Below are 109,119 nucleotides of genomic sequence, written 5' to 3'. Positions count from 1 at the left end.
CAGGATGGTCATCAAAATGGGCATGTGAAAATGTATTCTAAAATCTGTACCATGAGAATGGATTTTCTGATCGGTTTGGTGTCTTTGGCAAAGTTGTAGTTTAGGTTTGAACTTTACAGAAAGAAATAGATACACGGGGAAATATTTTTTTAGATTTTTCTAATTAACTTTTTATCGCTGATTGTTAAATTCAGAATTTTTGTATTATTTATTTTTTCAGAGGTTCAATAACCAAATTTAATATATTTTTTTTGCTGTTAGAGGTTAGAGGTACTTAAATACACACAAAAAGCAAAAACAAATTCAGTGCGTGTTCGGTAACTGGACTGAAAACGTAGCCCAGTCACCGAACTTAAGTATGACCCCTGAAGAACCATAAAATAATTTAGAATTTTTGGATTCATTGTGGCGGTCAAAATGAAGGTCAAGAAATATTTCTGGTGTTTTTTTAAAGGTCTTATAAACCAAATTTCCATTTTTTGCTTTTTGGGTGCTTTTGAAACCGTCAGGGGTATTAAAAAACACCCAAAAAGCAAAAACTTGGTGTATTGGACCATTAAAAAAACAGATGCCGAATTTGATGTTAAAAACAAGCAAATAAAACATGCCGATTTCATTTGTTCCTGATTCGGTTATCCGAAGTCCTTCGAACTTCGGATAATCGAAACTTTGGATAATCGAGGCTTCGGCTAGTCGAATTTGGATTGTAAAATTAATAGCCCTCCTTTATTTGCATTAAAACCTTTAAACTGTTAATACATGTTTTTTCTCTACATTTTTCAAAATTTATCATAATTTCTCAAAAATATTTAGATTTAGTTTTCAAAAACGAAAGCATTTAATATGAAAAACATTTGAGTGAATTTTGACTATTATCAGAAATACAATTCTAATTTTATCGTTTTGGTTTTAAGAATATGGTTAGTTACATATCTAAGACCTTAGAGAAAAATGCTTGAGAAATATCTGTGTGTATTTTTTATTACTTTTTCGTAAACCTTTTTTCCGAAACCACTCGTCCAAAATGCTTTCTTTTGGTCACATTTTTTAGTTTCCACCGTGGCCAATCTTCAATTTTTATTTAATATATCAAAAATCGGAAGATCAACTAATTGAATACTTATTATCAACTAATTTTCACTTTGTGCATGAGCTTGCGATTTTTAAAGGAAGAAATAAAATGATAAAAATATTCAAAACGTTAAAAAAATTTAAGCTTGGATTCAAAAACTCTGAAATTAAATTAATTAAACATCACTTTCAGATTATATAATTTCTGATCAATAATTCATTTTTAAACTATTTAATTTATATTTTTTGGATTTTACAGATTAGAATTTGCATTTTGAAAATTTTAAAATTTCTTTATTATTTTTTTATAATTTCTTATTTCTGAATATCAATTGTAAATATTTTCCAAAGTTTATGTTGCCACCTTTTCAAAATGGACCAAAAAACAGAGAGCAAATCGACGTCGTCGTGCCATCTTGTCGCACCCGCCATTTTGACGTTCCGAGAAAAACGCGTTTTAATGTTTGACCTTGAATATTCAAAAACGAGAGCACGCAATGTAAACAATAACAAACACGTTTTGTTTGGCTCACCATTCTGTGCATTGTCCCGAAGTTTGGTCGAAGTTGGTTGCTGGAGTCCCGAGTTATAATTACAAATGTTTACGGTAGTCTAGCTTGTACGTGCGACAAACGCATCCTGACTTTCCTGGCCTGAAATCCCTTTGGCCTTTTGTCGCACTTACATCAATTTTCATGGAGTGACAAGATAGCACGACAAGATTGAAACTACTTTCATATGTAAAGTGACAAAAATGCACGGAGTTTTTTCGGTTTTTGTTGAATATCTCAGGATTGAAATCGAATTTTGGGAATCTGTGAAGGTCAAAAGGTGAGGCATTGTGAGCTGCACAAAATGGCGTTCTTAACTCAACTTGGTCCAAAATGCACGTACGACAAGTTAGCACGATGGCGACGAAATACAATATTAAAAAAAAAAATAGCTTCACAATTTTAATGGAAATAACTTATTTCGATTAAGTCTTTTTAGGACCAGCGACCAGGTCGGTCCGGAAAACAAATTTGAAATGTTTTTCCTGCTTTGATAATCATATACGACATGTTTGGGCTCGTTTAAAAATATTTAGAATTTTTGTAACATGTCGCGGAACCGCGGAAAGTTTTTTCTCACGAAAAAAGGATTTCGCCATCAGCTAGATATTTTGAAAACTGATGATGCAAAACAACTGTACTGATTTAAAGTGTGTTTTGAACACTTTTAAAATAATAAAACCATAGCTTGTAGCTTTGATTTGTAACCCTCTCAACTTTGGTCAGAGTTTAGTGACATAAACTTCAGAATAATATTCGCAACAGCTAATTGAAGATTTAAAAATTTTACACTTTCAAATTTCTAAATTTTCATAATTTTTGATTTAAATTTTTTTGGTATAAGACAAAGAAATGCCATAAATCAAAAATAAAAATAATAAAAACATAAAAAATTTAAGATAACAATTCAACAGAATAATATCAAAAAATCTGAAATTCCAAAAATAAAAAAATCTAAAACTGAAAAATTAATAAAATAACTGATACTTAAGAAATCCTAAACTAAAAAAAATATCATTTTAAAATTAAGTTATTCAAAATCCAACAAATTATGTTTTTTCAATCTTAATTTTTGGATGTTTTAAATATTTTTATGTTTGAATTCTAGTATTCCTAAATTAATTTATATTTACCAGAAAATTAAGTGATTTTTGTAATGGCATTTCCCTTATTTCAGCATTTTAAGATTCAGCGTTTTGATAGTCAGTTTCATGAGGCAATTCTTCAATATTATTGCGTACCGCTTAAGAGAAGTCTTTTCGTAAACCTTTTCTTGACCGTTCCTTGAGATTTTTTTGTATGGAGTTTTAAGAGTCTCCGTACTACAGGACATTTTTTAAAATTTTCGTTTGAAAGTAAAATATAGTTCTTGTAGCAAAATTCAGACTAAGATTTGATTTACAGGAAAAATGTAATTGATTTAAGAATTCTTACATAAAGTATTCTTTACTTTTAAAACAAAAATTTAAGATAATAATTACACATGATAATTTCAAAAAAATCAGTAATTCCAAAAATGAAAAAAATCAAATACATAAAAAATATAAAATAATTACAACTAAAAAAATCCTTAAATTAATAAAAAAAACATTTTTTATCATTTTTAAATAAAGATATTCAAAAAATAATTTTCAATCATTTCAATAAATTATGTTTTAATAATCTTATTTTTTTGATGCTTCGAATATTAGTATGGTATGAATTCAAGTGCAGACTAAGATTAGATTTACAGGATAAAACTAATCAATTTATGAATTCTTACATAAAGTATTCTTTACTTTTAAAACAAAAATTTAAGATAATAATTACACATGATAATTCCAAAAAAATCAGAAATTCCAAAAATGAAAAAAATCAAATACATAAAAAAATATAAAATAATTACAACTAAAAAAATCCTTAAATTATAAAAAAAAAACATTTTTTATCATTTTTAAATAAAGATATTCAAAAAATAATTTTCAATCATTTCAATAAATTATGTTTTAATAATCTTATTTTTTTGATGCTTCGAATATTGGTATGTTTGAATTCAAGTGCAGACTAAGATTAGATTTACAGGATAAAACTAATCAATTTATGAATTCTTACATAAAGTTTTCTTTATTTTTAATTTAGCAACGTTTCGTAAATATAAAGTTTCTAAACCATAAAATATGCAGGATTTTGTTCCTAGAGTCAAGATATTGCTTGAACAAACATCGATTTTAATAAATGGTTACAATCCTAAATTATTAAACATGTATATAGATTAAAATTTTATTAAAAAATTATCTTTAGAATTGAGATCTGATTAATTTTTTTTGTCATGTTTTAAAATTTTATTTTTGCTCAAATTCTGGACCAATTTTTAGAATACAATGAGTAATGAATTTGAAAATGGCGTTTAGTCGGAATATTAAAGTTAAACATGATTCGTGTTAATGTTTGATGCAATCGAGGAAAATTTTAACGGTTACATATGCATTTAAAAATGGTTACATATGCATTATTAACAACTCTTCCAGTGAATATTTTGGCGTTAAAAATTAATTTAATACATTTTATCTAAATTTTTTAACACATTAAAATTAAACACAGGCACTGATTTTTTTCTTCAAATATATATTTATTATAGGCCTACACAGAAAAAAATGTGAATTTACTCGACACGGAAAAAATGAATCACATGTAAACTCAGTTGATGTAAACTTGAGATTCGACGTAATTTTTTTTGTTGCCATGGAGACACTTCAGAAGCTGAAATTTCAACGATTATATTTTTTTGTATTTCATTAAAATTATTTATTTTTGAGAGCACCAGGAGCTTTGCAAAATATGAAATGGCTTCAATAGCTTAGAACAATTAAAATAAAACATTGTTTAAGTTTGTTTATAAAATTTTAAGAAAAACAAATATTCCAGTTATGAGTTTTATGTTGTGCTAGAAAAAATGAAAAATATTAGATAAACCATCACAATTATCACACAGCTGAAAATGTAAATCCAGACGGTTTAAAATTTCTCTCAGTATAAAATACAGAAAACATAATACTTATGGTTAGATAAATCGATATTTCTTTTAAAAAAAATTTATGCTTTCAAAAATTTGATTCAAGTTAAGTATATTTTAAATTTAGCGACGTTTATCACGAAATTGGATTACAATTAAACAATTCAAGAAAATGTAAAAAAACACTTTCTCTACTCCTTTAATACAAACTAGCTGTTAAAATAAAGAAAAAAAATGACGAACGAGTTTCTTCAATAAATACATTGATAACTTCATATGAAAATCTTCGAAAACTTTTTTGCATACATTACATTAAAATTTTACAATTCATCTCAATAATTATACCACAAACCAAGTGATGGTATAAATGATTTGCTGATTTTTATACTCCTTGAATTTTTGCACCCAAGCCCCCCCCCGAACAAAAATCCTGGCTACGGCCCTGGTTCTTGTCAACGGGAACCAGGACGAAAACTGTTCAACTTTTATAGTGCATTGCACCATGAAAATGAACAGTTCTCTTCCTGGTTCCCGTTGACAGGAACTCTGCTCACGTTTACGCGAACTCATTTTTTGGAGTGCAAGCATTTATCCGGTGACATTGGTCTAGTCCATTTTCTATAACTTTCATAATTATCCTTTCAGAAATTCAAAAATACAAAAATACAAAAATACAAAAAATACAAAAATACAAAAATACAAAAATACAAAAATACAAAATTTTTGTTTTTGTTTTTGTTTTTGTTCCGATTCTTTTAGTATAGAAACGTATGGCTTTTCGTCATTCGGGAATCACAGGAAGAGAAAGTAGTTTTAGAACGGAATGGCAAATAGGTTTTATTCCATAACGGTTTCTATTATCAATTTATTTTAGCTTTCTTTAAATATTTAGTAGGCAATTTCCCTACAAACAAACGAACAAAAAACAAAAACCTGGTGGATTTTTTTGGCATATTCCCAACACATTTTGGGTTGCTTATATATACAGAAAGCCATCCTGGTTGAAGGTGATAAAGCAGGAAACAAGAAGGCCATTGTCATACTACATAAAATAGCAGACCACTAACGTGTCAAGCTACTCGGGAAAGTTTGGACAATAATATGATCGTTTCGAAAACTACGTCTTATATGGACATTCCCTGAACAAAAAAAAAGTAGCTGACCAAGAGGTTTTTCTATACACGGATATAAATCCTGTAAGCTTATCTGGATACAAAGCTGAATCGACTAGAACAACGGTTGAGCGGATAATCCCTTGTTTTTCGAAATTAGGAAACTTTTATAAAAAATGCTATGTCACTAAAATAAGAAGCAAATCAATTCTTGGTGACGTATCAACTAAATTGTAATGAAAATCTCAGTTGATACGTTAACAGGTGAATGAGTGTAGGATTTCCGTAAGAAATACAGATTCAATATTTCAAAAGAATTTACGACGACTCCTTTTTTTATTTTATCCGGAAGATGTTCGGACTTTTTTACGCCATGCTACGATTCAAACTCAATGTTTTTCAAAACAACAATGACCGTTAGAAAACGCTCTACGAAACTAATCAGATCAGATGTGCCATTTGGACATAATTCAGCAATTCTGTAAGTCCGCATATAGATCTAGTAACTCCAGAAGTTTTGTAAAAGACCAACAAAGCTAGAAAAGCAATTTTCAAAAAAAAACTGGTTTGGAAGTGGTAGAAAATCCTATCCACGAAAATGACCGGGAACGCGCTCCTGCATGTTTCTGTAGCTTCTTTTTCTGCTGGTGTTCTGCACGAGAAAGAAGTAATTTTTGTTGCAGAAAACTATTTGAACACTCTGCTTCCGATTGTGTGCAGAATTGCAGAATTCTACGATTACGGGAATTGCCTAATTATATTCTTACATGTCTGTTATTGTCTGTTATGGGTCTCGTGGCGCAGGGGTAGCGGCTTCGGCTGCCGATCCCGATGATGCTATGAGACGCGGGTTCGATTCCCGCCTTATCCACTGAGCTTCTATCGGATGGTGAAGTAAAACGTCGGTCCCGGTTTCTCCTGTCTCGTCAGAGGCGCTGGAGCAGAAATCCCACGTTAGAGGAAGGCCATGCCCCGGGGGGCGTAGTGCCAATAGTTTCGTTTTTTTTTTTTTCATGTCTGTTATTGCAAAAACAGGAATGGATAGTACTAACTTTTGACTTTTTCTGCTTTTTACCATTTGCCATTTGAAATATTTCGTTATAACTTGAACAGCGTGAATACATGAAAACACTACCTCGCCACGTGTTATGTGCCGTATGCAAGGATTTTAGGTAGGCTATGATTTTGGGCCACGTGGTTGGCTCGATGCACGCGCCGTGGTGCGAACTGATGTTTTTCGTTAAAGTCATCATAGTAGCAATGAAATTTCCCCTCTCTGACAGTGGTTCCAATAAAAATAAAAATCATCCAGTTTTCCTCTCCGGTGGGCCCTTAAAAAAAGTATGTATTTGATTTAAACTTAAACCCAATTTGTAGCTAAATTTCAAAAAAACACATGTTTCAAATGTTTCAGTGTTACAATGTTTTCAATGTTTCACGAGATTTTGGGAATTTCTCAAAACTATTTCCAACTTCTTATAATAATAGTAATGTACCGAAGATCTTATGTTATAATTGAGTATACTTGAATTCTCTGCATCACTAAAACGATTCACTGCACTGAGATTTCACACAACTTCACTATTCACTTCATTACTTCATTCTACATTGCTGGACGTCACTGCGCTGCGCTGTTCGCTTTTATCATCATGTACCAGAGTTAATGGACGTGTTTAATCGAATGCAAAAACACGCAAATTAACTCCTCAACATGACAGAAAAAAGTATTGTTGCTTCTTTACTGGTTCTTTCACGGTGTCCAAAATTCTGAAAATCGCTGCTTAAAATTTGTAAATGATGTGATATTTTTGGGAAATGAACTGAGAATCCCCCTTTTTAATAGGTAACTGCAACGATTATTGTCTTGTCTAATTTATAAAGTAATAATTTACATCATTGTCCTTACAGAACACGACCTCCTCTGGACCTTCTCTCGATCTCGAATCTACGTCTTGGTCGGTTCGACCTGTTCGCCCACGTTGCACAGCCCCGGGTACTCCTCGCTACATCCGGTCTGGCACAGCGAGCACGTCTTGCCACTGTTGTACACCGGGTGGCCGCGCGCGATCGAGTTCGAGTAGTTGCACACGTAGTTCTGGTGCACCCAGTCGTGGCCCTGCTCGTTCTGCGTGTACTGGATCATGGCGCAACCGATCGACACCGCCTTGTCCATCATGATCTGGGTAAAGTGGCCAATATCCTTGCTGTGGGGAAGAACTTTAGCGAACCTGTTTCTATTCAGAGAGAGAGAGATCTGGTTGATTCTTACGGTGGATCCTGGCCCAGCAGGGGATAGGACTTGATGTGATCCATGTTGGCGTTTTCGTACTCGCCGTACCAGCTGTACAGCAGCTCGGTCATCGTGTCCAGCGGAGTCACCTCCATCCCGTAGAACGAGTTGGCCGCAATGTTCTGCCCGACCAGCGGGAACTCGGGCGTGTTCCGGCAGTAATCGTGCCCGTAGATGCACGTCTTGACGTTGTACTCGGCCAGCTTCTGCAGCTCTTCGCTCCAGATCTAAAAGGAGTTTGTAATGTTCATACAATTTTCAAACAAATCTGCGAAAGCTTCATACCAGTGTGGGCATTCGGGAGGCGGGCGCATAGCCGGGCACGTCCCCGCGGGCCACCGTGCTGCGGAACTGGTTGTGCAGGTCCAGGATGTACTTTTTGGTGTCCTCGGACAGGATGACCAGCTCGCGGTTTACCGGACAGAACGGGCCGTAGTTGTTCGTTTTGCCGCACGCCACGTGCGGTTGGTTGTTTTCTGTGGGGTGAAAGAGAAAATTGAAGAATTGAAAGCGTCAAATTTCAATTAAATTCTTGACTTCTTATATCCTTAAATTCTCAATCTAATCTAATCAAACACAGAGGCCGCAAAATTTTTAAATTTTTAAATAAATTCTTCAATCTTAAATTCCTAAATTCCTAAATTTCCTTAAATTCCAAATTCTTAAGGGGTTACATACATGTAAGAAATCATAAGATTTCATAATTCAGAAAATTTATTGAATCCTCTGAAAAGATGATTTTCAATCACTCCTGAAAGTTTCATGAAGATATTTCATGAATAAACTGAGTTAGAGGCGATTTTATCTCAAAATTTTGCCATGCGCAAAGCGGACTGTCAAACTTTGTTTGCGTTTTTCTCTAAACACCGAGTTGATTTGCGGGTGCCACGATATCTCGAGATGGGATGGACCAAATTTGCTGAAATTTGAGGTGAAGACTCTTCAGACATATCCCGTGTGCAAGACGAAGCCCGATTCTGAAATTTTACTTTTAAAAAAAATACAAAAATCAAAAACTAACGATTTTTTATATGAAAAACATAAAAATATTTTTATCTTTTTTTAAAATAAACTTTTTAAAAATCGGCCTTCGTCATGCACACAGGACCGGTTTAACAAGTCTTCACCAAAATTTTGAGCCGATTTGGTCAAGGCAGTGTTGAGATATCGTGGCACCCGTTTTTTGAAACTGCTAACTTCAACTAGCTATATCTCGGCAATGATACACCCAAATGTCTTCAAATTTGTTTTGATAATAGATGAAAATGTATATTTTATTGCAATGAAAACAGATTGAAAATAAAATTAAGTGTGTGCTCACACCAACCTCTGACTTTTTTGTTGATGTACATGTATGTAACCCCTTAAATAGCCGAAAGCCCTATGCCATTTTTTCTTTTTCATTTTAATGCAAAACAAAAAAAAATGACAAGACAACATTTTTTCGATGGATCAACTATGGTCCCATTGGAACGAGCTGTCAAGTAGGACCTTTTCTGTCAAGAAGGACCGCAAAGTTATTTTTTTCAAAATTGATTTGAAAGTCAATTTTAAATCTTTTGCGGTCGTACATAGGGTCATTGCACTAGGAAAAATAAGCTTTATCGTTGTGAACAATAATAACACAAATTTAAACTTAATTTTTGGACACAATTCTAGAGTTTTTTTTCATTAGGTCCTATAAACATATGAAAGACAATAGTTTATTGGTCCTTTTCAAAAAAAAAACTCCGGAATTGTTAGTTTCTTGAATTTTTAATTTTTTAAATTCTAAAATGTTTACATCTAAGAAATTAAGTATTTAGATTTTTTTAATGTCCGATTTTTTTTAAACCCTCGTTTAGGAGGTCATTTTGAACAACTTTTGTTCTACGCAAAACTTTACTTCTCTTGTTTTATGTTTTTCTTGTTTCATTTTTAGTGTTTGATTTGCATTTATCTTGTTTAGTTTATGTTTGTTTTTGGTAGTATTTTGCCCATTCTACCACCTCCTATAATTACATTTTGCCTATCTAAATTTTTCATGTTTTTACAGTCACTTTTTAATTTTTTTGAATGTTTTTCACATTTTCTACTATAAAATGGCACCATTATAATTTAAATTGTAAAAAAAAACATGTGTAAAGGCATAGTCTGGGACACTAAAAAAAATTCTGCAAACTTCTTTTTACTTCAAATATAGGAAATGTTAGTAAAAAACACAGCCAAATTTGACCCCTAAAAAATGTTATTTTTTAAAACATTGGCAGAGTCACATAAAACAAGTAAAACTTCCAACCCATAAATTTTCTAAAATTTTAATAGTTCTTCTTTCCAATGCTTTTTAAAGATCAAAAAATGGTTGAAAAATTTATTTTTGGCGATTTTTTAAGTCGAAGCCCGTCTGGGTTGTAAAGGGTTAATTTTGATTTTTTTTTATTATTTTTTATGTTATTGAATTTTAAAATTCTAAGCTATTTTTTCAAAGAACGTAACGTTGCTTGAACACGCCCAGGGTAACGTCCTATTGTAATGTTAGTTAAATTTATTTTTTACTCAATTCATCTTTAACACTTGACTTTAAATATAAGGTTTTTTTTTAAATTATTTTAGGCCGTTGAAAATATTGTTCAAAGTTCAAATAAAAGTTAACATCAAACAACAACAAAGCTAATGAAAACCTGATATGAAAATACATAGAACTGTACTTCAACTTTTATTACCAGTCATATTGCTTACATTTTTGGAAAAAAACGATTTCAACATGTTTGGCTTTTTTTCAGGGTAAATAAAACAAATCGAACGCGACAAAAAACTGCTCTGACCGTTTCCTACGGTTTGTCATTTCCACACCGATCGCTGCTGAATACTCTCTCTTTGCTCTCACTCTCTCTCCCCATTCGGGTAGTACAGCGAATGGTTAACAGAGAGATCGATTGTGTTATGTCGCTCAAAGCATATAGTCGAAATAGTTTGCGATTGGCTTTGTTTTGATTATTTATTAAACTTAAAATCAATGTTATCCAAATGTCGGGTCGACGGACGGAGTAGGCAAAAAAGCCACGAGGTATTTGTATCGCTGGGTGAAGCGATTGAACAAAACAGCTAGCGGGTCGTGTTCGATCGCGAATGGCAGCGCGCTCCAGTCGGCAAAGATTCGCTCGGCGATGAGTGAGTAATTTATGATCGTTGAACCGAAAATCAGGAACATGGTAATGACATGTTTTTAAACGAAATTTTAAATATCTTGAAGTTTTTTGAAAGAATAATAGCTGTAATCATATTTAAACCGTTCATTGATCAAATATAAATAAAATACAAAACAGTATTTTTTTACTCTTTGCTATTCCATTTTCATTTCCAGTTAAAATCGAGTTACAAAAACTTTATGTTTGGCGAATTTTACAAAAACACTGAATATGTATGTTATTTTAAACTTTAAGTTTTTTTGTGAAGACTGATTGTTTATGTTTTCACTCTGAATCAAAATAATGAATGCTTCCTTTGTTGAAGTATTATTTCTTTTTTGAAATGTATTGTTATGTTACTATTTTTCCTTGACTGTCAATATTTGGATTATAAAAATGTAATCAGATATAAGATTTTTTTTATAAAATTGATTTTAAAACATTTTTAGGGTGAGCAATACTCTACGTATTTTTTTATTTTCGACATTTTTTGATATGGTTTAGGGGACAAAAATCCGCAACTTTTGAGCCATAGAGAAGTATAGTAAAAAAAAAACTTCCGCTGAACTATGATTTTTTGAAAAAAAAAAACATCGAAATTCCATACAAACGTTTTTTTGACGTAACTTTTTTATGTAAAATTGAATTTGCAATCGAAAAATACTTTACAGATTTTTTGATGAAGGGCTCCGTTGAAAATTAAATAAAATTAAATAAAATAAAAAAAAGCTAAAAATTTAAATTACAGGCCACGGTGTCAGCATGTGTTTTAAAATGCATCATACACCTGTCCAGTTGTTTTGCAATCATTGATTTCCAAAATTTCTAAGAACTGACGAAAATTTTATTTTTGCGAGAAAAAAAAGTATTTGCGGTGCTGTACATTGTAATTTCATAAAAAATCAAAATATTTTTAAACGACATAAACTTTAAAAAATATTTGCAACGGCCATAAGTCAAAAAAATAATCGTATAAAATTTCGTTTTTTCCAACCTATTTTTTTCTCAAAAGTCCTTAACAATACCTACAACTTTGCAGAAGATTGCAAATTGATCAGAAAATTCACTCAAAAGTTACAGCTGTTTGAATATTTACATACCATTTTTGTATGGACAGCTGCCAAAATGGAGACTTGTATGACACAAAATAGCTTCTTTGGTCATAGGGAAGGCCTCCACAAAGTTTGAGCCAAATAAAAAAAATACGAATAAAATTCATTTCCGATTTTGGTAGAGAATTGCTCAGGTAAGAAATGCCTATTATTTGAGGTTCTGGAAAAGTCGGGAATTTGAAAATCGGATTTGAGTGGTCACTCAGAATTATTGTATTTTTGAATTGCATATTAAAATATTTAAATTTCTGGAAGTTTTGGTATTGTATTTTTATAGTTCTTGATTTTTAAGGTATAACTTTTTTGCATTTTTTTACTTTTTGATTTCTAAAAAAAAAGATTTTTAGAATTTTAGTATTTTTGAATTCTAACATTTTGTTAAAAAAATAACGATTTTTTTGTCGGAAAAATTAAAAAAAACTGCCAAGTAAATTTTGACAAATATGTCCCAGAGCTAACAAGATGTATTTTTTTCATCTAAAACAAACCAATAATGTGATTTAAAAAAACGGTTGTTCTTCGATTTATTTAAGGTCCAATTAATAAAATGAGAATTAAATATCTTTGAATGTTAACCAAAGCTCATTGTCATTTAATTTGTTTTCCCCAAACATTTGATTGCTTTAAAACAAATGTTATTGTTTATATGACTCAATGTTGTCTCTAGAAACTCTAGAAACTCAATGTTGTCACCCCTGATGATGGAACATTTAAATTTAAATACTGACAACTCGATAAATAACAGTAAAATTAAAAATTGAAATTTCCCAAATTCAAGAGAAAACTTTGTAAATATTATTTTTAAAAGATATTTAGATTTTTTTAACGAATGAAAACTTTAATTATTTTAAAAGCATTATTTGATGAATTCCCGAGTTATAATATCTTAATGTTTGGCAATTTTTAAAATGAACGTTGAAATTATATGTATTGTCAAGCTTTCAATTATTTTTACAAGATTGATTATTTATGCTTTTCTTCTGAATCAATACTTATATTTTTAAAGTAATTTTTAGATAAGTATTGTTAAGTTTCTATTCTTACTTTTTTGAACTGATTTTGAAATCCGGTTTGATATTTTATACTAACTTTTTTGGTGTTAAATATTTTTTTAGGCAAGAAATGCCTATTACAACGCACTGTCCGTCACAATTATAGAAATATGAAAATTTGACTAACTTTTATTTTTATATTTCTTCAAAAAAATATTATGCATCGATAGTCCCCTCGTTATTTTTCGTTCAGCCCGGTTAGCGAACAGCATTCGGTGACTGGGCTACGTTCTCAGCCCAGTTACAACTACTGTATAACTTTTTGCATTTTTTTACTTTCATATTTTATTCTTTACCAGCCCCTTTCCATTCCCGAGTTACAATATCTTAATGTTTGGCAATTTTTAAAATGAACGTTGAAATTATATGTATTGTCAAGCTTTCAATTATTTTTAAAATATTAATCATTTATGTTTTTCTTCTGAACCAATACTTATATTTTTAATGTAATTTTTAGATATTTATTGTTAAGTTTCTTTTCATACTTTTTTGAACTGATTTTGAAATCCGGTTTGATATTTTATACTGACTTTTTTGGTGTTAAATATTTTTTTAGGCAAGAAATGTCTATTACACCGGATCTGTCTAAATAATTTTGAAAAATTCAAAGTACACGTGTTTCTGGGTACCTCAAACTTCATGCTATTCTTCGAGTTGAGCCTGCGCAGAAATTTTGTTAATTTTTGTAGGTCAGTGTTATTTGAGGTTCTCGAAAATTCGGGAATTTTTTAAATGGGATTTGAGTGGTCACTGGTCACTCTGTAAAAGAAAGTGGTTTTTCAAGTAAACTGTATTCAAAATCATGCCACGTCATACTTTGATTTATTAAGTGTATTTTTAAATCTTACATTTTGCTTCAAAAAGAAAAATGGTCTCAGAACCAAAGCATAATTTTGTTTTGATTTGATTGTTCATATTCTATAGTTCTCGAAACTCATGAACAATAATTCACGATTATGGGAATTGACTTTGGTCTGTGTATGAATAATTGTAACTCTTTCATAGAGACCATAAATGGTTAAGAGCGAGTCCACGAACAGGGCATACCCCTTTGTATGGGACGTCGTATGGACCTCACCAATCTACCTGAAATTGTCAGGGGTTGTTTGTACATATAAAACTAGCATCTGGCCAAAATATGAGCACTCTAGGTCAACGGGAAGTGGGGCAAATCGGGACACAAAGTTTGAAGGTTCAAAAACGTAAAAAATCTTAAAAAGGCTATAACTTAGGCAAAATTCAATTAATTTTTAAAATTCAAAATGCATCTTGAAGGGCTTCAAAAATGCAACAAAATGCAGGGTAGAGCATCCCAATTGGTTAATTCTAAAGGGAGTTATTGGCATTTTAGTGAAAAAATAGCATAATTTTCAAACTGAAATAAAAAAGTGTTCCATCCAGATATCAACTCGCTTCGACCTGCAGCTTGTAGGGGACATCTGGGACTACCATCTGAGACTGAGACCGCTTTGGGTAAGGCAGTTTAACATATTGAATAGACACTTTTACTTTTAGTGAATTTTTTGGTAGTAAATCTTTGCTCGGTGGACCCCTTAGATCCCATTTTCTGGTGATAATTTTATCATAATCGTGTTCCTGAGACAATTTCACATTAGAAACATGCATAAAAATGTTTGTTTTCATCCATTTTAACCCTTTAAAAAATGAAAGATAAAAAAATTAAGAAGCTGCTTTTTTTCTGGTGTCATCTAGTATCCTTGGAAACGAACTTGATTTTCAATAAATGTAAATCAATTTTTTTTTAGCTTTCATTTTTTAAAGGGTTAAAATGGATGAAAACAAACATTTTCATGCATGTTTCTAATGTGAAATTGTCTCAGAAACACGATTATGATAAAATTATCACCAGAAAATGGGATCTAAGGGGTCCACCGAGCAAAAATTTACTACCAAAAAATTCACTAAAAGTAAAAGTGTCTATTCAATATGTTAAACTGCCTTACCCAAAGCGGTCTCAGTTTCAGGTGGTAGTCCCAGATGTCCCCTACAAGCTGCAGGTCGAAGCGAGTTGATATCTGGATGGAACACTTTTTTATTTCAGTTTGAAAATTATGCTATTTTTTCACTAAAATGCCAATAACTCCCTTTAGAATTAACCAATTGGAATGCTCTACCCTGCATTTTGTTGCATTTTTAAAGCCCTTCAAGATGCATTTTGAATTTTGAAATTAAATTGAATTTTGCCTAAGTTATAGCCTTTTTAAGATTTTTTACGTTTTTGAACCTTCAAACTTTATGTCCCGATTTGCCCCACTTCCCGTTGACCTAGAGTGCTCATATTTTGACCAGATGCTAGTTTTATATGTACAAACAACCCCTGAAAATTTCAGGCAGATTGGTGAGGTCGATGCGAGATGGGTATGCTTTGCTCGTGGACTCGCTCTTAACATACTTCGCTTAGTACGTTACATAATTTTTTTTTTAATTTTATTTTTTTTTAACAAAGCACTTACTGCACAACGACCGGTCACAATAATCCGTTTGAGCGTTTATCCTCTGCACGACTGCCAGCACGAACAGGATCGCAACTATCCCTGCAAATCACAAAACAACACAACACAGCATGAGCGTCAAGTTTGATTCAAGATCACTTTTATCTGCACAGTCCATATATTTGAAACTTACTTTGCACTAGATTCGTCATTTTTATTTTTGTTTTGACTTTTTTTTCCTATTTTTCCAACACCACTTTCGTAATCTCCTCCACACCAGTCTCGTTAAGGAACAGGATCGGGCCCCGACTTGCACTCAGGATCGATTATTTTTTTGGTTGTTTCCTTAAATATTCAAGCCTTGCTGCCTCTTCCTCTTTCTTCTGTCAGTTTTCCTCGCAAACAGTCACTCAACACATTTTTTTCAACCAAATTCAAATTTTGTTAGGACCCCCAAAGCTCTGCGAGAGCTTTTTCCAGCGCACTTTTCCGACCGAGATTGCTCGATTCGGACTGCTGGGCTGGCCTATTTATACCGATATTATGTTTTTGTGCGGGGGGTGAGGTTTGGCGCCACACAAACTACCCTCCAAGCTCAGGTGAGTGGGGATGAAACGAACTTATTTGCTGCGATCCTCCTCTGTTTGGGGTTGAATTTTCCAGCATTTTCCCACGGGTGCGTTGCGATTGTGTGTGCGCCCACAAACACGAGACTCGATTGGTATTCCGGAATAATTTGTAACGAATCGGAGAGAAGCAAACTTTGAGCTGTGTGTTCTAGAAACGCACACACCTTCTCCTCACTGCGTTCATTATGCAATTTAGAACTTGGGGCTGCTACTTTCGTCAGCAGAGCAACCCCCATTAATAGGGTCGGTTTTGAGGAGATAACGATCGCTAGTAGACCGATTTCCCACATTTGCAAAGTGGCGATCATCATCAGAGGCGGATGTTCAATTCTCCGAGCTTGGAATCGGTAATTATAGACGAATTGGAGCTGTTCTGGCAGGTGTGCGTCATGTCTGTGCATTTGTCTACTTTTCACGAGTGGCCCTATAAATGGGCCAAATTACAGGCATGCGTTCGCCAGAACATGGAATAAAACTAATCTTCACGCGCACACGAAACTTGAGCACGGATCGTATTACTAATCACGCGATACTTTATTTGCCTACCTCAGCGATGTTCTTGGAAGTGGTCCATGAACTGACGTGTTGAGCTACATTACAAATCTTCACATACATGTGTTTGACATAGATATCATAATAATTTTAATGAATCGATAGATTTAGATTTATTTTAGCCCTTTTACTAAAATAAAAAGAAAACAGTAAACTAAACAATAAAGCTCTTGGAAGCCCACTTTAAAAAAAACAGCTTAATTTTATCTATTTTTACCAGCGTCAAATTATTATTCTGTTCATTTTTTTCTCTTTGCATAAGGGCATTGTAAATCTACAAAAATGTCAGAGGTTGGTTAGAGCACACACTTAAACTTTTTCTACATCTGTTTTCATCTATTAACAAAACAAATTTAAAGACATTTGGTTGTATAATTGCCGAGATATAGCCTTTTGAAGTTAGCAGTTTTAAAAACGTGTTCCACGATATCTCAACACTGCTTTGACCAAATTTTCAAAATTTTAGTGAAGCCGCGTATAACCGGTCCCGTGTGTCTAAGGCTACCAACTAGGGACCTACATAGGGAAATGAAATGTTCTTGGAGAAATTTCAAACATCCAAAGTTATTCAATTTTAAGGTTGAAAAACTTATAGTTTTTCTTTCGTGCTGGCACTTTTCTTACACCGAACAAGCGCAAACATAACAAAAACTACCAGATTATTATCAACAACAGTTTTACAATACTTGTAATTGTTAATAGTCTCGTTTTTTTGCCAAAACTATTTTCAATTGATTCCAACCTTGTTCTTGCATGATCTTGTTGCTCGATTGGAACCCCGATTTGACAGTTCGATTGGAACCCTGAGAGTGACATTTCGCCTCTCCATATAGGCTCTCTACTACCAACTATACGGATTTTTTCCTTACCGTACGGATTTTCGACCCTTTTCGTGGATTTTTAACATGCCGTAATTTTCGCTGTCAGATCGAATTTAAATGGATAATGGCCTATCTACAATCACTTAACTTAGAAAATTTCACTTAGCTTAGGAGTTTGAATCAATGGAAATGAATCTGATCTTCTACAATGAAAAGGAATAAAATTAGAAACTTGACGTATGGTTTGGAAAATTTCAAAATCTACGGTAAGTTGACGTTTCCATATCAAAGGTAAACAAACAACTGCATAGCAACGTATATCAACCCAGCAAATTTTCTAAGTTGATTGTGGATGACGGCCGTAAGTTGTGTACATTTTCTAAGTTTTACTTTACTTAACTATTCTAAGCTAAGTGATTGTAGATAGGCCATAACTTGGATAGTTTTCCAGAAATTCCTTATTTCAGAGTGGATTATCAATAAACTCAACCCCCGGTGGTTGGTCACTTTTTCGTTTGACACTTTTTTAGTTTGTACCCCGTTGGTTGGTCAAAGTCAAACTTAAAAGTGACGAACTGTCACTTTTTACACGGCGCTCACGCACACTATCAAAACAAAAGTTTGGTAGTGTGTGTGAACTCCGTGTAAAAGGGGTGTCAAACTAAAAAGTGACCCCGATGGTTTGACAACAGTTGGTGTCAAACCAATTCTTTAGAAAACGTATTTATTCAAAAAACGTTACTTAACACTCCTCCGTCCAAGGCATATTTCACTTACACGGACGACCAAGCCTCCGAAACAGTTGCTTCGCTAAATTCAACTCGCTCGCATTTAGCTCCATTTCAACCAATCTTGATCGTTCTTGCAGCATTCGAACTGGTAGGATTTCAAGATTCATCTTAAACAAGAACGAACCTGATCCGACTTACCTGCTAGTAACACCGACTAAATTCGTCGAAGCAACTCTTTTTAGGCGCTCGTTTTAGGGAACACACCATGGCCAAATCAACAAGAAAGCATTAAAATTTGAAATCAACCATTCAAATTTAACTAATTTGGGGTCGCTGAACACGAATATGACACTTAGAATATTCCAAAGAATTCAGAAATCCAGAAATCCAAGATGGCGGCCAATATGGCGCCTGTAGTATATTGGGAACATCTATTTGAGGGTGTAATAGTGATTCAACCACTCTAATCTAACTAATTTGAGGTCGCTGAACAAGAATATGACACTTAGAAAATCCCAAAGTATTCAGAAATCCTGAAATCCAAGATGGCGGCAAATATGGCGCCTGTAGTATATTGGGAATATTTATTTGAGGTTGTAATAGTGATTCAACCACTCAAATCTAACTAATTTGAGGTCGCTGAACAAGAATATGACACTTAGAAAATCCCAAAGTATTAAGAAATCCAGAAATCTAAGATGGCGGCCAATATTGCGCCTGTAGTATATTTGGAATATTTTTTTGAGGGTGTAATAGCCATTCAACCACTCAAATGTAACTAATTTGGGGTCGCTGAACACGAATATGACACTAAGAATATCCCAAAGTATTCAGAAATCCAGAAATCCAAGATGGTTGCCAATATGGCGCCTGTAGTATATTGGGAATATTTATTTGAGAGTGTAATAGCCATTCAACCACTCAAATATAACTAATTTGGGGTCGTTGAACACGAATATGACATTTGGTATATTTCAAAGTATTATGAAATTCAGAAATCCAATATGGCGGCCTATATGGCGCTTGTAGTATATTGGGAATATTTTATTGAGGTTGTAATAGTTATTCAACCACTCAAATGTTACTTAATTGGGGTCGATGAACATGAATATGACACTTGGTATATTCCAAAGTATTATGAAATTCAGAAATCCAAGATGGCGGCCAATATGGCGCTTGAAGTATATTGGGAATATTTATTTGAGGTTGTAATAGTGATTCAACCACTCAAATGTATTTAATTTGGGGTCGCTGAACACGAATATGACACTTAGAATATTCCAAAGTATTCAGAAATCTAGAAATTCAAGATGGCGGCTGATATGACGCCTGTAGAATATTGGGAATATTTTTTTGAGGTTGTAATAGTGATTCAACCACTCAAATGTAACTAATTTGGGGTCGCTGAACACGAATATGACACTTAGAATATCCCAAAATATTCAGAAATCCAGAAATCTAAGATGGCTGCCAAAATAGCGCCTGTAGTATGTTGGGAATGATTTTTATTTTTTTCTGGAATTCTGAATACTATGGGATATTCTTAGTGTCATATTCGTGTTCAGCGACACCAAATTAGTTACATTTGAGTGGTTGAATCACTATTACAACCTCAAATAAATATTCCCAATGTACTACATGCGCCATATTGGCCGCCATCTTGGATTTCTGAATTTCAGAATACTTTGGAATATACTAAGCGTCATATTCGTGTTCAGCGACCCCAAATTAGTTACATTTGAGTGGTTGAATCACTATTACACCCTCAAATAAATATTCCCAATATACTACAGGCGCCATATTTGCCGCCATCTTGGAATTCTGAATTTCATAATACTTTGGAATATACTGAGTGTCATATTCGTGTTCAGCGACCCCAAATTAGTTAGATTTGAGTGGTTGAATGGCTATTACACCCTCAAATAAATATTCCCAATATACTTCAGACGCCATATTGGCCGCCATCTTGGATTTCTGAATATCATAATACTTTGGAATATACCAAGTGTCATATTCGTGTTCAGCGACCCCAAATTAGTTAGATTTGAGTGGTTGAATGGCTATTACACCCTCAAATAAATATTCCCAATATACTACAGACGCCATATTGGCCGCCATCTTGGATTTCTGAATTTCATAATACTTTGGAATATACCAAGTGTCATATTCGTGTTCAGCGACCCCAAATTAGTTACATTTGAGTGGTTGAATCACTATTACAACCTCAAAAAAATATTCCCAATATACTACAGGCACCATATTGGCCGCCATCTTGGATTTCTGGATTTTTGAATACTTTGGGATTTTCTAAGTGTCATATTCGTGTTCAGCGACCCCAAATTAGTTAGATTTGAGTGGTTGAATGGATATTACACCCTCAAATAAATATTCCCAATATACTACAGGCGCCATATTTGCCGCCATCTTGGAATTCTGAATTTCATAATACTTTGGAATATACTAAGTGTCATATTCGTGTTCAGCGACCTCAAATTAGTTAGATTTGAGTGGTTGAATCACTATTACACCCTCAAATATATGTTCCCAATATACTACAGGTGCCATATTGGCCGCCATCTTGGATTTCTGGATTTTTGAATACTATGGAATATTCTTAGTGTCATATTCGTGTTCAGCGACCCCAAATTAGTTAGATTTGAGTGGTTGAATGGATATTACACCCTCAAATAAATATTCCCAATATACTTCAGACGCCATATTGGCCGCCATCTTGGAATTCTGAATTTCATAATACTTTGGAATATACTAAGTGTCATATTCGTGTTCAGCGACCTCAAATTAGTTACATTTGAGTGGTTGAATCACTATTACACCCTCAAATAAATATTCCCAATATACTACAGGCGCCATATTTGCCGCCATCTTGGAATTCTGAATTTCATAATACTTTGGAATATACTGAGTGTCATATTCGTGTTCAGCGACCCCAAATTAGTTAGATTTGAGTGGTTGAATGGCTATTACACCCTCAAATAAATATTCCCAATATACTTCAGACGCCATATTGGCCGCCATCTTGGATTTCTGAATATCATAATACTTTGGAATATACCAAGTGTCATATTCTTGTTCAGCGACCTCAAATTAGTTAGATTTGAGTGGTTGAATCACTATTACACCCTCAAATAGATGTTCCCAATATACTACAGGCGCCATATTGGCCGCCATCTTGGATTTCTGGATTTTTGAATACTATGGAATATTCTAAGTGTCATATTCGTGTTCAACGACTCCAAATTAGTTACATTTGAGTGGTTGAATCACTATTACAACCTCAAATAAATATTCCTTATATACTACAGACGCCATATTGGCCGCCATCTTGGATTTCTGAATTTCATAATACTTTGGAATATACCAAGTGTCATATTCGTGTTCAGCGACCCCAAATTAGTTACATTTGAGTGGTTGAATCACTATTACAACCTCAAAAAAATATTCCCAATATACTACAGGCACCATATTGGCCGCCATCTTGGATTTCTGGATTTCTGAATACTTTGGGATTTTCTAAGTGTCATATTCGTGTTCAGCGACCCCAAATTAGTTAGATTTGAGTGGTTGAATGGATATTACACCCTCAAATAAATATTCCCAATATACTTCAGACGCCATATTGGCCGCCATCTTGGAATTCTGAATTTCATAATACTTTGGAATATACTAAGTGTCATATTCGTGTTCAGCGACCTCAAATTAGTTAGATTTGAGTGGTTGAATCACTATTACACCTTCAAATAGATGTTCCCAATATACTACAGGCGCCATATTGGCCGCCATCTTGGATTTCTGGATTTTTGAATACTATGGAATATTCTAAGTGTCATATTCGTGTTCAACGACCCCAAATTAGTTACATTTGAGTGGTTGAATCACTATTACAACCTCAAATAAATATTCCCAATATACTACAGACGCCATATTGGCAGCCATCTTGGATTTCTGGATTTCATAATACTTTGGAATATACCAAGTGTCATATTCGTGTTCAGCGACCCCAAATTAGTTACATTTGAGTGGTTGAATCACTATTACAACCTCAAAAAAATATTCCCAATATACTACAGGCACCATATTGGCCGCCATCTTGGATTTCTGGATTTTTGAATACTTTGGGATTTTCTAAGTGTCATATTCGTGTTCAGCGACCCCAAATTAGTAAGATTTGAGTGGTTGAATGGATATTACACCCTCAAATAAATATTCCAATTATACTACAGGCGCCATATTTGCCGCCATCTTGGAATTCTGAATTTCATAATACTTTGGAATATACTAAGTGTCATATTCGTGTTCAGCGACCCCAAATTAGTTACATTTGAGTGGTTGAATGGCTATTACACCCTCAAAAAAATATTCCCAATATACTACAGGCGCAATATTGGCCGCCATCTTAGATTTCTGGATTTCTTAATACTTTGGGATTTTCTAAGTGTCATATTCGTGTTCAGCGACCTCAAATTAGTTAGATTTGAGTGGTTGAATCACTATTACACCCTCAAATATATGTTCCCAATATACTACAGGTGCCATATTGGCCGCCATCTTGGATTTCAGGATTTCTGAATACTTTGGGATTTTCTAAGTGTCATGTTCTTGTTCAGCGACCTCAAATTAGTTAGATTTGAGTGGTTGAATCACTATTACACCCTCAAATAGATGTTCCCAATATACTACAGGCGCCATATTGGCCGCCATCTTGGATTTCTGGATTTTTGAATACTATGGAATATTCTAAGTGTCATATTCGTGTTCAACGACCCCAAATTAGTTACATTTGAGTGGTTGAATCACTATTACAACCTCAAAAAAATATTCCCAATATACTACAGGCACCATATTGGCCGCCATCTTGGATTTCTGGATTTCTGAATACTTTGGGATTTTCTAAGTGTCATATTCTTGTTCAGCGACCTCAAATTAGTTAGATTTGAGTGGTTGAATCACTATTACACCCTCAAATAGATGTTCCCAATATACTACAGGCGCCATATTGGCCGCCATCTTGGATTTCTGGATTTCTGAATTCTTTGGAATATTCTAAGTGTCATATTCGTGTTCAGCGACCCCAAATTAGTAAAATTTGAATGGTTGATTTCAAATTTTAATGCTTTCTTGTTGATTTGGCCATGGTGTGTTTCCTAAAACGAGCGCCTAAAAAGAGTTGCTTCGACGAATTTAGTCGGTGTGACTAGCAGGTTAGTCGGATCAAGTTCGTTCTTGTTTCAGATGAATCTTGAAATCCTACCGGTTCGAATGCTGCAAGAACGATCAAGATTGGTTGAAATGGGGCCAAATGCGAGCGAGTTGAAATTAGCGAAGCAACGGTTTCGGAGGCTTGGACGGAGGAGTGTTAATCCACCATTAGGTGGTTGGTGCCTTCCTCACATTTTGAGTGTAATGCTAGGTAATATCTGAGATCTGGCCTCCACAAAGTTCATAAATAACACTTAAGTGCTTATAACTTTTCATAGGGTTGTCAGATCTTCAATCTACTAAACTTGTTGGAAAGGTCTTTTGATTACCTATCCAACGACAGGTCGCATGATAGATCCGGACAACGTTTTTGTCAAAATATCTGAGATCCGGCCCGTTAAAATGTTCATAAATAACACTTAAGTGCTTATAACTTTTGATTGGGTTGTCAGATCTTCAATCTTTTCAATCTCGTTGAAAAGGTCTTTCAAATACCTTTCTAAAAATGTATAACATGACGAGGTTTCTTACAAAAACCACCCTTTTTACAATCTTTCGGACATTTGCTAAATTCGTTTTTTTAGCATAACTTTTGAAGTACTTAACTAAACTTTTTAATTTTCAATAGCGACTTATGGGACCCCAAGACGGATCAAATCGGGTCAGCCAGTGCCGAGATAATCGAGTGACAAATTTTTGATCAACATCCCACCACACACACAGACATTTGCTCAAAATTTGATTCTGAGTCGATATGTATACATGAAGGTAGGTCTAGGAGGTCAAATTAAGAATTTCGTTTTTTGAGTGATTTTATAGCCTTTCCTCAGTAAGGTGAGGAAGGCAAAAGAACCAAAGGCTTTCTAAAGCAAATTAGCAAATGTAAAGTTTTTTTTAACGGTCCTGTAAGCTATTGGGCAGGGCTGTACGATGTTTGATTTTCCGGATTTTAACGGAGGTCTGTGCTGTTATGGATATTCCGGATTTTGACAACAAACTTAGCGAACGGTATGTACACTAGCGGGCCTTCGGTTGCTCCGGGACCAAAATGGCTAGAAGTTCCACCTCATTCGGATTATGTTGGTGAAATGATGTCAACTTGCGTGTGATTATAAAGTAAGCTCAATTAATAAACATTTTACCCCAAACCCAAGTATTTTTTTTCTCCAAATTAAATATGCCACCGATTAATGACTTTGTGTGACGGAAATTTAGAGAATAACTGAATTTTGAGTGCAATTTGTAGGATGTTCCTGATTTCCTATTTTTTATTAATAAGTCTCGAGCAAAAGTGAGATGCACATTTTGATACGAAACGTATTTGTACTACTGAAACTACGCCCGCATCCCACCACTTAATTAGGCGAGCCGGCAAGCGTGCATGGACCAACGCAAACGTCAACAACCCGTTCCTGGCATCAAGTCTCCAACACCAAGAATTTCATCAAATAAATTATTCTGCCCTCCCCCTCTCAGCAAATAGAGTAATCTACGTTCGTTTGTATTGCGTGTACGTACACGAAAATAAAGTGAGGTTAAATTTTGTCAGCCAGCAAAATCAAATGGTGCACTAGTGTGCGTACGCGAAACGTCATAAAGCTCTATTCCTCCCATCAGCGATGTCGGTAAAGAAGGTGTAAACAAACCGGAAATATAACTGGGGTAGGAAGACGAGAGAGAAAAAGATAACAACATTTTTGCATCTTATTTTTTTGACGTTTTCCAGGGCCGACAGTACGGGGCCCAGCTCTAAAACAGAAATATAAAGTCCAAACTCAGCTGCAAATCAGCAGTAAAAGCGCTTTTCCAACAATTTTGAAAACACTTCAGCTGTTATTTACTGCAGGTAAAGCGCTGTTAGTGCTGATCAATTACTACTTTTAGTGGTGGATGGTTACTTAGGTTGGGTTGTGCTGCACATGTTTATTGGACCTTGTCTATAAAAAATCTAGAAATGTTTCGTAAAAACACTGAGAATAATATTATTCGTAAAAATCAACTTGACATTCCGTGAACTTTTAAAAGTTTAACAAATAAAATTGAAGATTTTATTCAGCAATTCACGGCTTATTTTGTGAATATTTTTAGACGTGCAAGTCATAAGCACTCTGATAGCAAAGTGGAATTTGTAAGCTGTAAAAACGATACAGTTTTATTTTTTCAATTCCCAAATTCTTTATCTTATACCATGGTGTCATATCGGAAAAATGTACGGATTTTTGCTCAGCAAGAGTTGGTAGCCTTATGTATGACAAAGGCCGATTTTCAAAAAGTTTATTTTAAAAAGATAAAAAAAGAGTTTTTGATTTTTGTATTCTTTTTTTATGCAAAATTCTAAATTCGGGCTTCGTCATTTACACGGGATATGGTTTGCGAGTCTTCAACCCAAATTTCAGCCAATTTGGTCCATCCAATCTCCAGATATCGTGGCACCCGTAGTAAATCAACTCGGTGTTTAGAGAAAAAACTCTCACAAAGTTTGACAGTTCGCTTTGCGCATGGAAAAATTTTGAGATTTAATCGTCTCTTACTCAGTTTAATCATGAAATATCTTCATGAAACTTTCATGATTGATAGAAAATTATCTTTTAAGTGGGTTGCTGTTATATGAAATTTAGTAATTTTCTACTTGTATGTAACCCCTAAATGTTAGAAAAACGATTCCAAGTTCAGGTTGGCAAAAGTTTTTTTGTAGTATAAATAGTAAATCAGTAAAATAAAACATTAATTTATTCCAGATATTGTTGTCTGTATATGTGTTTCATTCCCGTTTTTTTTTAAGTATAAGCACAGACACAGCACAGTCTGTGGTATAAGGCCGTTGCAAATATTTTTCAAAGTTTATGTTAAATGGAAATAGAAGTCTAATGCTGAAATAAATTGAAATACATTTTTCTGCATTGATAGTTGTATAATTATATTTAGAATGTTTGGAATCTTTCTTAAATTCTTTAATTGAGCAGTCCTCTATGGAATTGGTCCTTTTTCTTTAATTTTAATTTTTGTATTTTTTAATACGGCTGAAACTTTTTTGGTGCCTTCGGTATGCCCAAAGAAGCCATTTTGCATCATTAGTTTGTCCATATAATTTTCCATACAAATTTGGCAGCCATCCATACAAAAACGATGTATGAAAATTCAAAAATCTGTATCTTTTGAAGGAATTTTTTGATCGATTTGGTGTCTTCGGCAAAGTTGTAGGTAATGATATAGACTACACTGAAAAAAAATGATACACGGTAAAAAAGATTTTGGTGATTTTTAATTTCACTTTTTGTCACTAAAACTTGATTTGCAAAAAACCCTATTTTTATTGTTATTTTTTTATATATGTTTTAGAAGACATCAAATGGCAACTTTTCAGAAATTTCCATAATGGGCAAAAAATCTTTGACCGAGTTATGATTTTTTGAATCAATACAATTTTTTTCAAAAAATCTAAGTATTGGTAGCAAACATTTTTCAATTTAATCTTTTGTTGTAAAATTGAATTTGCAATCACAAAGTACGTTAGTGAAATTTTCATAAAGTGCACCGTTTTCAAGTCATAGCCATTTTTATGTAACTTTTTTCAAATAGTCGCAGTTATTGATTGTTTTTTAAATAGTGCCCATGTTTGGCCACTTTTGAAAAAAATATTTTTGGAAAGCTGAGAAAATTCACCATTTTATAATGTCGATATCTCAGCAACTAATGGTGACCATCCGCTAACCACGTGGACACTGTTTTGGAAATCTCAAACCCCCCTCCCCCCCCCTCGTGGACAATTGTCCATACAAAAAAACTTTTTTGTATGGAGCGTGGACAATCGCCATACACCCCCCCCCTCCCCCTAAAGTGTCTACGTGGTTTATGGATGGTCCCTACTCCCTTGTTGCATCTTGAAGTCTAGACCTAAGACCACTAAGTGGCCGCGAGGAGAGGTGAGTGCGAAATACACGAGCCACCTACGACATAATTCCTCGGGCGGCCCAGGTCAACTCGAAGTTACCCCAGTGCAAGATTTATAGATATATTTAGATTTTTTTTGAAGTTAAAAAAACGTGGCTGTTATAGAAAACTTGTTATTTTGAGGACCATTCATAAACCACGTGGACTCTTTTTTTAGGTAATCTCAATTTAAAGTTAGTAAAATAAAGTTTAGAAAAGTTTTATATAGAATTTCCGAAGCTATATAAACTTTTATGCTAAACTTTATAGTCGATACAAATTATTTTCTAAATTAGTCAAGGATAACTTTTCGATTTATAAACAAATAACTTAGTTTTGCAAATATGTCGAAAGGTGTACAAACTTTTAATGACCTTTTTTGCATTTTCAAAAGTTCTTGTTATGGAACATTCTATTGACATCATCTTTCCATGAGCCTTTGTTAACAAAACGTCGTATTATACTAGGTTTTATTTAAAAAAAAAATCTGTTTGTCGAAATATGTATCTGTCAAGAGATTAAACTATATAGCGGAATTTAAAGGAATAATTCGTCTCTTTGTATTCATACCAAACCACAATGTGTTGGCATGTTTAATCACAAAATGTTTTACATACATACTGTATAATGCCAGTGCCAATGTTTCATCTCATATACTGTCGTTCTACGCATAATTATCAATTGCCCCTTTTTTCAACATGGGACAATGATGCGTAGAACGGCAGTACAAGTCTCGATAAATGTTCAATATACATTTCAAACCGTTATAATCAACAATGTTGTTGATATTCTTCAAATGCAATTGTTAGCTATTAGGTTATTCTCGCTATAGAACGTTAAAACTTTCCACACAAACGCATGAACAAAAAAACGTTAAACCTCCGGCGAAATCATGTCGAACCAGCAGCGTAAACAATGGTGGGAAACCACGTGCACGCATGTACACTTATTAAAATATTCAAAGTTTCCCGCTAAAATGCTTAGGCTTACGCGATGACTGGTGCCCGATAGCGGACACGATCGATGTAAATTTATAATTCTAGGTAAGAATCAAAAGCTCTGGTTCGAGGTTCAGTCCATATTGGAGGAAATGGGAGCGTCAAATCTGACGATTAAATTAAGGGTAAAGATGAATACAAACATATACTTAGGGGACCATCCATAAACCACGTGGACAACTTAGGGGGGGGGGGGGGTTCGGCGATTGTCCACGCTCCATACAAAAAAGATTTTATTTGTATGGAAATTGTCCACGATGGGGGGGGGGGGGTTGAGAATTCAAAAAAAGTGTCCACGTGGTTTGTGGATGGTCCCTAGCCAAAAAAATGCATTGTGTGAGATGCTGCAATAAAATCCTCAGTCGTTTTTCACCCTTCAACTAGTGTTATTCACACGTGCGTTTGGACACCGAGGCTATCAAATATATGACTGCTTTTAGATTTTGTTGTAAAGCTTGGCAACAAATTAAGCTTACACTGAAATGAGAGCAATGTAATTTATACAATAATTAGGACTGATTGTTCACGGGAGAACTAAGAAATTGAGACGATGTGATCTGAAAAAAATTACGAGATGATGAGGTTGAATAGGAAATGGAGGAACAATCGACGACGTCAAATCAATTAAAAAGCTGCGTCTGTTCAGTGAGTCAATCCGTCAAAACGAGGCAGATTTTCTCACTCAACCGGATGCATGGCTTAAGATGAGGAAGTGCTGAGAACACGTCATACATTATTCTAATGGCCTAATTTGGTTAAGAAGGTAAACACGGATTAAAAGATTAAAATATACCCGTTTCAGCCTAATCAGCTAACCGATCTATTTTCATCACTTTTGCAGTTCCAAAAAACGTTTTTGTTAGAAATCAAAAAGTTTTGTGTCAGATTTATAACCATTTGAATAAATATGAAAACTAAACATAAATTATTCGCTTGATTTATTCTAATTGAGTAAAAAAACCGGTCTACATCAAAACATTACGTTTCCTGTCACATTTCCATTCCAAGAGGTCACGTGGTCATCCAAATCAAAGCATTCTTCGTTGATGGCGCCCATAATTTGGGGCCATAAAACATACAAGCTCGCGGCGTCGCTCTCGATCCACTCTCTCTTTATACGGGACGCTTTCTCTCCCAACGCGCAAACGCCTGCTGAGGAGGGCCTCCCCACCGAAAACATTTTCTCAAGCGTTTCCAAAATGTTGTCGAATGACGGCCCAATGTTTACAAATGTGTACGAAAATGCCTGCGCTTGCACTTGTGTATGCGCCGCCGCGGTAAAGGTAAACGCGCCAGGGGTCATCCATAAATTATGATTTTCAATGAGATAGCGGGGAGTAAAAACCGATGTGTAAAAATCATGCGCTTTCAAGATTGAATAATTTTACATGGTAAGAATTGTACATTTTAAAGCATTGTAATTTTTGGATGACCCCAAAGGTATTTTGGAACAGGGGGGAGGGCACGTTGGTGTGCGTGACCGGCGGCGACGGCCCCCCCAAACGTCATTGAACATTGATAAATTTATCACCTTTAATAAAATTAATCCGTGGAGGAAAAGAATCATATTTTTCAAGTTATCCATCCTAAAAGTGCGTCAAAATTGCGAACCAAACGGTGGAAAATCGCTCCTCCGTTTTGGAGCTGGTAAAGGTAAGTGTGGAAAAAGGGCGCGAAGCTTTGGAAAGATCAAAGTTTATTTTGCAAACTAAAGCAAACATTTTGTGACTTTTTTTATAGGAGCGATTCTGGATGCTGATTCAGCGCGATGTTGGCCTGATTCCGGAGCACATTATCAACATTTTGGACTTTTGTGGCTACTCGGCGAATTGTGCATTGGAGGCAATCAACGATGAGAAGCTGAAGATCATCGAACGGGAAGCCAAAGGTGAGTTGTGGTGTGTGGGGTAGGTGGTGTACTATCTTGCGAAAGCTTTCGTGTTTTGTTTTGTTTTGATGTTGGTACCTTCACAGATTGGTATCAATGTAAATGTCATTAATCAGACATTTCAAACATCAAATTATGCAGATTGCGAAATAAATTGAACAATGCAAATTTGCAAATATTTAATAGAATGCAACATCTATTTCTGAGATTTTCAGCAATATTTTTATGTTCAGGTACTCACAAAAAAAAACAATTCTTTTTCTTTTGAAATTTTATTAGATTTGAAGGTTTTATATAAAGTTCAGAATCGATTATCCGAAGTTTCGATTAAGGACCATCTATAAACCACTGGAACACTTTTTGAGTATCTGTTAACCAAACTTTTTCTGAAAGGCGTTCTAAAACGTTCAGTAGAGTAGAAAGTTCGTCAGTTGTGTGCTATCTTGTGACAACGACCATTTAGTACTTGTCGAGAAAATCGATTTTTAAAGTTTGTTGGTAAATAATTTCAAAACAATTAATGATAGAGCCAAAATTTTTGAAGCTCCAAGTTTCAACTAATTTGGTTACACCAGTTAAAAGATACAGTAAATAATGTAAACAAAAATCTGAAAAGCACGTGTCACAAGTGTGTTTCGAAAGTAAAATTGTACTACGTGTCACAAGTGTGCACAGATTTCCCATACAAACTAAAATATGCTCAAATCAATGGTTTAATCGACTTAATCAGTATATTTTTATAAACAAAAGGTTGCATTGCCTTTAGAAAGTATGTGTGTACATAAATTTGTGAAAAACAAGAAAAATTTTCCACATTTTCCAATAACATGTATGACGTGTCACAAGTGTGCACAATCATTTTGATGATAAATTGGTCTATGTCACAAGTGTGTATTGCGATATCCGGGAAACGGAAGCGAGTTTCCAAAATCGGGTTAAAGCATCTTGTAGTGTTTGTTAAGTATAGCAAAACGTCATCATTAACTCATTTTCGACCAAAATGGTCTATGTCACAAGATAGCACACAGCTGACGAGTTGTCAAAGATAGGGTAAATATACCCTATTTAAACCTAAAAAGCGGTCATGTTTGAATGATGCTGGATAATCTGGAGTGTTCCTTGAAATTTACTAAAACTAAGTACACCAACGAGTATAGCAACTTTTTGTAGACATTTCTGTATGTTTCCATATTAATCAAAAGTTATTCTATTCCTTTTACAAGCATTTAAAAAAATATTTCCAAAATGTATTCTAATCAATCAAGAAAGCATTGGGCCACACCCATTTCCCTATTCTAAGCTTAGCTCTTTTTTTTTTCTTCCAGCGCTCTTTTGGGTCTGCTTAGTGCTGTCAAAATTGATGAAATTTTAAGCGAACACTCACGAGAAGTAGCATTTATAGAGAAAGTTACCTGACAGCACTGGCTCACTCCAACAGGCGCTGCTGGTGGTGTTGGTGGCCACCTTTTGTTCTTTATTTGCCTTCGCTTCTCGCTCGGTTTTCTTCAGCATTCGATTGGAATGGGTCGTCAAAATTAAAACGTCAAAAGACTTTCCGCGTTTGTTTTTTTTGATGACGCTTGCTAATTATTTACTTGTTTCGTGATTATTTTTCAAGTGAGTGACTAACTAATGTGCAAAAGAGCATGTTGCCGGTAGTTGGAAGCAATTTTATGTCTTAAGCGCTTTGAAATCGTTAGCGCAAGTGAAAAGGTATCGATGGCGACTTTCGTTAAGCAGTTAACCTCTCATCTTGCATGTGGATGTGTGTACCACCAAAACGGTGAGAAATGGTCTCGCAAAATAGAAATTATGATCAAAAGTGCATTAAATATGATCTTTTTGGCCTGTAAGTGGCATAAATTTGCGTGCTTTCTTGAGGCGGTGCTGTTGCGTGTAAGTTTCTAGCCTAAATAGTATTTTTGGAGATTTAATCGAGCATCAAACTCTTCGTATGACAAAGATAGGTTTTTGATTAGAAAGGGTTCATTTCCCCTAGCAAAAATAATAATTCAAAACGAGCGTCGTAACGAGCCATTTTTCGATGGGTTGGGTCTCAAACTTATTTTGCAAACCATCCACTTCACGAACCTTAATGAAACAGGCAAATCAAAATTTATTGAAATTGTAGAGATTTTTATTTTTAACGTAACTTTCCATAGTTTATGTCACTTCTTTTAAATTCTTTAAAAATTATTACAAACATATTGAAATAACGATTGTCTTCAAAAAAAAAAAGTTCAACCCTCTCTCGAATTTGCCCAGACCGCAAGTTCATGTGAGCTACAAATTTGGCCCGCCGAAGGTTTGTATGGACTTCGAATTACACCGACCAACAACATTTATGCGCAGACTCAACTCGAGGGGAAGCTTGAACTGCGCAGTCATTTTTCTCAAGGTGTAATCTAACCAAGAAAAAAAAATCGTTTTAGTCATTTGAGTCAAATTTTAAAAATTGATTAGGGCTACATAAACTTTGAAAAATATTTGCAACGGCTTTAACCCTCTACTGGATTTTTTTTTCGCTTTTTTTTTATTTTTCCTTTTTTTAAGAGGTCATTTTGAGCAACATTTGTTCTACGAAAAACTTTATTTTCTTGTTTTTGGTATTTCTTGTTTCATTTTGAGTATTTTTTTGCCTTATTAGTTTTTTTTTCATGTTTTTTCTGCAATAGAATGATACTACTGCCATTTTAATGGTAGTAAAATGCGTAGAGGCATAGTCTGGGACATTACAAAAACTGCATACTTATTTTTACAATATGTCAGAGCGTCTTGAGATTAGAAAAGAGAGATATGGATGGGCATAAGGGTGTAATACAAGAATCGATTTTCCAGAACAGGGACTATCCATAAACCACGTGGACACTTTTTTAGGGATTCTCAAACCCCCCCCCTTCGTGGACAATTGTCCATTCAAAAAAAATCTTTTTTGTATGGAGAGTGGACAATCGCCATACCCCCCCCCCCCCTAAAGTGTCCACGTGGTTTATGGATGGTCCCACAGCACTTTTTCAGTTCCTTATGGGATCCTAAACAACTTCCCAAAGTTTGGGAACGATTGGTTTAGTCCTCACTTTGCGCAAAGCGATTCAATTTTCTTTGGGAATTTGTATGGGAAAAACATTTTTTTGGATTTTGATATTTTTGAAATCCACGTTTCACGCTTTACGAAAACCGGATTCATATTCGGATGCTCTGAAAGGTGTTCTACAACTTTCCGAAGAGTGTATGGTGCTGGTTTGCCCCTGAAAGAAGATACAGCGTCCTCAAATCTCGTCTAAAACGTGATTTTCGTTGGTTTTCGTTCGTCTGAAAAGATGCTCTTCTGATTGTAATAATAAACATAACTAATTTACACGAAACAAAATCGTATCGTAAAAATGGTCTGTTGCCAACTTTCCAGAGATCCCCCAAATCATGCGCATTTCCGCCAGCGACGAGGACCAGATGCGCAAGTACTTTGGCAAGTTTTACCGCAACCCGCAAAACTTCCACATCCTGAGCGGCGAGGCGCAGCAGATCAAGATGGTGGGCGTGTGTCTGCGCCAGAAGGGCATCGGCAGCTACCTGAAGCTGGACGAGCTGACGCGGGTGCGTGACCGGCGCCGGAAGGACTACGACGGCGGAGGTTCCTTCGAGCAGCAGGCTCGCTCGCTCGCCGAACGGATTCACACGTTTTACTTTAATCGGTGGGAGTTGGATTGTGTGTTTGAAAAGTTTGGAGTTTTAAATACTAAATAATTATAAATTAATTCAAGGTGCGACGGATCTCCCCCGAACATCGACTTTTGCAACATGCTGAGCGCGATCCAGGTGACGACCGAGATGGGCGACGACGGGAATTTGATCGCGCACGTCCAGTGTCCCCTGTGTCAGTCGGAGAAACGGTTACGGGTGTCGCAGGATCGAACCGGCCACTGGGTGCTGGCCAACATTGTGTCCCACATGAATCGGCACCTGGCGGCCATGTGCAATCCGAGCAGCACCCCAACGAGCCAGATGGAGGCGGCCACGGCCTCGGTGACGCGGTTGGATGATTCGGGAGTGGCGAAAAAGCTGAAAATAGAGCCGCTGGACATTGATGACTCGTCCTCGCAGTACGGTGGGGCCAGCGCGTACGGGTTTACGATGAGCATGAACTGAGAAGTTTTTTTTTTATATTTGTCAGTGCACAATTTTTACTACTTAGGGGCAGCAATATTATAATTACACTAACAATTACTATCAAAAAGATTAAATATTATTATATCCGAAACAGAATTCTCTACAATTTCCTTGCTAAAATCACAATTACAATAAAGGCTTTCGGACGTAATAAGCAACCACGTGACTTCACGATCAAACTATTCATCATCACTTTCGTACTTACAATTGACCTCTCTCATGCGACTGTTCATCTGCTCCAAGTTCCTCTGGCTATCCAAGTGCTTCTCCAGATGCCGCATGTACACGTCCAGATCGTCCTCACTTTCCTCGTCGTCCTGCTGCATCTTACTGCCTTCATCAGCTTGAACCTCCTCCCCATCGTCCGTGTCAAAGTACCGTTCCTGCTCGTCCTGCTCGACAATGTCCAAGTTATCCAGCTCCATGCTTTCATCAACCTTCCCGTAATCAAACTCCTCATCCTCCCCAGCGATAAACCTCGAGTACATCGTCCCAACGAACTCGTCGCGCAGCAGATCCCGCTCACCCGCGGTCAACGCCGTCACCGGAGTCGAAAATTTCTTATTCCTTTGCCGAGTAGCCCGATCATTCTCCACCTTGCGCTGCCTTTCAACTTCTTCATCGTCAAAGTTCCCCCACTGAGCCCGCGAAAAGGCCGGCGACCCCGGCGGTTTATTCTGCCGGAACCCATCATCCTCATCACCCCCAGCCGCCTCATCCTGACTCTTCTCTTCCTGCTCCTGCTGCTGCCTCAGCGCGTCCACATTGTCCCGATCGATTCCACTAAACAGAATCGACACCAAGCTGTCGTTCTTCTGGCCGACCGCGTCCCGCGCCTTCTTCTCCCGCTCCGTAAGATACTGCCCAACCAGCTGGTCGTACAGCAACGGCTCCCGCTGCATCATCTCCGTCTCGCTAAAGTACTTTCCCTCCTGGACCAGCTGCTTGAGCGCGGCGTACCGTCGATTGCGAACCTCCCGGTGGCGACCCCCGTTGTGCGAGCGACGAATCCGCTCCAAATAGTAGCCCACCTCGTACGACTCGTCCGGACTGTACCCGCTGGTTTGACCGTCCTGCTCGAAAAAGCGCAGATGCTCCTCCCGCAGGAACAGTCCGAAGCGGGCCAGAAACGTCGTGTGACTCTTGGCCAGGACGTCGCGCACGATCGCGACCCGCTCGTCGGTCGTCAGTTCGGGGTCGTTGATTTGCTGGCTTTTGAAGAACACCTTTGGGTCGCGCGCGATGTGATCGATGAGGTCCGACTGGAGGATTTGGGCGGGGGATGGGGTGGTGCTTTGCGGGTCATCGGGACTGGGGCCGGTTGCGCCGGCGGTCTCCTGCTGCATGATGAGGGGGTCGTTGTGCTGAAAGTATGAGATGTTGTTTGTTCACAATTCAACTCGTTTTTCCGTTGCATGTCTCGTTAAAACCACAGGGATAGACTCCAGGGAGTCATTTGTTGGCCAAGCATGTTCAAGCTATTCTTTATAGGATTATAGGTAATATTCTCCCTGACTCATGGTAGCTACTCGAATAATCATCAACTTATCAAACATTTTACATTCTGGCTTGTTATATTACATGGTTACACATGTAAATCGGCAAAAATGTCAGAGGATGGTTTGAGCACAAACTCAAACTTTTTTTAAATCTGTTTTCAGGACATTAAAATATACATTTTCAACTATTAACAAAATAATTTTAAAGACATTTGGTTGTATCATTGCCGAGATACAGCTATATGAAGTTTGCATTTTCAAAAAAAACGGGTGCCACGATATCTCAACACTGCCTTGACCAAATCGACTCAAAATTTTGGTTAGGACTCGTTAAACCGGTCCTGTGTGCATGACGAAAGCCGATTTTCAAAGAGTTTATTTTTTAAAAAAAGATAAAAATATTGTTGTGTTTTTCATATAAAAAATCGAAAGTTTTTGATTTTTGTATTTTTGAAAAATGCGAAATTTCAAAATCGGGCTTCGTCATGCACACGGGATACCTATGTCTTGCGAGTCTTCACCCAAAATTTCAGCCAATTTGGTCTTTCCCATCTCGAGATATCGTGGCACCTGTAAATCAACTCGGTGTTTAGAGAAAAACGCTCGCAAAGTAACTTCCTTTAATTAAGAAATATCTTCATGAAACTTTCAGGAGTAATTGAAAATCATGTTTTAAGTTGATTTAATAAATTTTCTGTAATATGAAATATTGTGCAAAAAAAAACTCTGGTTATGTTACTTACCGTCGTCACCATTTGAACTGAACAAAATATTGAAGTTTTTACAAAGTTTTAAACGTTTGAAAATTTGTACAATGCGTATTATAATTATTTTACATGTTCTGAACCTTTGATTGTTTTGTTTTTAGTTTTCTTTCTCTATTACACGAAGAACTGTAAGTAAGTACTTTCTGCTAAAAATATGTTGTTATTTTTCAATCATTACCCACTGTAACTGAAAATCGTGTGAAAATCGCACTTTGCTGAGCACTTTTTTGTGTAATCGCAGTCGACCTAAAAAAAATCGTATGAAAAAGTGCGAAAACAAACTCAGCAAAGTGCGATTTTCAGTTACAGTGTGCTGAAAATATTTGGGATATTTTGAGCGTGTTAGTATACTTTTTCAAATGATCAATTTTAAGTGATTCTGCCTGACTTGTCCGGATCGTGTAATGTTTTGATTTGTTGAAAAACTAAAATTTTATACTGGACGGTTCATCATCTAAATTAACTTTTAATGTTTGCGGGTTCCGATTACTTCCGGCAATTAGCCGCAGCAAACGATGATTCAGCGGAGATCTGCGTCAAGGAGGAATCAGCGGAAAGTACGAGCAATGGAGGGTATGACTAAGCTTTAACGAATTTATTAAATTTTTTCAACCGACTTTTTTTTTAGTAAGGCGGATAAGCACAAATCAAGAAAGCCCCGGAAGGCCTGGCAAGGTGAAACGTACACCACAGTGCAACTCCAGCTGGCCTACGAAGCGGTACAGAATGGCATGAGTATGTATCATGCCGGCAAAATGTACGGAGTTCCAAGGCCCACTCTGCAGTACCGCGTGAAGAATAATGTATCCAAACCGGATGTAAAAACCGGCCCGAAATGTTATCTCAGCCAGACTCAGGAGTTGTCCATGGTGGCTTCGCTGCACGCCCTGGCCGATGCCGGTTTCACCGTTAACTACAAACTGATCCAGATCTTCGGTACGGAGTACGTCAAGGCGAACGAAGAACAGTTTCCCGAAGGTATCCCGTTTCGGAATACGAAACCAAGCTTTACATGGGCTATGTATTTTTTAAAAAGACATCCCGATTTAGCGGAACGAACCACTACCAGGTCTGCTTTTGTTGCGTCCAAACGTTTGCCCGAATGGTTTGGATGCGTTTCGCAATATCTGACAAAGATGGGCTTGCAGACTGTTGTTCAAAACCGCCGACAGGTGTTCACGATGGACGACGTTGAACTGAAGAGAGGCAAAAACCGCAAAAACGAGATCACCTTCACTTGCCTCTTCGGGGCCAACGCCAACGGAAATCTACTTCCTCCTTTGATTCTTTACCCACATACATTCACACTGCCGACTCAGAATAAGCAATCGGAGTTGAAATACGCAGTTGCTCATCAGGATACCAAATTGACTGTGGGAAATGCCCTGTACCAGTGGCTTACGAGGGTATTTCAACCATGGCTGATCGAAGAAAACGTTCCTCGGCCGGTGATTCTCTTCCTCGACGGCCATCGCCACCAAATGGGCTATTTGAGCAGCCAATTTTGCCACCAGCATCAAATCGTCCCCATATCACTTCTTCCGCGTGTTATCCACTTGCTGCGACCTCTGAACGAAATCCTGTTTGTGTCGATAGAAAAACTGTGGCACGAAGAGATGCAAAACTCTAGCACAGGCAGCTTCACAACCATGGACCCGCTGCTGACACCGGTTCTGGACCGACTCACCGACACCGCCGAAAGCATCATTCGTGATGGCTTCCTTCGCAGTAAAATCTATCCCTGGGACCCGGAAGGTTGTAACACGGTGGACGTCACACAGCCTCAACCGGACGAAAATCGGTCAAAGTTGGTTCTGTTTCGAAGGATGCTCGAGTCACGACTAACGGCTCATGAGCTGGGCGAGTTCAAAGCAAGGCGACATGACGAGGAGTGGCGGGGACCGGTTGAATATGCCAGTTTGTTCCAGGTGTGGCGCGAGTTGATGGATGAAATCGACTCCGTTGAAACTGGGGCATGTTCGGATATGGACACGACACAGGAAGGAGATGGATGTAGTGTTGAGCCGGATTTGGTAGCAGTTAAGGAGGAAGGTTGGTTTGAAGCAATTTATGTATATTTTTCCTCATCTAATGTTTTATTCTTGCAGAAACTGGCGAATGTTTACTGGACTTTGTGAAAGAAGAACCAAGTGTCGACTGTGGCGAATAATAAATTAGGCCGGAATTCTGTGGTCAAACATCTGATCCTAAATAAACATGTAGGGGAAATATGCCCATTTTAAGCCTAATCAGCGGTCGTGTTTGAATGATGCTGGATAATCTGGCGTGTTCCTAGAAATTTACTAAAACCAAAGTACACAAACGAGTAGAGCAACTTTTGGTGAACATTTCTGTTTATTTTCACTTTTATTAAAAGTTATGCTATTCCTTTAAAAAAAAAAATATTTCAAAAATGCATTATAATCAGTCGAGTGCATTGGGCCACGCCCATTTTACTATTTTCAGCATAGTTCTTTTTTTCTTCCAGCGCTCTTTTGGGTCTGCTTAGTGCTGCCAAAATTGATGAAATTTTAAGCGAACACTCACGAAAAGTAGCATTTATAGCGAAAGTTTCCTGGCAGCACTTGCTCACTCCAACAGGCACTGCACCAAAATGTGGTGGTGTTGGTGGCCACCCTTTGTTCTTTATTTGCCTTCGCTTCTCGCTCGGTTTTCTTCAGCCTTCGATTGGAATGAGTATTCAAAATTCAAACGTCAGAAGACTTAGCGCGTTTGTTTTTTTGATGGTGCTTGCTAATTATATACATTTTTCGGTATTATTTTTCAAGTGAGTAACTAAGTAATGATCAACAGAACATGTTGCCGGTAGTTGGAAGCAATTTTATATCTTAAGCGCTTTGAAATCGTTAGCGCAAGTGAAAAGATATTGATGGCGACTTTCGTTAAGCAGTTAACCTCTGATCTTGCGTGTGGATGTTTGGTCTGGCAAAATAGAAATTATGATCAAAAGTGCATTAAATTTGATCTTTTTGGCCAGTAAATGACATAAATTTGCGTGATTACTCGAGGCGGTGCTGTTGCTGGTAAGTTTATAGCCTAAATAGTATTTAATCGAGCTTTAATCGAGCATCAAACTCTTCATATGACGAAGATAGGTGTTTGATTAGAAAGGGTATATTTCCCCTATAAAATCTGGTTTCAAGTCGTTTCACTGCTATTTTACGCATACGAAACGATTCGCTCTACAACCCCACAAATCTAATGTTTAGTTCGTTTTTCGGAGATTCTTGAATGTCAGCTATTTATTGTTCAAAAATTAAAAATTTAAAGATTTCAAAATACAAAAAATTAATATGACAAATTTAACAAGAAAACTCATGAATTTCAAAATTTAAGGAACTTAAAAAAATCAAGGATTTCTTTATGGCATTTTTTGCGCATGTACATATTGCGCGTGTGCGAGCACGATAAAGATTGAGGTTGAATTTTGTACCGGCCAGCAAAACGAATCACGTGCTAGTGTGCGTTAGAGCGGGCTTAGATAACTCTATCCAGATGATTAAGCGAAGATAACGTTGCGAATTGTGCACGCCCGAATTGTCAAAATCAAGGAGCCATTAAACTACCGCAAACAAACAAACAAACTCGCACTTTTTCGTGTTTGACAGGTATCTAAACTCGCAAACTTGTTTGCGGCAAACTCGAGAACAAGGCAAAATGTATGCAGGCTGGACGTTTGTACAAACAAATCCAGGTAAACAAACAAAGCAGGCAAATGGCACTTTTTTCTAACGTTGTTTTCTCTTAAAAATCTGGATAGAGCTACCGTCATTAGGGGTAAATTTAGTTCATACAAATATGCAGAAATATGTACACTAAAACCCCGATGGTTTGACACCAACTGATGTCAAACGAACGGGGTCACTTTTTAGTTTGACACCCCTTTAATACGGAGTTAACACACACTACCAAACGTTTGTTTTGATAGTGTGCGTGAGCGTCGTGTAAAAAGTGACAGTTCATCACTTTTTAGTTTTACTTTGACCAACCAACGGGTTAGAATTGGGTACAAACTAAAAAAGTGTCAAACGAAAAAGTGACCAACCACCGGGGGTTGGGTGTATATATTTTAAGAGTGTATATCGTAAATTTTCGGTTTTACGTGGTTCTTACTACTTATCCAGATCGTGTATTGTTTGTTTTCACTCCTGGCCTCCCTTATTTTTACAACCAAAAATTTCAAAATTTAAATTGTTGTAATGTTTGCGGGTTCCGATTACTTCCGGCAGTTAGCCGTTATCAACGACGATTCCACGGAGATCTCCGTTGATGAGCCAGAAGAATCTACCAGCAACGGCCGGTATGGAGAAGTTGTTTTTAAATATGTAAATATTTATAACACTTTGTTTCAGCGAGAAAAACACCAAACCCAAATCGAGCCAAACATTTCATTAGGGCACAAAAGCAAAAACCGCGATTCGAGAAAATCGCTTGCAAAAAATGGACAACTTGTTTCAATTCCTATTTAAAAAATAAGCATGACTGATGGTATTTTTACTGATGATTCGATAAAACACACCATTATCCTCAACTCTGCTTTACTGCTTCTTAATTTATGTTGATTTTCGCAATAAAACTCATAATTTTTAAAAATCTCGTTATTAGGCCCTTTTAGCTTTCCAACTGCTGTTCATAATGGGCCCTTTCTAAATGCAATTTCGAAGAGAACTAAAAGGGCACTAAAGCGCTGTCACCGGATTGTTGTTTTGAATGATGTTTATGGGCCCTTTTGTTTAGTTAGAAATAATGAGGAATTCAGTGGAAATTTTGATAATTGGTGAAGTTTTATGATCGAATGGAGCAGATAAGGTATGTGAAACATTAAAATTCTTCAAAAGTGTACTGAACAGCAGCCGCGGGCCGTATTCAATATTGTATTTCGACGAAGTTTTTTTCTGCAGAAACCCTTGGTGAAACGTTAACCAAACTTTGTTTTGAAGTGAATTAGTGTTAAGAATGTATGAAAAGTTCACTTTATAACATAGAAAGTTCCTTAACCACGAAAAACTAACGAAAAAGAAAAGGGCACAATTGAACTTTTTTTCTGGTTTGGAGTGAACATTGTTATGTGCCCTTTTGTTTTTTTGATTTTTTCAATAGGAAATTGTTTGCTATCAATCTGATTCTTGGAGGGCATGTAGGGAGTGTACTATGGAGTGGAATAGTGGAATAATCCCGAATGTTTACTTTTTGGTTTTGTGCCCTAATGAAATGTTTGGCTCGAAATTACTGCGGAAACGAATGGAATACACCCAGGATCAGCTCCAGTTGGCCTACGAAGCGGTGCAGAATGGCATATGTACGTATCGTGCCTGCAAAATGTACGGAATTCCAAAAAACACACTGTCTGACCGGGTTAAGAAAAAAAATGCTAATTTTGAGGTAAAAACCGGCCCGAAGTGTTATTTCAGCAAGACTCAAGAGTTGTCCATGGTGGCTTCGCTGCACGCCCTGGCCGATGCTGGTTTCACTATTACATATAGACTACCCAGGATCTTTGCTACGGAGTACGTCAAGGCGAACATAGCACAATTCCCTAAGGGAAGTCCATTTCCGGCAGGAATGCCTAGCAATGGTTGGTCGAAACACTTTTTGAAAAGGCACCCCGATTTGGCGAAACGCATGTCGGAAATCTGGTCTCATTTCGGTTCCACTGCAGTGCCAGAAAGTGTTTCTGTTTGGTTTGGATGCGTTTCGAAATATCTGACAAAGATGGGCTTGCAGACTGTTGTTCAAAACCGCCGACAGGTGTTCACCATGGACGATGTGGAACTGAAAAGAGGCAAAAACGATGCCACCTTCACGTGCCTCTTCGGGGCCAACGCCAACGGGAATCTACTTCCTCCATTGATTCTGTACCCACATACATTCAAACTGCCAACGCAGAAAAAGCAATCCGAGTTGAAATACGCCGTTGCTCATCAGGACACCGAACTGACCTCGGGAAACGTCCTGTACCAGTGGCTTTCGAGAGTTTTCCAACCATGGCTGATCGAAGAAAACGTTCCTCGGCCTGTGATACTCTTCCTCGAGGGCCATCGCCACCAAATGGGCTATTTCAGCAGCCAATTTTGCCACCAGCACCAAATTGTCCCCGTGTCACTTCTTCCGCGGTTCGTCCACGTGCAGCGACCTCTGAGCGTCGAACTTATTGAATCCATAGAACAGTTTTGGCGCGAAGAGATGCAAAGCTTTGGGACAGGCCGATTCACAACCATGGACCCGTTGCTGACACCGGTTCTGGACCGACTCACCGACATCGCCGAAAGCATCATTCGTGATGGCTTCCTCCGCAGTAAAATCTATCCCTGGAACCCGGAAGGTCACATGGCGGAAGGCACACAGCCTCAACCGGACGAAAATCGGTCGAAGTTGGTTCTGTTTCGTAGGATGCTCGAGTCACGACTAACCGATCAAGAGCTGGACGAGTTCCAAGCCAGGCGACATGACGAAGAGTGGCGGGGACCGGTTGAATATGCCAGTTTGTTCCAGGTGTGGCGCGAGTTGATGGATGAAATTGACTCCGTTGAAACTGGGGCATGTTCGGATATGGACACGACACAGGAAGGAGATGGATCTAGTGGTGAGCCGGATTTGGTAGCAGTTAAGGAGGAAGGTTGGTTTGAAGCAATTTATCCATGTTTTCGTTTCTAATGTTTTATTCTTGCAGAAACTGGCGAATGTTTACTGGACTTTGTAAAAGAAGAACCAAGTGTCGACTTTGGCGATTAATAAATAGAACAAATAGCGCTTAAATAAAATTGTACACAATCATATTTCGGACTGTTTTTCCTCCTTCCCGAACTGTCTGTAGAGTCGCAACCGGGACTTCTTGATCATTAACCTCCCAACCACCCACTGACCTCATGTCCGCTTCCGTCGTGTCCTGCTCCGGATTCCGCCAACCGGTTCCAGCACAATTCAATCATACTTCCGCGCCAAACGTTCACTCTCAACTGTCCACAGCGTAAACATCAACACGCGCCTCTTTTCATGCGCTGTCAAAAACCAAGTACACGCTCCAGTAAGGAATAGTCTGTTCCGGGTTATTATTACCCGGTCAACATATTTATATTGTTTACATTATTTTGAAGGACGCGAAAACCCTAAACTGTCCTTCCCCTGTTTTCTTGCAGCGGCACGCGCTGCCACTCGTTAAAGGTCTGTTCACACAAGGGTGAAGCCACACTGTGCAGTTTTATCTGAGAAAACCAATCGTCCTGCGTGATCGTCGAGTTGAAATCTGGATAATTTTGTTGATCGCGCATGAAAGTTTTTGTGAAACGGCAGTAAAACAATGTAAAACTTGTTCTAATAAATATTTATTCAAAGGTCAGGTGTTTACCCTAGGGTGGAATCTCTAATACTTAAGACGTTTTAAACAACAGAAAACAAATTATAGTGACGACTCGGTTTACAGATCCTCAAAGTCGACACGTGGTTCTTCTTTTACAATGTCCAGTGAAAATTCACCGATATCTGTAAGAAAAAAAAAAAAACATTAGAAACGGAAACATACACCAATTACTTCATACCAACCTTCCTCCTTAACAGCAATCAATTTCGGCTCAAAGTAAGATCCATCCTGTGCCGCATCCGAACATTCCTCCGACTCCGTCTTGACGCCGTCAATTTGATCCACCAAATCGCGCCACACCTGGAACAGACAGGTCTGCTCGATCGGCCCCGCCCACACCTCATCGTGCCGCCTGGCTTGAAACTCGGCCAGCTGTTGCTCCGACAGCCGTGACTCGAGCAACCGCTGAAGCAGCGGCAACGTCGGATCAACGGGCTTTTCCATCGCCGGAGCCGCCGCCGCCGCGTTTTTCCGAACTTTCCGGACGACGACCGGGTTTTCTGGTTGCGGTTCGTCCACCGTGTGACGGCGGGCGACGAAGGTTTGTCGGTGTTGCGAGCCATCCGCCGTGTGGGCTTCCGGATTCCAGGGGTACAGTTTGCTTTGGTGGAATCCGTCCCGAATGGTGCTTTGGGCGGTGCCGGCGAGTCGGTCCAGAACCGGTTCGAGCAATGCTTCCACGGATGTGAATTTGGCTTTCGCGGAGCGTTGCAACTGATTGCGCCACTGCTTCTCTATCGCTTTGTACAGTTCGACGTTGAGGGGGCGTAGCGTGTGGTCGAAACTTGGGAGGAGGGACACGGGGACGATTTGGTGCTGGTGGCAAAACTGACTGCTCAAATAGCCCATTTGGTGGCGATGGCCGTCGAGGAAGAGTATCACAGGCCGAGGAACGTTTTCTTCGATCAGCCAGGGTTGGAAAACTCTCGAAAGCCACTGGTACAGGACGTTTCCCGCGGTCAGTTCGGTGTCCTGATGGGCGACGGCGTATTTCAACTCGGATTGCTTTTTCTGCGTTGGCAGTTTGAATGTAGGTGGGTAGAGAATCAACGGGGGAAGTAGATTCCCGTGTGCGTTTGCCCCGAAGAGGCACGTGACGATGTTCACCGCTCTTTTGAGTTTGATTTCATCCATCGTGAACACCTGCCGGCGGTTTTGAACAACAGTCTGCAAGCTCATCTCCGTCAGATATCTCGAAACGCATCCAAACCAAACGGGCACACGTTCCGGCGCAACCGAAATTGATCCGTAATGTGCCCAGTTCTCCGACATGCGTTCCGCCAAATCGGGGTGTCTTTTCAGAAAGTAAGACTTCCAAGTATCGCTAGGCATTCCTGCCGGAAATGGACTTCCCTCGGGGAACTGGTGCAAGTTCGCCTTGACGTACTCCACAGCAAAGATCTTGAGTACTCTAGATGTAATCGTGAAGCCAGCATTGGCCAGGGCGTGCAGCGAATCAGCCAGGGCCAATTCTTGCGACTTGTTGAGGTAACATTTCGGGCCGGATTTCACCACCAGGTCAGATAGTTTGTTCTTAACGCGGTACTGCAGCGTGCCTCGGGGCACTCCGAACATTCTGCTAGCACTATAATCGGACGTGCCGTTCAGCACCGCCTCGTAGGCCAGCTGGAGTTGCACCTGAGTGTACTTTTGTGTTCTGATTTTTTTTGGTTTGGTCTGATACTCACTAAAAAAAAATTAAATCATAAATTAACTCGCAAATTAAATCGTGCTTACCCATTGCTGGTATCATCCTCTAACTCCTCATTTACGCAGATTTCTGTGGAATCGTCGTTGACCGCGGTATTCATGTCGTTATCCGTTAGCATTACGTTATTAAATTAAATTAAACTTTGGTTGATGAATCGCTTCCTTGAATCGCTGGTCGTTAAATTTATAAACAAAACACTACACGATCCGGGCAAGTTGGTCAGAGTGACCTAAAGTCGACTTTCGCGAACCATTCTGTAACAACTTTTCAATAGGGCGAAACCCTCAGATGTAAACAAACTGAGTTTTTGTCAGAATCATATAAAGCGAACAAAACTGATTCTAAAACACCCTCCATCATCACAAAATTCCGAAAATACGTAGTTTTACAAGCAAAAAACAAAAGGGCTAATCAACAACATCAATCAAAACAAACCAAATTGAGTTTCCGCCCTTGTGTTTTCATCCAATCACGAGGGGCGAATGTAGTGTTTTCTGCAAGTTCCGACGTATATTTAGAAACACTAATTTTTCGTTATAATTTAGTGAATTTTAACCTGACAATCCTCAAAATGGATCAAAATGTATGTTTTTGATGTCTCTGACCACAATTCCACAAAAAACACAGATTTGTATGATCCTAAATACATAACTTTTTAATTTCAATTATTGTAGTATCGGATCTGGTCTGGATTCACAATCTAGATGTGAAGGTCCATAATTTACCGGTTCTTGGGACATCCGGGGATTCTAGGTCGAGCAGTTGCAGGACAAAAAGTTAGCCTCCCTACACTAACTTGGAGGAATGCCGTACAAAATCATAGCCTCCGTAACCATCGAAGCTATGCAAAGATTGAGAAGGCCGGATGGTGTCTCCCACTTCCGGCGGGGACACCCCAAGGAACGTCACTTCAATATAGACCACATCGTCAAACCAACTTGCTACTTACGGTGTATCCTAGCTCAACGAGTCTTGGCCTGAATCGGACTCCTTATGAAGGCTTTCTAGACCAATTTTTTATCACTGAGGTTGCAAATATCACTGTATTATCACTGACTGTAACGTTTCACAATGATAAAATAGTTGTTTCACCACTTTTTTCTTTAAAAACCCGAAAAATGAACAAAAAACAAAAGGGCGAATCTGTTGTTTCCTTTTGCTCTGTGGCGTAACCTGACGGGCTAAACCGTTGTTTTGGTTGAGTGGGTGGCGAATACGATGGGGCGAAAATGGAGGCACGCTCTTCAAAAAGGCGTAATTTGTTTTTCTCAATTTTTAATAGCAAAAACACCTTAATTAATTTCAAATTGCTCTCTGTGATGAAATTATTGCTAATTTCTATTACGTTTTGAAAAAAATGATGGTTTCCATGCTTTTTTGTGAAAATAGGAATTGATCGGAGTTGCAAAATTTTGAATGTTGATTTTCTCGAAACGGCAGGATCGTAGGGTTCACCCTTTTGAAATGTTGTTACTGCATTTTCATGTTGCGTGTAGCCTGTGTTAAAAAAAAGTTATTAAATAGAAATTTGCGTGCAGAACTTATTCAATTTTATGACAACTGTTGCCAACTTTTCTACAACGTGTAATGTTTTGTTTTTCGGAAATAACTTTGGAGTTTCAAAAATTTTAATCGGAAATTATTGTTCAATCTTGTTTGTTGATATCAGCCCATCTTAAAAATTATATTGTTCACCATCGCAATGTTTGCGGATTGCGACGTGAGTGCCGCAGTCAACGACGATTCAGCGGAGATCTCCGTCGAGCCAGAAGAAGAAATCAGCAATGGGTATGAGAAGCATGTAGATTAAGTTTTATTGCAAGTGTTTAACTAATTTGTTTTAGTGACGGCCCGCCTAAAAGAAAGAAATCCGAGAAGAATCAGTACACCCAGGTGCAGCTTCAGCTGGCCTACGAAGCGGTACAGAATGGCATGAGTACGTATCGTGCCTGTAAAATGTACGGAGTTCCAAGGCCCACACTGCAGTACCGCATTAAGAAAAAAATAACCGACTTGGAGGTGAAAGCCGGCCCGAAATGTTATCTCAGCAAGGCCCAAGAAGCGTCCATGGTCGGCCCGTTGCACGCCCTGGCCGATGCTGGATTCACCATCACACACAGACTGCTCAAGATTTTCGGTATGGAGTTCGTCAAGGCGAACATAGCACAGTTCCCCGAGGGAAATCCATTTCCGTCGGAAATACCCAGCAAAAGTTGGGTGCTATATTTTCTGAAAAGACACCCCGATTTGGCGACACGCATGACGGAGAACTGGTCCCATTACGGCTATCCTTCGGTTGCGCCGGAACGTGTCCCCGTTTGGTTTGGCTGCGTTTCGAGATATCTGGCGAAGATGGACTTGCAGACAGTTGTTCAAAACCGCCGGCAGGTGTTCACGCTGGACGATACGATTCTGAGGAAAAGTCGGAACGATACCAATTTCACGTGCCTCTTCGGAGCCAACGCCAACGGGAATTTGCTTCCCCCGTTCATTATCTACCCAGATAAAATCAAACTGCCAACGCAGAAAAAGCTATCCGAGTTGAAATACGCCGTCGCTCACCCGGACATCGAACTGACCTCGGGAAACGTCCTTTACCAGTGGCTTTCAAAGGTTTTCCAACCGTGGCTAATCGAAGAAAACGTTCCACGGCCGGTGATCGTCTTCCTCGACGGCCATCGCCACCAAATGGGCTATTTGAGCAGCCAATTTTGCCACCAGCACCAAATCGTCCCCGTGTCGCTCCTCCCACGTTCCGACCACATGCTGCGCCCCCTTAACCTCACCCTGTTCGGATCGATAGAAAAACTGTGGCGCGATGACAAAAGTAAGCACTCCACCACGGACCCACCGCTACAACCGATTCTCGCCCGCCTCACCGACGCCGAGAACGCCATTCGTGACGGATTCTACCAGGGCAAACTCTACCCGTGGAATCCAGACGGCCACACGGCGGACGATTCGGTGCTTCACCCTGCGCCCAAAGTTCCGCGAAAGAACGCGGCGCCGGTGAAAAAGTCTCCCTCGCTCCGAACCGTCGATCCGATGTTGGCCCTGTTCAGGAGGTTGTTTGAGGCACGGCTGTCGGAGCAACAGCTGGGCGAGTTTCAAGCCAGGAGGCATGAAGAGGTGTGGGCGGGACCGGTTGAGCTAACCGGTTTGTTCGAGATGTGGCGCGATTTGATGAACGAAGTGGACGCCGCTGGACCGCAGGAGGCTACCGAAGGTTTTGATAACTGGTCATGTTCGGAGATGGGTACGGCGCAGGGTGAACATTATATTGAGCCGGAAATGGTAACGGTCAAGATGGAAGGTGGGTGTGGATAAATTAAGGTCAGAGTAGGATTTCTAATGCCTCTTCTCTTCTACAGATCCTGGCGAATGTTCAGTGGACTTTGTGAAAGAAGAGCCGAGTTCCGATTTTGAGGATCTTTGAAATGAGGCGTTTGATCTGTAATTGCTTTAAAAAGTTCAAGTCAAACAAATAAATGTTTTTCGTAATAATAGTCTAAAATTTACAATACATATAATGCACTGACTTAATGAATTCCGAGTTCCAGCTATCAGATAAATCCATAATTTTATTTATTATCATTGGTCTTCTACAAAATTACACTTAAAAAATCTTTCATGAAATTTCCGGTGGTAGCCAATTTTCGGTCCAAAACAACGTTTCACATGAGTCATGTTACATGTTGAACGATTAACTATACACCCTTACCGAAAATCATGATTTTCTGAGTTCAATATCCCACTTTTCATACTATTTTTTGAATTCAGGTAAATACTACAACCACAAAAATAGTTATATGGGTTGAACTGAAAAATCCGTATGAAAAGTGGGATATTGAACTCACAAAATCATGATTTTTGGTAAGCCCAGTCAAATCAATCCGAATTCCGAAACGGAATCTAATTAGAATCGTATACAAATTCCGTTTCAAACGCAACAACCGGTTCGAACACGGAACCGGTTGTTGCGTTTGAAACAGAATTTTGTACAGTTTTGTAGAGAAAACTATTTTGAGTTTCCAAACTTTTGTACAAGTCCACACTCATACACAAAATTGGGTCTACATTTACCGCCCAAAATAACCATCCCCGCCTAACAGTGTACCCATCAAACTGTCACATGTGACAGCTAGAAAAGTCAAAACAACTCCGCTGTAGTGGTGTGCGTGTGCACGAGCGCTAAAAACTTCAAAAAATCGCCTTCGCACAAGCTTCTTTTCTCTCTCGCAAATGTTTGAGGTGCTTGATTTTCCTGAATGAAAACCCTCGCGCTGTCGGCAGCAAACCAGCGACGCGATTACGTGTTTTTTGCTGCCTTGCGAAAAAGTCATCTCCCTCGCGGCCTGCTGCTGTTGCGATTTGTGCTAGTGATTTACCTCGAAGGCGGCGTCGTCGCGATGCAGAACTCGACGACGTCGACGTCCGGCGCGAACCATCCGACGGCGACGACGGTGGCCGTCCGAGATCCGGCCTCGAATGCGCGCTACAGGCGGAAGTACTGCAAACTCAAACGATACATCAAGGATTTGCTGTTTGTGAGTTGGCTTTTTGGTTTTATCTGAAGATGTTTGTTTAATTTTGGGCTTTTGTTTTTGTAGGAAAATGCATCGCTCTGCGATCACGTTGCCCAGGTCCAGGAACATATCCTGCTGGTGAAGGAGGAACGGCGATACCTGTTGAAGAAGTTGCTGGAGCATGAAAACGAAATGGAGACCCAGCTGGGACGACCTTGCAGCAAGCTGAACGAACTCATCGCCAACAGTTTGCCCCCGAAGAGACAGTACAAAAAGCGCAACTCTGCCGCGACGGCCACGCCGGACGGGGGCGCCACCGGGAAGCCGGAGGCCACCCCAACGGCGACCGCCACAACTCCCAAGGGAAAGCCCCGCAAGCCGCGAGTTAACGCTGCGTCCGCCAAAAAGAACAGCAACAACAACAGCGTCCAGCACAGCATTTCGCTCATTTCCCAAACGATGGGCCATCCGACCTACCCGATCACGGTGGCCGGCTTCACGATCTACAACCTGGGCGAAATCACGCCCGAGCGGACGGCCTACAACTCGGACTACACGATCTACCCCGTCGGGTACACGGTGGCCCGTCCCTTTGGTCACCTGAAAGACCCCACCAAGAAATGCATTTACACGTGCCGTGTCCTGGACAACGGGCCGTCGCCCCGCTTCGAAATCATCCCCGAGCACGATCCGGAGCTCACCATAGCCGGCAACTCGACCGACGCCTGCCACGCCACCCTGCTCCAGTGCATCAACGCTTCGCTCAACTGCCGCGGCATCGACGGCCGGCCGTCCGGCGATTGGTTCTTCGGCCTGTCCCATCCGACCATCTCGTCGCTCATCCAAAGCTTTCCGGCGTCGAAAAAGTGCGTCGGCTATCGGGGCATCAAGAAGGAGAACTTTGCCAACATGGACAAGGAAAACGACCCGACGCTGAACTACGACGCGCTGCAGCGGCACATTGCGCTGTCCGCGTACCACACGGTGCCCGAGATCAAGGAGGAACCGCCGGACGAGCTGCTGGACCATTCGGACGGGAACTCGTTCAGTTTGTCGTAGGGGGTTCAACCTTTTTTTTTTCTTTCTTAAATAGCGTGATACAATTTTTAGTTTCAATCCTGTAACAATTATGTGTCGAGCAAAAATTTAATAAAGTGTAACTTTTATCGTGGATTTTCGGACTATCTCATTCACTGCCAACTTATTTGACAGCTTACGCATTAAATTACTTTTTGGTGCCTTCGGTATGCCCAACGAAGCCATTTTGCATCATTAGTTTGTCCATATAATTTTCCATACAAATTTGGCAGCTGTCCATACAAAAATGATGCATGAAAATTTAAAAATTTGTATCTTTTGAAGGAATTTTTTGATCGATTTGGTGTCTTCAGCAAAGTTGTAGGCATGGATAAGGACTACACTGGAAAATTATGATACACGGTAAAAAAAATTGGTGTTTTTAAATTCACTTTTTGTCACTAAAACTAGATTTGCAAAAAAAACACTATTTTTATTTTTTTTTTATTTTTTTATATGTTTTAGAAGACATCAAATGCCAACTTTTCAGAAATTTCCAGAATGGGCGAAAAAATTTTTGGCTGAGTTAGGAATTTTTGAATCAATACTGATTTTTTCAAAAAATCGAAATGTTGGTCGCAACAAATTTTCAACTTCATTTTTCGATGTAAAATTGAATTTGCTATCAAAAAGTACCGTAAACTGGGGTGACTTTGATAGCCCGGGGTGACTTTGACAGGTTTTTCAAATGCCCGTAAAATTAATACCAAAACATTATTGAGAATTTTGAGTATATAAGGCTGGTATGCTGATCGGAAGGAACGCAAAACTCCATATAAAAAAACGCCCAAGAAACGGTCAAGGAAAGGGTCACGAAAAGATTTTTCTTAAGCGATACGTAGCTGAAAAGTAACAGAAACGGAAAGATTGCGTTTGACGTTTCTTCGCGCGGTGCTTGTTTGTAATATGTTTTGATGAAAAAATCAAAGAATTGTAATTTTCCATTTTGAATGCGACTGATAATTACAAACGTTTCAATAATTTTGTATGGGGTATAATAATATTTAAAATTCCCGCCGAATCTTAAAAAGCAGAATATTGAAATTAAAGGGCAGATTTAGTTTTTTTGGTCGAAATGGAGTAAAAAAAAGAAGTTGTCTTTATCCAGGTTTTTAACAACATGGACGAATACCGAAGGTAACGCATGTAACGGTACGGGGGTACTGTCAAACCAATTTTGTAACGCACGTTCACGTCACGTCATTCTTGAACTCCTGTCAAAAATTTTCACCAAGATGGCGTCACACATTTTTGCTTCCACCCCATCCGCACACAACAAAACATTTTCTGCTGCTGCCCGGAATATTTTCGAGACAACCCGTTTCTCTCCGAAAGCCGCTGCCCAGGAACAACCCCAGACAGATCCGCTGGCTGGAACCAAGTCCATAGTGCTAGAAATAAACTCGAGACAGCAAAGCAGAAAGATGCTCGTGAAAAAACCTTTACTTCCTGCAACCTCCAGCCGGAACCGTGTCCGTGGCTAAGAAAATCATCCGAGGCAACATTCGCTGGCCACTGGCCATGGAACAGTGGAAAAGTGAGTGGGAAATACAAGACACAGAGCCTGTTGGTTTCGGGCAGCGGCTTCCTGTAGAAACGGTGTTGTCTCAGGTGTTTTTCTTTACCACGGACACGGTTCCAGCTAACAGTTCTGTCGCGTGTTTCTGGCCAGCAGGTTCTTTCTGTCCTCGAGATTTTTAGCAATTTGGTGCACATTCTATTCGCTGATGGGTTGCCCAGGGTCAACCAAACCAGGTGGATCTCTGCAGCTAGAAACAAAAAAACGGTGGGCCGCCCGTAAATTTTTACCGACATGGCGAGAATCAAAATAAAAACTAATTTTCTAAAACATTTGCCAACTGTTCCACCGAACCACATTTCCTGGTCCATTTTCCAAAAGTTGTCCTCATTCCGGAAGGATCACACCATCTCTAGTTTAAGGTTATGTTCACAAAACAAATCTATCTGTTGTTGCACTTATTTTAGTGCGGGGTTAGGAACCGTACTTTTACACCAAAGGCATCCGAGACTCAAACGTTTCTGCCGGATGGCTACTGCTGGAAACAAAGTAGCGCTCGCTGAAGAGTGGAAAAAATCGCAAGAAAATACCCCAGATAAAACCTACTGGTCGGAAACCCGAGAACCAGACAAATGCACGGATCAGGACGCCAGAAAGAAACTCGCGACAGAACTGTTGGCTGGAACCGTGTCCGTGGTTAAGAAAAACACCCGAGACAACCAGTTTCTACCGGCAGCCGCTACCCGAAACCAACAGGTTCTGTGTCTTCACACTGACTTTTCCACTGTTCCACGGCCAGTGGACAGCGAATGTTGCCTCGGATGTTTTTCTTAGCCACGGACTCGGTTCCGGCTGGAGGTTGCAGGAAGTAAAGCGAGAAGTAAAGGTTCTTCCACGAGCATCTTTCGGCCTTGCTGTCTCCGGTTAATTTCTGGCATTTCTGGCACTATCTCGGGCACTATCGTTTCACGTTCCGGCCAGCGGATAAAGACGGATCTGCCGTGGGTTGCTCCTGGGAAGCTATTTTTGTAGAGAAACGAAACCCTCGACAACACTCCAGCAGAAAAAGTTTTGTTGTGTGCGGACGGTGCGGTGCGGAAGCAAAAATGTGAGACGCCATCTTGGTGAAAATTTTTGACAGGAGTTCAAGAATGACGTGACGGAAGCGTGCGTTACAAAATTGGTTTGACAGTACCCCCGTACCGTTACAAGCGTTACATTTGGTATTCGTCCATATTGTTAAAAACCTGGTATGTCGGCCATCGTGTCACCAACTATTTATTGCTAGTACCAAACAGCTACATCTGGATTATGAGTCCCCTGCGCTGTCCGATTGATCCACACTCGCGGGTCCAAAATGAAGTAAATCGGAGTGAAATTAAACTTGACAATAATCATACAAATATCTATGTTCTTACTGAAAATACAATAATAATCTGAAAATTTAAAATCTAACCTAACAACAAATTCAAAAATATGAAGAATCAAACATTTCAGAAATTTCAAATAACTTTTTTTTTAAATAATAAAGAAAATTTCAACAAAAATATGAAATTTGGAATGAACAATAATAATTTTAATATTAAAGTTTTTATAAATTCAATAGCTCAAAAATGTTAAAACTCGGAACGAATGTACAAGTCGAAATTTCAAAAGCTTTGAAAATCGGAAACATAGAAATTCGTAATTACAAATTTAAGAAAACCTCGAAATTATAAAAATCAAAAACTCTATTTCTTCCAAAATAAAAAAATCTAGAATGAAAAATTAAGAATTTAAGAATTTAAGAATTTAAGAATTTAAGAATTTAAGAATTCGAGAACTTAAGAATTTAAGAATTTAAGAATTTAAGAATTTAAGAATTTGAGAATTTGAGAATTTGAGAATTTAAGAATTTATGAATTTATGAATTCGAGAACTTAAGAATTTATGAATTTAGGAATTTTAGAATTTAAGAATTTTGTTATTTAGGAATTTAGGAATTTAAGAATTTAAAAATTCAGGAAAAAAATAAACATTTGTACCCAATTTGTACCAGCCTTATTTAATAATTTCCAAATTTCCTGACTTCCGTATTTCCAAATTTACTAATTTCCTTAACTTCCTAACTTCCTAATTTCCTAGTTTCCTGATTTCCTAATTTCCTGATTTCCTAATTTCCTAATTTCCTGACTTTCTAATTTCCTTACGTCCTAATTTCCTAACTTCCTAACTTCTTAACTTCCTAATTTCCTAGTTTCCTGATATCCTTATTTCCCAGTTTCCTAACTTCCTCACTTCCTAATATCCTAATTTCCTTATTTAATTTCCTAACTTCCTTACTTCCTAATTTCCTTGTTTCCTAATTTCAAAATTTTCTTATTTCCTAATTTCTTAATTTCCTTGTTTCCTTATTTCATAATTTCCTTATTTCCTAATTTTCTTTATTTTACTAATTTGCTAATATCATAATTTCCAAATTTCCTAATTCCCTGATTTCCTATTTTTTTAATTTCCTTATTTCATAATTACATATTTTTTTAATTATAGTTTTTCTTGTTTAAGAATTTAAGAATTTCTAATTTTCTGTTTTTTTAAAGAAATGTTCAATTATTGATTTCTTAATTTTGTTTATAATTGTTGTTAAAAGTTTTTGAATAAACATTTATTATCTATTTAATTTTAACTTTTGAATATTTTTAATCTTTTTATTTTTTCCTCGAAACAACCTCAAGCGCGCACACCGTCAAACGCGCTCATACCGAACTGTCAACTTTTCTTGGGGGGGTCACGAAAAGAACACGCAACATTTCTTGACCGCGTTCCTTCCGATCAGCATACCGTACTTTACGCATGAAAAGTTACTTTTGGCCAAGCTTTTGGCAATCTGGGGTGTTAGTTAGTTTGTTTATGTCGCACTGCCCGATTAATTCTACACAGAGTTAAAAACGTTACATTTTTTTCTGACAAAATAGAATTTTGATAAACTATTGCCAAAACCAAACCACATTCTTCAATTGGGTACTAAAGTCATGTATCAATTTGTATGTACAACGATAAAAAAACACGATCAAAAACCATTTCTGATCACTTTTTTTCATTTTAATACAAAAAATAATAATAATGACAAGACAACATTTTTTTCGATGGATCAACTATGGTCCACTTGGAACGAGCTGTCAAGTAGGGACTTTTCTGTCAAGAAGGACCACGAGATTAATTTTTCAAAATTGATTTAAAAATCCATTTTAAACTCTTTGTGGTCGTACAAAGGGTCAATGTACTTAGAAAAATAAGCTTTATCGCTGTAAAAATTAATATCAGCAATCTAAGCCTCATATTAGGACCCAATTAAGTGCGTTTGGGTCAACTAAACCCAATGTCCGTATATTTATATATTTACAGATGGATTACATTGCCAGCCGATAGATATCTGCGGTGGAGATGCCCCAAATGTGAGGAAGGCACCAACCACCTAAGGGTGGATTAAGTAACGTAGTCGCAGTTTTTCATTTTTTTTAATTAGTGCAATTAGTGCATTAATGAGCAAACATCACTTTTGAAAAAAAAATTTTTTTTGAAAAGCTGAGAAAATTCTCCATATTTTGCATTTTTCAACTTTGTTTGTTAGTGTGATATCCTCAAGCTTATAATAAAACACAATAATGCGGTTTTCAATGCACCGCTTTATTCGTCCATCTTCGTACACTGACTGACACTCTCGACCGCTCACACGCTAAATCGTGTTTACCTCAACTCAACAATCATTTAGCCATTACACGGCTAATCTAGAATGCCACATCCTCCCCTTCGATAAATTATGAATGAATGATAACATAAAAACTATCACTTGTATTTCAACTCTTAAATCTAAGTCCTCGCTGAATTGTATCGTAGAAGTGATGTACACAGCGTTCGGTCCCGCCGGTAGTTATCTTTGAATTCTACACGGTTGCTCCTTTTGTTCTTCACTCTTCCTCTGCTACCGCTGAAAAGAAAAAAAAAAGAAAACAAACGAGAAAAAAAAATCCAAACAAAAACCACCCACAAACAAATACATAAAATTAACCGAACCAAATCAAATTCAGCAACTTATACCATAAAGTACAAAACATATTTCATAATTTTCCTGCAATTTTCGGAACACGCTAATAACTGCAAATCCCTTATCCTAGTTTGCCTGTTCTTCCTTATTCCTTTTGATAACTTTGATCAGCCTTACCCACAAACATTTTATTTTATATTTCTTCAAATTATACATTTTAATAACTTTTTCTAGTGCTATCTTTAACATCCCTTACAAATAATAACTATCTTTTGTATAATTCTAATCATCATCTGAAGTCGACTGTAAGGTAGCGCATCATCACGACCTAAACCTTAACACAGCACCTTTGGGAAGGCGACTTATAGTATGTTAACATTAGTTGAGTAAAAATTGAATTGAATCCACGTTGCAAATGCCAGCACCCATACTCTTCAAGGATGTTTTCCTTGTGAGAACTAGAAAATCAGTTACATTTTAAACTAACAAAGAATTATCGTTGGTTTTTTTAAATTGACATATCCATCCAGGTACAAGTAAAATTATGGCCAAATTCCTACATTATACACATTTGTATAAAAAAAAAACAGGTTGTTCGCTCAACAGCATTAACTTGGCGTTCTCTATTGCGAGATTCCTACTCAAAACCAGATTTCCGACGGTTTGATTGTTGATGCAATTGAAATCCTCTTTTTACACCTATTCTCCCATCCACCCCGGGATTCCAACTGACGACCTTTGGATTGTTAGTCCAACTGCTTAAACAGCGACTCTACCGAGACAGGACAAATTGCTATTTATCTTCCACTATCTCCTGCTTTTACCCGACCAATAACAAAACTCTTTTTTTTTATCGCCATTATTAATCCACAACCAATTCACAATAGAGCTAAACTCGGGTACCACGTCTCGCCTTTTTCCGAAAATGTTGAAAGCACGTGTAACCATCTAACATATAGAAAAAGTTGAAAGCACTTGTAACCATCTCCCTATCATGTGAGCCATTTATTTTGCCTTACGTTTCAATGGACTGTCAATAGGTTCCTAAAGCCTAATGTAAATGTTGATGTACAGCGGTAAAAACCATTATTGTGTACAATCTATACTTCTCTGTAATATCAAACCATTTTATCCGCTAAGGTTTTTTTAAATAACTCATTTGCATGTTACTTCTAATCCTCAAGTTTTTTTTAAATATATATGTTTTTTTTCAATTCAATTGGTTTTTTTTTTCATACAGGTACCTTAGGGTGATTTTATTTGTTTATCTTGATTTCCGTGTCTTGATTTATTATTAACTTAAACTATAAAGACTGACTTGAAGAATCACTTCAGATTAAGATATTTGATCATAAGTTTAACCAGTCTCATTTTTCCATAACACTTTCTACATCCGTTAACCTTTGACTAAATCCATCTCAATACTTTTGGCTTCCGCTGGCCATGGGCTTAACCAACCATCTTTTCCAAAACACATGCTAGTTTAAGTTGGTCTTGGGCTGAACCCGGCTCAACTGTCAGCAATTCTTCATTTTTTTTAAGAAGGTCATGGGCTAAACCCGACTCCACTTTTCAGGCACACTTTAGTTTGAAGTTGGTCTTGGGCTAAACCCGACTCAACACTTTTGGCTTTCGCTAGCCATGGGCTAAACCCACCATCTTTTTACAAACACGTTAGTTGGTCTTGGGCTGAACCCGGCTCAACTGTCAGCAACTCTTCTTTTTTTTTTTTTAAAAGAATGTCATGGGCTAAACCCGATTCCTCTTTCCAAACACACTTTAGTTTGAAGTTGGTCTTGGGCTAAACCCGACTCAACACTTTTGGATTTCGCTAGCCATGGGCTAAACCCACTTTTTTCCAAACACATGATAGTTTAAGTTGGTCTTGGGCTGAACCCGACTCAACTGTCAGCAACCCTCTTTTTCCAAGCAGGTTATGGGCTGAATTCACTTTCTTTTTCAACTCTTTGTTTGCTGGTCATGGCCTAACCCGACTCAACTTTTTGAAACCAATTGCATTTTTTTTTACCAAGACTTCCATTCTTAACTCTTAAAAAAAACACTTTGGTTATAGCTGGAAACTAGTCAAACTTGACCCAACTACCTGAAATTCATATAGGTGAAACTTGAAGCAAACTTAAACGAATGATCGTGTATTCAATCTAACGCCATAAAACCATTGTTTTTTTTAACTATATCTCTCGGTTTTTCCCATGCTTTGTCTTTGCTTTCTTGTGAAACTTCCTTAAACAATATAACCGAACTGTACTTCCAGCTCATTTAATAATCTTATAGTTCTCCCATCGAATCTAAACAAATTTCACCGTAAAAATCTAAATCGGTAATTGGGTCCTAAAATGAAGCTTAGATTGCTGATATTATTGTTTACAGCGATAAAGCTTATTTTTCTGAGTAAAATGACCCTTTGTACGACCACAGAGAGTTTAAAATGGATTTTTAAATCAATTTCGAAAAATTAACCTCGCGGTCCTTCTTGACAGAAAAGCTCCTACTTGACAGCTCGTTCCAAGGGGACCATAGCTGATCCATCGAAAAAATGTTGTCTTGTCAAAAAAAAATTTGCATTAAAATGAAAAAAAGTGATCAGAAATGGTTTTTAATCTAGTTTTTAATCGTGTTTTTTAACGTTGTACATAAAAATCTACATAGGGCTTTAGTACCCAATTAATGCATTACTTGACCAGAACAGTTGGAATACTTTTATCCTTTATTCGAAGATAGAAAAATTACAAACACACTGTTTTTAGATAAACCTGTAATCAAACAACTTGGCGCAATTGTTTATGTAACCCTTTCATATTTATTAATCATATTTATTAGTTAGAATTGGCAGTAAAATAAAACTTCTCTTTATAGGTTCCTTTTATCCAATATTACTGACTTTTCCCCTTCATACAAAATTTTAATGAATCGTACCTATCAGCTGCTTGCCGTTGCTGTTAAAAACAACAGTAGCCATTCATTTTTCCCATTTCTGAGATTGATTACATAAAAAAATCGAAGCATATCTATTTCTAACTTAAAATCATGATCTATATCTTTTTCCAAAACACGTCTGCACAACTCGCTAAATGTTTTCTTAGTAACTCATACACTCCCTCCATTTCTCATTTTTGAAATGTATAGAAATTGAATAGAGCCACAACTTTAACCTTAAATAATGCTTCGTCACCAATTAATTGATTTAATTGACTTCTGCCGAGAGTGCTAAATATCCTCTATATCATAAATTTATTATTAATTTACTATTGTATCATTTACCATCAAAACTGGCGTCAAAAGTTCATAGATACAGGGTTGTTACGGGAGAGTCGAAAAAAAATCCGCGCCAAATCCGCGCCGACCTAAAATCCGAAACCGCGCGAAATCCACGCCATATAAAAAAAATATCGCGGTCAACATTTATGAAATTTTTTTTATGAAGAAAAACTAATTCAGAAAGTATTCGATTAAAAAACTCGTTTTATGTTTAAAGGCTCCAAAAGAATGAGAGCAATAAATCCATTAAAAAAAATCCTCAAGAGACGTTCAAGGGTCATGAAAAAAAAATCTTTAAAATAGAAAATACAATATTTAAAAACCTAAAAAATTAACTTCAAAAATATAACCTCAAAATTAAATCAAAATCTAAAATTATAATATGATAAAATTTTAAATTTCGAAAGTTCAAAATCTAAGAATTTTTATACAGTTTGTAATCCAAAATCCTCGCTAAAATTTCACTCCGAAAGAAATTTAATTTTCGATATTTAAAATAATGTCTTCTCATAATTTCAAAATCTCTTACATAAAATAGGACTTCAAAAATTGTGGAATTCAAGAACTGAGAAATAAAAAATAAAAACATTTAAGAATTTAAGAATTTAGGAATTTAAGAATTTAAGAATTTAAGAATTTAAGAATTTAAGAATTTAAGAATTTAAGAATTTAAGAATTTAAGAATTTAAGAATTTAAGAATTTAAGAATTTAAGAATTTAAGAATTTAAGAATTTAAGAATTTTAGAATTTAGAAAAAAAATATTTCTACCGATCAAATTCCATTTCAAAATTCGAAAGTGGAGGCCAGTTTCTGTTACGTCCAATCAAGCTTATATTTGGCGCCCACCAGAACAAGCCCCAATAATAGTTTTTGTTACACATTCTAATGTCTATATCTTCGGGAAAAGTTTGTAATATTTGATTTACAAAATTAAAAATTGAATAAATCCAGTATAAAATTAAAAATAAATAAGGTTAAAAATCATTACTCAAAACTCAAAAGAAATTGAATATTCAGAGCCGGAGATGTTAAGAAATATCAAGAAACATATAAAAAATAATTTCTACATAATCTTCATCTTCATTTTTCGACGTTTCGTACTAAGAAAATACAAAAAAACATTTTCAGAAGAAAATTCAATTAATAAAAATTATGAAATTCTTGCACTCAAAGGAAAAAAGAAATTATCGTAATTCCTGATAATATTTTTCTTAATAACATGAAAGTAATTCTATCTCTCTCGATAAATTTATTTATCAAAATTGCCATCCGCGCGAAATCCGCGCCTGAGCAAAATTAGCGAGCAAATCCGCGTCAGATCCGCGCGAAACGCGCCATCCGCGCGATCCGCGCCGTCCGTAACAACCCTGTAAGATACTAACGTTTAACTAGACAGGGTAATTCTCGTATGATTGGCAGGTTGAGTATTTACTCCTAACTCCACCCAATTTGCTGATTTTCACTATTTAAACAACTAATTTTACAAAACTTTAAATAGAAAATTGCTTGCTCACTTCTTGTTGAGCTATTTATCACTCGATTTCAGTTGAAAACGCTTTTAATGAGCTGTTCCCCTAGTTCAAATTCCATTTTTTTCATATAACTTTCGTTTAGTCTCTCCCTTGACTCAGTTCTTCCTTGATCTGAAATGCACACTAACAGGTTGCCATATCTGATACAATTATAAATGACATATTACGTTTACACGACCTTGTTCAGAATTTTTTTATCTTTACCGGTAAATAATGTTAGAAATACAAAACACTCATTTTTCATTATTGCTCATAATATTGTGGATTTAGTTGATAGCTGGATATTTTGCATTTTCTCACGGTCATTGGAAACGGCGGTGGATAAGCCTAGGGATTCCCATTTGGTGTGTAAATGTTCAATTCACAGAAAATTTATGGATTAAAACTTTTGTCCCAAATCACTTCTCCAACATCAGTAGTAATTGTTCAATTGTTCTTACCTTTGATTCAACTTAAAAATTTTCATTTTTTTTTTGAAAAATAGTTTCTTTTTCTCTAACAATATGAACACCACTAGGGCCACTCGATGCCGCCATCATGCGACCACGCGCGGGGGAGAGTTTTGACACTTTCCTTGCCCGTGTCTGGCCCGCAGCCTATTTCGACAGTCGCTGAGCCGACGGCCGAAATCAACAAATTCACTCCTTTTTCACAAAAACACAACACTGCAGATTCAATCACTACTCTTCTTCACAAAACAAGGGAAAATCATCATGGCAGGATCGCCAATGTGATATCCTCAAGCTTATAATAAAACACAATAATGCGGTTTTCAATGCACCGCTTTATTCGTCCATCTTCGTACACTGACTGACACTCTCGACCGCTCACACGCTAAATCGTGTTTACCTCAACTCAACAATCATTTAGCCATTACACGGCTAATCTAGAATGCCACAGTTAGTTGCTGAGATATTCCATGCAAAGGTTTAAAAAGCAGGAAAATTAATGTTTTCTAAGTCTCACTCAAACAACCCATCATTTTCTAATGTCGATATCTCAGCAACTAATGGTCCGATTTACAATGTTAAAATATGAAACATTCGTGAAATTTTCCGATCTATCCAAAAACAATATTTTATTCACCACGTTGATTTATTAATTATTATAAGGGAGCAAATTTTATGAAGTTTGGCGAGAATGGACATTAGGATTAATAAAATATAGAATGCATATTATATTTTTATGATTTAAAACCAGATATACTAAATGTCAATGTAAGCGTATAAATAAGATGATCCGATAATCCTCAAGTTCCAACCCCTCAGTTCATAGGTCCTCGAAGTTGACCTTCGGTTCTTCCTTCACAATGTCCAACGAACATTCACCAGACTCTGTAACGAAAGAAAACGTTAAAACCCCAAACCAAACCTTAATCGATCCACACCAACCTTCCTGCGCCACCTCCGAGTCTGCCAAGCTAACGCCAACCTCTCCGCTAGCCTCCTTCGATTCCACTTGGCCAGCACCGCGCCAAATCCGGAACAAACTGGTGTGTTCGGCCGGTCCCTGCCAAGCACCGCCAGAAAGCTGGGCTTGAAACTCGACCAGCAGTTCCTTGGACATCCGTGCCTCGAGCATGCTTCGGAACAGAGGCGAACCAGGATAGAGGACTCGTCGCGGGGGTTGTGTTTTTGCGTTCTTCCGGACCCGGTAGGCGACGATCGGTGCCGGTTGAGAGTCATCCGGATTCCACGGATAGATTTTACTTCGAAGGAAGCCATCACGAATGATGCTTTCGGCGGTGTCGGCGATCTGCTCCAGAGTCGGCTTCAGCACTAGATGTTCCCCGGATTTTCCATTGCCGAAGCTTTGCATCTCCTCACGATAAAGTTTGCTTATAGATTCAAACAGTTTGGCGTTGAGGGGACGCAGCTGGTGTACGGTACGCGGAAGAAGTGACACGAGGACAATCTGGTGCAGCTGGCAGAATCGGTTGCTCGCATAGGTAATTTGGTGGCGTTGGCCGTCAACGAAGAGAATCACTGGCCGAGGAATGTTTTCTTCGATCAGCCACGGTTGGAACACCCTCGAAAGCCACTGGTGAAAGATATCTGCCGCTTTCGTCGCGGTGCTCGGGTTTGCCACGACGTAGTTCAACTCGATTTGTTTTTTCTGCATCGGAATCTTGACTGACTCAGGGTAAAGAACCAAAGGAGGAAGCAGATTCCCGTTGGCGTTGGCCCCGAAGAGGCACGTGAAGATGACATCCTTTCTACTTTTCCTCAGTATCATATCGTCCATCGTGAACACCTGCCGGCGACTTTCAAGAACTGCCTGCAAGCTCAACCCTGCCAGATATCTCGAAACGAACCCAAACCATACGGACACACGCTCCGACGCTTCCGTGACCGAACCGTAGTGGGACTTGTTTTCCGAAATGCATTGCGACAGCCTGGGGTGTCGTTTCAAAAACATGACCACCCACGCACTTCCCGACGGCAGCGATTTCTCTGTCGGAAACAGTTTTGCGTGCGCCTTGATGTAGTCTGTAGCGTGGCTCCGTATCAAACTGTTTGTCAAGTCGAATCCAGCATCGGAAAGCCCCTGCAGGGATTTGACGATGGGCAGCTCTTTGTGCATGCTGTTTTGATATTTGCCGCCATATTTTGCCTTCTGGACCTTCAGAGGGCGCTGTTTCTTTGTTCTCACGCGGCGTTCCAACGTGCAGCCGGGAACTCCGAACTTTTTGGAAGCTACTGAAATACTCATGCCATTTTGAACGGCTTCGCAGGCCGCTTGAAGATCCTGCAGGGTGTATTTTGGGGTTTTAATTTGCTTGGAACTAAAAAAAATACAATATTTTAAATGTATTTAGCAGGCAATCAAAGTAAAGCATTTTTTACCCATGGCCAGTTTCTTCCTCTGTGATATTTTCTTCCTTTTCAGAGATCTCCATTGAATCGTCGTCGGCCGAGCTGTTTAAATCGATTTCCGCGAGCATTTCTAAAGCCAGTTAGGAGTGTTTCACATAGAATAAATAATTTTTTAATGATAACGAAGTTGTTCAACGAAATTCCCGTTTCTGGATTAAGTTTTAATGTTTACGGCGCGTTTGACATTTCACATTAGCAACAAAACATTACACGTTCCGAAAATGTCGACCATAATTTCATACTTATTAGTACTACACGCTGCCCGCGAAATCCAGATACCACAGTTCTGTGTTAAAAAATACACACATTGTGTATCGAGCTGTCAAATCGGAACATGGAGTTAAACTTTCTGTGCAGTTGCTGTGAAGCTTACCAAGGCTTTTCAAAAAGTTTAACTCCATGTTGCACGCACACACTCTCACTTTTAATTTCTCGATAAAAGTCTTGATCAAGTCTTGATGGGAACGCACTAAGAAAAAGTTAAAAAGTTACACTGCCACGAACAAACAAACAAACTCGCACTTTTTCATGTTTGACAGTTTGCCAAACTTGCAAACTTGTTTGCGGCAAACTCGCAAACAAGGCAAAATGTATGTAGGCTGATGTCTGTGCAAACAAATCCAGACAAACTGTCAAAAAGTGCGAGTTTGTTTGTTTGTTTGCCGTAGTGTAATTGCTCCTTTACTTTTTCTGCGCAAGCTACAACAATTCAGCAATTCTGATGATACTGGAATACACCAAATATTTCAATGAATATAGATTTTTAGTTTTAAATAAGGATTAGTTGTACAAGTGTTTTTGTTATTATTTTTTCTCTAAAAGTATGCTATTCAATGCAAAAATGTAAAAATATTTGAAATAAATAAAATAACGTATACTTATAAGTACACCAACGATAAAAGCACAGACAAACAGACGGGACACTCGATTGCGGAACCATCGTCCACAGACAAACAGACGGGACACTCGATTGCGGAACCATCGTCCTTCAATAACCAAGCCAAAACGGTTATTTCAAATGCAATTTAGCTTCGGCATCCACTCACCCGGCGCTGATGGCGCTGCTGTCGTGACAGCTCGCCTGTCTTTCCTCAGTGTGTGTGATGTGTTTTTGTGTTGTTAAGTTGAGCGTGAGCACGTGGCAGCAAATGAAAACAACAAAAATATGATGGAATTCAGGAATTCTAACGTTGATCCACAATGCTGGCTTTGCGGGACAAGATTGGGGCAGTCTCAGCCAGGGTCTGACGAGCGACTGACTAGCGAGGACATACCTCTTACCCCACAATTAACCCGGTAGGCCTGCCGATGTCGAGGCTGCTGACGCGGCGTCCGCTACTGCGGAGGAAGCCGGATTCTGTGGTGGAGACATGTCCTTCAGAGCAACCTGCTTATCCTGCGTGGATTGCTGCTGCTAGTCGTCCTTTTGGCGATGTTGCGTCGATCGTGAGCGCCACTCAATCTTCATCCACAGTTGTTCTGTTTCGATGTAAGATTTTGCGGCAGCGTTTTTTTTTAATCATTGCGACTTTTTTAATCTCATTCGCCACTTTTTACCTTTGTTGTTTGACGCAACTTAACTGCGCCGTGGACACGTTTCCCGCGGATGTTTCCAAATGCCCATCGTGGGGACCAATTCCGGTAGATTTGAATTGATTTTTTTTCTATTTCGGCGACCACTACTGGAGTTTTCGTGACCTCTTCTTATATCTTGGTGTCAGGTGTAATGGTCCGAGGTTTCGTTGGAGAAGGAATGTTCGACAGAATAAGCAACGGGAAGGACCAGTAGTTTGGTCTCTGTCGTTGCGGTTGTGGTGCGTCGTTGCTGGTGCTGCCGCATGATTGGCTCATGAGGTTCTGCCATTGGAACGGAACCGACCCACCGTCATTTTCGGTCGTCGGTGTTAATTTCTATTTTTTCATCAAGTACTGACGATCAGCAACAACAAAATTATACCGAACAGCTGTTAATGTTTACAATCGTTAAGGCTTGATTGTCTCACGCATACACTGACATGACACATGACAGTAATGGGTTTGTATTGGTATGTTTGGGCTGCGCTTCGGCATCAGCTCACCAGGCAGCGCTGGCGTCGCCGTGATTTGGCGGTTTGATGAAGGACGATGGATTTCAATAATAATTTGTATGGAGAGTCACGTCTGTTTGTCTGTGATAAAAGCATTCAGGCATACACTCAACCTCCGGTGGTTGGTCACTATTTCGCTTGACACTTTTTTTTACCTGGCACGTTGAAGAATGGAGCACCGGATTCGAGTGGTAGAAATTACAGTTCTCCCACATTGTAGAAAAAAAGCAAAACGAACGGAAGTGCTTGATTCTTGCTGACAAAGCTACTAGAATGTAACAATGTCACAAACGTTAAACAAACGTTTAGATATGGGACATTTCTTTCGCACCATTGAAAACAGGCACAATCCTAATCTCACAGAAATCTTATATTTCCTTACTAGAGAGGAAAAAGCAGTCTGATCGTTCACTTTCTTTTTACAAAAATATAAGAAACATTAACCTAACGTAAAAAATAAACTCGCTTCAGATTGGTCACTGCGCAGCTGCTGCTTCCTATTATAATATTTAAAAAAAAACTGTCCCAAAGCGATAAAATCCCTAGAATTCCGAAGAAAAAAACGTAAACATTCCGTTTGCTATAAAACATGTTAAACGAATTAACAAACAAACGCAAATCTGAAACCGAAACTGAGCACCATTATCGTAACGTTTTGTTTGTGTGTGTAAAATGTTGATGATTATTTTCATGCACTTTGATTTTTTACCCAATGTGTTAAGTTCCGTCCACTATTACTGTAGGTATATCGCGTTGATCACGTGTTTCAACTGTCCGGTCTCGGCATGATTGTTGGTTCGTCACGTGTCGACCTCCGGGTTGAGGTCCGGTCGTATATTAACAAAAAAAAATGTTAGCCAAGTGCGTTTATCTATCATTTGCGAGCGCTTCTATCGTCTGAAGCTGCGGTTCAGGGCGGCCTGCTGCTGCTGCGGCGTCATGACCAGTCCCATGCCGGCACCGGAACCGGTGGAACCGACCGCCGAGGGCACGGGTGAAGAGTGACGGTGCTGCCGATGGTGCTGCTGCTGTTGGCGCATCCGTTGCTGCTGGTTCAGCTGGAAGTTGAGCGACGGCGTCGGCGTGCTGCTCGAGAGGGGCGGAGTCATGCCGCGGCCCATCATCATTCCGGGCGGGCCGGTGGCGGGGCTGCCACTGATCGGCGTGGACAGCGCAGCCTTGCCCAGCTTCGTTCGGCTGCTGAACAGGGCGTTCGTGATGGCCACCACCAGCGAGAACAGCTTGAGGGGGGTTTCGCTGGGTGAAGAAATGGAACGATATCAAGCTTCGTCATTTTAACTGCATTTTTGAAGCAATTTAGAAATTGCTGATAGTTTCAAAAAATAATTTCTCCCATCTTTAAAATGCGAAACTTCCTTTTTGAATTGATAGGCTCCGTTTTTCCGTGTACTGATCTCAACTCTGGCAGCGAGTTTTAGCGGTAAATAGCGCTTTATGACGTTTCGCGTACGCACACTAGCGCACAATTTGATTTTGCTGGCTGACAAAATTTACCTTACTTTATTTTCGAGTACGTACACGCAATACATGCGCACGTAGATCCCTCCTTGGGACAACAGTTAGATTTGAGTGAATTTCATTAAGATCTGGGTGAATTTAACTCATTTTTTGTTGAAATCTGAGTGAAATGCACTCAAAACTAACATATGCCTTATTTACTCATTTCTGAGTAGGTTCGGTTTAAAAAAAAAACTGAGTAATTTTCAATGTGCGTGTTCAATTTTACAGAGCTGTCACTCGCTGCACACGCTGATAAAAGAAAACTGTCTTTTTGGGTTTTTGATACACTGTTGCCATAACTTCCACTATTTCGGGTTAAAAGACTCAACATTCTGCCAAAATACTTACCACACCGACACCTTCGGGGTGGCCTCGTTCGCGCTCAGAATAAACAGCGGAAACAGCACGGAGAACACGCACCCGCTGATGACGAGCGAGTTGGGCATCTCCGACAGGATGGCCAACGGCAGCCCGAACCCGATGAAGAACGGCCAGTTGGTCTCGATGTAGGTCAGCCGTTTGTGCAGCTCCCAGCCCATGTTGAACCATTTGTACTCGAACGCGTAGAGCGAGCACAGCAGGCTCATGTGGACCATGTAGAGGATGCTGCACGCGAACGGCACCGGAATCGGCAGGTACTTGATCACGGTGCTCTGCAGCAGGAACAGCACCTGGATGAGCAGACTGATGAGGGTGTCGGCGATCAGTTTGCTGATGCTCGAGATCAGCTGGGGTCGTCCCTTGCGGAACTTGTAGGCCGAGTCGGCAATGTCCTGGAACCAGAGGCTGTTGACGATCTTGCTGAGCAGGAAGAGCGGCGCGACCCAGAAGCTGTGGAACAGCAGCGAAAGCGACGGCTTCATCCAGCCCCAGACGGTGGAGACGGTGCCCGAGTTCGAGAACAGATACGACAGGAAGAAGTTGAGCCCGGGCAGCACGCCGTACTCGAACAGGAGGATGCTCAGCATGAAGACGCCCCCATTGAGCAGGCAGCACTGCAGCACGCGGTGCAACACCTTGGATTCCCTGGAGAGTGTAAAACAAAATGTTTAAGCTAAACGGGCATCCAAAATGACCCAATTTTGAGTATTTTTTATGTTTTCATTCATTTTAAAAAGCAAAATAGGGTGAGTTTTACTAGATTGTTTTACGTGGATTTTGACGGAATCGAAGTGAGAATAATTTAATTCGTCAGAATTGAGTTATTTACAGTTTACACGCTAATTCTTGTTCCATCTTATTTGGCGTTCAATCTGTCTGCTTACGCGAAAGAGCAACAGATTGCGCTAGTAGGCAAAATTTAATTTGTTCCTAGATTCATGTCCGTTTTTCTATGATTTTCTAATGAGATGTTGTGTGTATACTTAAAAATAGACAACAACAAAAAACGACGCAAATCGGTACAAATACGCAACATCTCAATGAAAAGAAATCTAAATAAATACGCACTCTTTCCGCTTGCCTCCCCCTCCGTTGTCTTTGTTTACAGTCGACGATAATTTCGTTGTGGTGGCCGAGGGCTGCTGCTGCTGCGGAAAAGCCACGGGCGTCGACAGACTTTCCTTGGTGGCCCGACCCGGACGCGGCTGCAGCGACTTCCGGTTCGCTTCCTTATCTAGGTAGAAAACTACGGCTATTCCCTTAATGCTATCTAGTACTCCGAGTAATATTGCAGTCCCTATGTTCTGTGGATGGTTTTGCAAAGGGAAAACGAAAGGAAATTAGTGCAGGAACTTTTTTTTTTCTGGGGGGTTTCAAATATCGCCCGGAGAGCGCACTTTCACGCCACTTTCGATACTCACGTATAAGCTGTCCATTATGCAAAATAAAGTTGCATATAAATAATTAACTAGGGAGGAAAAGGAAACATAAAATTTTGCGATTTTATTGCGAAGAAAGAAAGGGAGTTGCTTTTCTCTTGTGTGTGTTTGGTGCGATTGACCAGCTGCCAGGCCAGGGAAACCAGTGGTGGCAAGCAGCGACACCAAAATATACGTCTCATCCTGACAAAGGTGCGCGGAATTAGGCAAAGTATTGCAACTTTCCATACCTTTCGCTCGCGCTAAATTTGGGAGAAAGTCACGCGCGCGCTTGAGCCCCCTTCCAAATCATCTGTGTTTTGATCCTGCGGTGGGCAGCGCAAACGGCACTCTCGCGAAGCATTTTTGACTGCTCGAATTTTGAGCAACTGTCAAACTCGCGCGAAACGTCACAACATTCGATTGTTGTTTTGATTTTGAGCAGAAAACTTTCGCGTTGGCTGATAGAAACAGATTCTCGCGAAAATGGTGATTTACGGCGTTTATATTGTGAGTAAATCCGGCGGGTTGATATTTAATCTGGACCACAACGTGCCCAAGATTGAGACGGAACGGACCGAGAGCTATCCGCTGGAGTACAGCTTGGAGTACGAGCCGAAGAAGGTTTCCGTCGCGTTTGGGCAGAAGGATGGGGTGAATGGTGAGTGATTCGATCTGAAATAAATTAGGGGAAAAAATGTTTAGAACTTTGCCGTTTGTAACACTTAAATAGAGTTTTGTTTGCTCAAAAATCCATTTGATTTTTGTTTTCCTTTTTGGCACACTGGTCTTAAAAAGAGGTGGTCAAAATAGTTATTCGAGCAGTTTGAAATCACTTTTCAAAAGGTTCTACAATTTGTAAAACAAAATGTAAAATTTGTAAAATGTTTCACAAATAAAATAGTAATGTATCAATACAAAATGTACAACTGTACAAATATAATGCTCTCATTTTTTTTTTTGAAATACCACCTTAAATTTAATTTTGAAAAGTGAAGCTACTGATACTTGGTATCTAAGTAGCATAATTTATTCCATGAAAACTTTAAAGGCTTTCTAACAAAAAAAAAAAAATACTAAACAAAATCAAAACCACCCAAATTCTCCAGTGGGCCACGTGCTCGTCAGCGTCAACGGGATCCTCGCCAACGGCTGTACGCTGGAGGATGGCCGCGACATCAAAGAGCTAATCGAAAACAAGGACAACTACCCGCTGACGCTGAAGTTCAGCCGGCCAAAGATGACGACGAATGAGAAAATTTTCCTCGCCAGTATGTTCTATCCGCTGTTTGCGATCGCCAGCCAGCTTAGCCCGGAGCCGAAGAGCAGCGGCATCGAGGTGCTCGAAGCGGACACGTTCCGGCTGCACTGCTTCCAAACGCTGACCGGGGTGAAGTTTATGGTGGTGGCGGAAAACATCCAGCCCGGGATGGATGTGCTGCTGCGGAGGATTTACGAGCTGTACGCGGACTACGTACTGAAGAATCCGTTTTACTCGCTGGAGATGCCGATACGGTGCGAGTTGTTTGACACGAACTTGCAGGGGTTGCTGGAGCAGGTGGAGAAGAATGGAATCGCTAGTATTTAAGGAAGAGAATAAAGCAAGTATATTAAAGTATAAGTAAAGTATAACTTATGGGAATTTTATTTCTGCTGAATATCACAGTCAAACATTTTTAAATTATTGTTTGCTCTTATTTTTGTTGCTTTTTATTATACTTTTTACTAATTTGCCTGAAATCTTAAATTTAATTTATTGTAATAATTTGAATAAGTATTGCTCTTGTATTTCATTATTCAGGGTTGTTACGGACGGCGCGTATCGCGCGGATGGCGCGGATAGCGCGGATCTGGCGCGGATTTGCTGGCTTATTTTGCTCAGGCGCGGATTTCGCGCCGATGGCATTTTTGAAAATGTTTGTTTGTATTTCCTTAGTATGAAACGTCGAAAAATGAAGATAAAGATTATGTAGAAATTATTTTTTAAATGTTTCTTGTCATTTCTTAACATCTCCGGCTCTGAATATTTAATTTCTTTTGAGTTTTGAGTAATGATTTTTAACTTTTTTTTATTTTTAATTTTATACTGGATTTATTCAATTTTTAATTTTGTAAATCAAATATTACAAACTTTTCCCTGAGATATAGACATTAGAATGTGTAACAAAAACTATTATTGGGGCTTGTTCTGGTGGACGCCAAATATGAGCTTGATTGGACGTAACAGAAGCTGGCCTCCACTTTAGAATTATGGAATGGAATTTAATCGGTAGAAATATTTTTTTTTTCTAAATTTAAACATTCTTGGCGAAAATAAAAAGATCAGAACATTCCAAATTCAAAGCTTCAGAAATTCAAAAATTCGAAAAAAAATGTTTCAACAGTTTTTATAATAACAAAAAAAAACCAAAATACTTATTAATCTTTTTTTGAAATTTCTAAAATCGTAATTTGAAAAATCTGAAATTTCGAAATTCAAAATTTTAGCAATCTGAAATTCAAAATACAAAAAATTTGGGTAGTCAAAAATTTGAAAATTAAAAAAAATCAAAATTAAAAAGTCAAAATTTAAAAACTAAAGAATATCAAATTTAAAACAATATAGAAAAAAATTCTCAAATCTAAAATGATTTTAGTATCCTTAAGCTTATAAATTCTAAAATTCTAAAATCCTAAATTCTTTAATTCTTAAATTGTTAAATTCTAAAATTTTAAAATTCTTAAAGTCTTAAATTCTTAAATTCTTAAATTCTTAAATTATTAAATTCTTAAATTCTTAAATTCTTAAATTCTTAAATTCTTAAATTCTTAAATTCTTAAATTGCAGGCCAAGGATTGATACCTAAGAGCATGCAATGGCACTGACCTTGTTGCGTGCTCTTCGGTTGACGTCCACGTAAGGAACATCCTGGAAGGAGCGTAACTAACTACATCCGTAGTTCTGTTAGATCATATCTTGATCAGAACAGTATAGCTCTGGTTCCTTGCGAGTGTCCTATTTTCTTACCTCCACGTTGGCTTGGTTTTCATGATGACCTAGCTGGTGGCCTGTGGAAACGGATCGTAAACCTTTGACCACCGCGGGTCAGAGTCGAGACGGCTAAAAGAAAGGGGCGCGACAATGTGGGAAAGGGAAGTAATTTGTGATTGTAGACGGTATTGTTTTGATTCGCAGTATGTTGAGTCAACTGCTGTGGATGTACCTGAAACATCGCACAACGGGGTTTCTCTTCTCTTCATTCTCAGCTACCACCTATCTCCTATTTTTATTTTGCTCTTCTGATTCCCAATTCTTCACTGATTCTTCTATTTAATATCCAACATTTGATTTTAATTTAGCTAACTTTTGATTCTCTTATCTCTCAAAGCTTTTCCACTCTTTTCTATGAATTGATACTGCTGTAACAAACTTTGTTTTAAAAATATACTTTTCCTTAATGTACTAGTAATATCAAGTCTATTTATCATTCCAATAATCTTTTTTGATTTTATTGCTAATTTATTTATTTGAATAATTCTTTATCTGTCCTATAAATTTTCATTACTATAATCTAAGCTTGTTTTGTATCTCTATTTATTAACTATTGTCTAATTTTACATCTAATACATCTAGCTTCTTATTTTTATTCTTCAAAATACGCTCATCATTCTCTTACTATTGATACTTGATTTTTATAAAATAAATTCTCTTTTACTGTCTATTGTTTTCAATCTTCACCCTTTTTTTTCAAACAAGTGAGGTTTGAGCCCTTACTCAATTTATGGAATGGTTAAAGGATTAACACAAATATTACTATTGTACTTTTGGTAAACTTTTGAATAACATGCTTAGGTCCAAAACATTGTAACAAAACACCGCGACAGAAGAAATAGCAACAGATTAACACGATTCAACATTAGGGAAGATTTCAGGAGAAAACAGTACACAGTAGAATAACAACTAGTTTTTGTATTCAAACTAAAAATAAAACAGTACTCGTTTTAATGAAAATTGATAGGCACACTATAAATGGTTAGGCGCTTATACTTACATCAAACCCTACGTAATGTACCACCCCCGGCCGAGTTAAAATGCGTAACCGGAAAAGAAGGTGTGCATGCCTGGCACGAACACTCAAAGCGTGTTCTAGCGTGCTGCTCGTACTGACTCAGAGCAAGGGTGAGATGTAGGTGTAAGGGCAGTGCGTGTTCGTCGGGAACCTAGTGCATAAGATCGGTCAAGGCCCGTTCTTACACTGAAAATTGCGAATTGCGAAATTCTTAAATTCTTAAATTCTTAAATTCTTAAATTCCTAAATTCTTAAATTCTTAAATTCTTAAATTCTTAAATTCTTAAATTCTTAAATTCCTAATTTCTTAAATTCTTACATTCTTAAATTCTTGAATTCTTAAATTCTTAAATTCTTAAATTCTTAAATTCTGAAATTATTAAATTCTTAAATTCTTAAATTCTTCAATTCTTACAGTCTTAAATTCTTAAATTCTTAAATTCTTAAATTCTTAAATTCTTAAATCCTTTAATGTCTTTATTTTGAAATTCTTAGTTCTTAAATTCTTAAATTCTTGAATTCCACAATTTTTGAAGTCCTATTTTATGTAAGAGATTTTGAAATAATGAGAAGACATTATTTAAGATATCAGAAATTAAATTTCTTTCGGAGTGAAATTTTAGCAAGGATTTTGGATTACAAACTGTATAAAAAATCTTAGATTTTGAATTTTTAGACTTTAAAAAAATAAAATTTTATCATATTATAATTTTAGATTTTGATTTAATTTTGAGGTTATATTTTTGAAGTTGAATTTTTAGGTTTTTCAATATTTTAATTTCTATTTTGAAGATTTTTTTTCCTGACCCTTGCCTTGACCGTCTCTTGAGGATTTTTTTAAAATGGATTTATTGCTTTCATTCTTTTGGAGCCTTTAACCATAAAACGATTTTTTTTTATCAAATACTTACTGAATTAGTTTTTCTTCATTGAAAAATAAAATTTCTTAAACGTTGGTCGCGATATTTTTTTATATGGCGTGGATTTTGCGCGGTTTCGGATTTTAGGTCGGCGCGGATTTGGCGCGGATTTTTTTAACACTCTCCCGTAACAACCCTGTATTTTTTTCGTTTGAACAACACTGACCTATAAAAATTGACAAAAATGGAGCACCCGATTCGAGTGGTAGAAATGACAGTTCTCCCATATGTAAGGTATGCACTTCGGATGAAACCGGTCAAGAAAAATTCCAAATGGGCAGCAGCGGTAGCGAAAGCAAGCCAGAGAGGGTAAAGAAAAGCCCCAAGAATCCCCCTCCCCCACTCGCTTCTTTTTTCTGCTGTTCGTAAAGCTGTTTCTTGACCTCTTTCCTTCCGATCTGCATAATAGCCTATAAGGAATACATTGTAGAAAAAAAGCAAAAACTGGTCGAATGGAAGTGCTCTATTCCACCGGAGCGGAGGCTTCGTTTGGTGTGTTGTTTGTCTTTATAGCAGGAAGACGAGTCCCACGGCCTAACAATAACCAAGGCCGGGACCGACGTTTTATTTCCTCATCTCCAGAAACCCGTGCACTTTGAATTTTTCAAAAAATAACATAGACAGGGCCGAATGGTTTGCCTCCAAATTCGCTGTAGCATACAAGGAGTAGCGAACAGCATTTTATTGCTGTGACAATCATGTTTCCGTTAACTTTAACTACTTGCCGGAATTTATGATCGCTTGACATGTGTTCAAAGTTGCTATTCGCTTACTTATTTATATATTAGGCATTTTCAAATATAGACGAATTTTCTGATTGACATTTTTGAATTTTTTAAGCTTTATCTCCCTAGGTTTTTTTACAAAAAAAAACTATTTTAAGCTTCAGCATAAACATTATTCTCTTATTTCAACGTGTGTCTTACACGGGCATCAAATCTCCAACTGGTCCAACTCTAGAAAAACAAAATGATCGCCCACTCGGGTCAACTGAGTTCGTAACCTATTAGTAGAAAACAAACCCAAAATCTAGCCCAAAATAGAGCATGCAAGGGAGGAAAGGGAGAAAGAGAGCAACATTTTTGAGTTGTGTGCAGGGTTGGATAAAAAAACAGTAAGGGCCTTAAACAACCGGGAAATTTCAAAAGTGGCCAATATTTAGCACTGTTGTTAGTGCTAAAGTAAAAACCTTTTAGCTTTTACTCTCAGCTGAAGGCGCATGTAGGGCCAAACAGTGACGGTTCAGTGCTTAATGGTTACTTGGGTAATGTAATTAAAATAAATTAATTTGGACTTGATTGAAATCCTTTTGATAATGTTCACCAGGAAAATATGCCCATTCCCATCCTACTAAGCGGTCGGGTCTGAATGATGCTGGATAATCTTTTACCAAAATTTATTTGTATTCCTCTTACAAGCATTTTAAAAAATAATTTCATGGTCTATTCTGGGCTGACAAGAATGCCCTGTTGCCCACGTTTTTTCTATTATTGGCCATGAATGCAGCATCAGAAGTGCATTGAATGTAATCTTATGGGCCATTATAAACAGATATTGTGTAGCTGAAGTCGAACAAACTCTCCATCCCAGTCACGAAATATTCTAGCAGAGCTGGTTCTGTCAGAATCCTGCTAGAACGGTGGAACATTTCTGCTAGAATGCTCTAAGAATATCCAGCTTTCTAAGAATTCTGCTAGAATCTTGCTAGAACGTCGTGACTGGGATATCTGGAGTTTTTTTTGAAAAGGACCAATAAACCAAATTTTCAGTTTTTGCTTTTTGAGTGTTTTTCAATACCCCTGACTCAAGGTGGTTCTAAGGGCATCTCCAGCGCTGGGGTGCAAATCAAATTTGCACCCGGCTCATGAATACCGAGATCAAATTTGCCACCTTGAAAAAACTCCGTCATCCCCACCGCTAGGGTAGCAAATTTGCCACCGAAACAAGCCCACCGCGGGGGGCAAATATGGGTTTTTATCATTTTTTGCTCTCGTTTACCTTCAAAATCAATAATTATGTGTTGATTCATGCCTAGAAATGCTAAAAGTTTATTAAACTTTTTAATCCTATTGAAAATTTCAAAGAATTTCATTTTTCGAAAATGTCGAAAGTTTAACTATTTGCTACCCGATTTGATTCCCACCAAATTTGCTCTCGAGTTTGCCCCCGAGTCTCCCACCGCGCGTAGCAAAGCAGGTATCAAATTTGATCTCAAGTTCATCTGTAGAAGAAAAATATGTGTCGGTACCTGTCGGGTACTCATTTTCTGATACCCGACAAGTACCGGCAAGCCGGGGGCAAAGTTTTGAATGCTTTTTATATGTCTGCTCTCTTTATGATATGTATGATGTATGATTCAAAAATTCAAAAATTCAAAAAAATTCAAAAAAATCCAAAAATTCAAAAAAAATCAAAAATTCAAAACAAATCAAAAATTCAAAAATTCAAAAATTCAAAAATTTAAAAATTTAAAAATTCAAAAATTCAAAAATTCAAAAATTCAAAAATTCAAAAATTCAAAAATTCAAAAATTCAAAAATTCAAAAATTCAAAAATTCCAAAATTCCAAAATTCCAAAATTCCAAAATTCCAAAATTCCTAAATTCCAAAATTCAAAAATTCAAAAATTCAAAAAATTCAAAAATTCAAAAATTAATGCGCAGCTACGTGGGATCGCCGTGGGACATCCGGTAGGACCGACGAAAAACTACTAAGGTCAGATCTATCTTTTTGCATTATATAAACGCCCCTGTTCCCCTGAAAAAACACCAAGATTAATACCTAGAGTAGCTTGCTAGCTTAAGTCGATTCTTTGCGCGTCGCGCCAAACAGTCAGACCCCGCAGAGTCAGGTGTGACGTCACAAAATCTAGGCCAGATTGCAATAAAGGGAATTGCCTGTGTCCAAATCTGAATTGCGAACTCTTCTGAATTGAAATTTCGCCGAATAAAATACTCTTTGACAAATTCAATAAATTTAATTTGTTGTTCGCGTACGAATTTTGACTTTTTACTATATTTATCGACTTCGAGAAAAGTTGTCATCCTAAATTAGTCTTTGGGGTCGTATTTAGTCGGAAGTTAGAATTTCCGCTCTTGGACTAAAGTTCAGTTAACCAAAGTCTCAATCCCTATTCCTAGTTTTGCTGCTTCTTTGCCTTTACAGTTAGATTCCGTACAGTCTGGTCATCTCGGTACACTTGGTTGGTCGAATTGGTGTTTCTGATTCTGATAATCTGTTGGCCTGCCCTGAGAAGGGTTGTCTCAAACCGGGTAAATTTAATCGGAGTTAACGGTCCTTTCACTTGGAGAGGTGGCGCTTAAGCCGTTTTACTTGAGGAACAGAACGGAACGTTACATTTTTGAATTTTTGAATTTTTGAATTTTTGAATTTTTGAATTTTTGAATTTTTGAATTTTTAAATTTTTGAATTTTTGAATTTTTGAATTTTTGAATTTTTGAATTTTTGAATTTTAGAATTTTAGAATTTTAGAATTTTAGAATTTTAGAATTTTAGAATTTTTGAATTTTTGAATTTTTGAATTTTTGAATTTTTGAATTTTTGAATTTTTGAATTTTTGAATTTTTGAATTTTTGAATTTTTGAATTTTAGAATTTTAGAATTTTAGAATTTTAGAATTTTAGAATTTTAGAATTTTAGAATTTTAGAATTTTAGAATTTTAGAATTTTTGAATTTTTGAATTTTTGAATTTTTGAATTTTTGAATTTTTGAATTTTTGAATTTTTGAATTTTTAAATTTTTGAATTTTTGAATTTTTGAATTTTTGAATTTTTGAATTTTTTGAAATTTTTTGAAATTTTTTGAAATTTTTTTAATTTTTTTGAAATTTTTTGAAATTTTTAGATTTTTTTTGAAATTTTTTGAAATTTTTAGAAATTTTTTGAAATTTTTTGAATTTTTTTGAATTTTTTTGAAATTTTTTGAATTTTTTTTGATTTTTTTTGAATTTTTTTGAATTTTTTTGAATTTTTTTGAATTTTTTTGTAATTTTTTGAAATTTTTTGATTTTTTTTTAATTTTTTTATTTTTTTTCCGTGCTTGATTCGATTTTTCCGTGCATAATTCCATTTGAAGCGGTAGCAAACAGACTGAATACCGGGTAGCAAAGTGAAATCCCGAAGAACTGAGAGCAAATTTGCTACCGCGACAGGTACCGCGATGGGGTTGACGTCGGGTGCAAATTAGCTTTGCTTCGATGTTTGCACTCAGCGCTGGAGATGCACTAAAAACACCCAAAAAGCAAAAACTGGAAATTTGGTTTATTGGTCCTTTTCAAAAAAAACTCCAGATATGCCGAAGATAGATGATTGACGTAAATAGGTACATTTCCCCTAGATTTCCAAAAAGTCAAGCTGCGTTGCGTTGCAACTTTCACAAAATCTGCTCCCGCAAACACGCAAGCTGTCAAAACTGCTCGAAAACTGAGCACACTTCTCGTCACACCGCGCTGTCATCCGCCCGCGAATCGAGCAGCCATCAGTCGACCACCATCCAGCGAGAAGCAGCACGACAAAAGGAAAGGAAAAAACGAAACCGTGTTGGTCGCCATTACGGACGGGTACTCTTGGTGGGCTCTACTTTTTCGAGAGAAAATCGCGATTTTACGCCGCTCGTTCCGCGTCCAGTCCGTGTCCGGGGCCGAGCCCGAGTGTCGTGGACCGGTTTGCGTGCGTTTTCCGGTGCGGTCCGCGCCGTTTCCGGCCCGAAAGCGGTCAGTGAAAATTTTCGTCTACTTTTTTTTTTCTCGTCTCTTCATCCCGACGAATTTGCGGACGGGGGCTCGCGCACTTCGATTGGGTCGTCTCACCTTTTTTTTCGTTCATTCCTTTCTCCGTTCCGTTTTCGCCGTGCGGTCATCGTGTGTGTGTATGTGTGTACGTGGATGGGTTGCAGGGGGAGGTACCTGAAGGCTACGGCAGGGGGATGTCGTCCTGAAAAAGCAGGCGATGACGACCACGACGGATTGTGGTCAATTATCACGCAGGAGGAGGAGGAGAAGTTTGAAACACCGAAGAGGGGGCCATCTGGAGAGAACCAGCAGCTCCGGAATGTCAAGTGACCTCGCAAACGTGCAGTCTTGTTTGTTGTCTGGTTTGATTTCTCAGCAGCAGCTCTCGACTACTCTTTGTCATCTCCGGTCGGAACACCTTGGATTGGATTGGACAGAGAGCAGCAGCTTATTGCATTTTTATTTGCTTTTTTGTCGTCCCCTTTCCGTCTTGTGGGGGCCAGCGAGCAAGTGTTTGTGTGTTTTTGTATGCTGTGCACACACAAACACAAACATTCTACACTCGATTTTTGCTATTTGTTTCGAGTTTTGTTGCTTCACTGTTTTTGGGGGGCCACACGGGCAGGGTGGCAAGTTCTGCATAGGATTGCGATTTAAACTTTTAATCTGCTTGTTGAACATCTGTAATTTACATTATTTAAAGTAGAAACATTCAAAGGGAAACTACGTCAAACCTAGCACTCGCTCAAAATGCACAACCCACTTCGCACGCGACCTCTGCCCTTCTCATTAAGAGAGAGAATCAGTGTCTGACGAGCTATGCAGGCTAAGCAAATCAAACGCGAGAACCAGATGTAACATCGTCGTTGTAACTCATTTAATTATCTAGTTGCTAGATGTAATTTCACAAACCTGGCGTAGAAGCCAACGAATCCGGTTCCAGCGATCGCCCACTAGCCAAAAAATAAAACATTGAATTTTCCTCGAAGACGACGATTTCACTCGCATTTTACGAGGCACGCTCATTAAGTCGTCATCGTTTTGCACGCACTATTGTAGTCGTGTAGACCGTCACTTTGACCATCAGCAGTCGAACGTGGCCTCGACGACCAACACTCTCGTCGATACGACTACCACGTTTTCAAGGCTTCAACTTCAAAAAGATTGAAATTGTGCTGAGACTTTGTTGCTGGCATCGTCAATGCAATTTTTGCTTTGTTTTGTTAATTGCTTGGGTTGGTCTTTGCTTGTTCAGTTTGGGGGGTTAGTTCAAGTAGAGAGAACACATTGTTGTACAGTGTAGAGCGCCACCATGGTGTCTATCTAGACTGACATTCTAAGATATTCTACTATGGTCAAGTTTTTATAGTTTTTTTTAAATTTTATGTCTCTAACGTTTACCTATTTTTTACTTCAATGCAAAATTTATCGACGCTTATGAAGAATGAGTATTTCTAGAATGTGTCACAACTCGTCTTAAGGTGCTCTGATTAAGATGAAACTGCTGATCAGATGGACTCACGCCAAATATGAGCACTCTGCGACAAAAGTCAAACTGACATCGAAATTCGTGGTTCAAGAAACATTCAAAATCTTTAAATTTGCCCCCTATTCGTAACACTTGACGAAACCCAATAACTTTTGCAATTTACATAAGGCCGTTGCAAATATTTTTTGAAGTTTATAAACCTGTCTAGTTGTTTTGCCATCATTAGTTTCCAAAATATCTATGTATTGAGAAAAAATTATTTTTTGCGAAAAATATTTTTTTTGCGGTGGTGTTGGATTGGAATTTCATGAAAATTCAAAACATTTTTAAACAAGCCCAAACATGCTAAATATGATTATCAATACAGAAAAATGCATTTTGGATTGTTTTCAGTTGATTGGACTTCTATTTTCTTGGAATTTTTGAAGTTTTTTTGGAAAAATAGTTTTTTGCCCCCTGATTTTTTAGACCAATTTTGAAGGGGGCGACATAAACTTTGAAAAATATTTGCAACGGCCTAATTGAAAGACGCAACTTTTGGTATATCTAAAAAAGTATAGGTCATCGCTCAAATTTTAAAATTATCGCAGTTTTAGTGAAACAAGTTGTTTTCCCCGTTTTTTGTATTTTTTTTTGCGTTTTTGCTAGCCTAATGGTTTAGCGATCAGCCTTTCAAGCAGACGATCAGGGATCGAATCCCGTCTTATTACTAACAGCAAGCCCAACTAGTGTTGAGTGAGTGGGGAATGGACGGGAAGATGACCAACCAACCACACCACAACGCGTGAAGGAAAGAAGGCAGACTCTCTTCGAACAAGACAACCAGGAGAACATCATCTTCCGTCGAGACGAAGAACAATAGATCTTGGATCTATTAATAGACGCACGGCTCTGTGATGGCAAGGCCGATTGAGCCAGTTAGGGTATAGGCAGAGCCGTACCTGTGGGCCCACGGCGCCCTTGGCAGTGCATCAATTTGGCGCCCCTTCTAAATACTTCAACATGTTGATAAATTTCCTTGTTTTAAAGAATTGCCAATTGCTTCAAGGAATTCTGATTTTATTATTGCAATTTGAGTAAAAAAATAGGTTGATTCAAAGTTTTCCTGTTACAGTAAATTCTAGGTAATGATTTAATTTTATTTTTATAGATTTTGCAAATGGACTCCTTAACAGATTGGTTGAAAGGAAAATTTACTGTCAGGAAAAAGTTAACTGAAAATGTTGTTAGTTTTCAAAAAATCAACAATACTAGCAGAGTGTTGCAGTATCCCTACTTAGATTTTTTTTTTCATGTTTTTTATTCAGGAATCAGATAAGAAAATTAGCTTAAACTCTGATTTTCTGAACTAAATTTTATCAAATCTATGGATCTCAATTTTAGATCAAATTCTTGAAAATTGGTGGTTTTAAAACATACCAATTGCTATCCTTTGATAAAACAAATAATATTGATTAACAGTTTTATTATTACAAAATCTCAAATTTCAGAAAAAAAAACTAGAAACACTCAATTAACATACTGACAATTGTGTACTAAAGCCCTATGCCAATTTTTATGTACAACGGTAAAAAACACGATTAAAAACCATTTCTGATCACTTTTTTTTTTTCATTTTAATGCAAAATTTTTTTTGGCAAGACAACATTTTTTCGATGGATCAACTATGGTCCCCTTGGAACGAGCTGTCAAGTAAGAGCTTTTCTGTCAAGAAGGACCGCGAGGTTAATTTTTCAAAATTGATTTAAAAATTCATTTTAAACTCTTTGTAGTCGTACAAAGGGTCATTGTACTCAGAAAAAAGCTTTATCGCTGTTAACAATAATATCAGCAATCTAAGCTCCGTTTTAGGACCCAATTTGGCTATTCTGAGCGCAGATTGAAATTTATCGGACATAAAGTTGGACAATTATTGTGTCTGGAAAACGGTTTACCTTATCTTTTTAGGGTGCAGTCCAAATTTTATTTCTGTAGCTATTTTGAAGAGCTTTTGTACATATTCTAAAAAAAAATAATGCTACTTGTGCGCTTTTGACAAAACAATATTAGTTAATATATATTTACCAAAACATCACGTAAAAAATATTCAAACAGTTGATTTTGGCACCCAAAATGTTATACATAAAATACAATTTTGTTTTTTTTTAATAATGTTTAAAATTAATGTTATCAATAACAATAATGCAATAAAGCGCGTCTGCATTTGTGGACAGACAGTCTATCCCTTTCGCTCAAGTGACAGTTCACGTCAAGTAAGAGGGGGATAGACTGCTTGTTTACAAATGCAGATTTGCCCTATTGAACTGTTACTACGGAAATAGTCGTCTTAACACCGAGTGTTCAACTTGTAAAGTATGAACTGTTCAGTTATGTTTATTGGGTTAAAAACAAGGTAAAGGAATGTTTGGCATTTGGGAGTTTGAGATTCAAGTTTCTTTCAGAAAGTTTAGTTTAGGTTGTAAATAATAGATTGGACTTTAATCAATGGTTAAACTGATCGAAGTGTACTATTTCATTTGCACATCTGCTTCTAGTTGTAATGTACGATAAGACTACTGACAGACGCGACAGGACGGGGCCCAGAAAAAAAAATGCATCAAGATTTATATTCCATAGACAAGTTAGTTTTCATCTTTCGGTTTCCAGTTTTTTTTAATTTCCTTTAAATTTGAAATACATCATAGGTGTCCTTTGTATAAATCTCCGATTATTTACATTTTCTTATTTAATTAACTAATAATTCAATTTCTTCCGGGCCTTTTTACTTTGAATCATAATTTCAGATTTCCTTTATTTAGTGTTAAACTTAGATTAACGTAACCGCTTAAGTCATCCAAGTTCTTACTACTCACACCTACACTAATTTTCTTTCACCTTCCCCCTCCTGATCCTCTATATCTTCCGGTGGTGTTCATTTGGTATGCAATACTAGTTCGGCCACTACCCTATTTTCCACAAGAAACCGGACTTGGACTGACTTGAGGCCGCGTCCCCCACTTTGCTCCGTAAAACGAAAACGAAAACGAAATTAATGTTATCAATAACAATAATATTTTAAAATGTTGTTGTTTACACAACTTGTTACACAACATTAAAGACTCATTTAACAGAATGGAGCCAGGGTTGCCACATTTGATTCTGTATTTTTGAGGGTCAACTATCTGTATATCTGTATCAGGGGGACGAAAATCTGTATTTGGAATCTGTATTGACATTTTCAAACAATTTTTCAAAAATAAACATTCTTTATCGTTTTTTAAATGCGTTAAAATGCCATACAATCTAAAATTTAATGTTTGGGCTCATTCAGCAATTTAAAAAAAAAAACTTGAAAAATTAAAATTATTTAATTTAAATTAAAATTCGGGAAAATCTATATATCTGTATGTTTTTCTTAAAATCTGTATTTCTGTATATACAGATTCTGTATGATCTAATCACTCAAAAAATCTGTAAAATACAGATAAATCTGTATTTGTCGCAACCCTGAATGGAGCACCCGCAGTCGAGCAGTTTTTGACAGTTCGCTCTATACACCCTTACCAAAAATCATGATTTTTTGAGTTCCAAATCCCACTTTTCATACGATTTTTTGAGTTCAGGTACTACAACCATAAAAATGGTTATATGGGTTGAACTGAAAAATTCGTATGAAAAGTGGGATTTGGAACTCAAAAAATCATGATTTTTGGTAAGGGTGTAAGAAATACATTGTAGAAAAAAGCAAAAACTGCTCGAATGGAAGTGCTCCATTGACGACAAAATGTGGTAGTGCGGGACTGATCAGCGCCACGCTGGTATTTTGTTAGACTTTATCCTCTCTGAGGATAGTCTGCAAGTCGTGTTCGCTCGCGAATGGTTGCACGCTACAGTCGGCAAACATTCGTTCGGTGATGAGTAAGTAATTTCTGATCTTTGAACCGAAAATCAGGACCCTTGAACGAAAGTTTTAATTCTAGTTGTTGGAAATGCATGTGTGGGAAGTAAACAAACAACAACAAAAGCTTCAAATCATTTATAGGCTTGGTGGTGGAACCATAAAATTAAAATCCACTTGGGGCAGAATGGATTTTATTAGATTTTAATAAAATAGATTATTTCACTCCTGGCAGCTTCACAAATCTCGTTTAATGGAATATTAGTCAACTGTTCAGTTATTTCGATGCTTATTTATGAAAATAAATTGTTGATTTTAATATGGGAACTTTTACCCTATGGATCATTCGCTCCCGACAAATTCGAACGTATTCAAATTAAAAAGCACGTGGTTTCAAGCTTTTGACAGCTGTCAGTCGTTCCTATTAGCGGATTTGGATTCGCATATTCAAATTAGCGATTCCGCTCTGTATTTTCAAAACTGTTTGTCTTGCAAACTTCATGGAAACTACGCTAGTTATTTTTTATGTAAAAATAATTCATCGAAAATTTATGAAAATCGACCCGACATCCTTGGGATGGTGCACACAACACACCCTCATTACTGAATTCAGTTAAATTTACTGAAATCTGCACGACTAAAATTTTCAGTAAATGAAAAATTGCTGAAATTTCAGCAAATTTTGACAGCTCCAAACAAATTTTAACTGAAGTTCAGCGAAAAACTAACTGAAAATTTCAGTAGTGCAGATTTTAGTAAATATTAACTGAAAACGAACACCAGAAATTGCTGTGTGCCAAAAAAGAAAGGGTGGTTTGTTTATGCTGAAATTCGGGATTCTTCCATGTTTCGATAGTATAAATAGCTCCGCCAAATTTAAGCATGTTAAAAAAAGTTAATTTCGAATGGTGTGCCGCTTCACATTAAATTAACCTTATTTAAATTGGGGAATGTTGAATCGTCAGCAGGATAAACACTGATCAGGGCTGGAATAATAGCATAAACATCTTTTTCGTTTGCGAACTTTTTTCACCTGCAAAAGAGAGAGAGAAGGTGAAGCACGCAAAAAAAAAATCGCTCCCGAACTTCTCAAAGAAAATCAGTCAGTTGCAGAATTTTTGTGAATCTCCTTGTTGGTACCACTCAAATTAATATTATGTCAGGTCATTTTTCGACGTGTGACGTTACACCTACAAGTGTAGTTCTGAAATCACTGAAAAAAATTTCCCACCGAATGATCAAGATGATGATTTTGTGAGATTCTTTTTTCCGATCTTTCGTGCGCGAGAGAGGAGAGCCATGTTTCCTTCCGATTTTATCTCTTCACGATCATCAAAATATTTTCTTTTGATGGTGATATTTCCATCGCTGACGCGGATTTTGCGATATTTTCATGTTATGACATTTTGAAATGTTTCGAAAATTGAAGTGATACTCTGTTATCACATGACAGAGTTGCCAGGTCAACAATCCCCACCTCTAGACGGGCTTCGATCTAACATTTTGCCAAAAATCAAATTTTCAACCAATTTTTGATCTTTTAAAATTTAAAAAAATCTAAGGTTGGAAGTGTGATTAGTTTGTTGTGACTTTGCCAATGTTTTTAAAAATGTACTTTTTCTGGGATCAACATTGGCTTTGTTTCTTACGAACATTCCAGTAACAACTTTTCAAAAGGGCGAAACCCTCAGATGTAAACAAACTGAGTTTTTGTCAGAATCATATAAAGCGAACAAAACTGCTTCTAAAACACCCTCCATCATCTCAAAATTCCGAAAATACGTAGTTTTAAAAGCAAAAAACAAAAGGGCTAATCAACAACATCAATCAAAACAAACCAAATTGAGTTTCCGCCCTTGTGTTTTCATCCAATCACGAGGGGCGAATGTAGTGTTTTCTGCAAGTTCCGACGTATATTAAGAAATACTAAATTTTTGTTATAATTTAGTGAATTTTTACCTGACAATCCTCAAAATGGATCAAAATGTATGTTTTTGATGTCTCTGACCACAATTCCACAACAAACACAGATTTGTATGATCCAAAATACATAACTTTTTAATTTCAATTATTGTAGTATCGGATCTGGTCTGGATTCACAATCTAGAAATGAAGGTCCATAATTTACCGGTTCTTGGGACATCCGGGGATTCTGGGTCTAGCAGTTGCAGGACAAAAAGTTAGTGTAGGGAGGTTTAGGAGGAATGCCGTACAAAATCATCGCCTCCGTAACCATTGAAGCTATGCAAAGATTGAGAAGGCAGGATGGTGTCGCGGGGTGTCATGTCTCCCACTTCCGGCGGGGACACCCCAAGGAACGTCACTTCAATATAGACCACATCGTCAAACCAACTTGCTACTTACGGTGTATCCTAGCTCAACGAGTCTTGGCCTGAACCGGACTCTTTATGAAGGCTTTCTAGACCAATTTTTTATCACTGAGGTTGCAAATATCACTGTATTATCACTGACTGTAACGTTTCACAATGATAAAACAGTTGTTTCACCACTTTTTTCTTTAAAAACCCAAAAAATGAACAAAAAACAAAAGGGCGAATCTGTTGTTTACTTCTGCTTTGTGGCGTAACCTGACGGGCTAAACCGTGGTTTCGGTTGAGTGGGTGGCGAATACGGTGGGGCGAAAATGTAGGCACGCTCTTCAAAAAGGCGTAATTTCTTTTTCTCAATTTTTTAATTTCAAATTGCTCTCTATGATGAAATTATTGCTATTTTCTATTACGTTTTGACAAAATTGATGGTTTTCATGCTTTTTTGTGGAAATAGGAATTGATCGAAATTGCAAAATTTTGAATGTTGGTTTTCCTGAAACGGCAGGATCGTAGGTTTCGCCCTTTTGAAATGTTGTTACTGATTTCCTCTATATTATGCAGAAATAAGTATGCAGTAATATTAATGGTATCGTTCTAGAGTACCAAAAGTAAAAAATTGAAAAAGTGACTGTATAAACAGGAAAAAAAAACTAGATAGGTAAAAAAGTAACGAGACAATGTGATAGAGTAAGCCAAATACTATCAAAAAAAAAAAAACTTAAACAAAACATGATAAATGCAACTTAAAATACTTAAAAATGAAACAAAACAAATATAAAACAAAAGAAGTGAAGTTTTCCGTAGAACACTACTAAAAACTAGAAAAAAATCGAAAAAAAAAAATAGTGTTAAAATTGTTGTCAAATCGATCTTAGTTTAGCCAAGTTTAGTTGAAAACGATGTCCTTTCGCCCATTCTTATTTCAATTTGACCTGCAAAAAGAGAAAAATGGCCCCATTTCTCTTATGATTGCCGATTTGCCCAAGCAAGGCAGAACCTACATTCTAGAGCGTCCAATTTCCCGGGGTTACAAAATTCCCGGGAAACGGGAAATTTTCAACAAATTTCCCGGGAATTCCCGGGAAATTTGAAATTTAACGAAAATTATTCTAATCCTGTTTCTGATTAATCTTTTGCAACGAAATTGTATAGAACAGCAACTTTAATGGTCAAAATGAGTGTGAGGATCAATTAATGGCTTGACTGCTTGTAAAAAATCATGCAACTTTGAGAAAATATATAAACTTTTTTTTATTTTTTTTATTTTTGTTGAGAAGGATTTTTTTTTAAATCAAAGCAATTTTATGCTCCACAACCATAAAATTGCTTTAAAATTTGTCTCAGTGACCATAAAGTTAAAATATAAAAACCAAAAAATTTAACTTGGGAATAAATAAATAAACATTGAATTTACCTTAAAAATCTACTAGCGCTTTTTAACTTGAAACACTATTTCATGAAATCAGAACTCAAAGTTTGCAAATATTTGGAGCGAGTTTTTGAAATATAGTTGCATTCTTTGGGTAAATTTCATATGATACGAAGTTATTTTTTAATGGTTATATGGTATTCAGCCTAATAAATTAATTAGATTAAAATAATTTTGAGTATTTAAAAGTGGTTGAAATTCAATGATATTTTTTCATATATGGAACCTAACATTTCAAAAGGGCACATAACTTTTGTAAACAATAGTGTATCCCTTTCACTCAAATGACAGTTTACATAAGGGGTGAAAGGGACACACTCTTGGTTAAAAAAGTTATGTGCCCTAATGAAATGGCAAGCACGATATAACCCTCTTACGCCCTTGGTAGCTCACGTGCCTCATAAATTTATAACGTCAATCTGTAATTTCTCGAATACTTAGAAACAAATTCTTCTCACACAAACCTTTTTTAAAATTTAACTATATCAGTTCAATTTCCATCCAACATGTTCAAGGTAAAAAAAAAGTCAAACAAATCTCAATGTTGATCTTGGCCGGAAGATGTAAATATCTTATTTTCAAATGATATTACAAAAACCATTAAAAAGGTTGTCAAAAATAAAATAGTTTATATTCATTCCATTCTTGTATAATTTCAAAACGTTGGTGCCAAAAAGGTAGGAAAATGTATACTTCTGCTTGTATTTCGGGAATTCCCGGGAAATTTACATATTTCCCGGGAAACGGGAAATATTTTTTTCCGGAAAATCCCGGGAATTCCCGGGATTTTTTTCCCGGGACGGGAAATTGGACGCTCTACTACATTCTGAATCTGGAAACCTCCCCCCGTCTACCGTGCACATACAAACACACATACACATGGAAGGTCGTCCCGTGGGTCCCCCCGCAAACCCCATTATTCGTGGAAAGTATTAACGCCCTAGTGTTCTAATTTGTTGCAGCATTTCGTGAAAAACGTGTAGCAACACCAAAAAAAGAGGACATTCGTACCGGTGTGGAGGCGTGCTCAATGCTCAATGGAATAATGCATAATTTGATCGACGAGTGCGAGCAGCCGCGTTTCATTCATAAAGCAGCAGTAGAAAAGGTCGAAACCGTTTGGTCGACGGTGGTGGAATCGAACAGCACCAATACACGAATGCAGCAGTGCTGGCCACAACAACAACAACAACAACATCAGCATCAGCACGACCACCATCATCATCAGCTGCTTCTGCCGTTGTTGCTGCAGTAGTGAGAGTGAAAATAACAGCAGCTCCCCAAACAGCAGCAGTCAAATCTCCCCCCCGATATTCGAGTGGAGGAAAAGGGTGGAGAAGAAGAAGAAGGAGAGTTCGTCAAGTGTGTGTGTGTATTGCTATCTTGTGAGTGTGTGTGAGTAATGTTTTCGAGCGAAATCAGCAACGATTGTACATTTGATTGATAATCAAATTATAAAATAGTGCAGAAGAAGAAGAAGGGGTAAGAAGAAGAGACCACAATTAGAAGCTGAACTGAAAAGCTTAGCAGAAGAAAGCAAAAAAAAAAACAACAAGAAGAGAAATTCAGTGAGTGTGGGCGGAATTTGAACCCGCCTCCTCTCCCACAACATCATCCGGATTTGTGTTGGACCGCGACACCGACCATTGTCACCCGGCCAAGATGAGTCGCATTTCGACGCAGAAAAAGGAAGGCAAGATGCGGATTCGGGCTTTCCCGGTAAGTGGCGAAAACAACAACAACAACAAAAATGCTTCTTTGTGGGGAATTTCAGATGAGAGCGATCGATTGATGGCCGAGGTGTAAAAAGCAAAGGGGAGCGACGTCAGCTGGTTCGTTGGGATGATGAACTTTGGCAATGGTGGCAAACCCGGAGCGCACTGTGACTGTGGGAGGATACTGAACCGGTGAACCGGGAGGGAATTCTCAAGGTCGGTCGGTCGGAGTTGATGATGGGAATGTCTCGTTTGAGGGTGATTTTGTTTCGTTTAAGGACAGGTGCGGATGCGGGTAGATTTGGGGCTTTGAACTTTTCCTGGAATGTATTTTTTTTTTAATTCGTGAACTTTCATTGAAAAATTTATTTGCCTTCCTCACCTCAGTGAGGAAAGGCTATAAAATCACTCGAAAAATGAACTTCTTTATTCGAACTCGTAGACCCACCTTCACGTATACCTATCGACTCAGAATCAAATTCTGAACAAATGTCTGTGCGTGTGTATGGATGTGAGTCCGTGCACCGAAAAAAAATGCACACGATTATCTCCGGACTGGCTGAACCGATTTGGACCGTTTTGGTCTCATTCGATCCGTCTTGGGGTCCCACAAGACCCTAGTTAATATTATGAATTTTAGAAAAGTACTTCAAAAGTTTTGCTAAAAAAACAATTTTAGCTAAACTTCCGAAGATTGTAAAAAGGGTGGTTTTTGTAAGAAAACCCGCCATGCTATAAATTTTTAGAAAGGTATTTAAAAAACCTTTCCAACGCAGTCTAACGATTGAAGATCTGACAACCCTATCAAATGTTATAAGCACTTTAATGTTTTTAATAAACTTTTTAGGCCGGATCTCAGATATTTTGATAAAAATATGCAAGGAAGGCACCAACCACCTAAAGGTGGATAAAGTAAAGTTTTTAGATTGGGATTTCATTTAATTTGAAATGTATTTTTGCCTCTTCACCTTACTGAGGAAATGCTACAAAATCACTCGAAAAATGAACTTCTTAATTCGACCTCGTAGACCCACCTTCACGTATACCTATCGACTCAGAATCAAGATCTGAACAAATGTCTGTGTGGATATGTGTACTGTGTAGGTAAGTGGACAAAAAATTGCCACTCGATTATCTCCAGATTGGCTTCACGGATTTCGATCGTTTTGGTCTCAGTCGATCCGTCTTGTGAACCCTTGTGTGGACCCATAAGTCTCTATCCAAAATCACAAGTTAAATTAAGTACTTCTAAAGATATGCTTATGGATCTCCCCTAACGTGATCGCAGACCTCTTAAAGAGGTCCTAATAAAAATAAGTGATGTGCATAAAAAACACACTACCTACAGACTATTTGGCAAGATTATACAGACACCGGCTTTGAGGAAAATGACATCCCTCTACACGGCAATTTCGTGGCGATCAGACCCGACCATTTGAGGTTATGTAAATTCAGACCATTTTTTTTTTTAATTTTAGATAGGTAAGTCAGATCATGAAAATTCTCAATCCTCAAAAAAGATCATTTCATAACCTTTCTAAAAATATATAATATTCCATGCAAAAACCACCCTTTTTTTGCAAATTGTAAAATTTATATGCAGCAGTTTTTTAAGCTTAACTTTTGATGTGCTTTACTAAATCTTATAAATTTCAAAAGGGACTTATGGGACCTCAAGACGAATCGAATGAGGCCAGTACGGTCAAAATCGGCTCAGCCAGTGACGAGATATTCCAGTGACATTGATTTGGTACACATGGCTACATACAGCCAAACACATAGACATTTGCTCAGCTGGTGATTCTGAGTCGATATGTATAATTGACGGTAGGTCTAGGAGGTCTAATTAAAAGTTCATTTTTTGAGTGATTTTATAGCCTTTCCGCAGTAAGGTGAGGAAGGCAAAACGATCTTGATTACATTCCGAAAGATTGTAAAAAGGGTGGTTTTTGTGAGTAAACCGGTCTTGTTACAGATTTTTAGAAAGGTATTGAAAAGACCTTTCCAACGAGTCCAAAACATTGAAGATCTGACAACTCTATCTACAGTCATAAGCACTTAAGCACATCCGTGGAACTTGAGGTTCAAAAACGAGTATATGCACGGTGCTGCCTCTAGCGGTGGAGAGCTCCAACTTTTAGACAAGTTTTTATGGCAGTTTTGCATTGATGGGTCGTCCATAGTGCATGTAATTGGAATATTTTAAATTTCATGAAATTATAAAAAGTGGAACATTATTTGATAACAGCATTTATTTCCATCGAGAACATAATGTTGACTTAGCAGTACTTCGGCGTGTAATTAAACTTAAACAGCATTTTCAACAGAACTCTTTTTTACAAAACATGCCTCATTTGAAAACAATGTTTCCGGCCATCCAAATAATTTCATAGCCGATTACGATGATTAATTTTAATGTGCACTATGCCTTGGACAATTTGTCACACACATACACATACACATCCCTTGATGTTGTCGTTGTTCTGTTCATTCTAATAATTATTGTCAGTAGATGTAGCTAGTGAGTAATCCTTAATTTTATTTAATCTAACCTCATTTGTTGATCACAATTTTATTCTAATTCTATTTTCTTTTTCATCTGTGCCCAATCTCTTAAAAAACGCTTATCCTAGTAGCGAAAAATAGCATTTGTTCGATTGTTTTTCATAATATTATGGTACATGCATACGGCACATTCTCTAGCGACAAAAACGACCCGTTTGGCTCAAGACCTATCAGCCTATCATTTTAATTATTTGTTCGTTGTTTTATTGGTTCAATCTTCAATCGCAGCTGGAATAACAATTATAAATGTTTAAAATAACGAAAACATGCCTAATTAATTTGTATCCGTTGCAACGCCACAGAGTGACCGATGTGGCAAATGAAAAGTTCGACTTAAAACAAGTCTTCCATAGTCACTACTTGTAGAAAATTCAATTGTCAATCCGAATCTGTAATAATATTTATATTTGGAACAGGTTTTAATATCATACAAGACATATTTCGCAAAAAAAATGGAAAATTTCGTGACGTTGCAACGCCGGAATGTGTCATATGTATTTGTATCACTCACAACCAAATTTAAAATTTCTAGCAAGTTTCTTATATTCCGAATTTTATCCTTTTTCGATCATTTTTTTTAAAATAATGATTAGAAGCAAAGTTAAATCGTAGTTGATAATTTTATTAAATCGTAAACAGGCACCGGCTACATGGAATATGCATTGACCCTTCGTCCAATCAAAACTGGTATACTGAAAAGTTGCCTCAAGTAAACAACATCGCAGCACTCCATGATTTGAATTTTCTTTTTGCCTCTCGTGCGACTCTCGTATGGCCGTTTGTTTTTGCGATTTTTTATCTTTCCTGCTCCAAAATGCCGGAAAAAACTGTGCATTTAAAACTGCATTTTCAGATATCATGGCTCATCATTTTATTCGATTGCAAACAGGTATTTAGGTAGTACATGGCTTGAATTCTTTGACGTCGAACAAAAATATGGGAAGAGGAGGAGATTCGCAGCTCTTAAATCTGTTCCTCTTAATTTTCAAATCAATGACATCATTAACCCATTGTCCATCAGGGAATCACGAGGGAGAGCTTTAATTGTTGAGGAAGAGCATAAAAATTGAATCATTAGCAAAGAAATCGCGTCACCAAAGCAACATAAACTCCTTCATTTAATGAACGAATGCTTGAAGCTTCTGTCAACATACAAGTGGTATACATATTTTGTTCTGTCAATTTGCAAGAGGTATAATAGATTCAAATTTGACAGTTGTTGATGCTGAGTAGGCTGTGACAAGCGTGGACAAATTTCCACTATACTAGTGAAAGAACTCAACAATCGTCCCACTTTTTGAGCTATCAGGTTGTATGGTGTTCCACTTATGTGACTTAAGGGACCATCCATAAATCACGTGGACCCTTTTATTGAAATCTCAAAAATCCAAAATTCTGCGTTACGTAATAAAAGAAAGCTTCCCAAGACGATTTTTTTGATAAGGGGAAAGTGGGGCAAGTGTAACAAGCTAAGGAAATGCTCGTTATAACCCATTAAAAACGTTAAAACATCTGTTGGATTTTTTCATAATCATCTTATTTCAGGTCTTAACTAAGACTTTGACAGAACAAATTTTGAAAAAATCCTATTTTTCAATGTTAAACGATTTTAAATTTTTGGATTTTCCATACGTTCTACTCAACTAGTGGGGCAAGAGGAACAATGCATCAAACAACATGTTAATTCGTGGAAATTCAATGTCCCATCCCAGAGGGTCCCGGAGTACCAAACCTTCTTAGCATGGTGCTCCCAACGAATACAACCAAATCTCGGAGCGTATGGTGGTGTGTCCCCACGCTTCTTCCTCCCTTGTCGATTCAGAATTGTGTTGTTGTTCGAACACTCAGTGCTCAAACTCAACCCAATTACGAGTCATCTCTGCGATACGGCTTTACGCAGTAGGCCTGGCCGCTTTAACGCTTGTGATGTTTCAATGCATTCCGATGCAATGGTGCACTACAAATGTTAATAAATGACAAGAAGAGTGCTAGGCGTCATCTAACCTAAGGCACTCTCCAGGATCCCTTCGAAAGATTGGCTGCGCTAGGGTCTGATTAGATTAGATTAGATTAATTTCCCAATAAAATATGTTGTTGCAGCAATTCGTATTTTTTCCATACTAAAAATCCATATGGTACACTTGCCCCACCTTAACCAAAAGTTAAATCATACTTACTAATAGGTGCAAATCATTGGTTGTAACACTACTGATCTAGGAAAAATAGCTTTTTGATAAAATGAGCATCATAACGAACCCTAAGCCTTATTTTGTACTTTCCAAAAATTATTAGAAAACAAAGGTTTTTAAAAAAAAACTTCATTTAATCTTATGCCCCATGGCGTTTACTTCGTTTTGGCGGTTATGTGGTAGTAGAATCAGCTAATTGCACTGCTAGCAACAATTTCTCATGCTGGAAATAATCAAAATTGTAAAAATTACGGCCGTACGAGCGATTGTTCCTCCTGCCCCATATGGTCGTCTTGCCCCACCTTCCCCTAAATGCCTTTTTACGGGTTACATCCTATTTCAAATTCAAAGGACATTACAGGATCGCGGTGGCAGGCTTGGCCGAATGGTTAAGCTGTCCGCTTAGTAAGACCATGGGTTCGATTTCCATCTGCTTCAACCTTCCATCGGATGGGGAAGTAAAACGTCGGTCCCGGCCTTGGTTGGACTCAGATATTTTTAATTAAGTGTATCAGAAAATTGTTCATACAACCCTGTACAGAAACTTTATCCGTTGTTAAATATCTGACCTCTTTGTAAAGTTCCAACTTAAAAATCGACGGGAAAGAATGACGTCATAACTACCCTGACATTGACCTGCCAAAAAATCTACTTTAAAAATTGCAAAATTTAAGAAGATATAAATCAAGGCCAAAAAATTTTTTGTACACTTCATTAATCCACAAAGTTTGATTGATTTTTAACAAAGCATTAATGAAAATGTAGTTAGTTTTTTCATATTTCAAAGTGCATCTCAAGGACGTATTAAGGAGGTATTATACTATGGATAGCAAACAAACAAACTCGCACTTTTTTGTGTTTGACATTTTGACATCTTGTCTTGTTTGCGAGTTTGTCGCAAACAAGTTTGCGAATTTGGCAAATTGTCAAACGCGAAAAAGTGCGAGTTTGTTTGTCATAGTCTAATATCTCCTTTAGACTATGGAAAACAAACAAACAAACTCGCACTTGTGTTTATAGGACCTATAAAAAAACGATACTTAATCCACCTTTAGGTGGTAAGTGCCTTCAAAGATGTGATAATGCGATACCCGAATTTTGCGTGAAGAGGGGTTTTTCGGTGTTTCGGAACTTAATGGCCTTTCTTGGTGTTTTCTAAAAATGGTGTCTACGGGGGAAGGCCTCAAAGAAGGCTGAACGGCCGAATGTAAGTGCTGATCCATCAAGCTTCGCATGTGGTTTCGGAAGCCGGTGTGCGTTGGTAGTGTGGAAACCCGGTGGTCGCGTCGAGCGCACGGCAATGTGTACGATTGTCAACACGGATGGCACGCGCTCTTCGTCGTGCTTGTGTGCAACAAGGCTTCGGAATTATGTGTACGGGTGGGGAGAGCGGAACACGAGAACGAGGCAAAGCAGCGATTCTGGCGCTGGTCCACAGCAGTGGCGGCTCTCTCAATGCCTTTTCTACCATGCGCCGAGGATCACGTGGGTAGTCGTTAAAGATAATGCGGAATTCGGGTGAGATCAGTCTTATTTGTATTGTTATTATGTAGCCCTACGAGTGACAGTGTGTGTGTGTTTGGTAAAGCTTGAACGGATGAGAGAGAGAAAGAGAGAATCATGTTTACTAGCCAGGGATGCAAGAACGGAGCATTAATCGACGGATAAAAAATAATGCCAGAAGTTTTTTTATTTGTTATTATTGAATTAAATGCAATCTCAAATATTGAAACAAATAGAAGGAAACAAAAATGAATTTATGTGTTACATGTATTGTTTTGCTGGTTGCTTCTTCTACATTCAATATAGCGTCAACAAACTTCAGAAATAAGCTTGAACTAACGTGAATTTGGAAATTAAAATGAGATAAAACAGAGATTACTGTAGTTTTCAAACAACTTGCAAATTTTAACGGTTAAGGTCTCGGTGAGTGAGAGAGTGTGGTGTGTAAGAGTTTGTATGAATGAGTTTTTTTTTTTTTTTCAATATAAATCAAATTATTTTTCAGGGATTGATTCGATGCTGTTAAACGTTCGCGTCGTGGTCGGTTCTCCCCGCTAAGTAATTTCGTCGTTATCGTTTCGTACCGCCGGTTTGTCGTTATCTTCAAATTGATTAGGACTGATCGAAAGTTGTTTATTTTTGTTCGGCTTCGATTCGGGCGCATTTGTTTCTGTTGATTATCCAGTCATCCTTATTGTAATCATCGTTTTTATCTATTTGTCGCGCGTGGTTGATTCGACTTGACATTGCTTTTTGAATGTTTTCTCATTTTTCTTAATGGCTTAATACTATTCTTTTGCCGCGAAACAAATAAAAATCGGTCGATAATTAAAAATGATTTCTTGTAATCAATGGGATCATCACGATTGAGTGCGTGACGACCGACTCACGCAGGATTTTCGTTACCGTTGTCGTCTTTATTGTTACGAGTTCGGGTTCGTTTTCGTCCAAAGTTTGGTTTGCCACGTTTACCGTCGAGTTTGCCACGCAATTTGCATTTTTTTTTTCATTTAATATTAAATTTGTTTTCGCAAATCAAAAGTCCTTCCCACAGCACCAATGCTCGGAAGGCACGCGTTCGATTAAAAAGTTTCTAAATAATAAACATTGTATCTTTCCGCAGCCGGCTGCCTAAGATTTTAAAAATTCAACCGATAAACAAATTGCTTATGGTCGCATCACCTACCACAGTGAATCCTGACCTCATACCCATCTTACTAACCCCTCAAAATTCATGTGATACTTTGTCGGAGACGCAGTCGATTTGGCGGTCCCATCACTCAAGTATCGGACTAACATTCCCATCCACTTCCCCGTGTCTTACCACTGGTCGTGGCCGGCGTCGGTATTGATCAGCACGATAGGGACCTTTGAAAATTGCGAAGGGGTGATGATTGGTTCCTACTTTTCATCTGTGGTCCACGGAGCAATGATTGGGGGTCCTGGTCAATAACGAAGTAGCAGCTACGGGTAGACACCAATGCTATGCTATGCTATGCTTTAGGTGGTAAGTGCCTTCCTCACATTCATAAAGTCAATACATTCAGTAAAAATAGCAACATTCCCTTAACATGTTTAACAAATCAATTGTATTACTGATTTCTTTTGATAGGGTTCGCAGACCTTCAATTTTTCTGGCTCATCGGCAAGGTCTGATAAAAAAAACCTATCCAACGAAAGTTCACATTGAAGATTCAGACAATATTTTTATCACAATATCTCAGATCCGGCCTCCAGAAAGTATATAAATAACACTTAAGTGCCAATAACTTTTGATAGGGTTGTCAGATCCTTGATGTTTTAGGCTCATTTGAAAGGTCTTTCAATTATCTAACTAACGATGGGTCGCATGATGGACCCGGACATAATTTTTACTGAAATATCTGAGATCTGGCCTCCAAAAAGTGTATAATTAACACTTAAGTGCTAATAAATTTTTATAGGGTTGTCAGATCCATGATGTTTTAGGCTCATTTGAAAGGTTTTTCAATTATCTAACTAACGATGGGTCGCATGATGGACCCGGACATAATTTTTACTGAAATATCTGAGATCCGGCCTCCAAAAAGTGTATAAATAACACTTAAGTGCTAATAACTTTTTATAGGGTTGTCAGATCCTTGATGTTTTAGGCTCATCTGAAAGGTCTTTCAATTAATCTAACTAATGATGGGTCGCATGATGGACCCGGACATCATTTTTACTGAAATATCTGAGATCCGGCCTCCAAAAAGTGTATAAGTAACACTTAAGTGCTAATAACTTTTGACAGGGTTGTCAGATCTTCAATATTTTGAGCTCATTGGAAAGGTCTTTTTAATACCTTTCTGAAAATGTATAACATGATAGGGTTTCTTGAAAAAACCACCCTTTTTACAATCTTCCGGACATACGCCAAAATCGTTTTTTTAGCATAACTTTTGAAGTACTCAACTAAACTTGCTGATTTTAAATAGAGACCTATGGGACCCCAAGACGGATCAAATGAGACTAATACGGTCAAAATCCGTTCATCGAGTCCGGAGATAATCGAGTGACAATTTTTTTGTCCACCCACCTACACACATCCACACACACATTTGCTCAGAACATGATTCTGAGTCGATAGGTATACGTGAAGGTGGGTCTACGAGGTCGAATTAAGAAGTTCATTTTTCGAGTGATTTTATAGCCTTTCCTCAGTAAGGTGAGGAAGGCAAAACACTAGAAATGCAGGCAAACTGTCAAACTGCTCCGCCATATTGTTTGCGGAAAAGTTTTTTGACAAACAGTTTGCAGAATTGGCAAACGACTGGTTTCCAAACTTTTACACTGTAATTTGTTTTTGTTGACTTTCAATATTTTTTTTATTTCTATTATTATTTATTTATTAGGTAAAAAAATGTTTTTTTTTTGTTTTTTTAGAAGTAATAGTACAAATGATAGTGTTGGTGTAGGGTAAAGCATAAAAAGCACTTGTGTGGGTAATCTAAATGTAAATTATTATTTGACTTTAAATAAATTATTTAACTAGATACATTTAGAAATGTTATTGTAAGTGGCTTTAGGAAAATGTGTTGACCCATAACTTTTTAGCAGTCACAACATGTTTATTCTCTCGTGATAAATATACTATGTCTTTAAATTTTTATAATATTTTGAAGATTTTCTAAAAATTTTACTTCAACACATGGGATAACATAGACAACTTCTATTCAACTTAAATCAATTAGGTTTTATGCTTGTTTTATGCCGTGACTTATTTTTTTTCCTCATTGAAGAAGGTAAAAAAGAATCAATGTCACGTGGTTTATGGATAGCACCAGGGTAGATTTGAATATTTTTCACCGGGGTTGCTGCGATCGAGCTTTCCTTTTGACAGCTCGTTCAGCTTTTTCCAAATTCTCCCCAAATCGTGCACACTTATACAATTCTCAATCTAATTCCCGCTCAAGATTTACGATTCTTTCTAAGCAAATTACGGTCCACTCCCGTACCCATGATCACGCGCTAGCGCAATCCCGGGTTTCGTCGTCGTCACGGTCGTCCGCCATGAAGAGCAGCGGATCAGCAGTCGTCGCCAGCAGCGGCAACAGTCGTATTCCCCGACCAGCTGCCGCTCTCCGCCGCAGGACGGTGCGCCGTCGTTCCGTTCCGCTGCACGAACGCCACCCGGTGTGGTGTTCCACCTTGGCCAGATTTCCGTTCATCTATGTAGTTTTTGCGGGGTTGTTGGTTTTTGGAGGTTGTTGACGTATTTTTTTGTGTTTTTCTTTTTTTCAGATGACCATGGACGAGAAGTACGTCGAGTCCATCTGGTCGCTGCTGAAGAACGCCATCCAGGAGATTCAGAAGAAGAACAACTCGGGCCTGTCGTTCGAGGAGCTGTACCGGAATGCGTACACGATGGTGCTGCACAAGCACGGCGAGCGGTTGTACACGGGGTTGAAGGACGTGGTCACACAGCACCTGGAGACGAAGGTGCGCGAAGAGGTGCTGCGTAGCTTCAACTCCAACTTTCTGCAGACGCTCAACCAGGCCTGGAACGACCACCAGACGTCGATGGTGATGATCCGGGACATTCTGATGTACATGGACCGGGTGTACGTGCAGCAGAACGACGTGGACAACGTGTATAATTTGGGTTTGATCATCTTCCGGGATCAGGTCGTGCGGTATGGGAGGATTCGGGATCACATGCGCGAGACGCTGCTGAACATGGTGATGTGCGAGCGGAAGGGTGAGGCCATTGACCATATCGCGATCAAGAACGCGTGCCAGATGTTGATGGTTCTGGGCATCAACTGCCGCTGGGTGTACGAGGAGGACTTTGAGCGACCGTTCCTGACGCAGTCGGCAGCGTTCTACAAGCTCGAATCTCAAAAATTCCTGTCGGAGAACAGCGCCAGCGTGTACATCCGGCGGGTTGAGGCTCGCATCACGGAGGAAGCCGAGCGGGCCAAGCTGTATCTGGACGAGAGCACCGAGAGCCGCATCGTGGAGGTGGTCGAGGACGAGCTCATCAAGAAGCACATGCGCACGATCGTCGACATGGAAAACTCCGGCGTCGTGTACATGCTGAAGAACACCAAAACCGACGACCTGGGCTGCATGTACAAGCTGTTCTCGCGGGTCAACGGCGGCCTCAAGACGATCGCCGACTGCGTCTCGCAGCACCTGCGCTCGATGGGCAAGAACCTGGTGAAGGAGGAGGAAAGCGGCACCAACCCGATCACGTTCGTGCAGAACCTGCTCGATCTGAAGGACCGCTTCGACCACTTCCTGCACCACTCGTTCAGCAACGACAAAATCTTCAAGAACATGATTTCGTCCGACTTTGAGCATTTCCTCAACCTGAACAGCAAATCGCCCGAGTATCTGTCGCTGTTTATCGACGACAAGCTGAAAAAGGGCTGCAAGGGGGTGAGTTACTCTACTCAGCGTCATGATTTTGTACGATTAAAACTATGTTTCTATCTTTTGTAGATGTCCGAGCAAGAAATTGAAACGATCCTGGACAAGACCATGGTATTATTCCGATATTTGCTGGAGAAGGACGTGTTCGAGCGATACTACAAGGCACATCTGGCGAAGCGGCTGCTGCTGAACAAGTCGGTCAGCGATGACTCCGAGAAGAACATGATATCGAAATTAAAGGTGAGTTTTTGCGAGTCTCTCCAACGAGGATCAAAACTAAACCCAAACGTTTCCATTTGCAGACTGAATGCGGTTGTCAATTTACCTCAAAATTGGAGGGCATGTTCAAGGACATGTCCGTGTCCAACACGGTGATGGAGGAGTTCAAGAACCACATCAGCAACGACCCGTCCGCGCTGGACGGGGTCGAGCTGTCGGTCCGGATCCTGACCACCGGCTTTTGGCCCACGCAGGTAAGTTTCATCAATCTCAGCTGTGGGTGTTGGTACTAACGAAGCTGATCTTTGCAGTCTGCCACGCCAAACTGCAACATCCCGCTGGCACCGCGGAGGGCGTTCGAAACGTTCAAGCGGTTCTACCTGGCCAAACACTCGGGCCGGCAGCTGACGCTGCAGCCGCAGCTCGGTGAGTATTGGATTTTTTATTTAGATATATTTTTTTCGTTGATTTTTTCATAGATTTCTTGATAAAGATTTTAAATAAATCGAAACGTCGGACAAGTAACAATACAATCGTTCTTTGAACTTTGCCTCAACGACTGCCAAACCAAAAGAAGAATTGATGTTCTACATTGTTGGTGCAAGATTACCAGGATGACATCAAGGATGGGAATGTCTGCCATGTTCTGAACATTAGTAATTATATGGTCAACAAGAACCTCAACGGAGATGAAGCGCATGGAGACGGCTTTGAAGCCCAACATGGTACCCCGCATCTGACAAACAGTTCCCGACACAGTGAAGAGGGGGATCAGACTGCTGAAGGACTACAGAACTGCCTGCAAAGATTGGTTACCCGGTGCTCTCTTCAAATATGGTGATTCCTTCCCATCACATCGAGGGTTACGACAAGGCGACGGCTTATCCAATGCGCTGTTTAACATCGACTTGAGGGAGATGTGGAAAGTATCGACACGACAGGCATGATTTGCAACAAGTCAGTTCATCTGAGATGGTGATACGGGTTTATGCAGACTTTAAGACGCTTACAAGATGGAAATGACTGACCATCAACAGTCTGGCTCCCGGTAGCTGCAAGGTGGCAGCCCCACCTCGAGACTAGGTATTCGCAGCCCTGGTAAGACGGCATACCGAAGCAAACCAGCAACTCAGATAAACAAAATAAGAAATTCAGGACGAATTAATCGGCATCAGACCATACGATATAAAAAGGACAACGATTAGAAACTCGGCTGGCCTTCTTGCTCGGGAGCTGCACAAGCTGATCGTGCATGTGGCCACCATCCAGGAAGTTCCGTGGCCCGGTCATGGAGAGCGAGAATTCACGGCGGTGGACCCCATCGCCAAAACCTCTTTCAAGTACTACAGTGGTGGCGAAAAGGCGATGTACGGAGTCGGTTTCGTAGTGATTGGGGATTCAGAAGAACCGAGTGAATGGCCGGATCTGCGTGTTGAGATTAAAGGGAAAATTCTTCAACTACAGCCTGATCAATAACTACGCACCGACGAACGACAAGCCGGATGACGATAAAGACGCTTTCTACGAGCATCTCGATAAGACCTATGGACAAGAAACGGCGAGAAAATAGTCATTGGAGACGCAAACGCGCAGATCGGAAGGGAAGCGTTCTTCCATCCTGTCATCGGCAAGCAGAGCCTTCATCCTGGCACGAATGAAAACGGCCTACGTTTGGTTAATTTCGCCGCAGGATCGTTGGCTGGGCCACCCGAATGGCGAATCGTGCACTCAAATCGATCACGTTTCTACGGTGGATGGTCGACACTTCTCGGAGGTGATGGATTTCCGATCGTACAGAGGACCGAACATCGACGCTGATCACTTCCTGGTAGCGTGCAAGATTCGAGCTAGGCTGTCGAACGTGTTGACCCCGTGGAAGGCGAGGATAGCGCGGTTGAACGTCCAGCGCTTCTCGAGTAACGACTTTGCTGCAGAGTACAGTCGGAAGCTCGACGAGCGGATCAACGAGGACACGGCTACGGGTAACCTGGACGAGCAATGGGGAGCCCTCTAGAGCATCGTCAACACAACGGCTACCGAAGTGATCGGCACGACCAGAGGACGCAAACCCAAAGGGAAGTTCGATGTGGAGTGCCAGCGAGTAACTTTACGGTCACGAATGGTGGACACTAAAGGAGGTTGACCAGAGAGAGCACCTGGGGTCTTCGAGCGGAGAATCCTGCGTTTCTATTTTCGGCGGCAATCTAGTAGGAGACCGGTGGCGCAGGCGCATGAACTTTGAGTTGTACCAAGACTACAAACATGCTGCCATCGTAAAAGTTATCAAGCACGACAGGCTTAAGCGGGCTGGACATGTAGCCAGAATGTCGCTTGAGCGGGCGGCTAAAACGATATTCAGCAGCGAACTTGGACGGGGTCGTCGGCTTCGTGGAAGGCCTCGTACGCGTTGGCTGTATGCAGTCGACCAAGACGCAAGAGCGGCCAACATTGTGGGCGACTGGAGACAAGCGATCTAAGATCCTGAAAACCTTCGATTAGATCAGCGTTGGGTCAATAGACCTGTTGCTGATAGAGTAAAGTAAGTAATTAATACGAAAAAGACAAAGGATTGTGGATGGCGATGAACGTGCTGCTGCTGAAAAAGAAATTAGCAAGAGATTTCTTGTTCCTTATTGTTTCATACAACTACGACATCTGGATCCATCGCCAATAGAACGAAGGAGCCCCTAAAGCCCCTAATGTACAGTTAGGAACGAGTGGCACATGATCCATAATCTGCACGCTTTGCTTGGAGAACTGACTGATTAAGAGAAAGAGAGAGAAAAGTCTGCTATGCTCTTAGCCGAGAATTATGCAGAATTACAGAAATTTAAAGTCAAGTCGAGATCACAAATATGTTTCATCTTTAACGAAACTTCCAATCCCAACAGGCACCGTGTACATGAACGCCGAGTTCTACGGCGTCAAGGCCGAGAAGGAAAGTGCCGAGGGTGGCTGCAGCAGTACCGCCGTCGTGGCGTCCGTTTCCGCTCCACCCTCGTCGATGGCGCTCGGCGCGCCCCGGAAGCACGTCCTGCAGCTGTCCACGTACCAGGTAGATTGCCTTATCTTTTAGGCGGTCACCACAGTTTCTAATTGGTGTGATTCTTTCAAGATGTGCGTGCTGATGCTGTTCAACAACCGGGAGCGGTTGTCGTACGACGAGATCCAGCAGGAGACGGACATCCCCGGCAAGGACCTGATCCGGGCGCTGCAGTCGCTGTCGATGGGCAAGCAGCAGCAGCGTCTGCTGGTGCGGACGCCCAAGACCAAGGACATCGAGCCGACGAACGTGTTCTACGTGAACGACGCGTTCGTGTCCAAGTTCCACAAGTGGGTGCCGTTCCTGGGGGGTTGAGAGTGGGAAGAGTTGGATTGTAATCGTGAAGTGTTTTTCAGGGTCAAAATTCAAACGGTGGCCGCCAAGGGCGAGTCGGAACCGGAGCGGAAGGAAACCCGCAGCAAGGTGGACGAGGACCGCAAGCACGAGATCGAGGCCGCGATCGTGAGGATCATGAAGGCGCGCAAGAAGATGGCCGTAAGTATCTACGCTGTTCTGCCTGGGTGGGATTCGTTTACAAACGCTTTCTTTTTTTCAACTGCAGCACAATCTGCTGGTATCGGATGTGACTACCCAGCTCAAGAGCCGATTCATGCCGTCCCCGGTGATCATCAAGAAGAGAATAGAGGGCCTGATCGAGCGCGAATATCTGGCCCGAACGCCCGAGGACCGCAAGGTTTATGTGTATCTAGCTTAAACACTGTAACAAAAGGGAACGTAAACAGTTGCATTGGAAGGGATCAGCTGCAGGACACTACTCACACATACAGACACACATACACGCTCACAAATTCGGACACATCAACACTCACACACTCACAGACACATTGGGAAACCATTCAATTAAAGAAGAAGAAGAGAAATGCAGCAAAATGAAAGTTAACTGGCGAAGAAATTCCTCTCTTTTAAAAGGAAGATCTCCTTTCGTGCGTGCGTGTAATTTTCATCGAATAAATCGGTCACCCTGCTTTCGTGATTCCCAGCGTGTGATCGTGCCGTGCTTTGTTCATCGTTTCAATGTTTTTTATTTTGATTTTTGTACAAAGAAAATAAAGAAAGCAAAATTATATTCGTAGTTTGTTGAACGCGCGCAGCATTGTGTTCAGTTCATTTACTCTCACACCCACAAATACACTCACACACACACTACTTCCTATCGCCGTAATTGTAAAACACTATTTTTTTTTTGTTTGACACAAAACCCCCCGCGCGCGACTATTTATTACAAATAAACGCGAGAAACTTATAAATATATTATACATAGAAGAGCAAAACTTAAAGGATTAAAAAACAAACAGAAAAAAAGAGATAAAGAAAGCAAAACACACACCGACACACACACATATTTAAGGCTAATTAAAAACAGAGACAAAGACAGACCGACAGACAACCGGAAACGTCGCGCGATTCTTTAAGTGAATTAATAGCATTAGGGACACACACAAACAAACAAAAAAAAAAACTGAACAGAAAAGAGGAAAAAAATGTGAAGGCGAAAAAGAGTGCGTTTTAAATTCAACATTAAGAAGGTAAACTAAAAGAGCAAAACAGCCTGCAACAACAGATGGAAAAAGGACACAAAATTCTTTTGTTTTTTTTTTCTGCAAGTGGCGAAGTGATTCGATAAACAAGAGCGAGAGGACAGAAGCATATTATTATATAGTAACGTAAAGTAAATTAATTATTAAATTTGAAGAAGAAAAAAGGAAACCCCCTATTCATTAAAAATAGAGATGAACAGCAAAAAACTGCGAACAAAATTGGTACTGAGTGTTTTCTTCTGTTTTTGAGTATCCGAAATCCATTTAAAAATTGGGCAATTATCTACGAAATCACCCATACAAGAATCCATAAAAATTTGGCAGGTAAACAAAAACTCTGTAACTTTTGAGGGAATTTTCTGATCGGTTTGGCGCCTTCGGCAATGTTGTGGGTATTGATTAGAAATATTTAGAAAAAGAATAGCTACACTCAAAGTAAAAAGTATCCTTTTTCAAGTTCACCCGTCGTCACCCTTTAAAAGGGTATCGAAAATGTACTGTTTTTGACATACCCTTTTAAAAGGGTGACGCCGGGTGAACTTATGAAAAGGATAGAAAGCATCCTTTTTGAGGATTGAAAGTACCCTTTTGAGGGATACTTCTGATTTTGAGTGTACATTTGAGCCATAGAAAAGTATGGATTAAACATTTGCCGCTGAGCTATTGTTTTTGAAAAAAAAATCTTTAGGAAACAGACTTTTTTTAATTTCATTTTTTAATAAAATTTGCAATTGAGAGATACTTTACAGATTTCTCACCGTTTTCAAGTTACAGTCACTTAAAGTATAATATAAACTGGGAAATTCTCGTTTTTTTTTTTTAAATAGTGCCCACAATTGTTCATTCCTAAAAAAAATCTTTCTGCTTTATTTGAGGTGTGCATTTTTGTGAAGAACTTTCCACAACTTGCACGATTATCAAAAAAATGTTGCAATCTGTAATAAGAACAAATTCTAGAGTTTTTTATGGTCCTATAAAAATATGAAACTCTATAGCGTTAAGGACCATCATAAAACACTCTGGAATATGCCTTTAAAAATCTGGACTTCAAACCGAAGCAAGACAAATTAAAATTCAACAGCAAGTTGCCACCCAGAATTTGGAACACGTTCACAGATTGCAGCTCTGTCAGACACGGTACTGTCAGGTTCGCCTGGTCAGGTAACTAGGTTGATTCTCTCACTCTCTTTTTACCTGTGCGTCATCATTAAGGTAGTGGCCGCCGCTATTGACCTTGAGGTTTACACAGTTTGCGTGAATTTCTTGAAAAAGACAGGGAAAACCTCGAGCCAATCTGATAAGTTTTTTTCACCTTAAAAAATTTAGCCAGATTAAAAAAAATATCAAATTCAAAAAAAAACCAAATTATTCGCTCTACTGCATTGCCTTGGCGTTCTCGATTGCGAGATTCCTACTCGAAACGAGGTGTTCGAAAGCTTGATTGTTGAGGTAATTGCAAACCTCTTTTTACACCTAAGCTTCCATCCACCCCAGGATTCGAACTGACGACCTTTGGATTGTAAGTCCAACTGCCTACCAGCGACTCCACCGAGGCAGGACCCAGGGAGACGACCACTACACCTGGATTGAGCTACCGACCTAACGCTTTAGGTTAGACCGGGCCAACATTTACTTCCCCATCCGACGGAAAGCGTGGTCAGACCAATCTCGTCTCGAAAAATGCCACCGGGACCGTCTGGAATCGAACCCCAGCCGACTGGGTGAGAGGCCTACACCACGGTCCCGGATCAAGGGTTTTTAAATTTAATTTATCAAAGTCTCCACAAAAATCTCCGTAGTGGGGTTAGCCCTTTCCGGCCTAATGGGTCATATATGACACAAAAATCAAAATATTTATTCTTAAGGTAGAGGGGTAGGCGTGGCTGAATGGTTACGCTGTTCGCTTTGTAAGCGGAAGGTTCTGGGTTCGATTCCCATCTGCTCCTATCGAGAAATTATGGAAAGAAGGAATTCTGAACACTTGAAGAATATGAACGAAAAATTCATTAGCTCGCGGTGGGGTTCGATCCCCCGTCCTTTGGGTCAGCAGACAAAAATGCTAACCACCAGTCCATCGAGATTTAGTTGACTAGACGGAACAAGAATGCTATAAGAATCCAAGAAACTTGATGGGAATCTGAGAACCATAGAACAGACAATGCAATATTGAATGCAAAGTTGAATTCAAGAACTTACTCGACTGCATACTCGTTAGCAGAATATTGAACTTTCAACACGACCAGAATTCACCACTA

The 109,119-nt window shown here is 38.4% G+C and overlaps 12 protein-coding genes across 15 annotated transcripts; 7 read left to right on the top strand and 5 right to left on the bottom strand.

Annotated features, from left to right (window-relative positions):
* Positions 1-7,559: 7,559 nt before the first annotated feature.
* Positions 7,560-16,309, bottom strand: LOC120416108 (antigen 5 like allergen Cul n 1-like). Of its 2 annotated transcripts, none has more exons than XM_039577792.2 (5): positions 15,994-16,309; positions 15,822-15,902; positions 8,302-8,492; positions 7,996-8,243; positions 7,560-7,943 (listed from the first exon to the last, which is right to left on the bottom strand). In XM_039577792.2, exons 1-5 carry the CDS (start codon positions 16,010-16,012, stop codon positions 7,730-7,732), a joined length of 753 nt encoding a protein of 250 aa, XP_039433726.1. In that variant the 5' UTR covers positions 16,013-16,309; the 3' UTR covers positions 7,560-7,729. The 2 variants fall into 2 exon arrangements, with proteins under 2 accessions (XP_039433726.1, XP_039433725.1); XM_039577791.2 differs by having other exon boundaries at positions 7,560-7,930; positions 15,994-16,305.
* A 9,060-nt stretch (positions 16,310-25,369) lies between these two features.
* On the top strand, positions 25,370-34,808 carry LOC120416102 (uncharacterized). The gene is made up of 5 exons (XM_039577785.2): positions 25,370-25,375; positions 30,272-30,331; positions 30,419-30,566; positions 33,973-34,258; positions 34,328-34,808. The coding sequence occupies exons 1-5, from the start codon at positions 25,370-25,372 to the stop codon at positions 34,710-34,712; spliced, it is 885 nt and encodes a 294-aa protein (XP_039433719.1). The 3' UTR covers positions 34,713-34,808.
* A 92-nt stretch (positions 34,809-34,900) lies between these two features.
* On the bottom strand, positions 34,901-44,022 carry LOC120416075 (coiled-coil domain-containing protein 97). Of its 3 annotated transcripts, none has more exons than XM_039577744.2 (2): positions 43,884-44,022; positions 34,901-36,097 (listed from the first exon to the last, which is right to left on the bottom strand). In XM_039577744.2, the coding sequence occupies exons 1-2, from the start codon at positions 43,947-43,949 to the stop codon at positions 34,913-34,915; spliced, it is 1,251 nt and encodes a 416-aa protein (XP_039433678.1). In that variant the 5' UTR covers positions 43,950-44,022; the 3' UTR covers positions 34,901-34,912. The 3 variants fall into 3 exon arrangements, with proteins under 3 accessions (XP_039433678.1, XP_052563632.1, XP_039433679.1); XM_052707672.1 differs by lacking the exon at positions 43,884-44,022 and adding an exon at positions 40,886-40,904; XM_039577745.2 differs by lacking the exon at positions 43,884-44,022 and adding an exon at positions 36,976-37,135.
* LOC120416073 (uncharacterized) lies at positions 37,346-39,248 on the top strand. Its single transcript, XM_039577742.2, has 3 exons — positions 37,346-37,572; positions 37,628-39,051; positions 39,108-39,248. The coding sequence occupies exons 1-3, from the start codon at positions 37,469-37,471 to the stop codon at positions 39,167-39,169; spliced, it is 1,590 nt and encodes a 529-aa protein (XP_039433676.1). The 5' UTR covers positions 37,346-37,468; the 3' UTR covers positions 39,170-39,248.
* Positions 41,371-43,796, top strand: LOC120416074 (uncharacterized). The gene is made up of 2 exons (XM_039577743.2): positions 41,371-43,636; positions 43,691-43,796. Exons 1-2 carry the CDS (start codon positions 42,172-42,174, stop codon positions 43,750-43,752), a joined length of 1,527 nt encoding a protein of 508 aa, XP_039433677.1. The 5' UTR covers positions 41,371-42,171; the 3' UTR covers positions 43,753-43,796.
* A 303-nt stretch (positions 44,023-44,325) lies between the features above and the next one.
* On the bottom strand, positions 44,326-46,833 carry LOC120416113 (uncharacterized). The gene is made up of 3 exons (XM_039577796.2): positions 46,115-46,833; positions 44,560-46,064; positions 44,326-44,499 (listed from the first exon to the last, which is right to left on the bottom strand). The coding sequence occupies exons 1-3, from the start codon at positions 46,204-46,206 to the stop codon at positions 44,435-44,437; spliced, it is 1,662 nt and encodes a 553-aa protein (XP_039433730.1). The 5' UTR covers positions 46,207-46,833; the 3' UTR covers positions 44,326-44,434.
* A 765-nt stretch (positions 46,834-47,598) lies between these two features.
* Positions 47,599-49,594, top strand: LOC120416106 (uncharacterized). The gene is made up of 3 exons (XM_039577789.2): positions 47,599-47,876; positions 47,933-49,401; positions 49,460-49,594. Exons 1-3 carry the CDS (start codon positions 47,791-47,793, stop codon positions 49,522-49,524), a joined length of 1,620 nt encoding a protein of 539 aa, XP_039433723.1. The 5' UTR covers positions 47,599-47,790; the 3' UTR covers positions 49,525-49,594.
* A 635-nt stretch (positions 49,595-50,229) lies between these two features.
* On the top strand, positions 50,230-51,787 carry LOC120416110 (transforming growth factor beta regulator 1). Its single transcript, XM_039577793.2, has 2 exons — positions 50,230-50,635; positions 50,699-51,787. Exons 1-2 carry the CDS (start codon positions 50,357-50,359, stop codon positions 51,671-51,673), a joined length of 1,254 nt encoding a protein of 417 aa, XP_039433727.1. The 5' UTR covers positions 50,230-50,356; the 3' UTR covers positions 51,674-51,787.
* Positions 51,788-63,138: 11,351 nt separating this feature from the next.
* Positions 63,139-65,110, bottom strand: LOC120416111 (uncharacterized). Its single transcript, XM_039577794.2, has 3 exons — positions 64,894-65,110; positions 63,439-64,832; positions 63,139-63,381 (listed from the first exon to the last, which is right to left on the bottom strand). Exons 1-3 carry the CDS (start codon positions 64,989-64,991, stop codon positions 63,317-63,319), a joined length of 1,557 nt encoding a protein of 518 aa, XP_039433728.1. The 5' UTR covers positions 64,992-65,110; the 3' UTR covers positions 63,139-63,316.
* A 2,417-nt stretch (positions 65,111-67,527) lies between these two features.
* LOC120416100 (etoposide-induced protein 2.4 homolog) lies at positions 67,528-70,495 on the bottom strand. The gene is made up of 4 exons (XM_039577783.2): positions 70,334-70,495; positions 69,981-70,216; positions 68,880-69,557; positions 67,528-68,267 (listed from the first exon to the last, which is right to left on the bottom strand). The coding sequence occupies exons 1-4, from the start codon at positions 70,346-70,348 to the stop codon at positions 67,901-67,903; spliced, it is 1,296 nt and encodes a 431-aa protein (XP_039433717.1). The 5' UTR covers positions 70,349-70,495; the 3' UTR covers positions 67,528-67,900.
* Positions 70,496-70,731: 236 nt separating this feature from the next.
* LOC120416101 (trafficking protein particle complex subunit 4) lies at positions 70,732-71,962 on the top strand. The gene is made up of 2 exons (XM_039577784.2): positions 70,732-70,991; positions 71,440-71,962. Exons 1-2 carry the CDS (start codon positions 70,817-70,819, stop codon positions 71,916-71,918), a joined length of 654 nt encoding a protein of 217 aa, XP_039433718.1. The 5' UTR covers positions 70,732-70,816; the 3' UTR covers positions 71,919-71,962.
* A 7,847-nt stretch (positions 71,963-79,809) lies between these two features.
* LOC120416070 (cullin-3) lies at positions 79,810-106,669 on the top strand. The gene is made up of 11 exons (XM_039577738.2): positions 79,810-80,032; positions 90,138-90,894; positions 100,601-100,840; positions 100,910-102,049; positions 102,113-102,283; positions 102,346-102,516; positions 102,574-102,688; positions 105,154-105,317; positions 105,378-105,595; positions 105,662-105,800; positions 105,868-106,669. Exons 2-11 carry the CDS (start codon positions 90,838-90,840, stop codon positions 106,018-106,020), a joined length of 2,568 nt encoding a protein of 855 aa, XP_039433672.1. The 5' UTR covers positions 79,810-80,032; positions 90,138-90,837; the 3' UTR covers positions 106,021-106,669.
* Positions 106,670-109,119: the final 2,450 nt, after the last annotated feature.

The sequence above is a fragment of the Culex pipiens genome, chromosome 2 (assembly GCF_016801865.2).
Source record: "Culex pipiens pallens isolate TS chromosome 2, TS_CPP_V2, whole genome shotgun sequence".
NCBI lineage: Eukaryota > Metazoa > Arthropoda > Insecta > Diptera > Culicidae > Culex > Culex pipiens.
Note: the sequence above shows the minus strand (reverse complement) of the source record. Positions and strands in the feature narration are given on the sequence as shown.

What these genes read in the sequence shown, in the direction of transcription:
- LOC120416108 (XM_039577791.2), bottom strand. An exon ending in TTGTGACCGGTCGTTGTGCA is followed by an intron (nt 8,493 to 15,821) that starts GTAAGTGCTTTG and finishes TTCACCCCACAG; the next exon opens with AAAACAACCAACCGCACGTG. An exon ending in CTGCTGGGCCAGGATCCACC is followed by an intron (nt 7,931 to 7,995) that starts GTAAGAATCAAC and finishes TCTTCCCCACAG; the next exon opens with CAAGGATATTGGCCACTTTA.
- LOC120416102 (XM_039577785.2), top strand. An exon ending in CCGTTTTGGAGCTGGTAAAG is followed by an intron (nt 30,332 to 30,418) that starts GTAAGTGTGGAA and finishes CTTTTTTTATAG; the next exon opens with GAGCGATTCTGGATGCTGAT. An exon ending in CACACGTTTTACTTTAATCG is followed by an intron (nt 34,259 to 34,327) that starts GTGGGAGTTGGA and finishes AATTAATTCAAG; the next exon opens with GTGCGACGGATCTCCCCCGA.
- LOC120416073 (XM_039577742.2), top strand. Translation starts at nt 37,469, where the DNA reads ATGTTTGCGGGTTCCGATTACTTCCGGCAATTAGCCGCAGCAAACGAT. An exon ending in GAAAGTACGAGCAATGGAGG is followed by an intron (nt 37,573 to 37,627) that starts GTATGACTAAGC and finishes CTTTTTTTTTAG; the next exon opens with TAAGGCGGATAAGCACAAAT. An exon ending in GGTAGCAGTTAAGGAGGAAG is followed by an intron (nt 39,052 to 39,107) that starts GTTGGTTTGAAG and finishes TTATTCTTGCAG; the next exon opens with AAACTGGCGAATGTTTACTG.
- LOC120416074 (XM_039577743.2), top strand. Translation starts at nt 42,172, where the DNA reads ATGGAGTGGAATAGTGGAATAATCCCGAATGTTTACTTTTTGGTTTTG. An exon ending in GGTAGCAGTTAAGGAGGAAG is followed by an intron (nt 43,637 to 43,690) that starts GTTGGTTTGAAG and finishes TTATTCTTGCAG; the next exon opens with AAACTGGCGAATGTTTACTG.
- LOC120416075 (XM_039577744.2), bottom strand. Translation starts at nt 43,949, where the DNA reads ATGATTGAATTGTGCTGGAACCGGTTGGCGGAATCCGGAGCAGGACAC. An exon ending in ACGACGGAAGCGGACATGAG is followed by an intron (nt 36,098 to 43,883) that starts GTCAGTGGGTGG and finishes TCATACTTTCAG; the next exon opens with CACAACGACCCCCTCATCAT.
- LOC120416113 (XM_039577796.2), bottom strand. Translation starts at nt 46,206, where the DNA reads ATGCTAACGGATAACGACATGAATACCGCGGTCAACGACGATTCCACA. An exon ending in GAGGATGATACCAGCAATGG is followed by an intron (nt 46,065 to 46,114) that starts GTAAGCACGATT and finishes ATTTTTTTTTAG; the next exon opens with TGAGTATCAGACCAAACCAA. An exon ending in GATTGCTGTTAAGGAGGAAG is followed by an intron (nt 44,500 to 44,559) that starts GTTGGTATGAAG and finishes TTTTTCTTACAG; the next exon opens with ATATCGGTGAATTTTCACTG.
- LOC120416106 (XM_039577789.2), top strand. Translation starts at nt 47,791, where the DNA reads ATGTTTGCGGATTGCGACGTGAGTGCCGCAGTCAACGACGATTCAGCG. An exon ending in GAAGAAGAAATCAGCAATGG is followed by an intron (nt 47,877 to 47,932) that starts GTATGAGAAGCA and finishes AATTTGTTTTAG; the next exon opens with TGACGGCCCGCCTAAAAGAA. An exon ending in GGTAACGGTCAAGATGGAAG is followed by an intron (nt 49,402 to 49,459) that starts GTGGGTGTGGAT and finishes TCTCTTCTACAG; the next exon opens with ATCCTGGCGAATGTTCAGTG.
- LOC120416110 (XM_039577793.2), top strand. Translation starts at nt 50,357, where the DNA reads ATGAAAACCCTCGCGCTGTCGGCAGCAAACCAGCGACGCGATTACGTG. An exon ending in ACATCAAGGATTTGCTGTTT is followed by an intron (nt 50,636 to 50,698) that starts GTGAGTTGGCTT and finishes TTGTTTTTGTAG; the next exon opens with GAAAATGCATCGCTCTGCGA.
- LOC120416111 (XM_039577794.2), bottom strand. Translation starts at nt 64,991, where the DNA reads ATGCTCGCGGAAATCGATTTAAACAGCTCGGCCGACGACGATTCAATG. An exon ending in GAGGAAGAAACTGGCCATGG is followed by an intron (nt 64,833 to 64,893) that starts GTAAAAAATGCT and finishes TATTTTTTTTAG; the next exon opens with TTCCAAGCAAATTAAAACCC. An exon ending in CTCGGAGGTGGCGCAGGAAG is followed by an intron (nt 63,382 to 63,438) that starts GTTGGTGTGGAT and finishes CTTTCGTTACAG; the next exon opens with AGTCTGGTGAATGTTCGTTG.
- LOC120416100 (XM_039577783.2), bottom strand. An exon ending in GGGGGAGGCAAGCGGAAAGA is followed by an intron (nt 69,558 to 69,980) that starts GTGCGTATTTAT and finishes TACACTCTCCAG; the next exon opens with GGAATCCAAGGTGTTGCACC. An exon ending in ACCCCGAAGGTGTCGGTGTG is followed by an intron (nt 68,268 to 68,879) that starts GTAAGTATTTTG and finishes TTCTTCACCCAG; the next exon opens with CGAAACCCCCCTCAAGCTGT.
- LOC120416101 (XM_039577784.2), top strand. Translation starts at nt 70,817, where the DNA reads ATGGTGATTTACGGCGTTTATATTGTGAGTAAATCCGGCGGGTTGATA. An exon ending in GCAGAAGGATGGGGTGAATG is followed by an intron (nt 70,992 to 71,439) that starts GTGAGTGATTCG and finishes CAAATTCTCCAG; the next exon opens with TGGGCCACGTGCTCGTCAGC.
- LOC120416070 (XM_039577738.2), top strand. Translation starts at nt 90,838, where the DNA reads ATGAGTCGCATTTCGACGCAGAAAAAGGAAGGCAAGATGCGGATTCGG. An exon ending in GACGCTGCAGCCGCAGCTCG is followed by an intron (nt 102,689 to 105,153) that starts GTGAGTATTGGA and finishes CAATCCCAACAG; the next exon opens with GCACCGTGTACATGAACGCC. An exon ending in AGGCGCGCAAGAAGATGGCC is followed by an intron (nt 105,801 to 105,867) that starts GTAAGTATCTAC and finishes TTTCAACTGCAG; the next exon opens with CACAATCTGCTGGTATCGGA.